At 35.1% G+C, this 144179-nt stretch overlaps 3 protein-coding genes across 4 annotated transcripts; all 3 read left to right on the forward strand.

Moving 5' to 3' along the window:
* The first annotated feature begins 16759 nt into the window (after nucleotides 1-16759).
* LOC134840196 (uncharacterized) lies at nucleotides 16760-34629 on the forward strand. Its single transcript, XM_063855913.1, has 5 exons — nucleotides 16760-16961; nucleotides 28650-28933; nucleotides 30953-31005; nucleotides 31232-31400; nucleotides 32848-34629. The coding sequence occupies exons 1-5, from the start codon at nucleotides 16879-16881 to the stop codon at nucleotides 33396-33398; spliced, it is 1140 nt and encodes a 379-aa protein (XP_063711983.1). The 5' UTR covers nucleotides 16760-16878; the 3' UTR covers nucleotides 33399-34629.
* Nucleotides 34630-46612: 11983 nt separating this feature from the next.
* LOC134840096 (protein furry-like) lies at nucleotides 46613-117355 on the forward strand. Its single transcript, XM_063855787.1, has 28 exons — nucleotides 46613-47073; nucleotides 47287-47647; nucleotides 49087-49294; nucleotides 49496-49732; nucleotides 49967-50196; nucleotides 50323-50491; nucleotides 50825-51738; nucleotides 53576-54350; nucleotides 54590-55293; nucleotides 56521-57022; nucleotides 57162-57828; nucleotides 59138-59942; nucleotides 64695-64900; nucleotides 68709-69511; nucleotides 75054-75957; nucleotides 80301-80398; nucleotides 81331-82749; nucleotides 82976-83179; nucleotides 87109-87395; nucleotides 93207-93389; nucleotides 95694-95886; nucleotides 96117-96287; nucleotides 98886-99008; nucleotides 109089-109346; nucleotides 112387-112616; nucleotides 113214-113347; nucleotides 116115-116354; nucleotides 117016-117355. The coding sequence occupies exons 1-28, from the start codon at nucleotides 46719-46721 to the stop codon at nucleotides 117156-117158; spliced, it is 11523 nt and encodes a 3840-aa protein (XP_063711857.1). The 5' UTR covers nucleotides 46613-46718; the 3' UTR covers nucleotides 117159-117355.
* Nucleotides 117356-120241: 2886 nt separating this feature from the next.
* LOC134840187 (uncharacterized) lies at nucleotides 120242-136773 on the forward strand. 2 transcript variants are annotated; one of them, XM_063855902.1, is made up of 8 exons: nucleotides 122656-122877; nucleotides 123038-123066; nucleotides 126803-126832; nucleotides 127189-127310; nucleotides 128183-128375; nucleotides 128862-128990; nucleotides 133891-134079; nucleotides 136551-136773. In XM_063855902.1, exons 1-8 carry the CDS (start codon nucleotides 122801-122803, stop codon nucleotides 136610-136612), a joined length of 831 nt encoding a protein of 276 aa, XP_063711972.1. In that variant the 5' UTR covers nucleotides 122656-122800; the 3' UTR covers nucleotides 136613-136773. The 2 variants fall into 2 exon arrangements, with proteins under 2 accessions (XP_063711973.1, XP_063711972.1); XM_063855903.1 differs by lacking the exons at nucleotides 122656-122877; nucleotides 123038-123066; nucleotides 126803-126832 and adding an exon at nucleotides 120242-120367.
* Nucleotides 136774-144179: the final 7406 nt, after the last annotated feature.

Here is a 144179-nt window from a genome sequence, read left to right on the forward strand (position 1 = left end):
ACCAATTCAGCCACAAAACCCAATGATTACACACTCATATCAACCAACACAAATGCAAAATGAAATACCACTTCCATATTATCTTCAACAACACGAAATAACAAAAAATCAACTTTCAAATTTTTCACAAATGCCAAATGCAGCAGAATCATTACAAATGACAATGAATCCATACCTTATGGGTGGATCATCAATAACATCAAACAAACCAATAATGGTATTCACAGGAACAGACCCTGAATATTCTGTAGAAGATTATTTAAATGCAGTAACAGCAAATTTAATTTTAAATATAGGACCTGAACCAATTAATACGCCACTACATCAAAACTGGATACATCGACGCACAGCGTTGATACAGACAACCTTAGACGGCGCAGCCCAAAAATGGTTTTCAATATTGCCTATAGAAATAAAATCAAATTGGAAGAGATTTACACAAGAATTTTCAAAAATGTTTGACTCCGAAAGAAACAAACAACAACAAAGAGTTTTATGTAATGAAATTCGCAGATTACCAAATGAAACCATCAAACAATTAGCAGTACGCATCGAAACACTAGTTCGAAAAGCATATTCATTAAATACACACGATTATAAAAACACAAAAATGACAGAAATCTTAATGATGACCTTAACACCTCAATTAAGAAAAATAGCAATAAAAAAGAGAGCATCACATCCCTCCTCAATTCGAGAGCCCGATTTAGATTTTCGAAAACTAGTAGACAAGCTAGAGCAAGCGGAAATCACAATGAAACTTGAAGAAACAGAAAATCAGAAATTACAATATGTTAACCAAATCGAAACAAATACCACAAGTATCAACAATATACAGGAATCAGATACAGACCTTGTTGAAAAAATCACTGAAATACTCAATATTTATGAAAAACATCCAAACTTTAAAGGCAAACCATCTTTCAAAAAATGGTGTAATTATTGCCGACGATACGGACATAGTATTTCTGAATGTAGACAAAAACAACAAGATAATCAAAACAAACCTCAAAAATATAAAGAACCAAATAAATCATTCTATCAGTACATGAAGAAAGATCAAAACCTACCGAACAAAAATGTATACAGCAACAACAGTTCAGGAAAACCACTTCCGAACAATACCAATTACACGAGAAATCAATCACCATATAACCCAAGTTATAGAGGAAGATCACCAGAACGAAGAAATACACAAAATTCGTCACAAAATCATTACATCAGATCAAATAGTCGAAATAACTATTCCAGATCAAATTCAAATACAACACAATTTGTTTCTAGATCTAATTCCCAATCAAGGAATAGATACTATCCAAACAATCAGTCATGAAACTCATCACATAATAGGAATAGAAACTATTCCAATAATCGAAATAGAAGTTATTCAAACAATCGGAATCAGAATTACCCGAACAATCGATCAAGGAATAACTCATATAACAGATCAAACTATCACAGACCAAACAATAATTATCAAAATAGATCACGAAACAATTCACAAAATCGACATTCAAGTTATAATAATCGTTATAGAAATTATTCCCAATCACCACACAGAAATAATAATCATTATAACAATTCCAACAATCGCCACAGAAGTAGTACACCTAAACATCAAAGACATATAAACCAAGTACAATCAAATCCAGAAACAACATCAGACCCCCCAGGTATTGATGACACAGTAAATAACGAACTACAACTAAACCAAATAAACTGTGGATCATCAGATTCAGAAAGTGAAACAGAAAACACTACCTCCATCAATATGATAACAGTCGAAAATGACTACGAACCTATTATATATGAACAACCTTTTTCATCACATATATATGAAAACCAATTAGAACTCCTTCACAATTATTATATTGAACCCATCCATTCCACACAAACAACACAAGAAACTAGCGAAATCAACACTACAAATAAATCCAATGAAAATGACAAAACAAAATGCTTGAATACAAATCACATCTATTAAAATATACAAAAAGAACAACCCAAAGAAAAAATTTGGACAATACCATTTCTTTTAGAAAGTCCAAGAAACAAAGAATTTCAACCACCAGATCTTGAAATTGATTTTCTAATTGATTCAGGAGCAGAATCAAACATAATAAACATTCCCACATGGAATGAGATAAAAACATTACACCCAAAATTAACACCTCTTGAAACCTCCAGTAAACTAGCAACAGCACAAGGATCAACATTGGTAAACTATGGAAAAATTCAATTATTTTTTCTCCCCACAAGAACAATGGAGCAGAATAAAATTTTAAATAAACCATTTAAGCAAATATTTCATATCACTGATATTAAACACAATATCATTGGAATACCATTTATCTCTAAATATATACCAACAATCAACATCTTAAATAGCAAAATACTAATCAAAGATAAATACACAAAAACAAAAGACACATCACTAACATTTTTTCAAAGATTAAATAAACAACCACCATTCTTTTCAAAATTTTATCCAATATATAACCAACAAAGAAAACACCTGAAACCACTATCAGGAAACATATATAATTTTTCAATAAAACAAGTTCACCAATATGATAAAAAACAAAATAAACAACAACTCTATATGTCAGACTTTGAATTCAAACCTATCCATAAGTTTTTCAAAATCACAATCTCATCCATAAAATATTTGAAAAACTCGAATTCAGATATTATTTCGCGTAAATAATATACTCCAATTATTAGATATTTGTCAATCCACAATTCTTAATGAAGAATTATCCATAAATAATATAATAAGTAATGAAAAAAGAAATACAGATTATTTCACAAAAACCCCATATTTCAAACCAAGATTCAACATAAATAACTATACAGAGAATCAACAGAAATTTTTAACAATGTTTAAATTCCAACATTCACAAATAACACAAGACGAATTTGATAAATTAGCCAAACAGCTAATAAAATATTCATCAGTCTATGCAACATCCAAATTTGATGTTGGCAAAATCAGCTCATCACTACATCTCCCATTAAAACCTGACGCAGTTTTCAAAAAACAAAGAGCAAGTAAAGTACCAATTCATCTACACGATAAAGTGAACAGATTACTCGAAATTTTAGAACAATACAAAATTATATCACCGGTAAACAAAGAAGAACAACCAAAAGGTAACACATTTATCAACCCTGTTATCATACTAGCAAAAGGAGAATCATTAAAAATAGTTCTAGACGCTAGATATCTTAATTCACTAATAGACGAATCAAAATGCAATTGGCCTATTGAACCAATACAAGTTATTTTAACAAAAATAAACGGAAAATACTTTAAAACCGCAGATATGAATAGTGCATATAATCAAATGCCACTAGATGAACAATCACGACGTTTAACACAATTTGTTATTGGAAATCAGCAATATGAATTCAACCGCCTATTCTATGGAATATCCATAGGACCAGCAGCATTTTCAGCTTTTATGAGCAAATTTTTAGACCACTAATACTCAAGAAAAACGCAATCACTTATTTAGACGATGTTTTTATGCAATCACAGACAAAAGAAGAAATGTTCAATGTTTTAGAACACTATCACAAAATACTTCAGAACGAAAATCTGAAGGCCGCCCCCGATAAATCACACTTCTTTTTAACACGAGTTAAATTCTTAGGACATAATATAGAAAGAAAAACAATCACTCCATTAAAATCACGCATTGATGCTATTCAGAAACTCCAACCACCAACAAACAAAAAGAAAATCCAAGAATTCCTTGGAATGTTAAACTTTTTAAGCAAATATGTCTATAAAATGCAATTATACCTAAGACCTTTCTATAATATACTTAGACAACAAAATAATTTTGAATGGAACACAGAACATCAAGCACGATTTGAAGAAATTAAAAAACTCTTAACTGAACAAATTTCGAATACAATTCCAGATCCAAATCAACCATTCTATGCAATGTGCGATGCTTCAAATTTTGGCATCGGCGCAGCATTATTACAATCACATAATGGTACAAACAAAATGAACCTTATATCAGCAAATTCTCGATTATTCACTCAAGCAGAGCTACGACTCTCAACTCTAATGAGAGAATGTACAGCCATAATATATACACTAACAGAATATGAATTTCTGATACTTGGATCAAAACATCCAACAGTTCTATTTACAGATCACAAACCAATCATTTTTCTCTTTACACAAAAATCCAATCCAAATCACCGAGTTTATAGATTTCAATTAATTCTAATGAAATTCCCAAACTTACATATAGTTTGGACAGCAGGAAAAAATCTTGCATTACCAGACACATTAAGTCGAAAGACACCACCTGAATTACTTACACGTAAAACTACAGTTGAAATACCCAAAAATATAAAATTCTACCTTGCAGAAAACGAAACATCACCCCGACTAGAATGCAAATATGCAGTAAAAACTGACGTTGAACAATCACAAATAAATAATTTACAACACTTCCCACTTTATTTAGATTGTCAAAATAACCACTACGAAGTTGATCTACTTGGAACATCAACTTTTAAACCAATTCCATATTCACAATGGATAAAAAATAACACCCAACAAAAAAGAGTAAAAACACACTCGCATAAAAAAGACCTTTTTCCATTAATTGAAAAAGAAAATCTAACTGATAAAATAAATTTATCAGGACCACAAACAAACGATTCAAAATACACAATAAATCAAGTTTTTGATCTCCATGACCCACTTGATACAATTCCTTTATCTCAATTAGAAATTAAAAACATTTTTCTCCCCCCAACAGATAAAATTACAATTAATACTTTGAAACAATATCAAAATCTTGACCCAGTAATTAGACAACTAAAATCATGGCACAAATATAAAACTAAACCCGTAAAAGCAGATACCACAATTTTAGGAAATAAAACACTCCTCCGATATTTTCGAAAATTTAATAATACAACAATTAATGAAAACACAGACCTTCTAGAATACCAATTAAATGAATCAACAGTTCCCTGTCTCCCTTTAAGTATGATTCTTATAGCTTTTAATATTTCACATACACAAAACATTAAAGGACACTCTGGATCAGAGAAAACATATTCAAATTTCATACAAAACTTTTATTTTCCAAATGCACCAATTTGGATAAAAGTACTATGCAATGATTGTATAGTATGTCAGCTAAATTAACCTTATCCAAATCAAAAACAAATAGCACAAAAACAAGATTTTAAAGGACAAAGTTTGTACTTTAACCACCGTATTTCATTTGATACAAAAGGACCAATTTCACCCTCATCCGAAGGAAACTCCTACATTATGGTAATTGTTGACGCATTTACACATTATGTAGCACTTAACCCAGCACCACATTGTAACGCTTATTATGCTTACACAACACTTTATGAACACTGGATAGCTAAATTCGGACTACCAGAAATTTTAGTTACAGACAACGGTACAGAATTCATAAATAATGAAATCATCACACTATGTCATTTATATAACATCAAACACAAACCACGTACATCTCACGCACCTTGGACAAACGGCTTAGTCGAAGGTATGAACCGTTCACTACAAGAATATCTTAGATGTATCATCACTGGAAATGATACAAGATATACCGAATGGTCAGCAGATGTAAAACTATTTCCCTTAGCATATAATTCACAAATCACGACAACTCTAGGAATGTCACCATATGAAATGGTTTTTAATCAAAAGCCACGCAAACCGATTATGTTTACAGCAAACTCTCATAAAAATGCACAAAGTTATTGTCAACCTCAATTTGTTATAACCTACCTTTACACACACACGATGAAGATCATTTTCATCACCCACAAATTCTTAAATTAGCCTCCGGTACACACACCGAATGGATTTTAAACAGAGATAAAAAACACAATGAAATTTACCAAAAAGTAACAAAAACGTTGTTACAAAGGCAAAACATTAATGAACAAATAAATTCCCGCTTTACACCAGCCTCAGATTTAAAAATTGGAACATTTGTTTTAATACCCAATTTTAACACTCAAAAAGGAATTTCTAAAAAATTACAACCCCTTCGTAAAGGACCATACCAAATAATTGCCAAACCCACTGACGTCACATATAAAATCACCGACTCAGACAAAAAAGAAATTGTTCAACATCGAAACAACCTATTACCTTATTACCCAAAAGAATACGCACTACGCGAACTAACTCAATTATATTCTTTCACAGGTTTAAAAGTTATTCAAAATAACCCACATACAGAAAATGAAACAAAAGACCAACATGACATTCATCCCGAAAACCAAAATGAAAAATCAACTACAACGAAAAGCAATACAAAAAAGCTAGATCAAAATACACTTCAAAAAGAAAGAAAAAATAGAAAAATGACAGAAACAATTATACCCCAAGAACAAATCGACAAATCAGAACATAGAGAGTCATCACGACTTAGAAATCAACCACGCAAAAACTATAAAACATTCATCCCACAATCTAAAATATTAAAGAAAGTTGAATTTCAAAAACAACTTTAATTTTACATTTAATAATCTTTGCACCTCTGAAATATTTTGAATTTTCATTTTTCAAAATAACATGCTGACAGACACGAAACGATTCTAGTTCAAAATTAGCCAATAGGATTCATCCAATCCGTCACCTTCTATAACTCTAACACAAACCAACTAGACGAAAAATATTAAACTCCAGGCATATCTATAACTATAACTTTGCGACCTCCAGGTCAAAAATAAGCAAACCATTCCAACTTGACAACTAAAATAAATATCACCATAATATCATAACCCTCCCTTATCTAATAAACCAAAGATCAACAATATTTCCCCAACTCAGACCTCAAATACCCCCCAAACAAATATGTTAAATTAGCCTAAAGTAAAAGAACGACCATTTTAATTAGCCTAAAGTATCAAAAACTCAAAAATACCCCAGATCACTTGACAAATAAAAATAAAGAAAAAGAAGACCTCCCGATCACCATAAAATTCGCCCCCAACAATTTTTCACAAAACTCAACCCACTTGTCAAAAAACCAATAAATAATTCGACCACACTTGAAAATTGCCTCAAACAACAAAAAATATTCGATCGAGAAGCCATTTCTTAAATGCTCTTCTCTCGACCAGTTACCATAATTCTAAACATTCTCGCAAACTTTTTCACAATATTTAAATTTTTCATCATATTTCTTTTTGATACCTTTGAATCTTTTATAATAACCCTAATCATTTTTTGCAATATTTTTTAAATTTTTTATTCCATATTTGAACAATACCTCCCGCTTTCAAAAGCTATTGACTATATCCACAGGTACGATTCACAAAACTTATCTAAATGATACGAACCATTTTTAGTAGAACAGATATTTTCTTACTATTTGTAATTTTTATAACATTTCTATCATCCCTCATCTTGACAATATGCAAATGTATAAAGAAAGCAATCATCACATTCGCCCTAGCAACAATCCTCCTAATTCTTTTTCTAGAAGAATACTAAAATAAACATAAATTTTCCCACTAAAGAGTAAATAAAAAACCATCAAAAATTGCTAACCAACAATCACACAGTCAGTCTTCACCGACATCATCCCAAGAAAACCCATCACCACCTTCAATTACCCAAAACCCCCAAACATCTACACGAATTTCCTTTCAAGATAACCCATATACTTTTGAAGAACGACACGCTCGCTTATCAGAACCACTAGAACCAGTTCAACGACAAGCACCCCTAAGTGAACCAACATATAACTTATACCCAACATTACCACAAGAATTAAGTAGAATAAGAAATCCTAGTCAAAACCAAAACACAGTCGAAATAAATAGACAAATTATACATCCTCGACGAAACAGAAATTTTCAAACTCCCCGAGTTCATTTTGATATACCCCAATCACCATCACAAAACACTCCAGAAAACCCCATCGGTATATTACCAGAAACCCCTACGCTTCTTTCACAACGTAGCACCTCAAGCCTACCATCAGATTACTTAGGTTCAACACCAACATCTGAACAAATACGTGAAAATCCCTTTAACCCTACAAACCAAACATCACGACTACCATATTGGACAACACATTCATTCACACAAGGTGAACCGAATTTAATAAATGATCCAATAGATATTTCTACGGATACAACAACATCCTCATCACTACCAGAAACATTATCATTACCATCAACACCATCAATCAGCCAGATTTCACCAACACCTTTTAACTTCAATTTCCCAATCATCAACAAATATTCCTTTAAGACTAGACTGGAATACATTCACAGCACCTCCACCATTATTTGGACAACACCCAGAAAGTAACCGACTCCACAACTGGGCACTAAATAGACTACAGTATAGACAAGACATCCACGAAGACATTCGTGCTCATAACATCCAAATACTCCAACAAAATAGTCTACAATTAAAATTTGAAATCACGGTTAAATTAAACAACATTACTCAACATCCCTATCTATTAAACCCACCAAATATAACAGCTCAATCCCTACCACCACCATTTATAACAACTGAAGTAATATACAAATACGACAGATATACCAAAAAGACAATTGGTTACATCACATTTTATAACCCATACTCAGGATTATCATACACATGTATATTCTAAAAATATTAATTTTTCTTCAACTCTTTTTTCTAGTAACCTCCAATCAAAACATAAACCCTTCCCCCCGCACAGGCCCCCAAGATTTATTAGTAAAACATTACGATTGTGAAGAAAACGAACAAAAAACACTACACAAATATGCAATAAATCAAGTATCACAATGCGAAACAGAACCACAAGCCATAGAAACAACAAATGTAATAGCGACACTCTATTCAAAAGCCCGAGCAACAACAGTTAAAGGATATAAATTTACAGCAACATTTTCTGAAAAGAAAGTACATTGTTCACAAGTCTCTAATGGAAATAAAAACCGACTTGACCACGAATCATTCTACCAGAGTAATATAGAACGACTTTTACATCTCAATCCCGAAGATTGTAAAAACGAGTTACTCAGACTAAATATCACAAAAAATAAAAACACAGATAGAAAGTTAGTATATTTCCAAGTTTTTTCAGATTCTGTACATCAAGCAGAACTTGAAAGATATCAAGGACATATAAAATTAGACGAAAAATATCAATACAACGGCGCACACGGAAGATTAACTTATGACATACACGATAAACACTGGATACCACATATTGGTATAAATAACCCATCAAACTGCAAAGCAGACACAAAAAATAAAGGATATCAAGAAATAATGTTTTTCGATTGGAAAATACAACTCGAAAAAATACAACTCACACGCGATTTATCAGACAACACAATGATCTATCAAGGAATTAGATTACCTTGTAAAAACGATCAAGGCTATTGTGACCCTACAACACGAACACAAGCAACAATTGTTTGGTTCCCCGAAGACACATGTACAACATTTCAAGTAGCATAAAATACACGCTCGTCCATTTCATATGAACAAGTAAACCCATCACGAAAACAAAGTTCTAATTTTAGGAACATACCCAATATAGAAAATAAATTGACACGTTTTCAAATATATCAAGAAACAGAACTTGCATGTAAATACAGAAACCCACTTCACAAAACACAATACTCTGAAATATTAGTTGAATACGAAAAAGGATTCGACATGACCACTGGAAAAATAAAAATCGACCCATATGCCACAGGTCATCCTCCAAACGAAGGAACATCATATATACCAGTTAATTTTCAAAAAAGTAAAGGTCAACCTGGTGGACATCTCAAACCCCATGCCACTAGAAGCACACGTTTACAAGAACTATCACTAATGAATACTACATATTTCGGTAATATCCACTATGATATTCACCTAGATATGAAATTAGACTGCACAATTAGCCGCATTTTTCAAGAAATGTCACTCTCCGAATTAGAAACACTTCACCAACTATGCAAATTAGAAAGAACACAAATCCTACAATCACTTGCACTAGCAGTATTAAAAATACCCTACGCAGAATATTTACTATCAGGAAAAAGATCAAATTTTTTAGACTACGAAGGAAACATTTTATGGTTTTATACCTTTACCAAAAAAGTATCACCACTATATGTTTTTGAAGATAAACGATGCTATAAAAGAATCCCTATCTTTTATAAGAATAAAGTACATTTCGTTGACACGCTTTCAAGACGAACCTATTTTTGGGATACCGCAGTCCCATGTGGATCAGAAAATAGCCACAATGTAGTTCAACTGAACCCTGATGAAGATAAATATTACCTTCTTACCCCATATCCCACATTAATGCAATCACTCAAAAAATTTTCACCTGAAAGCATTAGAGCTATTGTTCGAAACCTAAATATTGACTTACAATCAATTGGAATAAATTAAAAATCCGATATACAACATCACATTAGAACACAACAATTCCAAGAATTATTAACACAAATGGACACTATACAAAGACAATCAATTGACCAAAACTTACGCAAACTTGCCGAAACAGCAGGATTTGCAGATATTTATACACAAGATTATAGCGGATATTTTAAAGACATTAAAGACTATATATATATCTCAACGGTGAAAAATACCGACCACAAGATATCTCACCTATAAATTTTTTTAGCTTTGTTACACTCAAAAATGAAATTCTTGATTTTCTAGGATGGCCCTATTACATCTTAGAAAAATTAACTATTTTATACGCAATGTTTAACTTTATAGGATTTCTTTTCTCACTCTTAAAAGGAATCTATAATACATGCGCTATACACACACAAGTAAATAGACAAGCAAGTGTAGCACGCATCCTATTTGCAGGATTTTTCGGAATTTTTTCATCATCAATAAACAAAATTCTTTTAGACGCACAAATAAAAGAATACAACACAAAAATAGCAACAAGACAGAACACATATGACGAAGAACATAACAATTTAGAAATAACGCCTACAGCACCACAGTTACCACCCCTACCACATAACCATCCATTATCACTAGTCCCACGAAATTTTCGAAATTTAGCAATTACACATAATCCAAACTTCAGACCAACCATATCACAAAGTCCCATTCAACATATAATGACACACCATTCACTAGATGAAAATACATATGAACAAATTATAGAACAACCCCATACCACCGCTTTTCAGTCTCAAAATAATAATTTTTTTAGCCCACGATGAGCCGACAACATGGATCCCTACACCGCTCAAATTCCCACCCAACCAACCTCAACACTCCAATTACAATAATTCCACTTTTTGCTTTCCCGCCACCCCATTTCCCAACCAATAATATAACATCAGGCATGAATTCAGACACTAATTCACATATCTCAGTTTTATACTCCATCTCACAACTCAATAACCCAGATATTGAAACCCCTGATGAATTTGCCGACTCTGAACCATCCCCATCCAATATTTTTCAAACCAATCCCTCAGTTTTTTCGAAACCCCCTTTTCAACCAATCCCACCAAATAACCCACTCCCATCCATTTCTACACCCTCCTATGCTTCACAATTTACCCCAACCTACTCTTCACTTCATTCAGAGCGATCATCCAATTCTCCAGACACCCCCCAAATCTCCCAAGAACTAGATAATTTTATCACCTTACAACAACAACCCTTCCACCTTGACACCTCAACTATAAACCAGATTTCATCAACCATAGAATCATCAAACCCACCTACCCCTACACCCTCTTCAGCTTATACCGCATCATTAGCACCATCATCCACATCCACCGAATCATCAATTAGCACTAATAGAGCTTACCGCACTTTCAAAAGAAAATTCCCAAACCATCCATTTCCAACAAAACCAGGAACAGCCCGTGAATATATTAATCACCCAAATCACACTAACACGAGAGAGTTTTTAGCAATCACCTTACCTTCATTTCCACAGTATACTTTGAACACCCCTAACGACACTAACAACACACGCAGTTTTGTAGATGAACACGTTTTAATGCCTACACTTCAATGGACATCATATTATCATTTTACTAACCCCCTTTGCCTACCTTTATCTAACACTCACATCGATATAGAAAGAAATCAAAATATGCTATATCGACTCACTACACCACTAACACATAGACAATTTACTTATATAGGATATAAAAAGTCACTAAAAACATACACTGCACCCCGAGCTAACGAATATACGCTAGAATATTATGATCATAACATCATCCGAACTAACCAAGACCAATTTTTAGATGATGATCGCTTCGCTAACCCACAAATCACAGAAAAATTTTTCATCAAAACACCATATGTTTTTACACTCAATATATTTGATCGCAAATTTGACCACATCATTTCAGAAGCACTAACCGACACACAAGCTTACGAAAGTTTTAAAGAAAAATTTCCATTATTTTCACTAACCTTTCATTTCCTTGCACCACATGAACGAGATTTGCACTGCTCACACGACATTATGTTACGCACTAAACAAACCCACACATATACATATTACCGCTTCATACAAAATCACTTTGAGCTACACACTCCATCAAGACAACCACACCATCGTTTTCAATTTATTAACTCTAAATACACATCACCATTTTTTCTTAATTTCACATATTGCATCAAAGATACTAACCTTCACGGTATTCTTCGCAATTATGATCCCATAACCCAAATGTATATTTTTTGTCCCATCACAAAGACCTTCAACGCAGAAGAATCCAGACCCTTCCTTATCCCACATGAATTTGTTCAACCTATAGAAATCCCCATATTAGAATTCATCCACAACACTAAATATAACCACAAATTATATAATCTCATCCAAAAGACACCTTATGAGTTTGCAGTTGGCACTGAAGAACTAAAAACCATTAAAGCACTTCAATTGCTTTGGCCACTGCTTCAAACTAAAAACATCATTCGCATACTAGCAAAATTACTAACAAATTCCGACATAATCCACGACATCTTCCCCCACGGTTTTTTCCCCGACGACTAACAGGTAAGTATAATTTATATATATTCTTAACTAATAAATTTAAAATAAAACACTAACCATTCTTTATCCATGTCTTATTTAGATTTTTAGTCTTCATCTCACGATCATCTGCAAAATACACAAAAGAAAAATAAAAAATAGAAAACTTCTTCAAATTGTTCAAAACTCTATTAATATTTTGCACAAGCTAATTTAAATAAAATTCATACCAATGTAGTAAATTAATTTATAAATTGTTTCCCCACAAGCATTAAATCTAATAATGATTAAAATTTGTAACTTAATTTTTCCCAAAAACTAGCAGTAAAATTGAATTCTATGTAGTAAATTAATAAAACGAAAATGCAGTACTAACCTTTTGATATTTCATTCACTCGCACAAAAATTCTATCCAAACTCGCACAGCTCGCCCACGAAGAATTGTTCAAATAATGAATTTCAGTTTTAAGTTTTCACACTCAACAACTCTAACACACGATAACAAGTTTCAAACTTTCCTTTAACCCGGTTGGAAAGGAATTATATACTAAACAAAACTAACCAACGCAGCTTACTAAACACCACAACACATAGAATAACAGCATGACTAAGAAAAGGAAACCAACGGTACCCAAACCGGATTAACCCAGTTTAAAACTGGATAATTTATTCTTTTGAAGACTATTATAAAGTCTAAGAAAGAAATAATAAAACACAAAAAAGTCGAAAGACAAACCCATACCAAAAACAATTTGATTTTTGAAAAAAGGACACAACCAACAAAACATAAGAAAAACCACCACAAACCCGACATAAAACGTTATCACATAACAGGACCTCTCACAGAAACCGCACGAAATCATACTCCCACTCCTGGCCTAACCCACCAGAGAGGACGTCCTGAGCATGCTCTATAGCCGGCCTAACCCACCGCGCTACATCCACGCTTTGTGACCACACTTCTATTTTTAATAAGAGGTACTCAAGGGTGAGTAACTCTTCAAAACAACCAAACTAAAACAAAAAGCTTTTGTGAAATCAACTAACCAAAATCATAATTAAAAAACATTAAACTAATAAAAGTTTTATAAAATGTAAATTATATTATGCAATATATAGATCAGCATACAACACCAAGGACGAACATCCAAAGACAAAACGACCCCACTACACTCGAAAAAGAATGGCCAACCACAATCGATATGCCGCTCACAAACACAACTCAAAGGATTTAGAGTACGACTTGACTTCGCAGAAAAGGACTTCATTGAACTAGACCAATGACCACCTCGATGTTCAAGTATACGTACAGATCCGAGTAACCAGGCATCCCCTCCACGCACAATCTCCACGCCATTCCCAGACAAGATCAAACACAAAGAAGTTCTCATCAATGAAACAGAAAAACCTGACATAGCCAACCATTCTGAAATCAGATTTGAGTTTGTTGCGAAAACCCAGTCGTTGTCATGAGAAGACACAGCGATTGAACCTGGAACTTCTCTAACAAGAGAACCCAGAAGAAATATGATGTTCGCCAAATACCAACGTCCATCATCCATCCTTTGAATTGCAGAAAGACTATTCTAAAAAACTCTGTAAAACCCGGATGGGTGGAACCTGATCTAAACTACATTTTATGATTGGATAAATTAGATATTTTACCACTGTAAAGTATTTAATATTAACCAATCATGATCCATCTAACTAACAACCCACTTATTTGTAAGTGCTGAAATTACTAGTAATTTCAGCACCAGAGAGATTTGAATTTAACTTAGAAATTAGTTGCCTCTCCAAGAGAACTTCAGCAGCTGCAATAAACCAGTATACCCTAGATCTATTGAGCCTAGCAGAGACTAGTTAAACAACCTGAGACTAGATAGTATAAGAGTAAGATTAGGATCGGTATTAGACTAAGAAGTTGCACGAATCTATCCGGCCGAAAATAAGATAGCGTGACGAGCAGACGGTGTACCCTATCCGAAATTACTCAATGAGTTAACCACCTCGGTCCTAACTCAATAAATAGTTTTTCTGTAATGCATATGTCTCGGCCTTTGGTGCATTTACGAGACCAGCGTCTTTCTCTGTCTCTCTAATATCCGATAAACAGAAGTCGAAATAATTGTACTGACTTCACTCAGGTGGAATGTAACAAACAGCTCACTTCTATTGCAGCTGATCGGGTTATCAAACTTCAAATAGCCGATTATTTCAGTCCTTTTCTCTTTTGGATCAATGGGATTATAATTGATAGCATTAGGCGTTGAGTTTTTGGTATAATCGAGACTTTATTGTCTGAGAAATTGCACTACCAAATGTGAGAACATGATCCCCACTGCATAAAACTTTGGGCCCTACTATTTGTTGAAAAAAGTCATGGCGTCATAAATATTCCAAGTTTTTAAGCTTCGACCGTTCTTGGTAACTTTTTATTTAAGAACTACCCTGCCAAATCTGAGATTGATAGTTCTATCAATAAAAGAGGTGATAGAATTTTTCCTGCATAAATGACAACATCCTGTTTTGTATAAAAAGTAATGGCCTTCAAATGGCGTATTTTCGATATTTTATCAGTTTTTGTGAAACTTCTGTTTGCTCAGAAAACAACCTTCCAAATCTGCGATCAAGGGATCAACCGTATCAAAGAAAAACACGTAAGGATCTTTCCTGGTTACATTTTTTCTAAGCATTTTTCTCTAGATAAGCAAGCATGGCCTTGGGAAAAGTTCAAATTTTGAAATTTTTTCTTTTTTTTTCAGTTTTTGTCTCGCAGTGTACCCTTTCAAATCTCAGATAAAGATTTCAATCGAAAGACCAGGTTATTTTCCCTGTATCAACTGCTACTCCCTATTTTTGATAGAGAAATCACTAAAAACCAAGCGAAAGTTTCAGCTGGGCCTTTGTGTTCGACTATCTACAAGAGCACATGCCCCAGATGGGAGGATGTTAGCCTCTCACGTTCTTGGGCCGTAATTTAAATCAAGTTCATACAAACATTTTGCCTTTTCATTCCCTTTCCTTTTTCTTAGCCCTTTTAGAGTAGTTTTTGCCGTTTTCTAGCTTGTGTACCCAACGTGCAGCTTTGCTTTTCTCCTAAAAGTTTTTTACGGTATCTTGAAGTACAGCATCTACTTCATCCAGAAGTAAGGTAAATTACGCTCTCAATTAAGCGGAATGACGCAAAAAAAACACGCGAACGGTTTCTATTTTCGAAACTAGATTTAATTTTAAGATTTCCCAGCGGAATAAAAAGTTTACGCATTGATCCCGTTTTCTTAAATTGTTTTTTTTAGTTTTATCAAAAAGTTAAAAAGCTTCAACCTTACATATTTTTTTCTTCGAATATCGAAAGTTTTCCATTCGAAAAATTTCCATCTTTTTTTTCGGTTTCCTTGGTCTTTCACACTTTTTAACCCTCTGTTGGCTATATTCAAATTTAAGACATCGACGGAGGGGACCGAAACAAAATTTAGATATTGCGTAGATTTACATGGGTTTTGCTCTTTTCTTAGAGAAGCCATTTACTGATAGAAAAACATCATACTGACCGAAAAGTGTCTTGAACTTTATTTTTAAATCTCTAAAGTTCAGTAGTTTAATTTACTCAAAAGAAAATCGATCTTGATATCTTTTAACTTCTCAAATTTTAAAGCATCATATAGGGCTGGCAAATGTAACCGCTACTGTTATTCCACAGTTGAAATTTTGTATACAGATCACAGTCCATTGTACTTTTATGTTTTAGTTGGTTATGGTCATTCGACAAAAGATCAAGGTAACAAATGGTGTTCTCGAGGCGAATGATCAGAACTAGCTGTCTATCTCAATCTGGATAATTTGTTTTCTTCAACGTCTTGAAATGGAAGACCTGCGACCTTATGTTCATTATTATTTGTTGTCGACTGCACTGTACACTTTCCTTTATTACCTCGTTGCTGAAAGGTGAGTCACAGTTTTGAGTTCAATTCATGGGTGTTGTTTTTTTTACACATGCGAAGGATAGTGTGACCACGATGCAAATTTTTTACCCCAATCTAAGTCGCAAATAAAGGTGCCACTTTTGGTGACATTTTTGAATCAAGAGGTTGCATTGGCACAATAATATGTTTAAACATTTGATTTTTTTGAGTTAACATTTAGTTGTTTCTTTTTTATTTCATCAATTGAAGCGAAAAGAGCAATTTGTTTCATACAACAGTGCAATCATAAAAAATCAGAAATTTTCAGACTGTTTTTCCCGAAATTTTTGAAACGCAATTTTTTTTCTGCAAAATTTGGCTTGACACTTTCCAATTTATTGCATCACAAAGTTGTGTCCTTGTCTTTAGTTTATTACATTCCAAATTATTGTCTGCAAAATTTGTTTTTTCTTGTCCATTTCAAAGCTTCATAATCTTCGCAGCTTTCTAGCTTGGATTTGCGAATTGACTAATTTTTATTCCGATCAATCAAGAGACCGAAGGGAAAATGCCTTTTTCTATTAGTTTTACTCATTTTAAGTACTTTGGAGCCTCTCGATTGTGAAGTGCAGAATCTTTTTTAGTAGCTTTTTATTAGATCTTACGCTGATTGCAAGAAAACAATTGTTCAGCTGTTTTAACCGACTTCCAGTCTTGGGTTAATTTTGTGTATTTATTACTCTACCGAGCTTGAGAGCGTCAGTGTATTACTACGAACCTTCTTTTTCTAACCAAGTTCGCTAATGAAAGTGATCATTAAAAGTGTTCACTAATTTGATGGGACTTTTGCTATAATCACAATCTGTAGAATTAAAAAGTTCACTGTTTTGTGGCGAGTGTTTGTGGTTTATTAAGCGTCTGGGGCTGAGTGGTTAGAGCGTGAGACTCATAATCTTTTGATCGCTGATCGAATCCGAGACGTAGCCGAATCCGAGACTTGCTGTTATGTTACAACTTGATTGTTAATAATTTTTTGTCCGTGCGATTAGGTAAAGGTATCAAACCCAATTTTCAATATTTACTCAAGCAAAGTGTCTTATAATTTTACTGAAATGTCTGACTGTAAATATTTGATGGAGGAATACTGTCCAATATTTGAAGGACAAAGGTTTCGGATTCGAGTCTACTTTTCTGCTACAAAAATTATGGATTAGTGCAGATAGTTGTGTTCTAAGAAATTCAGCTGATGTTTTTCAAAGAAAATAATTATTTTTACACAGGCAAGCTAGTGAGCGTAGTGTCATATTAGGAAGCAAGTTTTTTTTTCGATTGCAACTCCCAAATTTAAGTGCTCATTTGGTGACACTTATGGTCTATTTTTAAGCATTGGTAATGTAATAGCATATGTAGCTGCTTTGTAGATGCAGTGTGGCCAGGGTATCATTGCTATCAGTGCCAAATCAGTGCGAAGCTTGATCTATCATTGCTAGCAAATTCTCATCATTGCCGAGAAATTTTTGCCGCTCTTGTTCCATAAATCCAAAAATTGGAGGCATGTTTACAGTGTTTTTTTTTCTGGTATTATTTCAGGTAATATTCTGGGAATATTTTCAAACATTGTTCTGCGAGACAAATTTTGAAACATTGAGCTCAGTTGATATTTCGAAAAGTTCATTGTTTTGAATTGTGGTAAAAGTTGTGTCAAAAAGAGAGAGAAAAGCTTTTTGAAAAATTTCAGTGCTAGGCTTTCAATTTTATCAGCACCAGTATCAATGGTGTCAGTGTCACCGTTTTTTGTACCGTTATCACCCTGTGGCGACTCGTGTTAACGTATTTTCTAGCGACTGTGGCGCAAATACTTCGACTTGCGATTACTTATCTCGAGGGAGGAGGTTCGATTCCAGCACATTGAAATAGTTTGATTTTTATTTGGTGCTTTTGCTGCATAGCGTTGGCAATTTCATAGCAACTCTAGCTGCCTTATTGGTTGCTAGTTCAGTAATTTTTTAAGCGAACGTGTAACTGATACGTGGTTGCGAGACTCCTAGTCTCCAGGTTGGAGGTTCGATACCGTAACGTACCAAAAGTATTATTTCTTAAGGCTTATTTTCACTTTTTGCCCAATTCATTTTTTTGCCTTTTTAGAGCTACTTTTTGTTCTCGCTTGTTTTCCGAAGTGCATATTCTGTGTTTATCTTTGAACCCTCTTGTTTCAATTGCGAGAGCTAGTGAATTGTAATCGGGAACTAAACTTTTTTCCCGTACACAACTGTTCTTACATTTTTTGCCGACATGCTTCAAGGCTGACTCTTTTTCTTGAAATATCAATTAAAACCATTTCAAATTTCTTGAAGGGTAGGAATTAATTTTTTCAAATGTAATTATTGAAAAAATATGGATTTTTTTGCTGATTTTTTGTTTTCCTCTTAATTTCTGTCGGTTGATTTCCCGTTGTTTTTTGATGCACTGCTGTTAAGCTTTTCAAGCCGTTCTTTTTCATGGCTACGGCTTTTTAATTTTTGATTCCATTTTTTTCAAGCCGTTCTTTTTCAAGCCGTTCTTTTCAGGCCGTTCTTTTTCATGGCTACGGCTTTTTAATTTTTGATTCCATTTTTTGAACCATTTTTTAAAATCTAAAATTGAAAGTCGCTCTAGTTGGTACATTTACCAACTCTGATTTTAAATGATTTTATAATTTTTTTGTTAAACTGGTTTGGCGTATGCTATATCGGTTTTTTCGACAAACGTTGCGCATTTTCAAGGGCGCGTTATCTTTAATGATTTATAGCTAGAAGTTTTTTTGTCTCAAGTTTCGTTTTCGGCCTAACAAGGGTCAACCCAGTTTGTTTCGCCCTAGTTGCCGCATGATCATTGTTTCTCAATGCTTGTTAGTGCTGTTTATACATCGTCCGAGACAAAGTTATGAAATTGTTGTAGATTTGAAAGTTATGAAATTGTTGTAATTTTTATTTGTTGCAGACTTCGAAAATTTTTTAGATTGAATTGTTTTAGGTTTGCACTTTCGTTATTGGCCTAACGAGGTTCGTAAAAACTGTATTTTGATATTTTAAATTTGTCTTTTCCTCTTACTTGGATAAAAGAAAAATGAAATGAATGGAGCTTCAAGTGCAAAGTTATCGGAAACAGTCGATTCTTCAGCAGATCGAGTTAGCTGTGTCAGAAAAAATTGTCTTCCGTGAAATGATTCTCTACCCTGCCTTGCATGTTAACTAAATTTTTATATGAACTATAAGTGTGTTTGAGAATTGATGCATTGTGCTGATTGTTGAAAACTGTTAAGATATTTACGCTTGCTATAAGCAAGCGCTATCAAATCGGAAGGTAGACTTCCGGGTAAATAACTAGTTTAACCAAATAAGTTAAAAAATTTGACATGCTCAATGCTCTTCACTTGACATGCTCTTCAACAGACCTGCACAATTTCATGAAAATTCAAATTTAACTATTTGGTGTGTACTAGTTACTACAGGGTACTAATTTTTACAAAATCAGTTTTTTTTTCGGCCCAACTGGTGTCTGCTCAAAGATTGTCGGCCTTGTTTCCGCTTCGTAAGTTTTTTTTTCAGTTGCTAATGTGACTTTCAAATGTATTGCTTGGCATGTTTGCCTAGAATTCCTGTTTGATGGAAACGCATTTTGAAAGTGTATGGGATTGGGTTTTTATTTTTTTTTGAGGCGTTTTGGGATTATTTTACCAATATTTTCCTTTTTTTTCGTTTTCTCAAAAACTAATCTATGAAATCTGAGATTTTGGTTTCATTGAATGGAACGCATGTATCTCCTCCATAAGTGGTTGCACCCAAGTTTTTTTACAAATGAAATTATGGCCCCCGGAATACTCATTTTTTTCGACCATTTCTTAAAATCTTTTCCAATTTTTCTCGAAAACTACCCAGGCAAGTCTGAAGACTTTGGTTTCAATGGATGGCGCAAAGTTTTTAATACAAAAATTAATGGCCCTCGGAAAAGTCAAATATTTGATTTTTCGTTCGTTTTTCCAATTTTTTTTTGACTTTTATCGAAAACTACTCTTCCAAATCTGAGTTCATTGGATCAATGGAGAGAACAGGTTATTTGAAACCTCCATGCACTAAGCGGCTCTAACTAATTTGCTGTCGTAAAACGTTATGGCCCTCGGAAAAGTCAAACTTTTGATTTTTTAACCGTTTTTTGAAACTTTTAGACTTTTCTCGAAAACTACCCTGTCAAACCTAGGTTTTTGGGTTTAATCGAAATCACATCGGATGAATCTCTTCAGCATATGTGGCTACGCTTAATTTGTTTGAAAGAAAAATCTATGATTCTTGGAAATGTCAATTTTTTGATTTGTTTACCGTTTTTGGGACTTTTCTCGATGACTATCCTGCCAAAGCTGATATCATAGGTTTTATCGATACTTGTAAAGTTTTCTACGCCCTGTTTTTTTAAGAAAATAATTATGGGCTTCAAACTCGTGAATGTTTTGAAAATTGGACCATTTTTGGAAGTCAATTGTTTTAATTTTGACAATTTTTTATTTTTCTTAAAAACTACCCTATCAAATTTGAGATGAAAATTTCATGAAAGAAGCGGTTGCGCGAATTTTTTTTTACTGAAGAGGCTCTTCCCTAAGTTTTTGTAAGAGAAAGGTTTTGTCTTTGGTAAACTTCCAAAACCTCAAAAATTTGCACTCTTCTCACTTATTTTAGTAAGAAACAACTAAGGATTTGGGCGAAGTCCAATTTTTGATATTACGTATTTCTTCCCGCATCAGTATCACAAGTTCAAAAGTTATCAAATGCCTACCTACAGATTTAGCTGAGCCCTAGGTGTCCTTCATCGAGACACGAAAATTTTGGTTCACCTATTTTTTTCAATATTTTTTTAATGACTGTGTTGTATCCCAAGTGTTGCGAAGTTCCACTTCTCCTATGTGTGAAAAGTTGTATATGATAAGTTATTGCGTAGTCGTTGTTTTTGAGCCTGAACATTGGAATAGATTTTTTATCGCAATTTTTGCTGAGCTGGGGTGCGCATCTGGTTTTTTTGTGTCCATCTTAATCGTCCAAAGATGGTTCTGTTACAAGTTCCTTCAAAGTTAAACAAATTTGCGGACCACTTCGTGGTAAGAAGGAACTATTTGTTAGTAATGGTTTTTCTCTCAATTTTGACTACTCCAAAGAAAGTTCATTGATGTTCAAGAGTTGCTTTATAGCAAAAGATTTTTGGTCCTGATTCGAACTAACAAAAATTTTTCTCTGTGTCGAGGAAAGTTGGTCTGAAATTTATCATTTTCAGATTAAATTGGAAGAATTTATTGGTGGTAGAATTGATTCCTGTACTTAACAAACTTAGAGGAATTTTAGGAAAAGTGAAAAGTTTTGTTTTTTCGAAAAAAAATTTTCTCTGAATTTCATTTTTTTTACATTAGCGCACTTTGGTGATCGTTACTGTAATAGTACATCTATTTTCTTTTCTTATCTAAGTCGCAAATAGTGATGCCATTTTACGGCTTTTCATAGAATGTGCTTTGACATTCGAAACGTAATAAATTAAAATAACTGATGCATTTTAATTCATCAAATTAACCGAAACAGCTATTCGTTTTCGACAAAACAAAATGAAAAATTGATTTCCAGAAATTTTCCAACTCAATATATCTGGCAATTTTTTGATATGCATAGTTAATGCTTAATGTGGCTTTATGCTTCCCAGTTTGCTGCATACAAACTCAGTGTGGGTGCCTTCAGTTTATATAATCCTTTTAATACTTGCAATAATTTGTATGTTTGTATTTGGTATGTAGCTGCATTGCATTGACATTTTCTGCTGCATTGCATTGACAATTTATTAGCATATGTAGCTGCTTTATTTGTGAGTAGTGTTTGACGATTGTTAAGCGCTCGTGGCCGAGAGGGGAGGGCGTAAGACTCCCAATCACGGTGTCGGAGGTTCGAAGCTAATAATTCGCAAAGTTTCACTAATTCGAGGGTCTTTCCTTTTCTTCATTTCATTTTATAAAGCTGCTTTTTGTCTCGTTCTCGCTTGTGTTTGCCAATAATCTCGCTAACCTTCTTTTCTAACCTAACTCGCAAATATTAGTGCGTTTTGAGGGCTTCTTTACAACTTTTTAATAGCATGTGCTTTGATATTCAAATAGTTATAAGTTAACACAATTGATGCATTTTAAATTCATCAAATGAAACGAAAAAAGTGATTTGTTTCAAACATAACAATAATGAAAACTCGGTTTAAATAAAAACTGAAATCTCGCAATTTTTGAAATGCATACTTTATACATGATGCGGCTTTGTCCTTTGCAATTTGTTACATGCAAAATTAGTGTGAATACATTCAGTTTGTTATATTTCTAATTATTACTTGCAAAATTGTATCTAATTGTATTTTGTGCCCTTTTTGTTGAATCGTATTGGCAATTTATTAGCTTATGTAGCTGCTTCATTCGGTGTTAGTGTTTGTCGGTGGTTGAGCGTGCGTGGCGGAGTGGTAAGTGCGAGAGACTCGAATTCTTTAGGTTGTGACAGCTCGAAGTCTAGACTTAGCCGAGTTTTAACTTATTCGAGGCTTATTTTTTTTTTCATATTTGACTGTATAAAGCTGTTTTTGTTGTGTTCTCGCGAATGTTTGCGAAGCGTAGATTTGTCTCTTGTGTTAACACTAGCGTCAGCTTAGTGGATTATTAAGAGCCTACTTTTCTAACCCAACTCGCAAATTTTGGTGCCTCTTTGGGGGCTTCTTTACAGCTTTTTGATAGTGTGTGCTTGGACATTCAAATAATTATAAGGTTACACAGTTAATGCAATTCAAATTCATCAAATGAACCGAAAAAAAAGCTGTTTGTTTCAAAGATCTTAATCACAAAAACTCGATTCCAGAAATTTTCTCACTCATTCTCTCAATTTTTTGAAATGAATAATTTATACATATTGTGGCTGAATGCTTTGCGATTTGTTACATGGAAAGTTAGTGTGGATGCCTTCAGTTTAATATAATTCAAACGTTACTTGCAAATTGTATCTAGTTGTGTATGTGCCCTTTTTGCTTAATCTCATTGGCAGTTTATTAGCATATGTAACTGCTTTATTTGTGACTAGTGTTTTTCATTGGTTAAGCGTGCTTGGCTGACTGGTTAGTGCGTGAGACTCCAAATCTCATGATTGCAGTAGGTCGCAGATCGAATTCTAGATTTAGCCGATTTTTTGCTAATTGGAGGCTGATTTCTGTTTTTTTTTGTTTTTTCACATTGCATTTCTAGAGCTGCCTTTTGTCAGGTTCTCGCTAGTTTGCGAAGCAAAGCTTCGCCTCTGTGTAAAAGTCGGAACTCTTTTTGCTCATTGCACAGCAACCGTTGTTCCTACTTTTCAGTAATTATATTTGTGGTTTTGTTCGGATGAAGAATCTCGCAATTTTTGAAATGCATACTTTATAAATGATGCGGCTTTGTCATTTGCAATTTGTTACATGCAAAATTAGTGTGAATACATTCAGTTTGTTATATTTCTAATTATTACTTGCAAAATTGTATCTAATTGTATTTTGTGCCCTTTTTGTCGAATCGTATTGGCAATTTATTAGCTTATAAATTAGACGAAGAATAAATTAGACGAAGAATTGATTGGTGATGGACCTAAAAGTTTCACCTCACGTAAAATTTTTTACCGCTCATCCGTGCGTTTTGAACCTAATTCAGTCATCCTTTACTTAACAAAATTGGAGGAAATTTTGGAAAGTTGAAAAGTTTTGATTTTTCGATTTTTCAAAATTTTTTTCTAAATTTGATATTTTTCACTAGCGCACTTGAGTGAGCGCTACTGTAATATTACGTATATTTTCTTATCGAAGTCGCAAATATTATTGCCACTTCTACGGCTTTTTGATAGCATGTGCTTTGGCATTCAAAATGTTATAAGCTAACACAGTTGATGCATTTTAATTCATCAAATTAACCGAAAAAATCTATTTGTTTCAATCAACATAACAAAATAAAAAAATAATTTCAGAAGTTTTCTAACTCAATATATTTCGCAGTTTTTTGAAATGCATAGCTTATGCATAATCTGGCTTCGTGCTTTCCAGTTGTTTTGCAGGCGGATGCCTTCAGTTTGTTATATTCCAAATTATTACTTACAAAATTGTGTATGTTTGTCTTTGGTGCCTTTTTTGCCGCATCGCATTGGCAATTTCTTAGCGTATGCAGCTGCTTTTTTCGTGACTAGTGTTTGCCGATTGTTACGCGCTCGTGGCCGAGAAGGCAGGGCGTGAGACTCACATTCACGGGGTCGCAGGTTCGAAGTCAGTATGCGCTAAAGTTTTACTAATTCGAGGATTTGTTATAAAGCTGCTTTTTTGTCGTGTTCTAGTTAATGTTTGCGAAGCGCAGATTCGTCTCTGTTTCTACACTAGCGTCAGCTTAGTGTATTTTCAAGAGCATTCTTTTTTCTAACAAAACTTGTAAATATTGGTGCCACTTTGGGGGCTTTTTTACAGCTTTTTGATAGCATGTGCTTCAACATTTAAATAATTATAAGATATTACTGTAATATTATGTATTTTAAATTCATCAGTTGAACCTAAAAAATGCAATTGTTTCAAAGAACATAATAATTAAAACTCGATTTTGGAAATTTAATATATCTTGCATTTTTTGTTGAAATGCATTTTTTCTACTTTGTATTTTTATGCTTTGCGATTTCTTACATGCAAAGTTAGTGTGAATACCTTCAGTTTGTTTTATTTTAATTTTTTTTACAAAATTGTATCTTATTATTTTTCGTGCCCTTTTTGCTGAATGGCCTTGGCAATTTATAAGCATATGTATACTCTTAATTTGTGTTTGTCGGTGGTTGAGCGTGCGTGGCTGAGTGGTTAGTGCGTGAATCTCTTGATTGCAATTGGTCACATCGAATTCTAGACCTAGCCGAATTTTTGCTATTGTGAGGCTGATTTCTGTTTTTTCTTAAAGCACTTTCTAGAGCTGCTTTTTGTCGTGTTCTCGCTATTGTTTGCGAAGCGAAGCTTCGCCTCTGTGTATTAATCGGAACTGTTTTTGTTCATTTCACAGCAACTGTTTTTCCTTGTTGGAAAAGCGAGCTTTGAATTGTTGGTTTTGGGTCGCCAAATTTTATGAGGATTATAAATTTTAGTTTATACTGCAAGTGCCTTCAAAGTTAAACAAATTTGGTTGTTCCGACCACTTCACGGGGTATGAAGGAACTATATGCTAGTTATGGTTTTCTCTCAATTGTGACTACGCCAAAGACAGTTTATAGATGTTCAACAGTGGCTTTATACCAAAATATTTCGTTTGTGATTGGAATTACAAAAATAATTTTTCTCAGTGGCGAGGAAATTTAGTTGCAATTTGATCATTTTCAGAATAAATTAGACGAAGAATTGATTGGTGATGGACCTAAAAGTTTCACCTCACTTAAAATTTTTTACCGCTCATCCGTGCGTTTTGAACCTAATTCAGTCATCCTTTACTTAACAAAATTGGAGGAAATTTTGGAAAGTTTTGATTTTTCGATTTTTTAAAATATTTTCTGAATTTGACATTTTTCACTAGTGCACTTGAGTGAGCGCTACTGTAATTTTACGTATATTTTCTTTTCTTATCGAAGTCGCAAATATTATAGCCACTTCTACGGCTTTTTGATAGCATGTGCTTTGACATTCGAAATGTTATAAGCTAACACAGGTGATGCATTTTAATTCGTCAAATTAACCGAAAAAACCTATTTGTTTCAATCAGCATAACAAAATAAAAAATTAATTTCAGAAATTTTCCGACTCAATGTATTTCGCAGTCTTTTGAAATGCATAGCTTATGCATAATCTTGCTTTGTGCTTTCCAGTTTTTTTTGCAGGCGGATGCCTTCAGTTTGTTATATTCTAAATTATTACTTACAAAATTGTGTGTTTGTCTTTGGTGCCTTTTTTGCTGCATCGCATTGGCAATTTCTTAGCGTATGTAGCTGCTTTTTTGATGACTAGTGTTTGCCGATTGTTACGCGCTCGTGGCCGAGAAGGCAGGGCGTGAGACTCCCATTCACGGGGTCGCAGGTTCGAAGTCAGTATGCGCTAAAGTTTTACTAATTCGAGGATTAGTTATAAAGCTGCTTTTTTGTCGTGTTCTAGTTAATGTTTGCGAAGCGCAGATTCGTCTCTGTTTCTACACTAGCGTCAGCTTAGTGTATTTTAAAGAGCCTTCTTTTTTTCTAACAAAACTTGTAAATATTTGTGCCACTTTGGGGACTTTTTTTTACAGCTTTTGATAGCATGTGCTTCAACAATTTAAATAGTTATACGTAATTACTGTAATATTATGTATTTTTAAATCATCAGTTGAACCGAAAAAATGCAATTGTTTCAAAGAACATCTAATTAAAACTCGATTTTGGAAATACAATATATCTCGCATTTTTTGTTGAAATGCATTTATTCTACTTTGTGTTTTTATGCTTTGCGATTTCTTACATGCAAAGTTAGTGTGGATGCCTTCAGTTTGTTATATTTTAGTTTTTTTGCAAAATTGTATCTTATGGTTTTTCGTGCCCTTTTTGCTGAATCGCCTTGGCAACTTATTAGCATATGTAGACTCTTTATTTGTATTTGTCGGTGGTTGAGAGTGCGTGGCTGAGTGGTTAATGCGTGAATCTTTTGATTGCAGTTGGTCACAGATCGAATTCTAGACCTAGCCGAATTTTTGCCATTGGGAGGCTGATTTCTGTTTTTTCTTATTGCACTTTCTAGAGCTGCTTTTTGTCGTGTTCTCGCTATTGTTTGCGAAGCCTCTGTGTATTAATCGGAACTGTTTTTCTTCATTGCACAGCAACTGTTTTTCCTTGTTAGAAAAGCGAGCTTTGAATTGTTGGTTTTGGGTCGCCAAATTTTTTGAGGATCATAAATTTTAGTTTATACTACAAGTACCTTCAAAGTTAAACAAATTTGGTTGTTCCGACCACTTCACGGGGTATGAAGGAACTATATGCTAGTATTGTTTTTCTCTCAATTGTGACTTTCCCAAAAAAGCTCATAGATACTCAGCAGTGGCTTCGTACCAAAATATTTTGTTTGTAATTGGAGTTACAAAAATAATTTTTCTCAGTTAGTTGGAATTTGATCATTTTCAGAATCAATTAGAAGAATTGATTAGTGGCGCGGACTTATAATTTGCATTTTGCACCATGCTTAAGCTTTTTTTTACTTTTCATGCGTGCATTTATAACCACATTCAGTCATTCTTACTTTAAAAATTTGAGAAAGTTTTGAACAAAAATGTGTAAAAGTTTTGATTTTTCCATTTTTCAACAAGTTTTCTGTGACTTTCATTTTGTAAATTGTTGTTATCGGTAAACTTCTTGCTAATTGCATAGCAACAGGTGTTCCTGGTTTTCAGTAAATTTTTCTAATATCGAAAGTTTTGTTTGATTGTGGTTTGTTCAGGTGACCTATATTCGGAGGTTTTTTCAGCTTAGTTTTTTTTATTGACAAACCTAACTTTTAAATTTTTTTGGTTTAATTGTGTAGACTTTTTTTAGAAATCCGAGGTTTGAAATGTTATTGTTGGCTCGCCAAATTGTTTAAGCATTATAATTTTTAATTTATACCATAAGTCATGCGAAGCTTTGCTTCGCCTGTGCCAAATTGTTATGACAAGATTACAAGATTTTGTATCTTTTGATATAAAGACAGAATAATTTTTGTTCAGATTGCTACCGAAGTTGATTCCGGCCTATAGCAAGCTGACAGTGGATCAAACTAAAGAATGGGTGTCGAACACCGCTTCAATAGTGACATCACTGATATGCGCAGTGGGAACAGTTATGGGTCTGGGTATGCAGCTGGAGGGGAATGTGAAGTTCACTATTCTACAGGTGCTAGTGACTGCCATGACTGGCTATTGGGTATCTGACACCATCTTCAGGATGAACAATCTGCACGTACTAAAGAACAGACGTTTTCAGTACTTCTTAGTGTTTCACCATTTATTGGGCAAGTATTCAATCATGTAATTACATTTGCGAAAGAAAGTGTCTTGTAGTCAACTAGAGTTTTCAAAAAACAATTTTTCTCACAAATCTTAATTGCTTTTCTTACTTGCTTTTTTGTTGAAGCTTAAGAACTTCCAGGTTCGCTCCCACATGGCGTAGAGGTAACGCTGTCGCCTTTACACCCTAGTGTCAGAGCTTCGAGTGTTATTATTACACTTGCGATAAGCAAGGGTCTTGCAACTGGCACTAGACTTTTTTCCGTTAACAAATTTGTTTCACACGATCACTTCTAGAGGGTTTTCACTTCTAGTTTTAAATATCATTTTTATTATCTGGTACTAATTTTATCAACCTTATTTGTGAAGCATGGATTTTATTTTGATTACTTTTTTAACTATATTTAAAAGTTATGTAATTTGTCATTTTACCACGTCTGATTTTGAATTTATATAAGTTTTTTTTTCGACTAAATGGTTTCGGCTGACGTTGCATCGTCTTACTCACCTTATATTTTGGTTGACGAATAATTTTTGATTTTTTTTTGGTTTTCTCACAAACTTATCTCCCAAATCTGAGATTTGGCGTTCAATGGATAGAGCGTTTTATGGCAAGCTCACCTGCATAGCGGCTACGTCCAATTTTTTTCTATAAAAAGTTATGGCCCGCGGGAAAATCAATAATTGGTTTTGTACCGATTTTTGAAACGATTTGTCATTTTTCAAAAACGAAACTCTCAAATCTTTAGGTTAAGTTTTCAGGTTCAATCGCGAAACCCGGTTTTGGTAATGGGCTTTTTTCCAGTTGCCAACCCCCTCGTGAAATTACAAAATAAAAAAGTTCAAAAATTGTTCACACGGCATTTTGCTCACTTGTTCAAGAACAAATTTGTAAATAAATTCTTTCCAAAATTGCTTTTATGTGTTGCTTTTAATTTTTCCAAATCGATTTGTTGAAATTTTTTTTGTTTTTGTCCTGTTTTTTGGCTTAATGGGTTTCCGCCCATTTTATATCGGTTTTGTGGCCTCATATTGCGGCACCTTGACACTTTTTCGTCTTGTAGGGTTTCTGGTCAGATTTTTTCGGCTTTGTTACTGCTTGATGAAATTTTTCCCGATTGCTGATTTTGACTTCCATTGTCCGGGTTTGTTTATTTTAGAAGATACATATTCCTGTTGCACTTGTAATTATATATTTAGTTGCATGTATAAATATAGAATTTCGATATTATTATTTTTTGGCTTCTGGTTTTGGCTTTTTTGTTGTCGATTAAGCTCTCGTATTAGTTTCCGAAATGTATATACTACCTTCCCTTCTGTATATATTAGGCTCTCGTGGATTCTTTATGAGCATGTATACATGATACTATATGTACATGTTTTTAATAATTTTATTTTGCCGAATTATTTCAGCTCATTGGCTGCCGGCTTTAATTCCGTCTGCTTATTCACTAAATATATAGTTTCCTACAATCTTCCGATACTAATTATGAAATCGATAAGAACTTGGCGTCAAAATTTTGAATGCTCAAGTTCAACATCATTGAGACCTCGTGAAAACATTTAAGTAAATTTAACCACACATAACTTTCGATTTTATTCTTTTTTTTTCCTAGGGTAATATCGTTCGAAGTCCTCTTTGATAGTTCTTGAGCGTCATGCTGTTTCAACTCTTTTTTTTTCATTGCAAGTGGTGCGTAGCTCAGCTTCGCCTCTATGTTTAAAATTCAACCTACGAAAACTGAAATTGTGGAATACCTAGTGTTTTAACATTTTTTTCGGCTTATATTTCTTCTGTTTGTGTATATATCGCAGGTGATGCGAAGTTCCGCTTCGACTCCGTGTAATAAATTAGTTTCAAATTATATTCAATCTAATTTACTTTGGAGAACTTCTGAAACTTTTAGCGAGCGGGTGGGACTTCAAGTGCAGGGATAATATATCATTCCCAAGGCTGGTTTTTGAAAACTGAAAATCTAATTAAATTGAAGAAAAAATTAGGTTGTGGACTTTTTCTGTTCCAGGAATCATTGCAATTCAGATAGCAGTGCTGCACCGCGAAATGATGGATGCGAAGGTGGGTGTTATTTCAGAATTTCTTTTGACCTATTTTATGTAATGCTAGCAGCTCTAGTGGAGATATCATATGCGATTTTTGAGTCATGAAATAAAATCGAAAGCAGAGTTCATGAAAACGTTTGGCATTCAATAGAGAGAGAGAGAGAGATTTTTCTTATACACCTTATCAAGGAGAACTAGCAATAGTGATCTGCCGTTTTTATGATATCTTTCTTTGTTTTTAGCTGGTCTTTATCCTGATGGAGGTGGGCAGTCTGTTCATCAATGTGCGCTTCTGTCTGCTGGACCTGAACTTCGACAGGAGCCACCCAGTGTACGAGAGGGTGTCCCACTGCATGATAGCCACCTTCTTCCTCACCAGACTCCTCCCCGTGCCATACATGTACCACGAAGGTAGGCCATACATACACTCTCAAGTTCAGACTGCAAGTCGACAATTCGTCGAAAGCGACAGCGGTCATAATAGTACCATTCGCGGATCTTTTTGGTTCGAAGAGGTCAATTTGCAATGAATTAGAAATCAAGGGTTTAGTCGTCGCTCGAATAACCGAACCTTGAGAAAAAGCAAAACTCTAATAATCTAACTCATTCGATAACTAAGAGTTGAAGAACGTAGTTCAGACTCTTATATAATTCGCGATGATGTTTTTTTCGTTTTCTTTTTCAGCAAAAGTCTTAAACTTTATTCAGGCTCAGATGCTCTTTTTCGTGGTTTGGTTTTTTAATTTTTACTTAAGTTCACTTCATTTCCTTTGTCTGAAGGAAGGCAAACTCTCCACTATCGAACCGCAAAAGGGTAAAACTCAAGAAAAAGGTGATCGACTTTTAGTTTCGAAAATGAACTTTAATTTTCAGATTTCCCTGCGAAATAAAAAACCTATTGATTCAGTTTTCTCACATTGGGCCAGTTTTATCGAAAAAGTGCCAATGAAAAATTGTTTTAAAAATTCAAAGAACTTAAAGGACATTGTTTTTTTTTGAAATTTGAATTATGAGTTTTTTTTTTTCAAAAAAGTGGGGTTTTTATGTTTAATTGCGTTCATTTCTTGATGTTTTCTTGATTTGACGGACACATTTAAAAGGGGCGCTCTTACTAGTCATGACCCACTATCAACGCTGTCAAAACCGTAATAACAAGATATCAGATACTGTTAAATGCATTAAATTACACATGGCGACTAAATAAGAAACAATTTGCGTTCTGTTAGCCCATAAATACAGTTAAACCTGACATATTTTTTGATATCAAACCTTGGTTCAATTTAACAGGCGGAGAAACTAAATAAAAGTTTTTCAAAGTTGATTTCATATGCTTAAGTGACTTCAAACAAAAATATGTCATAAAATGCAATTATTTTGTAAAAAAAAACTGGTAGTTTTGTAATTCGCGGCTAGAGCTGCAGTTATCATGTTCATGAAAATTGTAAACTTTAAGATTTTCATGAATAAAGTTCCTGAGAAGTTTGAATTGAGGTTTAGGGTTTTTTCATAAAGAAATTAATGCCTGACAAAAAGTTGATGTAGTTGATCCATATTTCCATAGACCTGCATTTCCCATTAATAATTGAGGACTTATGTTGTTTATGTAAGGATTGTCATCAATAAGTAATGATGTTCAAAAGTTGGAAAAGAAAATCTCTTATAAAAATGAAATTTCAGTTAAAAGTATTCTTTTTTTTGAATGTTTTCAGGAATCCTGTAATTAACAATTGAAAAATATAGGTAAATAATCCTTCATATATTCCTAAAAAAAGGTCGTTCGAAGTTGATTCAGTTAAATTAAGTTCAAGTTGGTTTTTTTTAATAGACTGTAATTTTTCAAGTAACATTTACATTACAGGGTATAAATGTGTATGGCTGGTAGAAACATGCAGTGCTGCATGCAGACCCTTCATCACGTTCAATTCTGTCCTATACACCATCTTCACTATTTTAAATTGCTACTGGTTCTACGTCATGGTCATAGGACTGGTCAAACACAATATGCTCAAAACAATCATCGGAAGTGAAACAACTGAAGCTGCACAGAAGTGCACACAGAAGAACGATGGTAGTATAGACGATCTTGTAACAGATAGTAGACAAACAGCCGACATTGCTAACAGCGTAAACAACCATACTAACAGATCCTCTGAAACAACACAACAGTGTATGGGTTTCAAGAACTTGGAGGATGGAATTCAATTTAGAGACAACTCAGATTCGATTTTTTCGGTAGAAAATCAGCCAATCACGGTGAAAAGGGTGGCAGCCAATCAGATTCGCGATCGAGTAGCGCTAGAAAGCAACGGAGTTGAAAATATTTCGGTTGACAAAAACGGCAACAGTTATTTGATAGAGGATCAACTGAAACACAGAAATCCTGGTAGGGCGTACGCATATTATGAATAAGTGAAGTTGCTCTGTCGCAATTTTCTTCCAAATGAGAAAAAATACCTGTGGTTTTTGGCGAAAAAGCAGGAGTTGAAATGAAAATGAACATTAATTGAATGATTTTGACCTCATTATGATTCTTTTTACAGTAGTTTGTACCGAGCTAATTAATGAAAAGTAATTTGACCTGGCGCTTTGAATTAACGTGCAATGCATGCTTGTTCTGTATGCCTAAAATTATATCATCTCTTGTGCAGTCAATTGTGTCCGAATTCTCTCGTCCTGTCTCGTCTCATAGCGAGTGTCGTTCTTGGAATTCTCCTGCCAAAATTTGTTTGCTGCGTTGCGTATTAGATGCGTACTCTTGTGCATTCTCTATATTTATAGCAATTCAGCATAATTTATAATGACTGATGTTTATCAGATTGGATCATTTAGCTATCAGGATGTTAATTTTCCACTTTATTTATTCTTAGTTAAGCGAGAAACAAGCTAATTGAGAAAGTGTCTCAGCATGAAAATGATAATCCACAGCGTAGATTTTGCAGGGTAGCAGTATTGTGAGCTAGTAATTTGAAATAATTCAGCCGTGGTGACATTGACAAGTTTCATTAGATAGGGTCTATATTTGGTTTTATTACTTGAACACCATTCATATTACTTTAGCTAGAAAACGTCCCGGGGCGGAATCCGGAGTCTGAGATTACTAGACAGCGATAAATTGTTTTTGAAGAAGGCTTTGCTCCGTACTTATTTAAAGGTTGAACATTTTTTTGAAATGAACTTATTTCTATGAACTTACCAAAACAAAAATTCACTGAGTATTCAGGAAGTTTTGTCAATGTCACGAAATGTTGCACCAAGTATCAAAATGTTCATCAATATATGCTGTCATTGTATCCTTAGTTGGTTTCATAGATTGAAACACATGAAGTTAAGCAGTTACTTGTTAAACTTCACCTCTGCAGATTTCGCTGATAACGTTGAGAGCACTAGTTCTAGTGGATTTTTTGGAATTGTATTGTAGATTTAGCATAGATTTATTAGAAAATAGCTGGACTGGCAACCATAATTGAATGGTTTTCTCACCAGATTTTATTGCTAAGACTTTTTTTTGCAAAAAGCGTTCTTATTTCGGATGCCCTTACCAATTGCAGATGATAATTACTTGATTTCATTTAGAAGTATTGCAAAAGTGATATTTAATTGAGTTTAAATGATATTTGATTAAATAAAGAAACTTTTTTCATTTTGTTGTTTTCAGTCCATCTAGCAAATGCTTGCGATAGAAAAAAAAGCACACGTAATGTTGGCTAGTGGGTGATGATGGTTTGATGCCTCGTAATACAAGACGACATCTCTCAAGACACCTAACTTTTTACGTTACTACAAGTATAAGTATTCAACTAGAACAGCAAAACTACCGACTTCATCTATATTTAAAGGGTTTTATTGGGGTAAAATGTAGCCTGTGAGAATAAAAACATGTAAATTTGCTTTGTCGTCTTAATTACCAGTCGTCTTTTTGCCTAGCACCTCGCAATGATAGATTGCTCTGCTGAATTGCATGTGCAGTTGCTTGCTTGCTCCTCTCTTTTTATATGCACTACTGCAGCTGCTCTCTTCTTTTTTCTGTTTCATCCGAACATCTTCGTCCTCCTTTCTCTGTTTCTCTCTTAGCATCCAAAATTGCCTTCTTCTCCATGTTCATGCAAACAATGAGTTTTATATCGTGCAATAATATCCAGATTAATTCAATTCATAAATTAAACTTCCTTTTTTAATCACTGACAACTGAATACAGATGACGGAAGAGAAGAGTTCCCAAATTAGCGATCATGATAGTAGTTTATGGCCATGTTTGTGTTATGGGCATTTACCAGAAGGCAGTTTTATGGGCTTGCTTGTAAATGTCTCAAACTCACAGTTACTACGCAACCATAGTGGATCTGGGTGATTTTTGAGCGTGTGCAGGCAGAATAAAAAAAATTTTATACGACCAAATTGGTTTTCGGAACTATTCCGAAGCAGATAAAAAATACCCTTTTTTACCGTTTTTCAACGATGTTACAGGTGCTGATATCCAGAGCATTTCAACACCTTTGAAAACTGCGAAAGATTTGACAGGGCAGAACACATTTGGACCCCATTTTTGTAATCTTTCTGTAGGAAAAACGGCAAATGAAAATAGAAAGAGGCCGTGTTATGTCAATGAACGTAGTAAAGACACTGATGAAAGGACGTGATGTAATCTTTTACGATTTAATTTTTGGTTTATTTATTACGCTTGCGATAAGCAAGCGTTATCAAACTAGAATGTAGACTTTTTTTCAGGTTAACAAAATCAGTTGAATCACTTCTTTTCTCTTATCTTCACTTCTCTTCTTACCTCCACTTAACATGTTCCAAGTTGCTTCCCCCTTGGCCTGGAGGTTAGCAGTTGCCTTTGTACCCTGAGGTGTGGGGTTCGAGTCGTGGCCGCATCTTGTTTTTTTCGGTATCAAGGAAATTGAAAAAAATTCTGAGAAAATGAATTGTTGGTTTTTCGTTTGTTCGCTTAGGTTTTGTCGGCTAAATTGCCACCACAACGGTTTTTGCTTTTGCTGTAGACAATGTTCTTTGTAGTTGCAAGTGTAAATGTACATTCTATTTTCTAATTTTTTTTTCAGTTTAGTTGGCGGCTCAAAGATGGTCGGCTTAGTTGCCACATCTGATTTTTTTTTTGCTGTAAGCAACTTTCATTGTAGTTGCAAGGGGAACTTGAAAAATTAAGAAAATTAAAAAAATAATTTTTGTTTAAGTGGTTTCAGCTCAAAGTTGTTGGCTTTCAGGTTAACAACTTGGCGCAACAAAATCGGAATATATACTTTTTTCCAGGTAAGCAACAAGTTGAACAAATTCACTAGAATCATTTGATTGCTAAATTCAGATTAATTCAAATTTCTGGGATTCATCGGCAGCCATGGCCTAGAGGTAATGAGAAAATTATCAAGTTTTTTGTAATTATGGTAATTTCAACATTTTTAAGTTTTTGTTCAGCATCAGTGTGAGCAAATTTTGCTGTGGTCACTTCTCGTCAAGTTTCCATCCAGTTTGAGAAATGTGTTAAACTTTTCAAAGTATTCTCGTATAGTGTGAATCAACCTTACTAAATTTTTTTGGGTTGCATGGATTTTTTCGGTTATTTTGTCTATTTGATGTTTTTTTTTTGCATAATTTAGTTGCATGACGAAATTATACCTAGCCAGTCAGGTCTACGTCCCACCCTCCCAACCTTGGCATGGTTTTTGCGTAATTTTATTCTTAATATGCGCACACTCTGGCACATTTGAATGGATGGCAGGGCAGCTGAAAACGCTTTCGCGTGACAAATGCGCCCTTGGGGCGCAATTATAATGCTCAGTCAAAACTGGACATGATGGCTTAAAAAAACAACAACGATTTTTTATTTCAATTTTTTGGATACTTTCGAGTCGGATGCTCCTATACTGGGCCCTAAGGGGCCCACAAAGCATCCTACAAGATTTGCAAAAAAAAGTTCTTAAAAAAATTCTTTTGACTTTCAGGTTTTTTTTAGTATTATTTTCAGCAAATTCATTATCTTTCACAACAAATCATGAAAATTTGCGGCAGCTTACAATGAATGTTAGTAGTTCAAGCTTTCCAACTGGCTATATATGACCTAAACTACTGCAGCTAATGTAAGACAGATCTGAATTAAAATTTCTTTTTTTTTCTACTACAAATTTCGGCTAAACGACCAAATAAGAAATTTATAAAAGCAAAAAAGAGAAGTTTTCAGCGTTTTGCCTCTTCGGTTGAGATATTTCCGAACGGAAAACTCGTTTTTTAAATCAGAATACAAAATTTTCAACTAACAAAATTTTTCATTTTTCGAACCTTAGATGACCGTCTTAAAAAGTGAAATTTTTAATTTTCGCAAAAGCAAAAAAAAATTTATGCCAAACGGTTTAAAGCATCATACCACATGTCTTAGGCACTATTAGAAAGTTCTTCTTGACAAACGCCGAAAAAGTTACTGATTTAGAGAAAATTGAAAAAATCACTTTTGGGGTCGTTGGGAAAAGGGCAAAAATGACCAAAACCCATCTCAAAAATAAAACCATCCAAAAGTGGCATAAACAAACTGCCATTTTTTCCGGGTTCTAGGGTCGCATGCAAAAAATTAGGGAAATCTAGCGGGTTGTTTTTCAGCGCCCGACTAAGTTTTTGAAAAAAGTAGGAACGTTAAACTGGCCAAATGTCAAATGTTCCGAGGGGGCCCCTACCCCCTCTCATTGGGTTTATTTAGCGTCGTGGGCACGCGACCACACTGGAGATTTTTTTGAAGTCTCTGGAAAGTATTTTCATTTATGAGTGCAAGTCTCTTATCTTATTTGGTCTAGGGCTAAAGCTCACGCCTTAGGTTCATAAAGTCTGATGTTAGGTTCACAGCCGGACCTTGTTTTTTTCTTAAAAGTCGAAAGCAAAAAAAATTGGGGTACAAATGTCGGACTATCGTTTTTCTGCTTGTCTGTCAGCTGAAATTACAAAGCATCGATTATTTTTTCTGTACAACATAACATCACTTTCCTTTTGATTCAAGCAGTTCCAACTTTAATTGAAAAACGTTCATCAATCTGTAGATGTGCCAGCTATGATTTTGTATCATTTATTATTGTCTTTCCTTTTTTGCTTGAATTGTTTTGGTTTTTGTTATATTAGCTTATTTATTTATTTTTGCGTTTTTTAAAAGCCCAAAATATATTTGCATGCTTTTTTGTTTCATGATTATGTGGTGTAAAAATATGAGTTTAGTTGAAAGTTTCTCTATGCAGCATTTTGTTTTCGGCTCAAGTGGCTTCCACCCAATTGTTAGCTTAGTTGCAGCTCGTAAATGGTTATGAATCTGTGACACTGTGCTTTAAGTTCGATTCTAACAAATTTGCTTGAAATTTTCGAAGCGGAATGACGCGAAAAACTTGACTGAAAGTTAGACATGAAAGTGGATTTTGATTTTAAGTTTTCACAGCGGAATAAAAAACGATTGATCCAGTTTTCTCTCATTGGGCTAGTTTTACGAACAAAGTCTTATTTTTAGAAGATTCTTGAAAGTTAAGACCTTCAATGTGATGTTTTGTTTTCGAGTTTCGGTTTCCTTCAGTTCGTTGGTGTTTGACTTATAATGGCTACGTTTTGGCTGACCCATAATTGTGTTTTTTGCTATTTTTAATAATCACATTCGTCAGCGTTAAAAAAGCATCAGAAATTTTGTCCTAGCATCATCAATGTACGAAGTGGAAAAAAAGTTTAGGTCATGTGGTTTTGTCAGACAAAATTGTCTTACTATATGATCACAATTAATTTTCCAAAATTCAATTCAAAAGCGTGAATGACTTTAATTCGAAAATCTATTTAAGCTTGCGATTAGCAAGTGCTATCAAATCCGAATAAAGACTTTGTTTCGGGTTTACAACTTGTTTAACAGAATAACTTGGTATCTTGGTTCATATTGAATTCAAATTTCCAAGCGTCTCGGGCACACTTAGTCTAGGCGTAACGATTACGCCTGGGACGGCGAAAGTCCTCGGTTTGAATCTTACAAGGACCTGATTTTTTTTTCAAATGGGAAATATTCCGTTTCAAAAAAAATTGTCGGCGTATTATTTGTCTGCTTATATTTTGTTGGCTTGTTGCCACATCGTAGAATTTTTTGTTGTATGCATTTTTCATTGACTTTTTACGTTTTCTTTTTCGAAATTTTTAGCCTTTAAAATTTTTAGCCTTGATTTGGGCTTATATTTTATCGGCTTACTAGCCCTATTTTGGGTCGTTCGAGGGAACCATATTTTGTATGCTTTTTCCTCCGGATACCACAAAACATTAAAAATCCCAAAATAGATTTTATCGTTTTTTCTTGACAAAATTATTAATGAATTTTCATTTAACACCGTCGAATCTGTTTCTGGACGTGTTTTCCGCAAATATAACATTCAGACAACATTTTGAAATTTTTTAGTTGTGTCTTCGAAATTTTTTTTGTTTGTTTTTGGGGTTAGTTGCTACCTTAAACGCAGTTTTCTCTAATTAGTTTTATTATTTAAAAAAGAGGCAAGCAGAAAAGAGCCTAGAGTTACAACAGAGCTAACATGGTTTTTTTCTTCGAAAGTTTAAAATATTCTGAAAATGTCGTAATTTTCCGTTTTTTTTGGTTCATTGACACGGTCACAACTTGCTGTTGGCTAGATTTCTCAATTTCAGTAAATAGGCATAGTGATAACCATTTAAACCAACAATTTAAAATACATTAAATTTTCATCTAAGTTTAAATGTAAGTGGGAATCGTTGCGTTTTTTTAGTTCTTTGGAAGGCAACCGAGTTCAAATTGAAGGCCACGTACGGTCTCCAATTACGAAAATGCAAACGGCAAGAAAAGTCGTGCTGATTTTCGGATTCACTGGTAGATTAATGTTTTAAGTCTCAGTTAAAAAAAGAGTTCTTTCATGATGAAGTTTTTTCAATTTGGGTTAGCTTCATCAAATAAGGCTTAATCATAAAATATACTCAAAAAATGTTTTTGATGAATGATAATAAGCAGCTGTACTTTTTCCACGGCCGTAGGTTCAGTGTTATATGCACTTTGTTTTTTTGAAGTAGTGCTGATTTTAATTATCCGGAGAAAATAGTCAATTTGAAAATTTTGAACGCGTTCTTTCCTGAAATTGGGATTAAACAAAAATGATGAAAACAAAACAGTATTAAAAAACTTAGTTTCTAAAGTTACGCAAAAACTATCTGGTTAATTGATAATCAAACTATTTCAACGTGAGCCTCTTGTATAGACTAACAATGTTAAAGAAGGCCATAATCTAGCAAACGTTTATAAATATATTTTTGTATGATATTCAAAAAAATCAGTTTTGCTATATAAAGTACCAATCGTTGGATTTATAAGCTTTTTTGAAAAGTTGAGTTTAATTTGATCACCAATTGATCTGTTGCTTTTAGCGTAGTTTTCGATTACCTAAAATTGTAAGCAAGTTTGGCTGTGTTCACTTTTCTGTGAATGTCCATCCTTTTTGAGACGAACACGTGTAACTTTCCTAATTTTGATGATTTCCAGATAGTTCTCAAAATCTTTGAAAAACAGAACCTACAATGGTAGGACCAACGAGCGTGATAGGAACAACGATGATATTATTTGATAAATTAGACGTTCATGTCAAGTATACTAATTTAAACAGCAGCAACGACAATACTTTTCAAGTAATACTAAGGTAAAACACGTCTTCAGTTCTTTATTTTTTAAAGGACAATGTAATATACAACTTTTACAGGGCAAATGTCTTACTATCGGATTCTGCACCTTTTCGTCTGAACAAATTGTTGAGCTCTCAATTTAAGACTTAGTTCCTTAAACAAAGACATTTCAATCTATTTCCATTATGTGGTTGAGGTAGTCCTTAACTCACAGGATTTGATTGAATAAATCATGAAGTTCCTAATAGGGTCCTGCAATTTGGTTATACTAATATCGGCATTGAAATTTATGCAGCTTTTACGGTTTCTTTAGCTAAGTAGCCCGAATCCCTATTATGTTTTAGGTCGTTGATTTTCATAACAGTTGCACTAAAATTTTTCCTAGTTTTTTAACCAAAGTTTTTTTGAACAAAATTCAGTTTTCGTTTGAGGCACGTTGTCTTCTGATTCTTTGCATTTCATTTTGTATCGTAAGTGGTGGGAAGCTCAGCTTCGCCTGTGTTAAGGACCAAAAATTAATTTGAAGTATTTGAAAGTTTTGGGCGAGATTTGAAATATTTTGAAAGTTTTTGATAAATTTAACATTTTTGATTTCAGAATGGCTTCTGAATTTCTTCAAGTTGGGTTGACTACTTTTCTCTAATTTGTGTAGGTGCATGTAAAATGGACGCACATGTTTTTCTGTCTTTAAAATTTAAAATGTTTTTCGGTTTTTTCAAAATTTTAAACTAATTTTAGCCAATTTTAAAACGTCAGTTGTAGTTAGACTGAATTTTTTTGCTATTAACCTAAATAGAATTGCGGTACGCAGCTTTTCTGTGCAAATTTTTTCATCGCAAGTAGTGCGAAGCTCTGCTTCGTCTCTGTGTTAAATTTCCAAAGACCTTTGACAGGTCAACGCTTTAATTCAGGCGCGAATCGAGGAATGTCTCGAAGGGGCGGATTTTCGAAAAAATTTTCTCGACTATTTTATTAGCACTCCCAAATCACTATAAAGAGCCTTTATTGACCAAATTTTCTGCGCCGCAGGCAAGTTTTTCAAAAAACAGGCCACAAAACGATCCCACCTCCAAATTAGTATAAATTGGCCCCGATGGCGCCTTTAGAATTTTTTTAGGTTAGTCATCCAAAACTGGATATCTCAAAATAGTACAAAGAGGGGAGTCTTTGGGTCGGCAGGGGGTCGAATCCCTGAGAAGGAGGAGGCGTCCGCAACCCCCGTCCCTAAATCCGCTACTGCTTTAATTCATTATCACTTGGCACTCTTCTTTCTGTGTTATGTTTCATGAGAATCTTGTATTGAAAAGTCATAGAATCGTTTTTGACTAGTTGAATCTTTGAAAACAACGCTCTTTTTTAAAGTCATTTTGTCTGGCATTAGAATGAAAGAACTGCGTGATTCATATACCTCAATCTCCAGCTCAATAACCGTTTTTTTTTTTCAAATTAGTCAGTTTTTGGTAATTTCGACATTCAATTTCTTACCAATGCTTGATATTCGCCGTTCAAAGGCTTGCGAAATGTTTACTTTGTGTCTGCGTGCATGTTAAAATCAGTTATTAAAAAAATTGTTTCAGTTTTTTCTTCGTTTTTTGTTTTCCACGCAAAGTCAGGTGCCCCAAATAATCATCGGACGGTGTCGAGTGATATATCTTATTGAAGTTCTTTCAGTCGTGATTCGAACGACATCAGAAAATTATCACTGTATCGAGAAAAACAGGTTTGAAGGTTTTGATTTTTATTCTAAATTCGAGCAAACAAAGCGAGCGAGCAGTCTTACAATAGCTCGTATGTTTAATTTAAGTCTATGAAAACTTAGGTTTACTCGAGTTAAGTGCGTTTCTCGAGTTTTTCAGCGCCATTTGGGAATCGAGCACTTGAAAAATTCAACAAATTTCAGTGAAATTCTTTGAAATATTTTTTTTCTAGCTGTTTTTCTACGAAAATAGCTTTCCAATTTGCCTATTTTACTGTGACTGTCGAGAATGCCTAAAATCTTAGTTTGTTCTATCACACCACGCAGAAACAAAACGACACAAATTTGAAAAACTTGCACAGTAACCGGCTATCCTTCAACTTTCAAATTGAAAAATTGCGAAAAAGTTAAAACGCGTATAGAAACTTATATTTCAATTTCTTGATCAGGAGGCAACCTTGATTGTAAATGATCCAATTGTTTCGCCTCATATAAATAATCACGTGTGACTACTGCTGATTTGCAAGGTCTTTTGAAAATCTCCAAGTTGATATCCCGCTTTTTTCGTTAAACCGACTCTATTACGTTTTTCATCTTCTAAGATCAATATTCGTTTTCCGCGCTGACTTGTATTGAATTGCAACATTTTTTGAATGAGAAGAAACAACTTTACAAATAAAATTCACGATTCATCAATTAGTGCAATCAAGGTTGTGGACTACATTTTTGATATTAAGAGAACAAAAATACTCGTATCTCTCCTCAATAATTTGTTAGATATTTAAATCCAGGCTTCAGCATTTTAAAATTTTATCAATTTGATGTTTTTGCACGCAGAACCAAATATGTTTTCAACATTTAAGCTGTATCGTATGTTGTTACGCTTAAAAAAGTTTTTGAGTTTGAATTCTTTGTTGATTTCAACAAGGTGAATTAGCAACCCAACAAGGGAACGGGATGCTGTCAGGTTTGCTGAAGGAGTTGCAAATTGGGTCTCTCAATATGAATATTTAAATCTTTCTAGCTTACAAGATACGACGATTTCAGTGTGTTTTTTCTAAAGTTATCTATAAATTTAGATCAAACAAGTTTACAAATTTTGACCTTCCGAACCTTTTAACATTGTGCTGTCAAGATACTCAAAGGGGTTTGTGACCGCTCAAATCCTTTTTAGTTTTCGAGACGTTTTTTCATGATTTTGAAAAATTATTCATAAATTTTTCAACTTACCAACTCTCTAAAGAGGCGCAAATTTTGCCGCCAAATGTGAATGCTCAAATCTTTTTAATTTCCTAATTTCCAAGATATGGATTTTTTTACGATTTTTTCAAAATGTTTCAAAATGTTTTTTTTTTCGGAATTGTCGACCCTTTGGTTGGGTGATGTCCGGTTATGACTAGCAGTTGCAGATATGGCCTTCATCCTAGTTTTTCTGCACAAACGTTTTTCATTTTCCGAAATTTACGTGTGTATTATATTAGAAATTTTTTTAAACAAAGACTGAAACTATAAAAAAAAATCTAAAATTTTAAGAGTTATTACGCAGGATTATACTATAGACGGTAGAAAATGATATATATAAAGTCTAATAAAATTGAAAAACTTGGTTACACAAGAATCTCCTTCATGAATTTAGTGTTTTTCCAAATATACATGATTTTTTTAAGCATGGAAAATGCAGTTGTATGCTTACGGCCAATTAAGGGTGTTATGTCTGTGTTAAAAACACAAAGATCGGAAAACCAATAGTTTTGAGGGTTTGATCAATTTGTTTTTAAAAAAACCTTAAAGTTTTGCGCAGAAATATAACAAGGATAGCTGATTGCTGTGCAATTAGCTCAGAATGTTCCGACCATATTTTCTTATTTTTTTCTGAAGTTTTTTTTTATTTTCTTCAAATTTGTGCGTGTTACAAAAAAAACTATTTGAATGCGCAGCAAGTTCTTAAATTAGGCTTAATTTACTTTTTTGTCATAAAAATGAATAATGAGCAAAAATTGTAAAAATAAAAAAAAGTTCTTGTTTCTGTTCCAAAAAATCATGTTTTCTCAGCCGAAAAGACCAATTTTTTACTCGCGCAAAATTAGACAAACTCAAAAACAGAGTATTTTTTTTGAAAGTGTTTTGCTGTTATTCGAATCACGACTGAAACGGCTCATTTTGATATGTCACTCGATTTTTTTCCTCTGATTATTTGTGGTAGGTGATGTTGCGTGGAAAACAAAAAAAAACTAAAACACACCGAATACAAATTTCCAACTCATTTTTATTTGTCGAAACAAACCTAGTTCTGCCTGTGTGGGAAACGAGGATCAACTGGTTAATTCGGCTCATAACGCTTGTGATTAACAAGTGTTCTAAAATCGGAGTATAGATTTTTTGGGTTAACAATTTCTTAAACAAAATCAGTGAATCATTTGCTCAGCGTACTTTTATAGTATAGCAGAGTTAAAGGTACCAATTTTGACTGTTTAGCGTGGTAAAACGTCCTTGCTTCAGACGACAGTTGCCATGAGTTCAATTGTAGCCAGGAGATGATTTTTAATAAGTGCTGTTTTTTCTGGAAGAAATTTAACTATCTGACTTTTTTTGTCGGCTGATTTCCAAATCATGCAAATGTTTTCTGGTTGAGGCAAGTTTTGCCAGAGATGAAAAGGCTTTTGCTTCGTTCCTAAATTTTGTTAATTTGCTACTTCTGATTTTGTATAATTTCTGTTTTTTTTTAAAGTTTTTGTTTTGCTCAAAAGGTATATTCGGCTGAAATGGTATCAGCAAATGTATTGGCTGAGTCATTTAATATTGCGTTGTTTCAAGGGCAAAATTAGGTTTTCATGCGTTTGTTCTTTTCATGAGGGGAAGTCCTCGAGTTTCACAGCTTTATAGCTCAAATCATCTTATGTTAGTTCTATTTTTGGCTGAACTAACGTCTACCCAAGTTAATCTCATAATTTTTCTTAAATTGAACATTATTTGAGACAAACTTATGAAGTTTTTGTAGCTATAGTTTTTAAATGTAGATGTTCCGACTCATTTTCTTTTTTTTGAATTGCATCGCAAGAGGTGCGAAGCTCTGCTTTGCCTCTGTATCACCGCTACGAAGTTTTGATCTCTTCGGAAGTTTCTAATCAATATAAGTGTTTTGCTATTTCAGTTTATACCTAAATGGCAATTAAAATTTTCAACGGTTTACGGAGTGTTGCGGGCTTATCTATAGCTCAAACAGGCCGTTCTCCATGCTTATGTGATCGTCAGATTAGGATGTTCAATACATCACGACATTATCTCAAAGAACACGACGATAGCGTAAAAGGAAAAGTGTTCAAGTTCAAAGCAATGACCTCTGCTATTAATCATGTTCCGAACGAAGATTTGAGTGGTAATTTTGGCGCTGACTATCTTAAATCTTCCCTGTATAAAAACACATATGGCGACAAATTTGTCTGGGAAGATTATAGAAGAAATTTCAAAGGTGCAATTCCGAAGTTGAAAACTAGGAAACAGTGTTTAGTGAAGAACTACATTAGGTCTGCAAATCCTTGTCCGGTTTGTAGAGATCCAGACTTGAAGATCGACTACAGGAATCCGGAGCTTCTGAAGCAGTTTATTCATCCGTACAAAAAAGAAGTCTTGCATACTTTCCATACTAAAGTATGTCAACAAGTGCAGACCAAGATAGTGACTGAAGTTGAGAAAGCAAAACTGAAGGGGACTCTGACTTTTGACCTGGAAGACGTATTGGTCGTTAATTCTTGACTGAATTGTTGAATTTATTTTCTTAGCTAGCTAGATTTTAATGAGAAGATTCAATAGATTTCGAGTTTGAGTTTTAAGAATGATAAAATTTAAGAAGGGTATGCGAGACTCCAATCGAATCACTATAAAATTGAAATCACTTTAAAGACCCTATTGTAGGAGAGCGTGGTAAATCGGCCTAAATTTTTGGATTGCTCTTTTCAGAAGGAGAGCGCGGAAAATTGGCTCAAATTATTGTTAAGCAAAACTAAAAAAAAACGAATGTAGGGCCATGGGAGTCATCAGCAGTTCTGCCCTCTTGGAGACAATGTGTTATCGGCTTTAAAATTCTGAAGTCTGAATGTGTTAAATAAAGAAGCTAGAGCTTCCAAGATTGAGATCGTTAAGATATTCTATTAAGTAACGCTAATTTGTGCTTCCCTCGTCAAAATAGAGCATGAAGTGTTAGTTACGCGTGCAATTTTTAAGTTTGTCCTAATTTAGTGACTGTGCTATATACGGTTTTCTGCTTCTTTGCAGGTTGATTTGATGGTAGAGATTTTTATTGGAGCAAAATGTAATGACATTATCAGGCCGGATGTGTGATCCACTTACCTGTCAGCTGTAATCTGATCTTACATCTCAAATACATGTACATGGAGCCCGAATTGGGAAAAGATGTGTCGTCTCTTGGAAAACGAGCCAATTCTGACTCAATTTCGCCAGCTAAAGACGAAACATGGACTGAATCTTCGGTTGTGAAATCGAAATCAAACCGCAATTCACTCATAGAAACCACATCGAATTTAAACACAATGAGCTCACCGAGTACATTCGCTGGGGATCCATTGAGTGGCAATAGTAAGAGGAATAGTGCCGTGTTCATTAGTACATGTGTGGATGCAAATCGAGTGTCGTCTATAAAAACTGACACCACTACCTCTGATTTGGTCACGAGGCCATCAATAGATTCAGTCGAAGATGACGAAGACAACCGATTTGAAGGTACTGGATTTCAGTTCGCATATCTAAAAAGACTTCTTGTGCCTGCTGATGTTAACTGAGAATTGCAAACTCGCCCAAAAACTAATATTGTAATCTCTTAATTTGGGCAGCAAACTTCTGATAAGTGAATTTTGATACCGAAGTTTCATAATAAGTTTTTTCTATGAGTGGGTTTTATATTTGATTTGACGTGAATACAGTTGATGGCTTTAGGTAGAGTAGGAAGTCACGGTACGAACTCCCTTAATAGACAAGATCTTTTTGGGTTCTCATCTCCAACGGGAAAGAAGTTTCAAATTGGCGAGGAGGAGGAACAACTATCTGAAGACGACGCCGCTTTCGAAGACCATCCGATCTCATCCGAAGACAATGACGTCATTTTGAACGACCACGATGAAGATGAAGAAGACGATCTAGAAACAGATGAAAACGGTATGCACCGAATGAAGTATCACATCACGTTGACTGAAACTGATTCAGTGTTTCCCCTTAATTTTGCGTCTAATTCGACGACCATGCAATCTAACAGTGTTGGAGGGAACTACAATTCGAATGACAACAGCTCACTGTCCAGGTTCGAGACATTTTTTTATCCATGAATTATTATCCACGGTTAAAGAAGAAGAAGAATTTATTTCTCCATATAAGTTGATAATACAAGCATCAATTTATTTAAATTATTGAATCAACAAAATGGAGGGGATAGACAAAAGGCGCAGTATGTGCCTACTTGACGTCTACCCGTTGAACAAATTAGGATTGTAACTAAGTAATAAAGATAAATTTATATTCGAATAAAAATAGGATTGTGGGGAAAAATTTATTTTCCCCTAAAATTAAGCCCTCATTAAGGAATAGTTATTACATCTAGTCCTGTCATTTCGGCCAATTCTCATTCCAGCTGACGAACTAAGAATATGAGAAATTATATGAAAAAAAAAATTCTACGTTTTTTTCATTTTTTAAAAAAATTTTCTAAAAAAATGCGATTTCTCGAAAACTACAAGGATTTGGAGGGTCATATTTTCAGCATAGAATCGCAACCCTAGAATGGTTGTTTGATAGCATTTAGCCAGCGGGTACCATTTTTTAAAAATAAAAAATTCAAAGAAATATGTTTTGCACCAACTCGTAATTGCCACAAATGAAATTATCTTTAAATTTATGGACGAAACTGTATTCTTCATTTTTTGACATCAATCCAATATTTTCAGGTAAGAGCCTATTTATACTCATAATATTCAATAACTTTGAACCCCTCTTAGTCAAAGAACATGATTTTACTATATTCTTACAGAATGGTGGAACAAATGTTTGACCTTCTGAAATTCGCTTATTATAGTCAAAATTTTTAAAAGTAAACAAAGAATTGAGAAAACAAATTGAATGTTTTTGATTTAGTGATCGTAAACAAAACTTCATCAAATCGTACACATATAGCTCATGAACTGTTAGTATTTTGTTATCAGAAAAGAATTTAGTTCACGGTTCCTTTTATTGATGAGCTAGGCTATTATGAATTGCTCGATTTAGTTGTATATTCTTTCTGATTTTTTTTTGAATCAGATATTTGCAAATATATCAAATTGTGATAGATTTTTTTTCCGGGTGCTTGTGGTCTGAACCCTTTGAAAGAAGATTTTTGGAAATATTTTAGACTGAACCTGTAGCGTATTTAGATGAAGCCATTGAGCACTCAAATGGACTATTTTACGAAATCCATTTTCTGCCGACTTTACTTTAAGCATGGTCGATATTTTGTCGAAATAAGTTCTTTTTTATTATAGTGTTTTGGGAGAGATCGGAAATTCAATTTGGCCGGCCTAAAAAAATTAAAAGATCATTTTTTGAAAATCGTTCATCTCCCCGAGTAAAGGCTGGATCCGACCCTAGATTTAAAACACCTGATTGCCTGAAATAACATATCCAGATAGTCAGCATATTTTAAGCCAGAGTCAGATTTTGCTGTAGGAGTTTTGGTATAACCGAATAGGACTATCTGCCTTGTTCTAGATCAGGCGCGAGTATTGCCTCCTCTCTGGCTTCGTTCTCTGGCAACATGGAAATGTCGGCGAGTTGTGCGACTGGAGACACAGTGTGTCTAGCCATGAGCAATGAAGTGGACTCTGAGCCTGCGCAGTATGTGCTGAAGATGATCCTGGCACAGTTTATGTCCACTACTAATCTGAAGATAGAGGAACTCCTCCTCAAAGACATTCAAGTGAGTGCTTAATACTCAGAATTCAAGGCTCTTATCAAGTGAGTGCTCAATAGGCTAATGGATAAACTTGAACCGTTTGCGGCAGTCAACGTGAGGTTAAGTGACACAAAAAGACTTTTTATAGGGGGTTTTATAGTGTCAATGAGCTCATCATGTTTGCTAAATTGAGTTTTTCTGGATTCCACCAACCCGTTGTTTTAGTACCACTCTTGCAAACCACTCCAGTTTGGCGAAGACCCGGTGTTCGACCAGCTATTGGAGTCATTATACGAAGTATCGGAACATTCGTTACCCTCCATTCTGCGAGGTTTGTTCCACTGGTACGACAGTCTCACTTCTAGTGTCTCTAGGAACCAGACTCTGGCTTGGCTGGCTAACTCAACCCACTTGAGTGCATCGTCTGCCTATAATCATCAGTTGATTTTGGACAAACGAGATGTAAGCAATACTTATTTTTAATGTTGCGAAAGATAAGTGATGCTCTTTGCAATTGCAATAAGAGAAAACTATCTTTAGTGATTAAACGAGGTTTTTGTAAGTTTTTTAACTGAGAAAACAAATGAGTGCTCATCGGTAGCGGTCATCAATTATAACCTAATTTCGATCATTGTCATGTTGTTCCAAAAAGATCGTAGGATTTTTATGGGAAGCCGTTACAATTGTTTGTTTAAGCTGTATTTGGACTTCGCCCTCGGAATGGGACTCCTACAGGCATGCAAACAGTTAGAGAAACACCCCGTAGAAGAGGAACTTCTGGTGAAGATAGAAAGCATACCATTTAAACACTACTTCAAATCATCCCAGAAGAGACGCAATGCGGCATCGAAACCAATTCTGTTCGCGCTAGTTAACTTGGTAGCAGATCTCTACGCGCAGCTGATTGGAGAGCTGCTTAAAACCAGGTGACTGTTCTGAAATTTGTTCTGGAATTTTTTCATTTCAAAATATTAATTTCAAGTGCATAATTAGAGGAAACTAATGAAGTTAGCAGAACTTGAACTTGTGCTGTTCAAAGCTGGGTTATTTAGATTTACTCCAATCACCAGCTGGTTCAAGTCAGAGTTCAGAGCCCTGAAGAGGACGGAGACGTCGGCTGAGAGAACTCAGTCTTTTGTCTACCTCATCATGGGGCTTCGCTTCTTCCGAGTGAAAATGTTTCCCATACAGGAGTTCGACATGTCTTTCCAGTTTCTCCACGTATGTTGGCTGACAATACGCTGGTTCATCAGCTGAAATTTAAGTTTCTTCAGCCCGCAATCTACCAAGTTTTCTAGTAAATAATCGGAAAGACATCTATATTGCGAGCAGGTTATCAAGAATTGTGGAGGAGTGATTTTTAAAATAAAGAAAAACTGTGCAAAATTATCTTGATGGGGTTTCTGGGTCCTATGACAGCATTGTTGTCACACTTTTTTTTTGAAAAACTGAACATGATAACATTTGAATACCTTTACCAAATAAAATTTCTGGACTATTGACCCACATTTGTGAAGTCAATTTTGCGCATATTTAAGTCTGTGTATTATACAGGAGCTGGCTCGATACTTCCAAGACCCAGTGCTAAGTAAAGAAAAAGAAATCAGACACGCTTTTGCCGGACTACTGGCTGAGATCCTGCTTCCAGTGGCAGCTGTTGTGAAGAATGAAGTAAACATTCCGGCTGTGAAAAACTTAGTGAAGAGCTACTTCGACAGCACTCGTGAAGCGTCGAGCAAAAAGAAACATGCAGTGGCGATGTTCCCTTTAGTCACGTGTCTTCTGGCCATAAGCCATACACAGTATTTCACACAGCAGTGGACTAGTTTTGTGAGCGAATGCATCGCTAGTTTGAGAAACAAAGACACGAAAATAAGCAGAGCGGCACTGGAGTCTTTATACCGTTTATTGTGGGTGTATATGGTGAGAATCAAAGAGGATAATGTTAATTCTGGTCAGAAACTTCAACCCATTATCAACGCACTCTTCCCAAAGAACTCGAGAAATTTGAACCCACGTGATATGCCTCTTATGATATACGTCAAGATTATACATTTCATAGCGCAAGAGAAATTAGACTTGGCGATGCGAGAAATCATTTTTGAGTTGCTGCAAATTCCCAAGTTACCCAAAATTGCCATCACCCCTGAACGAATGATTGTAGGAATCAGAGCGTTCCTGGTGATTGCGGACCAGTTGCAACAGCAACCGGTTGAAAAGTCGCCTCCCATGCCTACTAATAGTGGCAACCTTCCCTCTGGTAGCGCCCAGAAATTGAAGAGAACTTTTTTGAGTCACAATTTGACAGAGATAGCGGCCATGAATTATGGACTGGGCTCATACTATGGACCTGTATGCAAAGCTCTGGGTGTTATTTTGTATCACCTAGATCAGCAAATTGGAAAACCCATGCTAACGCATGTAATGAATTCTTCGCCGACTAAGGAGCACAGAGATATTTCATCTGCGTAAGCACTTTTTCCTTTCAACTACTTGTTTGTTTCTGACGCCAAAAAGTGACTTTTTATCAGCTTAGAGTGTACTGATAAAAACGGTTTAATTGAATTTTAAATCAGCTGTCTCGTTATCAAAAGAAGTTCGTCTGGTGAACTTATTCAAGTTGAAGGATTCATACTCTGTTCATTAGCAGCAAATGGGAACCGAGAAAGAAAAGTCTCGCACGGAGTAAAAAATGGCTTTTAAATTTCTAGATAATTTCTCTGTTTCAAGAAAAACCGGATTTAAATTTTTCGTTTCTAGTCTAACTTTGAGCGAGTAAACAAGCGAGCAGAGAGCGTGAAACATATAGTTAGCGATAGAAAGAAATATGAGCTTAAATTAGCAATTTTTGAAGTTTCATTTAGCTTTTTTTTTTTAAATCGAATTTTTGTCACTTGTTTTTTAACCATTTTGAGGTATTTCCGGTATATTATGACTAAGTCCCTTCTTTTTGTCGACTAGTTGGTAATCCTCTCGGAGGGGTCAAGTGAGGTATTAAATTTAGTACCTATTAGTCGTGATTCGGATGTCGAGAACAACTGTTCTGATTTTTTGCTATTGTTTTATTATTAGGGCTCGATTTATTATTAATAAACTCCTCAAAGACTCACAACAATGTTTCGACTCAAGTTAAAAAAAAAAGTAATAAATTCGCTGTAAAAGCTTATCTGTGGGTTTATAGGCTGCAGAACCGTTATTCGCTAAAACCCTGATATGGCTGTCGCTAAATTGCTAAATGAGATGTTTTATGTTTACGTTTTCACGACGTTGGAAGTTGGCCTGAGAACCGAGTATTGTTTTCTGTGCCGTTAAAAGCCAGTATGAAACAAGGATAATCGATTACTCTGCTAGGAGCTCAATGTTTCGACCAGTCTTAAAAAATACAAAAATGTTATCTCAAATTGGTGTCGTTTTTTTTCTTCATGTTGTGATAAAAAAATCTGAATGAAATAAAAGAACTTAGGCATATTTGAGAGTCATAGTGAAATAGTTCAATTGGAAAACAGTTTTTGAAGAATAATGACTAGAAAAACGAAAAAAAAATTCAAAGTTTGCGAAAATTTTTTGAATTTTCAAGTTTTCGATTCCCAAAATTGAGCTAAAACTTCCTTTACTTGAGTTAAACTAAATTTTCACGGCTTAAATAAGCTATTGCAATTGCTAACTGCCTTACTCGTTAGCTCGAAATTAGACCAAAAATCAAAAATTTCAAACCGGTTTTTCTCGACACTGAATACTTTTTTGAATTTTTTTTAATGTCGTTCGAATCTCGACTGAAAGGGCTTTAATATGACATATCACTCAACCCTGTCCGATGATTATTTTTAGTAGCAAATTTTGCATGGAAAACAAAAAGTTGAAAAAAACACACCCGAATACAAAGTTCTTCCCCATTTTCAATGGTCGGAACAATAAAAGCTGTTGTCGGAACAATAAACGAAATAGCCTCATAGTATTTTAGCGGCTTAAAGAAATCGCCGTCTTGTGGCCACTAGTTAACTAGTTTGCGATATGAGAACCCTTTGTCGGTTTAAACTTTTTAGTTGATGAAAACTTGGAGAAATATTGTTATCCTAGTTCATCAACCTCATTGCAAATATCTGTTGGCTATGTATTTCTGTATCGTCATTTTCTGGAACAAAATTAGTTAGTTTATTTCCTAGTTTATGAAAAATTTTGCTCGTTATGCTATCTGATCATTTTGTATTTCTGTATCGAAATTCAACAGTAGATATATTTAATGTAATGAGAGAAGTTACAATTTTGTTGGGATTTTGGGCCAATAAGAGAAGATTTTTGTTTCAGCCTTGCTGCAGCCGACAAGAAGCCAAAACTAGACCTTTTCCGAACATGCATTGCTGCAATACCACGACTCCTCCCTCTGTCACTAACCAATACTCTCGGAGGAGGGTCTCAGACAATACCAACCACAACAGGTTCCATCTCGTCCAGAAGAGAAGTGCTCGATTTGCTGTGTCGACTAGCAGATCACTCGGAAGATGAGTTGAGAAGTCTGGCTATATCTCACATGGGAAATGTTATCAAGGAGTTACGCGACTGGAGGCCAGATGTCATTTCAAGGCTGGTTCTTTTCATAGTCCGTGACATCCCCGACACGATGCCGGCAACGATTGAGTCCATGATTCGCATCTTGATTCAGCTGATCTCCAAGTGGAAAGAGTGTTTGCAATCGGAACAGTCGTTTGTTCCGGCAATGCCGACCTCAGCTGGAACTACTGTAACTAGTAAAACATCACCCCCGCCATTGATTACTCCCAACAACACAGCCTCCACTAACGAGGGAAGTTCGAAGTCCAAATCGAACAGTCTGAAACTGGAAGACATGGAAGCATGCGCCAGTTCAGTTAGGAAGATTGAAGGTCTAGCTCTTTGTATGTTATGTCATTTGAGGCCTAATACACGACGACTGGCAGTGATGCTGCTGAAGGAAGCCCATTCGTTGGCCTCAGATTTGAAATTAACGAATGGTTTGAATTTCGTGCCCTGTATTGTGAAAATGGATCAGGGTCTGCCGAAGATTCTAGAAGAAATGCTGCCGCATTTATCACCAAATGAAAGGGTAAGATATCTTTATCGCGTCGTTGAAGGAGAAAAAAACAGATCTAATTTATTTGTATGATATTTTTTGTCTTGATCTGTTAAATTTTTTGATCTTTTTTTTGCGCAGATGAACATTCATTTCAAATACGAGGTAAAATTCTTTACTTTCTCAAGTCCTATCGCTAGCTTCTCAATCTAAATAAACATCTTCATTATATCAATTGGAACGTGCCTAACGCAAGTTACGATTTTTTTTAGTTCTGGGCAGCCACGGCTGCTCAGCCAGACATGAACTGGATGTGTGAGAAGACGAGCTCAATGTGGTGTGTCAACGCTGGATATGAACTCCCATTTGAGTGTGTCTCAACGTCATCGACACTTTGTTCTTCTTCACTTCTGCCGACATCCGAAGACAATCTGAACCAGTCTGGAATCTGGCTCCTGAAGAGCACGGCAGTCGGAATCCGAAACTCATTTGACCCCTGGTTCTATTGTGTCATACACTTAATCGACAGTCCGCAGTACCTGAAGAGTCCAGGTTGTATTGAAGCTGTGAACCACGCTTGGAACTTCGTAAGCACCAGAGTTGGTTTGATGTTCACGTTTATTGAGCAATTGACTCCTCAAGAATTCAGCAAAGCGACGTTAACACGCACTCCGAAGCGTCCTAACCCGATCAATGATTACTATCTCTGCGTGTGGAGAAATTACATAACATTGGCATGCGGAGGTTGGACCTCAAATAGTCTACGAATTAACCAGCCGGAAGCCTCTCCTAACACGTCGCCTCCAACGGGAGATAATCATAATAGTAATGCAGTTCCATCAGTGAGAGTAGAGAAACGAGAGTCCATTGGTCAGATGTTGCGCAATGTGCTCATTCCGATTCTACGAGGAGAGCACATACATCTGAAGGAAGTGACGGTGCAAGCTATTGGCTTCACAAACTCGCAAGCACTCAAGTAAGTTCGCGCAACCATGGGTACCAGAAGTGCTTCCTGCTTTTTATGAGTCATGAATTTTTTGTTAGTTTTTTTTTCAGGAAAAAGCCTGAAAAATTGTTCGCGCTTAAATTTGATTATTCGCGGTTGACTTTTGATTTCTTCTTATGATAGCTTTTTTTCTTTTGCTAAATGGAAGACAACTCCACTATCGAACAGCAAATTGTTAAGATCGCGAAAAAGGTGATCGGCTTTTAGTTTGGAAGGAATTTAGTTTTCAGATTTCACCGGATAAAAATTTTACCTATTCATCCAGTTTCGTCAAATTGGGCCAATTTTATCAAAAAACTGTCAATCTTAAATTGATCTTGAAAATCAAAGAGCTTTAGGGCCATATATTTTTTACTTTGAAATTCGGAAGTTGAAGTTTTTTCCCATTTAAGTCAGTACTTTTTGTTTTCTTGCGTTCTTGACTGTTTTCCAACTGTCTGTAGGCTGTATTTTTATGCATTGATTATTTAGATCATCTCTGGCATACTTAGAATCATCATTTTTCTGGTAATGATCAACTCAGCTGAGAATTTAGAAAAGTACAAGACTTAATGTGTTTTTTTTGTCAACATTTAATCACTTTGAAGTTTTTTTGTGTTTTTTTCTCCGTAACTTGTAGAAACGACCTGTATGAATTATGGATTGATTTTGTTATGTTTCATTTACTAGTTTTTTTACACAAGCATAGCTTGAGTTATAGTATGAACTTTCTTTTTTTTTCCAACCTAAGTTGCAAATTTTGTTGCGATGCAATTGTTGCGACAAAATGTTCACTTTGAAAGTGTTCATTTTGATCCAGCTATCAATTACAGCCAATGCTAAGGATATTAAAACAGACTATTATATTACAAATTGCACTTTAAATTCAAGGTATCATGGATCTGTAGTGTAGAGGTAGGGAAGGAGACCAGCAAATAAATAAGAGGGTTCGAACCTGGGCAGGGTCGGATGTTTTTAATGAACTTTTACTTATACTTGTTAATTGCGTCCGCTCTATAGGCATGTTAGTTGGTAGATTTCATTATTTAAAAAACAAAATTGACTGCTAATGTGTCATAATTGGCTTGCGTCACTTAGAATTTATGTAGACTCGAAGTTTTATTCATTCAGTTTTTCCCAGTAGCGTTATCGTTCAGATTTTTGCTTGTGTATGTGAAGTGCAACTTCGCCTCTGTGTCAATGGTAATTTGGTTTCAGAGATAGCGTCGAAGATTTCTCCAACATAGTGAAAGAGGCAACTGACAGAAGACCAGACAAACGCCGCATCAAGAAGCGAGCAGAACTCCGATTGATGGTTGTGCGCATCTTCGCTAAAATATCTGAGCGAGGCGTAATATCTCAATGCCTGTTTGAACACACTGACCGGACCATCAGTCCTAAATCTAGTACAGGTAATCCGGTTGCTAATTTTTTCTACGATTTGATCGACTCATACCGACAGTGCCTGGACCATCCGAATTCGGAAATGGCCGATGGAGCTCTACGAGAAGCCAAAATAAAGTACTCGAAGTTGATACACTTCATGATCGAGACGGCGCCGGATGTGAGAACTTCGAGGACTTTCAGCTCTGAGATTCAGAGGGCTTTGTTTGATTCGACAAGTGCGTGGTGTGGTACTTTGGGAAAAATAGCAAATGGAAAATCCCCACCTTCTACTGAACAGACAGCTTATTCCGACGTGGAGCTTGCAGCTCTTCAGGTGCACCTTTTACCTTTTCGAAAATTTAGTTTGTTCAAATTATACATTTTTTTCATTTTGTCGGCTAATAGTGGCAGATTATAAATGTGAAAAGTTGTATTATTTCAAAGATAAAATTGGAAAAATGTTCCTTTTGCAGGCGATGTGCTCGGTGATTTCAAGTGAACCCGACGAACGAAACGCTTTTCTGTGTGAAGACAGTTACATCTACACCGGACTGCAATACATGCTGATGTCGAGGAACTCACTGGTCTACAATTTGGCATGTGGTGCAGTCGAGCGACTCTTTAAAAAGAATTCCCACAACCCTGTGCTGCTGAGGTGGTTGTTCCACCAGAGTTTTGAGCTCAAGTCTTTGGCGATCAGTCACGCTTGTTTCCGTACCCTTATTAATGTCTGTTCTGAAATGCCGCATTCTAAACTGCAGAGTCTTGACGTCAATGCAGCTTCATTCGTTCTGTTGGCGCTCTTTTTTGCAGATAGCAGTGATTTATGTATTCGAGAAAAAGCGCTGCAGTTACTGTACCTTCTAGGAAGTAAGGTTCTTGGTGTAATTGATGTTATCGCTGTTTCGGTCGACAATAGTGTTCGACCACCAGGAAGTAATGTTCACGTCCTGAATGTGGGTATCGAGGAAGAGGAACTAGATCGATTTCTCACGCCTGACGACAGAGTTGGAGCTGGGTTCGGAATAATGGATGAGTCATTCCTTGCTGCGACACCGGCTGCTTATTACAAAACACAGAAACATTTGTCCAAAGAACTGAGTCGTACGAGGCCCGAACTTACTCTTGGGATATTGTCCGGTTAGCATAGCTGAAAATTTGTTGAAAGAATAACTTTTTTTCTCCCCAAATAGGAATTGAGTTTTGGGTAATATTGTACACAAGTCAGATTTCATTCTCCTCGACACCCCGACCTCTAATAAAAAGTAAATGACACCAAAGATCCCCAGAAGTCAAATCGACCATGAATGCATCCCATCCCTGCCGAAATATCTTTTTTTTTGCTCAGAATCATAACTGTTGCGAAAACGTTCTGTGATATTCATTTAGCAACGACTACAGTGCTGATTTAAATTAACCGGACATAACAAAAAAAAATTGAAAACTTTAAACGTGTTTTTCTATAGGGTTAACATAAGACAAAAAAGAATGAAGACAAAATTTGCTTTTAGTTATAGCTGATTGAATAAAGTGCAATGTATTTTGCGAAATTCTGACCCAAAATTTTATCCTAGAAAGGGTCATTTTTGACTAATTAAGATTACGTCAAAACTACCGGTTCAACTAATATCAAAGGGATCCACGTTTATATTTCAACAAAATTTATGGAGGGATTAATTTCTTGAACTTGGTATAATTTAATAGATTTTTGTTTGATATTCAACAAATTTCCTTTTTACTCAATAGAATGTCAAATTTTGATTCAAAAACTATTTTTGAACGTTTTGCGCATCATTTTGGAGATAATAATTTGCTTCCCGATGTATATTTTTTGGGTTTCATCAAGAAGATCACTTTGATTTTTTGTAATCAACAGTTGACCCGGTAGTTTTGGCGTAATTTTTGATTAACTATAAAGAGCCTAAATGACCATTTTTATGGTAAAACTTTGACTCCGAATTTCGCAAAATAAATTGCATTTTTTTTAAATTCTGTTAAAATTCTAAGCAAATTTTGTCTTCTTCCTTTTTTGTCCAATAAAAACCCAATTTGAGATGAACGAATTAAAAATTTTTAATTTTTTTCGTTTTGTCCGGATAGTTTAAAGTCAAAATCTTGAACTTAATTTTGCTCAAATACTGAAGATTATAAAAACTTTTATTGGATTTTTTCTTGCCATACATATAGGTTCATGTGACGAATCGTTATGAAGCCCTTTCAGCCGTGATTCGAGCTGCAACTGAAAATTTCAAAGTGCCATGGTAATGCTGTTTGAGATGTTTGCTTTTAGTGTAAATTAGGGTACTGGGTGAAATTTTTGCCTTTTGTTGTGTCGTTCTTTGCGACGCTTTGCAATAGGCGAAAAACGCATAAATAATGAATTAATACATCGTTTCAGCCTAACAAATTGCAATCCCAACATCAACCGGCATTTGTTTCTTTGTTTTAGAACTATCCTGTCGATTTGAAATGACATCTGCTGCTGGACGGGAGACACTGTTAAAATGCGTTCTTCCCTGGATGGAAAACATCGAACTTGTCGAGCCCTCCTTCATACCAGCGGTTATTCCCCTAACACCCCTCGCTTCATCCAACAAACCCAAGTTACCCCAACCGCCTTTCACGAGCAGAAGCTACCAAAAGTCAAGTTCGTGTAAAGAGCCGGCCTTGCATTTCACACCTCTGAGTTGGGCAACGGGGTGGGGCTCAACGTCGGCGACGGATACTCTTCTGACAAATTTGTTCTACATCACTGTTAAATTTGGCTCGGAACATTCGGACTCGCTTAGAAAAATTTGGCAAAGTTTGTGCAATAGCTTCCACGAAAACTGCGCGATAATTCTGAGGTTATTGTTGCAAATGGTTGCAATTTCATCGCGTTGTTCTAGTCTGCTAGCTGCCGCAAAAATGGTAGTAGCGTTTATGGCTAAAGGCAGCAAAGATCACGTGATAGCTTTTCTGCTGTCAGAATTGTCATATATTGACGCGATTCCAAACTCGGTCAAGAAATCAACCTCTTGTCCTTTTTTCACAGTCGTCAGTGGATCAACAGGCAGTTCGAACTCGCACAGTAGAGCTAAATCGGACTCGACTGTAATGCAGATTCCGTCGACGCTAACAACAATAACGACAAGCACCCTTCCTGTATCGAGTAAGGTGTCCAGCATTGTGGACGCTCAAACGGCTCTGGTGCAGAAGACAAGCAGAGAGAAACATTCGACTCTTCCACCAGATTTCTACCAGCCGCCAACACTGTTAGTTGGGCTAAACAAGTGCTCAAACAGTTACATTATAGATCTATTTTTGGTTTCGGGTATGATGCGTACTTACGAGGCGCGGGTCTTGTTCTTGCTAATGGAATGCATTTTCTTTTGTTACTCTTTAGCCGTACCCCAAAAACGGCTCTAATGCACGGAACAATCTATACACTTTTTTAATTGGAGTTTCACTTGGCACATGTTTAAGAAGTACCTATGTTGAAATGTTTAAAAAATTCCAAATACTGCTATGTTCAATTTGTTGTATTGAATTCAACATGTTAAGTTCCCAGGGTCATATACGATTTTTACCATACATCTGTTGATGCATGAATGCTGTAACTGTACATTTTTTTTCCTTCTTTCGAAATGCTAACTTTTTAAAGCTTTCGCCTGTAATTATTTAAAAAAAAACGAAATTCTAAAACATAAGGTGGGGTTTTGTCTGGGTACACTCAGCGGTTGCAATTATGGCCTCCAAATATTACCGCTCAAATCATTTTCCGTGATATTTCGTTGTTTTTGATTTTTTGGGTATTGTTTTACTAAAACTTAGATATAAAAAAACTAAAAGGAACTTTAAATTCTCAGCCCCATGATGAGGTAATGTCGAAATACATCCAGGGCTTGTAAATCTGGCCTGCAAATGTTTCTGCTCAAATAGTTTTGATTTCCGCTCAAATAGTTTTCTGCTCAAATAATTTCTTCAATTTGTTTTTACCCTTGCGATAAGCGAGGGTATTACGATCGGGTACTAGACTGTTTTTCCCGTAACATTTTTGTCCACAGGACTCATTGGACTCCTGGTGTACCTTGCTTCATAGTGAATTGAAATTTTGTAGTGTCTCCTGCACACTTAGCCTGGTGGTAACGACTACGCCTGGCAAAGGTCCTGTGTTTGAATCTGACCAGGACCAGTTTTTTTTTCAAACGGTAAATATTCCTGTTTAAAAAAATCGGCCTATTATTTTGTCTGTGTATGTTTTGTCGATTTAGTTGCAACATCTAAGAAACGTTTATTTTAGTTGTAGACAATTCTCACTGCAGGTGCTTTTGGCATTTAAAAAATCCGGCCGAATCGAAATTTGCTTTTCACATTATTTGTAATTTTACCAGCTCTATTTGTTTTTAAAAAAGTGTGTCTTTTTTTCGGCTTAATTAAAATCGACTTAGTGAGCTCTTATTGCGTCGTTGCGACCGCAAAAAAAGTTCTCATGCGCGTGTGTGCTCTGAAGTGAAAAGGGACTTAACTTTTTTATACGTTTAGAAATTTTTGATTTTTTTCGGCATGAAGGGTTTCTGGTCATCTATTTTTGGCTTTGTTAACGCTTGCTAATTTTAGATTGAAGTCCAATCAATCGTCTGGAGTAGAGGTAAAACAACACTTTCAGATGACAATGGCTGGTTTGCAACACTATCGTCCGTCTGTTTATTTTTGGCGGCTCGGTTCCCATAGCTCGATGATTCAGCTTTATTCCAAGTTGCTGTAGACGACAAAGCCGGGGAGTTCGATTCCCGCTGAGACCTGTTTTTTTGCAAGTTTTTTTTGAAAATTTTGGCTAATTTAGATTGTCTGTCTGCTTAGTTCCGCATATCGTTGAAAATTTGCCTTCTATATCGTTCCCAAAGCTTTTTGTAGAGTTTTTTGTGAATTTTTTTTCCGGATATTTTGGGCTTTTTTGCAATTTTTATTGACAAAAACAATTTTTGAAGTTTTTTCATTTTTTAATCATACTCATTCATATTTGTATCGCAAGTGGTGCAAAGCTCAGCTTCGCCTCTCTGTGAAAATGTTCAGTTGAAAGAAAATACTGGAGTTTGAAATTCCCACTCCTCGGTGCGGTGCTGTCACGGTACACTATAAGGTTGCCAATGATACACTATAAGGTTTTTCATTTTCAAAAATTCCAGCTTTAAAAGCGCTTGTCCACATATGATTGCTCAAAATTTTTCAGCAGCCGAGATATGACGTGTTTTATTTTTGTTCCCAACGTTGTTTTTCCGAAGAAAATGATTTGAAAACAACCTACTAAACTTGAAACTCATAACAGGGAAAAATTGCGTTAATCAGGAAAAAAATGGTTAAAAGGAACAAATGAAAAAGTTTTTTTTTTGCTAACAGGCGACAATTCGTAACAGGCGACAATTCTTAACAGGGGACAATTAGTAACAGGCGACAAATCGTACCAGGCGACAAATCGTACCAGGCGACAATTCGTAACAGGCGACAACTCGTAACAGGCGACAATTCATAACAATTTCAGCGGCAAACACCAATTTATGCGCACTTTTCCTCTAGCTCCGCGCGTAATCGCAGCGGAGCGAAGCGGAGCAAACTTATTCTACTTCATAACAATTCATAACAATGATTTCAGCGGTAAACACCAATTTATGCGCACTATTCCTCTCGCTCCGGATGTAAGCGCAGCGGAGCGAAGCGGAGCAAACTTATTCTACTTATGAAATGTTTTTTTTTTGCTAACAGGCGACAATTCTTAACAGGCGACAATTCTTAACAGGGGACAATTCTTAACAGGGGACAATTCGTAACAGGCGACAATTCGTAACAGGCGACAACTCGTAACAGGCGACAATTCATAACAATGATTTCAGCGGCAAACACCAATTTATGCGCACTATTCTTCTCGCTCCGGATGTAAGCGCAGCGAAGCGGAGCAAACTTATTCTACTTCATAACAATTCATAACAATGATTTCAGCGGCAAACACCAATTTATGCGCACTATTCCTCTCGTTCCGGATGTAAGCGCAGCGGAGCGAAGCGGAGCAAACTTATTCTACTTCATAACAATTCATAACAATGATTTCAGCGGCAAATACCATTAACAGAAAAATACTTCACCTGTAATCATTTTTTCCAAGTTAAAAAATAAGTTTATTCGCTAGACGGGAAAAACTGCGTTAATCAGAAAAAAAATGGTTAAAAGGAACAAATGAAAATGTTTTTTTTTTTTGCTAACCAATGACAATTCGTAACAGGCGACAATTCTTAACAGGGGACAATTCGTAACAGGCGACAAATCATAACAGGCGACAACTCGTAACCGGCGACAATTCATAACAATGATTTCAGCGGCAAACACCAATTTATGCGCACTATTCCTCTCGCTCCGGATGTAAGCGCAGCGGAGCGAAGCGGAGCAAACTTATTCTACTTATGAAATGTTTTTTTTTGCTAACAGGCGACAATTCGTAACAGGCGACAATTCTTAACAGGGGACAATTCGCAACAGGCGACAAATCGTAACAGGCGACAATTCGTAACAGGCGACAACTCGTAACAGACGACAATTCATAACAATGATTTCAACGGCAAACACCATTTTATGCGCACTTTTCCTCTCGCTCCGGATGTAAGCGCAGCGGAGCAAACTTGTTCTACTTGCCAATGCCTTGTTACGAATTGTCGCTTGCTGCAAATTTTCGACCTACCGTTTTTTGCATATTTATTTTAATTCCAACAAAATGATTATCATTAACAGAAAAATTTTGTATCTCTTGTACAAAATTATTAAACTACGTGGTGATATTACAAAAACTTCCAATGAAACTAAGAAAAAATCTATGCTCGAACTCCCAGAAGTCAACTGAAAAAATATATTTTTTTCACTTGCAATCTTTTTTTGTAAGCTATGTTTTTTTTCTTCGAAATTGTTAATTTGGCAATGTCTTGGATTATTTTGAGCTCTGAAAAATTTACAGATTATGCTTGGCAAGTTATCTTGCTCTCATAATCGCATAACTGCTCTAACTTGATGCAAGTCAACAAGTTAAAAGTTAAGTTAATTCGCTAGACGGCTGTAACTTTGACACTTAGTCTTTTTATATTCGCTGCTGGGGGACGAAAAACAGACTGTTCAAAATTTATCGCTTCTCCCAATTTTATCTACTAAGATAGTTAAGACTGTCTACAGGGCAGCCAAAACATTCAGTGTTTTGAAAGATATACGAGCAACTTTGTATTATTTCAAAATTCTTTAGCTTTGTTTTTTTTTAACCGTTTTTGGAATGCTTGCAATCCGGTTGATTTTTTTAAGACAATTATCGACAGTTTAACTAGCCATACTGCGGATTCTGTAAAAATTTGAACAATTTTGATGCTTTGAGCTGAAAATTACAAAAATACTTCACCTGTTATCATTTTTGCCCGATAATTTTATTTTTAAAATTGTTATTTTGGCCAAGGTATGATAACTAACCCGCTCAATTTTTCGTTCTATTATAGCGTAAAAAGCAAATGAAATCAATACAACTTGAAATGATGCAAGCACCTTGGTTAATCTAAGCAAACATGCAAGCTTTTAAAAGCTTTTTGTCTCAGTGTTTGTTAGAAAAAATTGAAATTCTAAAAGCTTAGATGGTTTCAGGGTACACTCAGTTGTTGTAAATATGGCCCCTGGATATTACTGTTTGGTTTTCGAGAAATGAAGTTTTCTGTTTTTTTTTCCACAAAAAATGTGGATTGAAAAGGAAGCAAACACTAACAAAGTTGTTTTTACTCTTGCGATTGGCAAGGGTATTGCAATCATGTACTAGACTGTTTTCCTAAACAACTTTGTTCACGGGACTCATTGGATGAGTGGTGGTACCTTAGTACCTCCATAGGTGCGAGTCTTGTGCTAGTTTCAGCGATAACAGTCTGATTCCGAAAAATGCTAAATAACTAAGATGCTAAAATATTAGGTAATTTTTCAGGTGACTTAGACTGAGACTAGCGTTTGTGTTTCAGTGGTCCAGAGAAAGCGGTGAGTGTGCCAGCAGTTGCTCACATGACTGCCTCGTCTTCCCTGTCGAACGTAAACAAGAGCGGAGAAGACATGACTGCAGGCACTAGTGGGGAATCCCACAATGTCGAACTGAGTCCTTCTACTAGCAGTAACACTGGGCATCCGACTGGTAGTTCTCGAGTAGCGTCGGCAGATGATAGCCTACAAGGTGAGATCTAGTTTCCCAAACTGTAGCATTTTTGTTTTCCAAGTGCCAATAAACGAACTGAGGACGCTTATTTATGTCGTGTGGTTTTTGTTTTATTTTAATTTGTAATTTAGGGCGTGGTTGTTTTTTTTAGCGGTTTGACTTTAGATTTCTTTTAATTCTGCTCAAATTGTTTTGGTTTCCGAGATATGGCGTTTTTTATGATTTGTTTTCAACTTGTTTTTACCCTTGCGATAAGCAAGGGTATTGCAATGGCGTACTAGACTTCTTATTTTTCCCGTAAACAACTTTGTCCACAGGACTCATTAGACTCGTGGTGGTACCTTAGTTCATAATGAATTCAAACTTTGTAGTGTCTCTTGCACACTTATACTGATGGTAACAAATACCCCTAGGATGGCAAAGTTCTTGGGTTCGAATCTGACCAGGATGAGTTTCTTCAAACGGTAAATGTTCCGGTTCAAAAAAATTTCTGTCTATCATTTGTCTGCTTATGTTTTGCCGGCTTAGTTGCCTTATCTAACAATCGTTTATTTTAGTTGTAAACAGTTTTCACTGCTGTAGTTGTTCTCAGCATTTTAAAAATCCGGCCGAATCAAAATTTGCTTTTACCTTGGTTGTAATTTTACCAGCTCGATTTGTGAAAATTTCCCCTTTTTTTGGTCTTTTTTATCGGCTTTATAAGTTTCGGCTGAATTAATATTGACTTAGTGGCCTCTGATTGCGTCGTTACGTCCGAAAAAATTTTTTTGTGCTTATGTGTGTGTGTGTGTGCTCTGAGGCGAAAAGGGACTTAACTTTTTATAAGTTAAAAATTTTTTTGATTTTTTTTCGGCATGAAGGGTTTTTGCTAAAGTTTTTCGGCTTTGTTACCGCTTCAAACCTCTGACCGAGATCCGAAACAACTGCTTGAGATGGCAAAGATTTGTGGTTCGAATCCGGCCGGCCTTTTTTGCAAACTTAGTTTTGGTGCTTTTTCGGACTATCTTCCGTCGGTTTTTTTGTCGGATGTTTCCGTATCTCATTGCTTTAGCTTTGTTCCAAGTTGCTGTAATCCCAACGCTTGAAACGACAAAGGCCAGGATTTCGATTCCAGTTGAGACCTGTTTTTCTTGTAAATAGAAAATGTTGGCTAATTGAGATCATTGTCTGTCTGCTAAATTTTGTCTGATTTGTTCCGCAGAAAGGCGGACGTTTTGGACTTTTGTTGCAGTTTTTTTTTGACAAAAACGATTTTGTGAGTTTTTCCACTTGACTTTCATGTAGTCATTTATAGTTGTCTCGCAAGTGGTGCGAAGGTCAGCTTCGCGCCTCTGTGTACAAATTCAATTTATTTCACTTGAAAGAGTAAATTCCGTTCTCCAGTAACAAAATTTTAAAAGCTGCGTGAATGTTGTAGTTTAAAAAGTGGACGTATTGATCCAGTTTATTCAAATTGTGTTAATTTAAGCAACAAACCGTCAATCATAAAATTTTCTGGATTTTATTTTTCAAGCATTATCAAATCGGAATATAGACTTTTTTCGGGTTAATAACAAGTTCAACAAAATCAGTTGAATCACTTGCAGCTGACATACAGTTGAATCACAGCCGACATACAGTTGAATCATTTGCAGGTGAGTACTATTCACTACAGGGTAGTTTTAGAGGGACTTGAAACTTTTTGAAGTTTTTTTGCGAAATCAGTTTTTTTTCGGCTCAACTGGTGTCTGCTCAAAGATTGTTGGCCTTGTTTCCGCTTCGTAAATTTTGTTTTGTTGCTAATTTGAATAAAAAATTTTTTGCTTGGCTTGTTTGCCTTAAATTTCCTGTTTGATAAAAACAGATATTATGAAATTGTATGGGATCGGATTTTTTGTATTGTATTTTTTTGGACCGATTTGGCAACAATTTTTGCTTTTCTGAAAAACATTAGTTTCACCAAAATGCTCTATCGATTTTTAAAAAATTGTCAATCCGATTGATACAAAAGCCAATTGAAAAATATGGACAAAGGCCAATTGAAAAATATGGACAAAAGACCATACTTTTAGAAAAAGGAGTTATTTTCGGAAATGTCAACTTTCTGATTTGTTGACCGTTTTTTTTTTGGATTTTTCTCGATAACTATGCTGCCAAATCTGATACTATAGGTTTAATCGACACAAAAGGTTTTTGCAAGCTTACCTTTATAGTTTTCAGAGCCCCGTTTCTAAAAAAACTATGGCCTTCAAGAAGTGAAATTTTTGAAACTTCGACCGTTTTTTGGAAGTTTTTTGACACTACTCGATAATTACCGTGTTACTTCTCATATTAAGTGTTTATTCGAGAAACACGGTTTTGGGAATCTTCTCTACTTTACCGATCATTACCTGCTTTTAGGAGAAAAAAGTTACGGATTTCGGAAAGCCAAGTTTTTGAACTTTGACCGTTTTTTACAAACGTTTTGAGTTTTCTTAAAAACTACCCTATCAAATCTGAGATGAAAAATTCAATTAAAAGAAGCCTTTATGCGAATTTTTCCTGCAGTAGCGGCTACTCCTTATATTTTTGCTAGAGAAATATTATTTTTTATGGAAGTTCCAAAATCTCAAAATTTTTCACTCCTACTTGTTTTAGTAACGAAACAACTAAGGTTTTGGGCAAAGTATATTTTTTGAAATCACACATTTCGTCCTGCATCAAGATAACAAATTCAGAAATGTCAAACACTTACCTCCAGCTTTCGTCGGGCTCTAGGTGTCGGGCTCCGAGACATACGAAGTTTTTGGTTCACCTAATTTTTTCATTTTTTTCAACTTATTTTTTTTTCATGATTATATTGTATCATAAGTGGTACGAAGGTCTGCTTCGCCTTTGTGCATAACCTTTGTTTCACGCAAAATCCGACAGCATAAGTAAACGGTAATTGGGTTTGAGCTATAAAGGGTATTCGAATCCCTTTCAGCCGTGATTCCTTCGGTTTCTAAAATTTTCAGCGAAAAGCTATTAATTAAATTGTAAGAAACAGTTTCTTAGGCTGTAAAATCAGTTTTTGAAGCTTCAATCAGCTCTGTTCAAATTTTCAGCTCTTCCCAGGCACCAGATTTCCCCAGCCACCAATTTCCAAAATTTTCACAGGCACCAAGTTTTCCCAGGTACCAATTCAAAAAATTGGTGAACGTGTTTAGTTACAATAAATTTTAGTTAATAAGGAATTTTTGAAAAATTTAGTTAGTAGAGAACTTTTGCGATTTTGTTTTTTATCTTGCAAAATAACTGTATTCAGTGGAAGCCATTTCTAATGGTCTAAGCTGACTCCCCACAGGCACAAACAAGATTACTTAAAAGTCACACATAACTGATCGAAGCCGATATCCCCTCCTTCGCCCCTCAAAATTAGAATATATTGATGCCCCTAAAAACATTTTAGAGTAGCTCAGTCAAAAAACTGATGTTTTAAATCAGCACCAAAGATGGGACCCTTCGGGTGGTCAGGGGGTCAAATTTTGAGGGAAGAGAGGAAACTTAAATTCAGTCACATTTTTCTTTGCACTATTAGCACTCTTGCGATTGGAGAGCGTAACTTGCTTGCCTTTTTGCCAATGAGTTAGAAGTACCTCATTTGTATAATACCTCAAAATAAGTATTTATTGGCACTTTTAGAAAAATTTTAGGGTCGCTCAGCCAAAAATTGTCTGAAAGGTCGTAATTGCTTGGTTTCTCTAGGGGTCGAGTCCCTAAGAGAGGAATCGTCCGCCCATCCCCCTTCCCCAAATCCGCCCCTGGGCCAGAGTTGCATTACAGTATATGCAACAAAGCTTAGAGGTATAATAACACTATATTTTAGTGTCTGAGCGCAACCACTGGCTCCTCGCGTGGAAAGTGAGCTTCAACCGATGCAACGAACGACAGGCCAAATCCCTCCCGATGCCAGTGGATTTATTCGTCTGTCCTCTGGCAAAACTCATTCTGAACTCCTCGTCCGCACAAGTTCCATCCGGGCAAAACACAGTGGATGTCAATGCTAATAGCAACAGTAACTACGCCAGTGGAGTCTACGCACTTCAGAGGTGCTTCGCATCTTTGGTACTATGCAGCCATCTTTTGATAACAGATTTTGGGTGCGACTGGACACCTCATATAACCCAGTTTTTGCATCTTTCGATTCTGGGTTTGGACCATGGGCTGCCTGTAGTCGTGAGTCACTCCAGAAGAACTCTGATAAATTTGGTTCTGACTCAGCTGGAAACTGACGCAGATGCCGCTTCAAAGACGCTTCTGCTTAAGAGCACTGACTTGGTTGTGTCCACTTTGGCGCCTCCGCATTTGCATAGGTCGGAGTCTGAGCATCATGAGTACAGCTTCACCGAAATAACTGAAAACGATAATCCGCCTGCGCGATTAGCCGAATACCTTTTGCAGAACATAAGTCAGCCACTTTGGACGCTAGAAGACGTGTCGCCACGAAACCAGACTGTAACCAGTGCGAAGAAAGTGAGCGCCTTTGTGTCGCTTTTGATTCAGTTGTTTGAGAACCACTTCAACGGGGAGGTTCCGTTAGCTTATGACGTCAGGAATGAGTGGGCTGCTCTCAGCTTGAAAATGGCTTTGTCGTCATCGTCACGACATTACGCCAGCAGATCATTTCAGGTGGCTGTTACTTGCTCTTTTAGCTGTATTGGTTTTATTATCTTATTTTCTTGTATATTAAATGAATTACATCAATGTAGCATAAAGCCGAATGTTTAAGGGGTTACTGAGCGCAACGTTTTTTGACACTAGCGAGCTTGCGAGCGGTATTGTATTAGTGCGAAACTTCTTTTTTCTACCCTAACTTGCAAATGAAAATGTTCATTAAAATTATTCACTCATTTGGTGGCACTTTTGCTATAAGCACGATCTGTAGCATCGGAATATTTATATCATCTGATCTCCAGCATCTAATTTCATAGCAGCTAATCTCTAGATCACAGATCGAATTCAAGACGTAGCCGAATTTTTACTCATTCGAGGTTTATTTCTACTTCTTTTTTTTTTGCTCTTTATAGAGCTGCTTTTTATCGTGTTCTCGCTAATGTTTGTCGCTCGCTTCGCTTCTGTGTAAAAGACTTTGATCAGAACGTCTAAGAATAATTCAGAGCGACCATCCAATATTCTAAAGTCAGGAATATTCCAGAAATCTTTTTGAAAAAGTCCGAAATTCTTCAAAGAAAATGAACTCGAACTTCAAGGCTAGACAGTACCTGCCCACTTTTGTCAATTTTTTTGTGTTCACAGACTCATTGTAAGTGTGAAATAAATCAACTAAAAACACTAACCTCAATGCTTAGAAAATATGACTTTTTTGAAGCTATTCGCTCTACCAACTATTTACCCTTTCGACAAGCAAGGGTATTGCAACCGGGTACTAGACTTTTTCAGTACATAACTTTGGTCACAGAATGGTCAATTTAGGAATGGTAATTCTCAAAACATGCTGAAATAAAAGTACCTCTTTTAGGTTGTTAAATTAATAGCTGGAGTACGTTTGGGACAGTAATTAGTTTTTCAAATAAATATGTAGCAAAAATTTTTTTGGATTCGTGGTTTTCGACCCAGTTTCCATCGGTTCATTTTCCGTTTTTTGAAATATCATTTTTTTATATCTGGTAGTATTTTTATCAACCTATTTTGTAAAGCATGGATTTTATTATGAGTAATGAACATAGTTAAGACTTCTATAGAGGTCTTGCCGTTTTTTTGTTTTTTTTTCAGGAAAAAATCCGAAAATATTGATGCATTTAGCTAAATATGCACCTTCTGACTTCAATTGAATTTGATCTGCTGAAAGTGACGGAAATAGCACTCTCCCAATACGAACGTGCAAATGGCGCCAAAATTAGTGAACGATTTCTAGTTTTGAAAGTGCAATTTTATTTTTAAATTTCAAGCGGAATAGAAACTTCACCTGTTGATCCAGTTTTATCAAGTTGGGTTAATGTTATCAGAAAGGCGCCAGTATAAATCTTCCTAGAAATTCAAATAGCTAAAAGGGCATCTATTTTTTTCTTTGAAATTCGAAAGTTGAGATTTTTTCAAAAAGTCAGTTTTTTTAAGGTTTTTTTTGCGTTCATTACTTTTTTCAAATCTTCGATTGGCTATATTTTTGTTTATAATTTTTTGAACTATATTTGAAAGTTCTGTAATTTTTCATTTTACCACGTCTCATTTTGAATAACTTCGTTTTAAAGTTTTTTGTCGAATAAATGGTTTCGGCTGATGTTGCGTGACTTATTTTAGTAGAGAAGCAACTAAGTTTTCGCACAAAGTTCAATTTTTGAAGGTACCCATTTCATCCAGCAGAAGTAAAACAATTTCTAAAATATCAAACAGCTACCTCCAAGTTTTATTGGGCCCCTAGTTTTCTTTTTTGAGCATACGAACGTTTTGGTTTCTTACGGTTTTTTTTAACATAGTTTCTTTCGATTTACTATGTTTTTATGTTTGTGTTAAATCGCTCAGCTTCGCCTCTGAGTTTACTTTTTCATCGCTTCGATAGCTTGCTGAGAAAAACTTGAACTGTTTGCGAACCGATTCGAACTATGATATAGCTTACCATACTTCATATTTTCTTAGCTTGAATTTTGTGCCTAGATAAACCTTAAATTTTCACAAACCGATTCGGTCTATGAAATGATTTGAAGTATTTACACTTGCGAAGCAAAGAGTTTTGGTACGAACTTTCTTTTTTTCCAAGCTAAGTCGCAAATATTGGTGCCACTTTTGGGGCATTTTTCAGCTTCTTGATAGCATGCGCTTTGACATTCGAATAGCAATAAGTTAACACAGTTGATGCATTTTAAATTCATCAAATGAATCACAAAAAAGGTATTTGTTTCAAACAAGATAACAATCATAAAAAAAATATTTTAGATATTTTTTCACTCAATATATCTTGCAGTTTTTTGAAATGCATATTTTGTTGAATGTAGCTTGATGCTTTCCAGAAGGGGAGCAGGGCAGAAGGGAGAGTTCGAAGGGACAGTTGGGTGTATCCTATTCATATAAGTAATTAACTACGTGCTGTATCCTGATCTTATTCGGGCGAGGGTGCGCCTAGTCGAGCGTGGGAGAACTTCTTGGGGTCTGAAGGAGAGAACTTAGGGCGGGGGCTTTGTCTATGGCTTTCTGCACTCGTTTTGTGTTTATTTTCTTAACAAGGGTTTTGATATTGCTGTTTATGAACGCTTTAAGGTGGTTAAAGTCAGTAAAATAGTCACCTTCGTTTGCTCCCAGTAAATTTCGTTCAAGTTCTTTAAAAGAGTTTAAGGTGTTCACGCGTTGCTGGCGGGGTGTATTTGCATTCTACGCATAGATGTACCACTCTCATCATGAGACCACGCTAGAGAGGCGTAGTCCAGAGTTGGTCTGATTAAACTTTTGTAGGTAATATTTAAAGTCTCTTTCGACTGACCTCAGTTTGAATCAAACGGCGCCTTCAGGACCGACATCCTGCGTATGGCTTCGCTTGCTGTGCGTTTGCAATGTTCGGCAAAACTTAGTGAAGGGTCAGAAAGTCAAGATTTTTGGGGTGCTTTATGCCCGGCAGTTTTGTTTCCCACATAGAACCTTTGTTTTGCAACCTTTGTTTTGTTTTGCAACCTGAGGGTCAGAGTTAAACTCTTTATCATGCGACGTAAAATACTTACAGAGCCCTTTGTAGGGGAAATTTCGACTGTTCTGCTTTCAAAAAAAACTCGTGCAATATGTTAAGATAATTACTCAAAATATCAGACATGTTTTATGTCGCATGATTGGACGAAGGTTTGAAAATATCGGCATACGAGTGAAGTTTGAATTCTGGCGGGGAGTTAGGTGCACCGTGCACGTAAAAATTACAAAGAGTGGGCGAGAGAACAGAACCTTGAAGACGCCTGTACCTACGACCCTTGATGAAAACAAGGCACCCCTAAATTGCGTTTTGGCTTGCCTGCCACTCAGATAGTTTGCAAGCGATTTAGTTAAACTATCTGGAACAGTGGTGCCATGAAGAAGTTCCAGTAATATTAGCTAGCATGGTTCTTTTAGGTAGTCGTTTCTGATTAAAACCATTGCTAATTAAAAAATTTAGGAGCAGATAGTGTCGTGGAGTAGATTGAACGAAAGCCGTGCTGATGGTTACCTATGGGGAGATTCTTTGTTAGAGTACGTTGGATTAAAAATTCAAAACTTTCACCGCTGGGATGAAAATTGAGACTGAGCGGTAAGAGTCTGATAATTTAACGTCTTTGATTGGTTTTTGGTAGGGGAACTACTTTTGAGTTCTTTTAAATTTGAGGTATACTGTTATACGACATGGACAACTTAAAAAGTATGAGTTAAAATTGATTGCAATTGGTCCAGATGTTTCAGGTGTACCGTGCAAAGCCCGTCTGGACCCAACGCTTTTGACGGCTTAGCTGCTTTGATTGCCTCTTCTTTTTCACTTGGGAGAAAAATTAGTGGATCGCTAAGCGTTTGTTTTGCAATATTGCACCAGGCTTCAGAATTGTGTTTTTAAAAAATTTTTCCGCGACGTAACGCCATTCGTAAAAACAGTTTTAGAAAATTTCTTCTCAATTTCTTCAGTGAACTCGTACCAGTTTGCTTTGTTGAAGTTTATGAAAGTCTTTTTTTGCCGTGAAAGGTATGTCCTCTGTTAGAGGGAGACTTATCAAAATAGATAGATGGTCTGACCCTAAAGTTAAAAGTGGTTTCCAACTTATAGAGTAAGAGGGACGATGATTCTAAGGATAGGTCTGGGGACGTAGCGCTTGAGCTGCCGAACGGTAAACGAGTTTGAGTGTGGTCATTTAAAGGTGTGAAGTCAGAGTCAGTAATTTCTGTACCTAAAGAGGCGCCTCTGTTACCCTCCGCTATGTTTGAGTATCAGTGAGGGGAGTAGGCATTTGCATCTCCCATGACGATTGCCTTGTCTTCTACGAGCAGCTGCGTAATTGAAGCCTTATAACCTTTTGGACAGCTACTGCGCGGGGGAATGTAAAAATTTGTGATGCGAAAGCTTTGATTGCTGGCCATTATTTTAAAACACTGCGCCTCTAAAGTCCTGTCTTCCATTGTTTCAAGTCTTCGTAGATAAGTGAGTTGTGTATGGCAGTAAGTATTCCACCTCCATCTCGAGGGCGGTCCTTTTTGATAATAGTATAATTTGGGTCTAGCGAGAGAGTGCGGTTTTTTTTAATCAGTTTTGTCTCTTGAAAAACATCGATAAGATTTTGAAATTCACATAGTTATGCAGCAATTTCGGATGCGTTCCCTGATACTCCGTTACAGTTCAGTTGGAGAAAAGTTAGGCTTTTTATAGATTGTGATTGGTTACTGGGAGGGTTTGGTAAGGGCGGGGGAAAGTAATTGTAACTTCCCGTGAACCAACTCGGTCTGAAGTAACTTAAATTATTACAGAGCCTCATAGCTTGAAAAGTTTGCATAATAATGAGAATTTCTTGCCGACGAAATGTCTTCTGAAGAAGTTTTTAAAGTTTTTTAATATCCGATTCGCATCATGAATTAACTTGAAATTTTTCAAATGCTTGTAGCTGGAATAGCCTGACTAGAAAAACTTGTGAAGAACGAAGTGATTTTGACTATACAGATTGTGATGATTTTTTTTTCGACTTAACTTTGTTCAGGCTCAAATTTGGTTTCTCGTGGTTTGACTATTGATTTCTTTTCATGTGCACTTCATTTACTTGTTTGAAAGGAGGGCAAAGTCCACTATTCAACAGCAAAAGTGTAAAGGTCACAAAACGTGATTGGCTGATACTTTCGAAAATGATTTTGATGACTTCAATCTTCTGAATCCCCAGCGGAATAATTAAAATACATATTGATCCAGTTTTCACTAAATGGGATATTTTTAGGAGAAAGGCCTAATCATAACTAATTCTTGAAATTCAAAGAGCTCATATTCTTTGTATAATTTTTTCTTTTGCGTTGTTCCAATCACATATTGGCTATATAGGTCGTGATAATAGAAAAATTTTAAAACTTTGTTCATGCAATTAGATTTTTTCGTGGTTTGAATTTTGTTTTTAAATTTTTACCTTTCCTGTTGGCTATGTTGTTAAATTTTACCCTTCCGTCTTCCACGTATCTTCATTGCCAGCCAACAATTGTAGATAATCGTTTTTTTTTAACCTAAGTTTATGTTTAGGTCTACCGTGGACTTGAAATTGCTCCTTTATCCAGTGATGTATCGGAAATTCTCATGCGGCTAAATGACACTGTCGGCGAAGTGGGCGAGGAAACTCAAGGATACGTAGTCGAGATCATGCAGACACTGGTCAAAATATCTTCTCTGATTGTGGATCAACCTGAGTTCATTCCTCAGCGACCATTGTCTCTTTTTACTAGCACTGGTCAAGCTAAACATTCTAACCGAAATACAAGCTTAAGCGCCCGAGCAGCTAAATCGACCGTTGGATCCGCACTGAACTACCGCAAAAATCCAGCTCAAACGCATGCCGCTGTCCTAACGAGTAGAAAACCTACCGAGCTGGACGTGTTCTACCGTCGAACATGTTCATACAACGGACCGGCAGCTGAAGCGTTGAGAAGCAATGCGTTCGACCTTACAAGAACAGCCGAGAGACGGCCAGAAGTTCCGCTCAACTTTAGCTCGACGCTCGATAGTCATCAGAGATTGGAAATGAAAAGGCGAGACCTGAAAGCGAGAAGTCAATGCCTTCCCCGAGACTTTGGCGACACTTTGTTGTCACGCAGAGGTGGGCACGGAATATTTGACGATAAGCTGTCAATCTTATGTCAAGTTTTTTGGGCTGTGATATCGATGCTGGAGTCTGATTTCGAGTATGAGTATGTACTTGCTCTGAAATTATTGGAACAGTTGCTTGGAGGTCTGAAGCTGGACAGCGGAAGACACCAGAATGCGTTGTGCCGTGTATTCCACCAGATGAAGTGGTCGATGTTTTCGGGTCTGCAGCCTCTGGTTTTGAAGGGACTGACGCTCGCTACTGCACTGCCCTTGACAAACAAGATCCTAATCAAGTTCACACCGTGTCTGCAAAAAGTATCGTTTTTGGATTCAAATCAAAGAGGTATGTCATTTAAGTGAGTTTTACAGAACGAAATTTCTTTGTTTCGGTCGTGTTTTTTTGGGGGGTGGGGGTCTTCTTCGTTTCATAAGCTGGACTTATCATATCGGAACAGACTTATTTTCCTATACAAACAACTTGTCTAACAGAGTCATTGAATTGTTTCATTTTCCTTAGTCAAATTTCACCAAACTTTCGGCAAACTTGGCTTTGCGGTAACGTCTAGGCTGGCGAAGTCAAGGATTTTTAGTAAGAAATCTGCAATGGTGTGATTAGTTTTCCGATTTAATACTGCCGCTTGCATGTCTGAAAAGATGGAAATCTTAGTTGCCATAATGCGGAAATATCTTCTGATTTGTGTAATTTTTGCTATAATTAAGAATCAGTTTTGATTTATTCCTGTAAATTCCGAAATAGGAACCTTTATTTTGTATAATTTACTTTAAACGTCATGAACGTGGTGAATATTTTTATATAGGTCGTGGTGATATTGTTTTCAGGAGAATGTCATAAAATTTAATCACGCTCTTTTATTTTTCGCAGAAGTTAGTTCTGTTCCTTTGTTAAATGAAAGGAAAATTCCGCTATCGAACAGCAAAAGTGCTAAGATCACAAGAAACTGAATCGACTTCTAGTTTTGAAAGTGGTTTTCAATTTGAAGGTTTCCCAGTGGAATGAAAAATTTAGCTTGTGATCTAGTTTTCTCAATTTGGGTTTGTTTGTCAAAAAAGTGTCAATCATAAATTGTTCTTTAAATTCAAAGAGCCTTAAGGCCACAAATTATAATTCTTTGAAATTCTGTTTTTTTTGCGTTCATTACTCTTTTCCAAATGTTTTTGGCTATATTCTTTTTTCTGTGTCCTTTAAAAAAAAATTTCGACCTAAGTAGTTTCGATTTTTTCAATATCGGCTTTGTGATCTAATATTTCATTATTTAAAGAATAAGACTTAAAACTTTTGTAATTACCGAGAGGAAGAGTTTCAAAAATTTATAGCTCAAAATTATTTACGACTGTAATTTCGTTTTCTGTTCAACAAGCGTCTGCTCAAATATTGTCTACTCATTTGCTGATCTTTCAATTTTTTTTGATTGCTTTTAATCGCTTGCGATTACGTTTCTCGGTATGTTTTCCTTAATTAAAAATCATTCGATACGAACGTTCGAAGATGTAATTTTTTTTGGCTTTTTCCCCAATTTTGTAAATTTTAATTTGGTTGCATTTTTGTGAAGCGATTATGCTACAGATGAGAGAACCTCAGATTCGTCAGCTTCAGGATGGTGGTTCGAGTCTGGCACAGCAAAACTATTTTTAGGATTATTATTATTTTTTCTTTCCTATTTTTACTTTTTGGAGCTATTTCAGGACATTTTCTCGCTTGTGTTTGAAAAATGCAACTTCGCTTCTGTGCTCAAATTGGAGAATCTTCGTCAAAAAAGTCTAAATTTTTAAACACTTATAGAATCAAAGAGTTTTAAGGTGTTATATTTTTTCTAAGCAACTCGTATCTGGAAAGTTTCTCCTAAGTTAACCAGTCTTTTTTTTGGCGTATTTGAGTTTAATGACCTTTTGCGGTTGCCTATTGGCTATAAAAGGTAATTGTTGTGCTGCATAAAGGTATCAATTTTGGTGGTTTATGATTAAGTAGCAGGAATAAGAGCTGACTCAAATTTTCTCGAGTAAGTTATATGTGTTCGTTTCTTAGCATCCTTAAAGACTTCTTTTTGTGAGCATTCCTAAAGATTTTTTATTGAAAGCCGCATCTTAACCTTTCGATTTTTTAAATTAGTTCAGTGCATACTTTTTATTAAGAGTCATGAACGTATTGAATACTCTTATATAGGTCTTGCTGCTTTTTTGTTTTTTTTTTTCGGGAAAAAGTGTTATAAGTTGTTCAAGCCCAACTTTGATTTTTCGGGGTTTGTCTGTTGATTTATTTTTAAGTTCAATTCTTTTGTTTTGTTAAAAGGAAGGCAAACTTCACTATCGAACAGTAAAAGTAGAGAGGTCACGAAAAACTTGATGGACTTAGTGGAATTTAGTAATCAGATTTCCAAGCGAATTAAAAGTTTTGCCGACTGATCCAGTGTTCTCAAATTGTGTTTACTGACAAAAAAATATTCGACCATTAATTGGTCATGAAGATCATAGAGCTTTAAGGCCATAAGTCTTTTTCTGGAAAGTTTCGAAGTGTGAAGTTTTTTTTCGCAAAACAGGTCAGTGCTTTTGTCTATTTCCTTTTTTAGTCTTTAGTGTAAGAAGATACTTTTTAGTCTTTGGTGTAAGAAGTTGAATTCAAAAGCACTCAAAATAACTCATTTTTGGAACAGTACTGTCTTTTAAAAGTAGTTTCCGAATTTCATTTTACTCGAACTAAAGGGTTTTGGTCGATTTGTCTTTTTAAAACTTCAATGCCTTTCTGAGTCCATCTTGAACTGTCATGGAATGTGATACGATATCAACACAGTTGATTAGTTCATTCAGGTTTCAAGGGCTAGGACCATAAGTTCATGAGAATACCCTGCAGAAAATTTCTTTTTCTCCGTCTTTTGTCTCCTATGAAAACTTCGCTTGGGTCCATGACTCGCTAATCAGCTATCAACAAGCTGTAAGAAAAGTGGTGATATTTGGAAATTTCTCACGCAAGAATTCCGAATGGTTGAACGCAATACACAGTTAAATTGGTTATCAATAAGTAGTTCAAAAAATATTTAATTAAAAAGACAAAATCACAGAAACACCATGTAATAGAAAAATGAAAAACTCAAAATTCAATAATTTTTTCACCATTTCTTGTGTGACGTAAATGTATCTGTATGCAAGAATTTATTGACATCCGATTAAAAGAAATCCGATTCAGCCGATTAAAAGAAGTAGTGTAACTAACGATTGCACACACTCGGGAGGGTCTAGCAATTGTATAGATTCAGTGATTTGCAGTTCAAAGTTAAACCAATGTTTTAACCATTAGCCAATGAAAATTTTAAAAACCAAATCGGTTTAACCAATTTTGCTTTTAAACAGTGATAAAACAAACAAGACTGCTCGTATCAGGGCGAAGCCTTGAATGTTCCGATAGCTTTTCAAGCTCTATGGAGCGGTAATAACATGAAAAAAATTAAATGTAATAAAATAAAGCGATTTTGAGATTTTTTGATTTTGAGATTTTTTGTGAAAATGATGCAAGTTTTGAAAGTATTCGGCACGCAAATTTAGTCAGACATTATCAATTAAGTTGCCCAAATTGCTAATGATTGATTGATGGGGCATGCGTGAGTAAAGGTTTGGAGTGGCGTGGAAAAAATGATTCCTTGGCCTTGCTTAGATTCTAAATACACTCCTGAAAAGATAATATATGAGCCAATATTATTGGTTAAATCAGTATAACAAACCAATTTGTTATACCAATTGGTTAAACCAATTGTTAAAAAAATGGTTACGTTGGACATCACTGTAGATTACACAATCAACAAGATCAGTCAGATTTGGTATGTGCGAAAGTAAAATGCATATGGTCGCCGTGACAGAGTGGTATTGCGGACTGTTTAGTTAATGTTAACCTCTGAAGCAGCAGATAGTTGATTTGATTCCCGCTGTTGTAAGGTTTTTCTTGTTTTATTGAATTCCCGGGTTGACAAAAAATGCTTATCATACAATTTTCTTATATGAAAAAAATGCTTATCATACTCTTTCATACAATTTCATAGAGCAAAAGTAAGTGTATGAAAATAGCAAAATACGCTTTTTTCCATACAATGAAATTTTATAACAAGCATTTTTTCCATTTTCTGGAATGAAATTATGAGCTTTTTCATCAGTATTTTTATCCCCAAAATTGTATGAAAATAGCATGATAAGCATTTTTTCCATTCTGAAATTTGTGGTAAGCATTTTTTATTGAAAATTTTTAATCATTTTTTTAATGACCAGAAAACTTCAAAAGAGAGGTAAATAGACCAAAAATGTTTATCAAAAATTTATAAAAACACTTTTTAAATTTTGTATGAAAAGCATTTTTCTTCTATGGACGTCAACCCGGGATATTGTAAGAACAATTTGCAATCGAACTGGGAGAGGCTTTTTGCATTGACTCCTTTTTGTTAAAGAGGGTCTCAATTATGAGCAGTTATAGCCAGTTGCTGTACAGAATCAGGACAAGGTTTTGACCGCCATAGTTACAGTAAAGAAGTTTAAGGAAAATTGAGGAAAAGAATTCAAAGTTTTTTTCCGTGCATTCTCTCAAACTCAGTATTTGGAGCGTTCGTTGACTGAAGCCCTACATAACTGAAATGTTATATTTTGGAAGTGTGAACAAGTGAAATAGTTGCTTACAATAATCTGTTTTAGGCCTCGTGGTGAATATCCTGTCTTTGCTGCCGATGTTGTTTGAGTCCTACGATGAGCCATCAGAAATGCATCTGGAGTGCGCAGACTCAATCGCCTCGGTAAGATTCATCAAGTGACAATTCTAGGTTTAAAATGAAACGTAGGTTTAAAATGAAACGCAGGTGTAAAATGAAGTGACGGATCAATCTCGACTATCTCTTCAAAGCATCACTGTACGCGTGGACGTTTTTCTTGATTAAAATTTTTATTTCACGCAGCTTTTTCAGACCATTTTTTGATTTTGTGGCTATTTCTGAAGTGTAAAACAGATTGCATTAGTTTTTTTTACGTGCGAGAACAAGTGAATTGTAATCGGGAGCCAGACTTTTTACCCGTTAACAACTTTTCTTACAAATTCTGCTGCTCAGTTTCTTTCTCACTTTTTCCGCTTTTGCTCAGTCATGCTCAATTTCTTGAACGTTCAAATAAAACTACCTGTTTGTTCGTTTGAAGTAGAAAGTAATTTTCAAATTTTTGTCGACTGGTTTTCCGTTTTTACCAAACACAATTCATATTAATTCGTACGCTTTTCAAGCAGTTTCTATCCAAAGCTAAGGTTAATTTTGTTTTTGATTCAAACTGTTTTTACTATAATTGAAAGTTGTTATGTAGTTAGTAAATTTACCTACTTAGATTTTCAATAGATTTATTTGTTGTTTTTTGTCGGTTTAACGGGTTCGGTTCCTGTTTTATTGTCTTAGTCAACATAAGTTGCGTAGTTTCACGGGCGGTTTTTTAAAAATGCTTTAGCCTGTTTCAGGAATGAGTCGTAAAATTTTTGACTTTTTTAGCTTGCCTTATTTGCCGCTCAGTCATTGATTCCCTAAGGCTGTTTATGAGCCTCATATGAGATATAGTTTTTCCAAGTACTTTTTGTCAGCTTAATTTTTCAAAAAAAGACTTCTTTTTTTCTATTTAATATCATGTAATGAAATGTTGTAATGAAAATGTAGAGTTTTCGAATGTTTTGCTCATGGATTCCAAATTTTAGGAGTGTAATAAAATGTCAGACAACGTCAACGCCACGGCTCCAAGTCGACCCACAACTTCGACATCAGTGTTGTCTGTCTCTGCATCTACTTCTCACATAGACGAAGATACAATTTCAGTCACAAGTGCAGCCACTGGAACAGTCAACGCTATAGCCGCCGCCTGGAACAATTTGGCGACTGTTATGCGAATGTACAGTCGCCAGACCGATGTTAAAGACAGTGTCTCATGGCTTGGAGCTGTGTGTCAGTATCTAGGCGAGGCTGTATACCATAGACTAGTTTCACTAATCAGCTATCTGAGCGAATTGCTGGAACGTGGTCCAACGTCATACCAGAATTGTCTGCTCCATATGATTTGCAGTTTCATCCAGATCATCGACTTGCAGAAGTTGCCGAAAGAGAGATTCAACACGACGACAGTGCATACTTTGCTGCACAGGTTTATGCTGCAAAATAATCCGGAGTGGAAAAGTGCGCTTACAGCTCTGAAGTTAATTGTAACCCGAAGCTCAACACTTTGCTCGCCGAGTTCTAGTCAGAGGCGTGTAGAGCAGATTACATCTGCAATCGAAGAGGCGGTCATTTATCGCCGACAGATTCCGGGACGTACTCTGTCTTTTTCATATAACTTCCCCGTTCCTCCTATAGGAGGCTGTGCTAGTGTTGCACAAACATTGGCGTCACTAACGAAAAGTGTTCCAGTGACTTCCACGGCTAATTCGAACAAAAGTGCAGATTCCGAATCCGCGTCGCAGCTTGCGACGCCTTCGAGGAGGAAGTCAAGTTCGGATGCGATAAATAACTCGTTCAGTGTTGACGCTGATGGAAATCCGAAACCAAATTTAAGGTCCATGACGTCTGTTCAACTGTGCCAGGAAGCTGCTAGTAATGGCAATAAACTACATGCTGACTTGAGCAACACGGCTGCTGTTCAAAGTACAGTAGTAAGCAGGAGTCCGTCTGTTGTTCTTGGTCGTCAAGTATCGGTTGGAAATGCATCGATTAATGAATCTCAGAACTCTAATTGGAGACGACCATTTAACTCGCAGAAACGTGTACGCGATAAACTGGCAGGCGTCATTCGTTCATTCGGTCGAACGCCCGCGACGTTGGCAAGGACGCCCTCAGTTGTGTTTAGTTCAACAACTGATGTAGATTTCCAGACAGTTGTTTCGGCTAACTCGAACATTGGAGCCGGAAGCGCAGCGTACGAGAATCAGATTCAGTCACATCCGCCGAGTTCAATGGGAATGGGTAATGGCGAAAGTACTCCAGCTGCAGGAACCACAGGACATGGTTCAATAGATGACATGCATAATATTACAGGCATGGATCTGGGCACGCCTTCTGGACGAGATGGAGATACGGTATCGTTGGATGTGTTCGCTGATTTTGACTTTCTGGATAACTCCGAATTCGTAAGTCTTTTTATTCGTATTTTTCCCCAAGCATCTCTTGAAAGCAAAACGCACGATGAGCTTTCATTTTTGTGAAAATTAATGGAATCATGCTCGGCTGATGTAAATTTCATGTTTTTGTTTTCTGTTTTAACCAGCTGAAAATATACGAACAAACATCAAAAAAGTTCACAAACATCGGAAATCAATATTATCATAGCCGATATATATGTGCTGTTATTTTCAGGAGGACGACATCCCATTTCCTTTTGGACTGCGTCCGTCAGAGTCTTCGATGCCACCGTACATGGACGCTCAGACCCCCAAATGCAGTTCACAATCAGTCGGCAAACAGCTATTCGCAGAGAGTGGAAATAATGCAAGTGACATGGAAGAGATCGACCAGACTCTGACTTCGACAAATCACCCGAAGACAGGTGGACGCGTTCAGGTGGGTCAAACTTGCAGCTTGTCTCAGTTGACCTAGAGTTCACTTCTATTATAGTGGTGTTACTTAGTGGTGTTACACCCAGACAAGTGTTGTAACGATAATCGGTATTCGCTTTGACTATCATCCGCATGTCGAAAAGCTGTATTTACTTATTGCGAGCTTCAGCTTTTTTGAAGTTAATAATTTAATGCGTAATTTGGCTTGATGCTTTCCATTTTTTCATTTTTATTACATGCAAAGTTAGCAAGGATGCCTTCAGTTTGGAGTGCGGTCTGTATTTAGTCAACCGCGTATCAGACTCGTCGGTAAGCCGACAATTACTGTATTAGCCAATCAGATTGGAGATGGGAGAGCAAATTTTCGAAGTAAATAATTATTAATTTCTTCTTTGTCTCGATTCTGGTAGGCTAATACAGTATTTGTCTGCTTACTGACGAGTCTGAATACGAGAATGTCTAAATACTGCTAGGTAACACTTCAGTTTAAATTCCAAATTAATACATGCAAAGTGTCTGTCTATTATGTATGCAAAGTAAAGTCTATTTGTATTCGGTGCCACTTTTGTTGCATCACCTTGGCAATTTGTAAGCGTATGTAGCTGCTTTATTTGTGGCTAGCGTTAGTAAATTGGCAAGGGCCAGTGGATCAGATGCGAGGACAGAGGACTCTTAATCTCTTGGCAGTAAGATTGAATCCGCCGCTGCAGAAGTTGATTTTCGTGGCTTATTTTTACCTTTTCTTTTCACTTTATAGAGCTCATTTCTTGTCGTTTTCTTGCTATTTATTGCGAAGCTCAGCTTCGCCTCTATGTAAATATATGTCCAGGTCCATTTCGAGATCCAGCAACATGAACTGCCGTTTCACGAGACATATGTTTAAGAAGGGGGCTATTCGCATGGGCGAAGGACCAAAACAAAAACAGTCGAAAGTCAATTGTTAAAATGAACCAATTTCCGTTCAATTAAAAGGAATTAAATGAAGCAATATTTGCTTTTTTTATAACAATGCACTTGAGAAATATTACCGTTGTTCCAGTTCGCCGGCGGTCAGTGACAATTTGAAAGTTTTTTTTAAACATTTTTCTGCCGTTTTATGTTCGGCCAATAATAATATCAAGTCCTTGGAAATGTTTACTTTCTTTTGAGATTTTCATGCTTTCTTTCCAAATGTTTGAATACTGAAATCTGATTGGCTGATTTTTATTTTTGCCTATTCGGTCCTTTGTCTATCAGGGATTCCACCTTAGAGAAGTACCTAAGTTGACACGCTAAAAGACCAAAATATTCTTCAAAGTTTTTGCTAAAGACAACAATTTTAAAGATAATTTGCACGTCTGCTATGCTAACGTCTGTTTAATCACGATAAATACTTCTGCTTAATCATAGTGCAAGCTATTGGTGTCAAATTACCAAGATCTTTGACAGTTGTCAGCATGCATCTCATCCCTTTTGTTGACTTTGTTGATTTTACAACTTTTTAAAAAAAGTCACCGAATAGTGAAAATTTCTCAATTGGCCATGTAATCCAAAAGAAAGTGAAACTGCTTTTTGTCTTTTTAAAAGTAAAAAAGTCTTGATGATTTTTTTTTCAGGAAATTGTTTGAGCTTCAATTTAATTTTTCGTGGTTTGACTCTGAACTTCTATTAAGTTCAATTCTTTTCCTTTTTTAAAATGAGTCAATTCATTTATCAAGCAGCGAAAGTGAAAAAGTCTTGAAAAATGTGAATGACTTCTAGTTTTGAAAATAGGCTTCAATGTTTCGAATTAAAAAGTACATATTGATCCAGTTTGCTTTAAATGGGATAATTTTTCAGATAAGAATCGATCATAAACAGTTTGAAAGAGATTCGAAATGAACGTGATATTTTTTTCTGAAATCGGCAGCTGGAAAAAGTTCGGAATTTTTGAATCATAATTTTTGGCTGTGTTAATTTTTTTCACCGTAAAAAGGAATTTTGGAATTGGCATTGTTCACGCCTTGAATAAAATTGAATAACTAAGTTGAGAAATTTCTAATTTTTTCACCAGAGTTTTTGTTGTTCGATTAAATTTTGATCTTAAATGAATCTAAAAAACGAAACTATTATGTAAAACTAAAATAGGAAATGATAGTTTTTCAGATTTTTTTTTCACGAAAAGTCTTAAAATTCTGTTCAAGTCTGTTCGTGTACAAATTCGGTTTTTGGTTTTAGGCTGCTGAACTTTTGACTTCGATTTATGTTCAGTTTATTTATTTTGGTAAAAATGAAGCAAACTTCTCATTTGCACAGCAAGAAGGTGAAGGTCACGAAAAAAGTGAAACCTTTCTTTTTGTTTGAATGGGTTTCAATTTTCTGAATAAAAATTTTTTACTGATCCAGGTATCTCGAAATGGGATGAGTTTAAATATAAAGTGCCAATCGTAAAAAAATTCTTGAAAGTCAAAGAGTTCTATTGTCATATCTTTTTACAAATTTAGATTTAAAAATCTTCGCAAGTTTTGAAACCAATAATTCTCTGGTGGGATGTTGTCAGGGTTCTCCCAAGGGTTGTAAAATTGGCCTCCAAATACGACTGCTCGAATAGTCTCAGCTTCCGAGATCTGACTGCTCGAATCATTTCAGCTTTAAAAAACTTTCAAAAAATTCCACACAAGTTTTGAATTAGCAAGGCGCTGTCAGGGTATTTTTAATGGTTGCAAATCTGACCTTGACCTCCAAATGTGTCTGCTCAAATCTTCTTTGCTTCCGAGATAAGGCTTTTGTTTTGATTTGAAAAATTTACAAAAAATTAAATTGAAAAACTTCAAGTTAGCGAGCCTATGGCGAGGTGCTGCCAGGTTCTTAACAGAGGTTGCGAAATTGGCCTTCAAATAGGAATAAACAAATCCATTTAATTAACGAGATTTGTCATTTTAATAAATTTCATAAATTTTCAAAAAACTAGATTTCAAAACCTCATAAAATTTTAAATTAGCAATCCTATGGTGGGGCGCTGTCAGATTCTTGTACGGGTTGTAAAAATGTCCTCGGAATATGAATAACCAAAGACCCTAAGCTTACGAGATGTGATAATTTTTGTGATTCTTTCATTAAACTTAGACTTCAAAAACTAATCAAAAGTTGATACAAAAATTGTAGATGGCAAATTATTAATAAATCTTCACATTCCCAAACCCTATTGTGGGTTGCTGTCAGGTTTCTATCAGATGTTGCAAACGTTCAAATATGGCTGCTCAAAACCGTTCATCTTTTGACGGTTTAAAATATTTGTCAAGAATTGAACTTTTCACAAAACGGGTTCAAAAAACTGCATTAAGTTTGAAATTTCCAATCTGATAAGGAAGTGCTCTCAGGGTCTATCTTTAGAAGGCAACGCAAATTGTTTAATGAAATTTTGCACATCGATTCGCCATATAGAATAATGTTAAATTTTTAAATCATAGCTTGAATGGCTCGAATTCAAAAGTAAAATAGTTCCAATGGCTTGCTGAGAAATGCGCGACTTTTTCGATTCAATTCACGGTGTGAAATAGCTTTAAAATTAAATGTTTCATCGCTTCATTAGCTTGCTTAGAAAAATTTATCGAACCGGTTTAGGTACAAGTTTCATATTTGGGTCCCTTAGTTTTAGATGGATCACTGAGTTTTTTAGGTCTTAAAAACTTCGAAAACTTGGTTCGTATTCTTTTACTTTTTTTGAAATTTTCGAGACCCATCTTTCGTACTTGCTTTTTCCTAGGACCCAAATATCATACTTGTACCCTGGTTGAAGCTAAAAATCGTTTGAAATATTGCAAAGGTTTATTGCTTTCTGCGAGCCGATTGATAAATAAAGACGTGTTTGCTAGTAGGGTTTATCAGGTACTCAAAACTCGATCGAAATGTCAACTAAAAAAACTCATAAATTCATGTAACGGTTATTAAGAAAATAATTAGTTTTTCCTTCAGCTCATCAGCCCACACGATGGAGTAAACATAGACGAGTCAAGCGAAGAGGAAGAAGAGGACGAGGAGGAGTCGGACGAGGACGAAGTGGTCCACGACGACGACCTCGACTCCAGTGGCGAGGGAGATGACAACAGTGGGGACAATGATGAGGGGGAGGGGGGACACAGCAGAGAGAATGTGGTTGAGTCGTCTAATGAGGCTATAGATTCTACTGATCAGAATAGACTGCTGCCCTATTCTTCTTCATCCTACTCAGCCGCTGGGCGTATTCATAGCTCACCCACAAGGTTAAAAATCGAACTTTTTTTACGTGTTCAATGCAAAGTTGTCACTACTCTGTTTTGAATTTGCCTCTTTTGTTCTCGGTTTTTGTTCATCGCCATCAAGTTTTGCTTTATTTCTTAATAAATCCTTTATCCACCGATTTTAACACCAGCGAGCTTATTGTAAAATCAGTCCATTTTTTCCGTCGCCCGTCGTACAAGTTTTGTGCGGAGCTTATGCGTTAGTTTTTCAAGCGAACGCTTCTTACACTTGTGATAGCACTTTATTTGAATCGGGAACTTGACTTTTTCCCCTTAAATCACCGTTCACTGGAGTCATTTCCTGGTCAGCAAGAAATTGAGGCCCTGTTAGCAAAAAATTCACTGCAACTTACATTTTTTGTGCTTCTTAGTATCTTAAATATCTATCCTGTTTACGCTTGCGAGCGTAGTGTATTACTACGAACTTTTTTTCGAAATTTGCTTTTGATGTTGGTTGTGATTTCATCAACTCAATTTGTTAAAATTTCATTTTTTGTTTTGTATTTCCTTTTTCCCGACTCAATTGAGTTCGGCATGAGTTAAATCAGCTTAGTGGCCTCATATTGCGTCGTTTGATGAGCGAAAAAGTTTGTGTGTGTTTTGAGGGCGTTTTGACTTAGAAATTATCAATTAATTTTATGTTACGGCGTTTTCGGCTTTGTTCCTGCCTGGTAAATTTTTTTCAGATGCTTGTTTCATATTGTATTGCCCTTATACGTTTTTGTTTTCGTTGCGAGAGCAAGTGACTTGTAATTGGGAAATACACTTTTTCACTAAACAACTTTTCTTACAAATTTCTGCTGACATACTTCGTTCATTTGAGGTAGTAATGATATTGATTGTTTTTTTTTCAGATTTGTGGTTCTTGTCCTAATTTCTGTCGGCTGTTTTCCGTTTTTTTTTCAAATGAAAATTACACTAGGGATCAGCGTGTTTTTTTAGTTCGAACCCTCTTTTTTCTCTAACCTAACTCGTAAATAAAAAAAGTTTTCACTTCTTTGGTGGCTTAATCACGATCTGTAGCAATGGAAATTTCATAGCATCTGCTCTCTGCTTTAGTTATGGCTAGTTTTTGTGATTTATTAAGCGTTAGTTGCTGAATGGTTAGTGCGCGAGGCTCATTAGCTCCAGATCGCAGATCTAGTCCGATATGTAGCTGAGTTTTTACTTGTTCGAGGCTGATATCTACGTTTTTATTGCACTTTTTAGAGCTGCTTTTTGTCGTGTTCTTGCTAGTGTTTGCGAAGCGGAGCTTTGCTTCTGTGTTATATTATCTGGCACGCTTTTCAAACAGTTTTTCCATAAAACTTGGTATTGTGAAAACGCATGGGATTTGTTTTTCGTTTTCTCAAAATTATTAGTGTTTCTTACGTTTGCGATTAGCAAGCGTTATCAAATCGGAATGGAATGTATACTCTTTTTCGGGTTTACTAACTGCTTATGATGCTGCTATTCAGCTGACATGCTCAATTTCATGGAAATTCAAATTTAACCACTGGGTGTGTAATAACGCATTTCGTCCCGCGTCGGTATAACAAATTCCAAAAATGTCAATTACATCCCTTCAGCTTTAGCTGGGCTCTAGGTGTTCTTCACCGAGACGAAAATTGTGGTTCACTTAGTTTTTTCAACATTTTTCAATTTTTTTGACTTGCGTTTTTTATGATTGCACTGTATCGCAAGTGATGCGAAGCCCCGCTTCGCCTCTGTTTCAAAAACTACCGTACAGACTTCCGAAAAGTGGTTCCAATAAGAAACCCGCTTACTCCCGCATAATTTTCTAGTCTTTTTCTACCTTACCCCACGTTCTACAGCCCTCGAATTATTGTGTGGCAGGAATTTTGGTTCAATCAAAAGCACAACAATATGATGATCCCCTGCACAAGCGGTTACGCCCTAAGTTTTTGCTCTTAAGAGTTATTACACTCATGAACGTCAGTTTTGGTTTTGCTGACCGTTTTTTGAAGCTCCTTTGTAGAACTGGAATGTGAGAAGCTTTCCTGCATAAGTGGATACCACCCTAATTTTTCTCAGAAAAAAACTTTTGGTAGAGTCCAACTCTGGAGGTGTTTGCGAGACGCAATTTCGCCGCTATAATGCGCAGCATATCTTACTACGCGGTTTATTCAAGTTAATTTTATTGCTTCTCGATATTGAACAAAATATATGCGGGAAAATGTTAACGAAACAAAAAACGCCATGGCGAGAAAAGTGACTCTTTGGCGGGGTTAAAAAATTTGAGTTTTGTAGTATCAGAAGTGATTGCTATTTTTGGAGGCTGATATTCTCTCAAGGCTAATTTTTGTTCTTAAGTGTTAATAAATGTAGTGGGTGGTGATTACACTTAAATAGGTCGTTGAGATTTTTTTTTTGGAAAAAGTCATACAATTCGCTTATGCTCGAATGTGATTTTAGCGGTTTGGTTTTTGATACTTTCATTTCATCTCCTTTGCTTAAAGAAAGACAAATTTCACTTTCGAAGAACAAATTGTAAAGCTGGCCGAAAATGTGGTCGATTTCTAGTTTCGAAAGTGGATTTTATATTTTACTTTTATCGCTGGAGACATATACTTACCTGTTTATTCAGTTTGCTGAAAAATGGTTCTTTTTTTATCAAAAAGCATAAATTGTTTTTTAAATATAAAGAGTTTAAGCTCATTTTATATCCTTTTATTTTAGAGAGAATTAAAAAAAAAGTCAGTGTTTTTTCTTTTTCTTTGCTTCCTTTGATGCTTTTCCAACATTGATTGCTTTTTGGGCTGGTTCGGGAAGTTCCGCTATGTGTAAGATGTGCTTTGTTATAATTTCTTTTGTTTAAAGTATTTTTTAACTAGCGATTCTTTTTATCTTCTCTAACTCTTTTTAGAGCATGCTCTTAAGTTTTTGCTTTCTTTCTAACTAGAGTGGAATGTGCCGTTTGTGCTATGACTTTTCCATGATTCAATGAACCCATTGAATTTTCCTTTAGATTGATCAGATGGGTTTAAAAAAACTTGTTACAATAAGTTCGCTTTGAATTTAATTTTTTCGTTTTAATTTTTTTAAGTTGCTATTGAACTAAGTGACTTCTAACTATTTTAGTCTCGTTGTTTTTTCCGGTGAAAATCTGAAAGATTGCTCTCGCTCAATTTTTATATTCGCCTTTGGACTTTCGAACACTTTGCCTATTACACTGCTCCACTTTAACCTACTTCCCGTCTTAACTTATTCCAGTGTAGCCTACGTTGGTCATAAAGAAAACGCACCCTCTGTATTTGAGGAGTTCTGTAGAACGACTCCGAATGATTACCAAAGAACATTTATCTTAGACCATGAAGTATCTGCCGCATGTGAATAAAATTTCGAAGCCATGTAAGATACCTCGTTAGAAATAATAACGTTATCAAAGCATCAAGGAGTAAAAATAAATCTGACTAATTTGCAAATGCAACGCGTTACATCTGTTTTTTTTGAATGAGCAAAAGTCATGTCACGTGAAGTCGATATACTTAGTGAATAATGCAAGTGTTTTAAAATCAAAACTTTCAAAGATCAACTGACCGAGAAATCAAATTTTAAATAAATGTCAAAGATTACTAAAGGTTTGACTAGTTGTTATCAAATTGTGGGGTTATACCCCCCAGTTTCAGGCCAAGGCGTTAGGGTCTGTGTGAGGGAAAGAGACAAAATAATTTTATATTGGCTTCTATAACCGCTCAAGATCTCAGACCTTTTGGACGCCGGTAACCTGAAAAAGTGCTTTTTTTGGAATATCAATTGAAATGTAGACAATTCCTCAAATTTTCTAAAGGTGATATTTAAGAGTGGCTCAACTGAGCTAGAGAACATCAAAAATTTGTCGAATATTTGAACAATGTTTGTTTCTCGTTCATGCAATTATCGGTTTTTCTTACGACTGGGGTTGCTGTTTCTCTGGCGGCTTTGAAAATATAGAACGTTTAGTTGGCTGCATCGAGTTTGACTTGGTCCAGAAACGTTAAATTGGACAACGTTAAATTGGACAGTGACACCAAGATGCTATCATTATACAGCGTTTTTTGCACTTATTAGGTCAGCTAAGGATTCTTTGGAGTGGTTCCACTACGGTAATGGATCTCGTTGTTGCGTCTTATTGCCCTTCCATTGGTATAGCTTTTTTCGGAAATATGAGGCAACCTCATCCAGCTGGTCTTTATTGGTCTCATCTAGCCCAAAGCAATCTGCTACACGATGACTTGGTCAAACGCAATTGGTACGTAAACCTTGGCAATCACGTTAACTGGTAAAAATTGATTGCAAGAATGAGTCGTAATCAGGTCTCCGGGGTAAAGAAAAGAGAGCTGAGCGTTTTGCTTGAGCTGTAACAAATCATTGAAAAGTTTCTTCTAGGTATGCTTGCGTTTATTGGGAGGCAAAGCATAAATGCACATGGGATAAAATCCTGCCAATGGAGTATTTACTGTATATTATTGAAAAAATTGCAGTTTTAAGTGTTTTTTTCTCCATTTTTGCCTCTTTCTTCTTGGTATATTAGTGGCGATCAATTACAAGAGTGTGGCGTTTGTGTTGAGATAATCGCTAAGAATTTTTTCTAATCATTTGTTCCTATTTTGAATGAAAATAGACAGAATGAAACAGTTTGTCTTCATTTGATTTGTAAAATTGCGGATTAAACCTACTTAATTGCGTTAACGTACAATCAAACTGCATAGCGCAAAATTGAGTCATCACCACAATTAGCTTGAATTTGTGACTCAATTGAATCCTAAATACTGGCCTTAGATAAATTATTACCCTCAGGTTAAAATTTTAAAATTCGGTTTACATTTAAAAGAATAAAAGTAATTGAGGCATAACTGGGCTTAAGATGAGTTAGTGAAATGTCACTATGGAAATTCCATAGCTTGTGGGGAGATAGTTTTTAAAAACACTCTTTAAAGCGAACTTCATCTTTTTGAGCGAACCTTACTCTATAGATGTGTGTTAATGCAGTCGGAACATATAGGACTGTGCCCCGATACGTGCACTCCTTTTGTGATTCATGTAAAATTGGTTATCCCTGCAGCATCGAAATCTTAAATGACGTCATTTTTGTTGTTTGAATAAGAGTCGATGAACTTAATATGGTCGCGAGGGTTTTCTTTTTTTGTTGTTTTTTTTTTCCTGGAAGTCTTAAAAATTTTGAGGCTCAACTTTACCTCCTCGCGGTTCGGTTTTGATTTATTTTTAAGCTCGGTCCTTTTCCTGTGTTAAAAGGAAGGCAAATTCCACTGCCCAACAGCGAAAGTGTGAAGGTCACGAAAAACGTGATCGACTTCTAAAATCGATTGTGGAATTTAATTTTTAAGAGTATTGAACGTAGTGAAGACTCTTAAATAGGTCTTGCTGATTTTTTTTCCAGGAAGAAGTCTTAAAATTTGTCCACGCTCATTTTTGATTTTCCGCGGTTTGACTTGTGATTTTTTTCGAGTTCAGTGCATTTTTATTGTTGAAAGGAAGGCAAACTCCACTATCGAACAGCCAAATTGTAAAGGTCACAAAAAACGTGATCGACTTCTAATTTTGAAAATGGAACTTAATTATCAGATTTCCCAGCGAAATAAAAGTTTTACCTATTGATCCAGTTTTCTCAAATTGGTTAAATTTATCAAAAGTTTTCGATCATAATTTGTTCTCGAAATTAAGAGTTTTGAGGCATTTCATTTTTTCTTGAAAATTCCGATGTGAGGTTTTTTCAAAAACTAGGTCAGTATTTTTTTCTGTTTACTTGCGTTGTTTGACTCTGTTTCAAGTGTCTGTTGACTATGTTTTCAGGGAGATGGAGCTGGGAGGGAGTCTGCAGCCTACAGCCTTTCTCATTCTATCGCCTCAAATGGACATGATAGACATCAGACTGTTCACACTCAACCTGCATGACTTCCACTTCTACTGGATCGAGGCTGTCAATGATTTCTTATCGCCACCGCTGCAACTGCATAACTTGAACACAACGGCAAGGTGAGTGAGTTGTTATAAAAACAAAGCTAACATCAATTCCACTGTTTCTGTTCAGTCGCTAGTCTGCGATGTATTTCGTTTGTTACGCTTGCGATTAGCAAGTGTTATCAAATCGGAATATAGACTTTTTGCGGGTTAACAACTTGTTTACAAATTTAAGCTGTCGTGTTTAATTCTTGAAAGTTTAAATTAAACTACCGGTCTACTGCTGCTTCTGACTGTACTTCTAGGAAGTCATATGACTACTCTTAATATTGATGCTAAAATCATTTTTCTTGGCTTCTCCGGCAAACCTGGCCTAGAGGTAACGAGTACGCCTGGGAAGGCGAAGCTTTTGAGTTCGACTCCAGGCAGGTTTTAAGACAAAATATACCGCTTCAAAGAAATTTTCGGACTTAGTTTCTCTCTCTGTTTTGCCGGCTTAGTTGTTGGATCAGGGAATTTTCTTGTTTTACAAAATAGTTGAATCATATGATAGTTTGGCTTAAATCAAATTAAAATTGAACTTTGAGAAAAACCACGACTGAGATTGTAAAGGTCCTATGTTCGAATCTGGCCAGAACCTGTTTTTTTTATTCTAAAGGGAAATTTTCCGCTTCAAACATGGTTGGCATGTTGTGTGTCTGCTAGTGTTTGGTCGGCTTTGTTGATTTGGTTAGGATTTTTTCTGCGCTATTTGTTATTTTTATTATTATTGAAAAAGTAATGATTTGTTACTGTAATTTGTACTTCATACGTTTGTAATTTCTTTTTTTTTGCTTAAAAGCTTTGCTTGGACTCAGATAGTTTCGGCTAGGGTTAAAAAAAATTAATGTTCATGCTTTTGTGTGTTTTCGGAGGGATAGGGGCGTAAATTTTATCAGAATTAAAAAAAAAAATTAATTGAAAAGAAATTAGCTCAAGTTTTGCCTGAATGCTTTTTGAACACCAGTTATTGTGTTTGTGGACGTGTTTTTTGTCAAATTGAATGTCATTCCAGATAAAATTTTGAAATTTTTGTTTTTTTTTCGAAATGTTAATATTTTTTTTTCGACTTAGTGGCTTTTGTTTTATTTTCTGCCCGCTATTCATTTTCTGTCTGCTAGCTTACAATGCTAATTTTGTGGTATCGCAAGTGCTCCGCTTTGCCTTGTCTAAATTTCTGATTGAGTTTTTTCAAAGTTGGATGCTCTGTATTTTTCTTCAGCGAGATTCCCTGATGTGTTAAAATTCAAGGGTGATTTCTGGGGTCAAGAGGAGGGTTGGTTTTAACCCCTCCCCAAACCTCAGGCATGCGGTTTTCTGACCGCCCAACGATTCCACCCTTTTGTACTGTTTTACGACATAAGGTTTTGATCGGACAATCTTAAAATTACGCAGGTTTAATGTACGCTCGTGAATTGCTCGTGAACAAGGTGAATTTTTCGTTTCTTTTCATATAAATTATTTATTTTAATCCCCCTGATTTTTTTTGGTAATTCGACTTTTAATTTCATAATTAGTTCGCTTATTCGTTTGCCGAATGGAAGAAAACTCTTGTTCTCCAATAACATATGTGCAAATGACACGAAAAGTGGTGAATGGCTTTTAGTTTTAAATTTGGATTCTCATTAAAAGTAATGAACGTAATGAGTACACTTATATAGGTCTTGTTGATTTATTTTTTTTTCAGGAAAACGTCTTAAATTTTGTTCGCGCTCAATTTTGATTTTTCGCGGTTTGACTTGTGATTTCTTTTTAATTTCAGTGCATTTTCTATTGTTAAAAGAAAGGCAAACTCCACTATCGAGCAGCAAAATTGTGAAGGTCACGAAAAACGTGATCGACTTCTAATTTCGAAAATGGAAATTAATTATCAGATTTTCCAGCGAATTTTTTTTAAATCTATTTAGCCAGTTATCTCAAATTGAGTTAAATTTAACTTATCCAGTTATCTCAAATTGGGTTAAATTTAGCTTAAAGGTGTCCATCATAAACTGTTCAACAAATTCAACGAGCTTCAAGGCCATCTTTTTTTTTCTTCGAAATTCAAAAGTCGAAGATTTTTGAAAAAAGTTTTTTTTTCAGATTCACTTCGCTCATTACTCTTCCAACTGTCAGTTGGCTGTTTTTTTTCCCAGCGGATAAAAGTACCAAGAGCTTTAAAGTGATAGATTTCTTTTTCGTTGAAACTGGGAAGTTGAAATTTTGTTTAAGAGTCTATGTTTTTTTTTGGGTCTGCGTGTGTTTATTAACATATTTTCAATTATTGGCTATTATTTGGTGTTTTTGCATGCATTTTTCTCACATTGACTATGATTTTTGAAGTACCGCTGGTGGGTTTAGGAATGACAACAACGCCACGCATTATTCTGGTGTAACCTCTGGCGCAGACCCGGAAGACGAGGAGAGCGATGTGCTGAATAGTCTGGTATCATCCCCCAGTGCGAATGCGAACAGAGGGTGTCTTCTCGAGAATAGTAACCTCATTGTGCACACCATGCCCTCGCTGTACCTGTTCCTGCTTAGGTTTATACAGGTTAGCTCAATCTTCACTTTCATCAAGACAAGATATTTTATGAAGCTCTGCGTTTGAGCACAAAATAACAAATACGGTCCGCTTAATTACAATCTTAACGCATGTTGAAATTTAGTAGATTACCTTAACTACAGTGTTCCGATTGTATTTTATTGATTTCAAAAACTCGAAAAGTTCTTGAGCAAGCTAGTTATTTTGTTAATTTCGTGCTAGTTTTTCGCCTTTTTCAGGACTATTCTCAACGAGGCCTGACAATCCTCTCAAACTGCACTGAGTGCGCGATCTCTACTATCCCTGAACTAACAGGTCTTTTCTCTACCTTGAAGTCCTGTTTTGAGACTCTCATTTCTGCCCAGAAGTTCCTTCCCGTAGTGATGGTTAGCTCGTCCTGGAAGCAGCAGGTCTGTAATATATATATATATATATTTAAAATCATTGCGATACAGCTTCTCGTTTTGATAGTGGAATTGAATTACCGAATGTTCTAGCAAAATAAAAATTTTACCTATTGATCCAGTTTTCTCAAATTTTGTTAATTATATCAAAAAAGTCTCAATCATAATTTTTTCCAAAATTTCAAAGAGCTTTAGGGGCACAAATTCGAAAGTTGTGATTTTTTTCAAAAAAGTAAACCCGTATTTTTTTCTGATTTTTGCGTTCATTTTTTTCCAACTGTCTGTTGGCTATGTTTCCTAACATATCGAATGCGATTTGTCAAATTTCTCATGGTGCAGGTCATTGAGATATATTTTTTTTTGGATTTTTTTTAGTCAAAGAAACGCAGTGAAGACTCTTAAATAGGTCGTGAGAAATTTTTCTTCTGTTTTTTGAGGAAAAGTCTTAAATTTTTTCACGCCTGTTTTTGATTTTTTGCAGTTTGACTTGATTCTTTTTCCAGATCAATTCATTTCTATTTTTAAAAATAGTCAAACTCGACTATCCAACAGCGAAATTGTAAATGTCACGAAAAAAACTTTTTCGTCATGAGGCGACATAAAATATATTCCTAATAATATTTACAAAATGCTTTCGATCCAATTTAACTTTAGACATCCTTGTTGTTGTTGTCAAGCCCGAGAGGGCGCTTACGGCATGCTGAACCCGAGTTTCAAATTTTCTGCAGCTTCGGTCTTCCGAAGCCACATCTCTATGGGAGTCAGGGTAGTGGTGTTCTTAGAACAGTTGAAAACGTGTAAAGTTGTGTTTGGAAATACAATAGGCGCAGTTAAGAGGGACGTTTGGGTCTATTCTAAACAGGTCTATTCTAAAAGGAGTTCCAAAAAGAGGCCGTAACCTGTGACCTTAATTGGGAAAGGGTTCTTCTGTTGGCGCGAAGTGAGGCTTCTTCAGAAGAGGATACAACGGAGCGTGAGCAGCCGAGTGCGTTAGGCACACGTTTCTCAACACGAGGGTCAGGCGGTCGAATCCCACTTTGGTCACGGTTGGAGGGGTCCCAGTGTCATCCGCCTCCTCAAGGTGGGACCGGCTGCGGCGAAATGGATGACATCTCTCTCCCTTGGTTGGTCCTGCACTGAGCAGGACAGCGGGCTAATAAAAAAACGGGGCGTTCGAGAGTAATTACTTTTAGGAGATGTGTATTTGAAATCTCCTGCTCGTCACTTTTAGGGTGCTCTTGTTTTTACAATCGGTTTGTAGTGTTGAAAGGCGAAAGAACTTAGCGCGTGAATCTTAATTTTTAGCAACTCGACTTAATAAAATTGAGACCTGGTGGTAGGATTCTGACAATTTAGGGTCTCCTAGGTTTCGCGAGGAGTACTCCTTTGATTTCTTCTATAATGGAGAGATAATGTGTAGAAACAGAGCGATTAAAAATTGAATTTAAAAAGCTGCCAGTTAAAACGTCAATATAACTAAGATCAACCGTGCAGAGACGGTCTGCTCCAAAGGATTTGGCTGTGTCAGGAGTTTCCCACTTTGCGTTGTATAAAGCTTAAAGAGTCAGCTAAGCTGAGTTTGAGAGCTTTTCTCAGCGTTATCTTTGAGCTTTGCTGTTTTGTATTGTGTTCTTGGTGTTTTGTACCTCAAAAGTTTTTGCAACGTCTTTCGACTTGAAAATCTTTGTCAATAAAACTGATAGGATGGGTTCCTACCCCAAATTTAAAGCCCTTGAGAGATCGAACCACTATCCAGAATTTACTAGACGACCTCTGGTTAATGAAAGTTCTCGTCCTTCTTCTTAATTTTAGAGGTTTTGGACATGTTTCCTTTGTGAATCGGATGGATATAAAATTCTGATACTGTCTCTTTGTTGAGCTAGTTTCTTTGTTTCGTCATTTAGGGCAGGGATCAAGAAATGACGACGGCCTGCAGGAATTTGGTGACGGGCTGCAAAGAGAACCGTATCGCAAAAAAATGCGCTCTGCGGCATGAACATAATGTTGCATAGGTTTCTTTGCGATTTCAGTTTTCACATTTTTTCAGTCCGCTTTTTTAAATTTATGAGTTTTACGAGGCGTAAAGGATATTCTTGGTAATGGCAAGGATATCCTCGGTAATGGTTTGATTTATCAAAATTGGTAGGTGGCCTGAGCCCATTTTAAAAGTTGTTTGGCAAGCAAGAATAAGTAAAATGGAGGAAGATTGGAGTGATACGTCAAGTGATGACAGTTAGGTGATACTTTGATGGCGAGGTGATACTTTGATGGTGATCATTTAGTGGGATAAAGGAGGATTGAATAATTTCGGCACCTAGATTAGTCACACTTCGGTCCTCTGGTATGTTAAAAACGCTTGAAATGGGCACGAATAATTGTGATAAGATGATAGTGAGGAAGGTTAAGCTGGCGTGCTCAAAAATTCATTGCAAACCTTAAATCAATATTGTGCTTGCAATTTTTTATTGCAACTATAAAAACCACCAATTATAAAAGCTTCGCAAACAACCGATTTTGATTGTGGGCAATTTATAAAAAGGACATAGTGTTTGAACACATATGAGTAGGTTGAGAGTAAGTAAGTGTAGATTTGATGATGTTTAGGTGAGTGGTGCTCTGAGTGAAAGGCAGAAGAGAGCCCTGGAGAAGAATCTGCGACAGTTTGTGCTGGAGAGCTCGGAGGCAGTGTCCACTCTAACCACTGCAATCGACACCACCTCACACACTGTTAGACACGCTACACTGTACTTTAAAATGATTGGCCAAGCAATATCAAGATTAAGGCTGATCATCCTAATTTATGCATTATGTTGCTTCGCCAGTTTAAAAGTATACATCTCGTCAATTCGTAGTTTGACTACAAAAAAATCTAAATCACATCATTTATTTTTTATTATATAAAGATCAAGGTTTTGATCATTCTAATTTATTCTGATTATATTATAGCCAAAAATGATAGTTTTTTTTGGTAATAGAAGCAACGTATTGACAATCATTTGAATGAATTGACGAGATACTTGCCTACATTAGCGGATGGGGGGGGGGGGGTTTGGCCTGTTTTTCAAACAGTTGCCTGTGGCTCAGAAAGTTTGGTCAAAAGGGTCTTTAAAGTGGTTTGAGAGAGCTCGAAAAATCAATTTGAATGACCGAGAAAAAAAACGAAATTTTTCTAAATGACCTTTCACTTATTATCTGTTTACTATTGGAAAATGACTTGTTAGGCTTGCTTGATTAATCCACGAAAAAAAAAACATCAAAACTTTCAAGCTAGGTCAACCTATTGCCAATAATTGCTGTTCGACCATTTAGTTCAGACTTTTTTTTATAGTTTTTTTTTAATTATAGATTGGCATGATTTACCCACGGGGTAAAAATACCACCAACTTCAAGCTTTCCAATCCATTGCCAGGAACTGCTGCTCGACCTCTTAGTTAAGACTTTTTATTAATTTTGTCTTAGATTTCATGCTAATTTTCTAACTAATTTTTGGGACCGGTAAGCGTTGCGTCCTACTTAAGAAACAAAGTCAGATCATCGTGTGCATCGAATTATCATGCTCTCGATGGAAAGGCGGATACCATTACTTTTTCACTCAGACAATATTTATTACTTCTATTTCGATAAGTAGATGACGAGGGTCGATTAGGATGAGCAGCGACTGATTTTGATGATATAATTTTTTCGGGCTATGTGACTCTGCGCTAATGCGTATTGTGGTAATTGCGGATAATGTCATGACGCAGGATTAACTTGAAGTAAGAATTCATATCACTTGAGGAAGTATAAGTATGAAATTCAAGCAGTAGCAAATTCGACACCTTGTCATCTGAAGGTCCCTTCTACTACTTTTCAAAACTCATTTGTGGCTGAATAACCCTAAAAGTTTTTGCAATCAAAGTCTTCAAATTCTGAAATAGGTCATTCTATCTCAAAAATTAACCCGCACTGCAAAAAATGGTTCTTCACGTGTTAGTTTATTTTCATTAAAGTTGAAGTTTCAGAGCTGCGTTTTTCCGCTTGATGCTACAAATGGTTCCTTAACGCACATTTAATTCCCTGTTTAGCTCGTATTTCTTGCTCTTGATTTCACAGTAATTATTATTTTTTGAGTTTTGAAGTTTGTGTTCTGAATCAGTTTAACCTCTGATGTCTGTTTTTCCAATCCGCTGCGAACCTTGTGAAGGAAGCCCCAATGATTTTTTTCCGGCTGCATGGTGTTTACCTCACTCTTCATGTTTTTTAAATCTATTTTTTAAATGCTCGTTGTTAGTTTGTTTTGATTTTGAAGCTGTTTTTTTTCTGTTTCACTCAAGTTTTAACTTTTTTCCATATTAAGAGGCAATTTTCCTGACGGATCGTTTCAGGAATAATTTCGGTTTGGTTAAGAGTAATGAACGTAGTGAGTACTCTTATATAGGTCTTGCTGATTTTTTTTTGTTTTTTTTTTCAGGAAAAAGTCTTTAAAATTTGTTCACGCTCAAGTTTGATATTTCGCGGTTTGACTTTTGATTTCTTTTACGGTTAGTGCATTTCTATTGTTAAAACGAAGGCAAACTCCTCTATCGAACAACAGCATTCTAAAGGTCGCGAAAAACATGATCGACCTCGAATTTTGACAATGGAAATTAATTATCAGATTTCCCAGCGAGATGAAAGTTTTACCTTTTGAACCAGTTTTCTCAAATTGGGTTAACTTTAGCGAAAAAGTGTCCATACTAAATTGTTTTTTCTACAAATTCAAAGAGCTTTAAGGCCATCTGTTTTTTTTCTGCGAAATTCAAAAGTCGAAGATTTTTGGAAAAAAACAAGTAGGTTTTTTTTTCAGTTACCTTGCGTGCATTATTCTTTTCCAACTATTAGTTGGCTATGTTTGTTTTTGCTAAACTCTTTTGATTTAGTTGCCACACTTCTTCAATATTTTGTTGGTTTTGATAGCTATACCCAATATTTTAAACTAACAACTTTCCCAACCAACTGCGATAAAAGTTTTGAAAGTTTTTCTCTTTTCTGCAAAGTTTAGTTTCTCTTTCAAATAGTTTCTGATTCGCAAGTAATTTGAATCTCAGCTTCGCTTGCCTTTTGAAGATTCTTGAACTTCAAAGTGATTTGAGGTAATGTTTTTTTTGAGGTAACTCGAAACGTTAACAAGGATAGCCGGTTGCGGTACAAATAGCAGTTTTTTCAAATGAGATTTAGTTTTTTTTTGAACTTGCGTAGTTTTTGTTCTTGGTGCGATAAGAGGATTAGAACAAAAGTATTTAAAAAAATAAAATGGGAAAAGAATTTGAGAAATAGTTCGAAAATGTTCTCAATTTTCTTGCAGATTTTGTTTTTTGACTTTAAAACTTTTTTTCCCAAATGGGCGCTATAAAATTTTTTAAATTGATTAGAAATAAGTTTTATCGGCCCAATTTCTTTTACCGACTGACGTTATAAGCTTTTTAAATTTGCTTTATTCGTCCGAAATTAGACGAAATATCAATAATTTTAACCGTTTTTTTTTCGCCATTGAAGTTTTTGGAATTTTCTTTCTTTTTGTTCGAATCACGATCAAAATAGTTTTCAGATGACATATCACTCGAACCATTCCCATGATTATTCGTAGTTGCTGATTTTGCTTTGAAAAAAAGAAGAAAAAACTGAAAGTCACCCAATGACATGATTCCTCCCCATCTTCAATGGTCGGACGAAACAAAAATGACAAAACTAAATAATATTTCAGTTCTTTAACATTTATTTTTTTTCTGGCCATGTCAACTGTTTGTTGGCTACCTTTTTTGTTGTCCTGACCATTGAAAGTGGGATGAACTTTGTATTGGGGTGTGTTTTAAATTTTATCACCCAAAATTTTCCTAGTGTCGGAAAAAAAACGGTTAGAAGTTTTTGATTTTTAGTCTCATTTCGAGCAAATAGGAAAGTGAGCGATCAAGCTTATCATAGGCTTTTAACAGAAGGAAAAAGCATGAAATTTCAAGCTCTAAAAATTTAGTTTTTCCCAGTAAAGTTAGTTTTCGAAGTTTTTTCACCGCTAATTTGGGTATCAAAAATTCAAAAAAAGTCTGTGAAAAAGTATCTAAAAAATTGGTTTATGTATTTGTTTTTTTTTTGCTTTTTCGTCAAACGCTGTCAGCCGTTTTGCAGTACTAAGAGTGCTGAATATGGCGAGGATATAGGTTTTTGATCAGCTTCTTTAAGTTACACCAACGCAAAAAAACGACATCAATTTGAAAAAAGTAGTATTTTTTTTCAAACAGAATGGTTGGAACATTCTCTGGTTCTTGCGCAGCAACCGGTTATCCTTTTTTTTGCAATTAACAGTAAATAAATCCGACGTCTCATTTTTTCATATGGGCTTGACAGAGGGTGGATAGAAATATCAAATGCTCATGCATAAAAACTGGTTTCCACCGTTGAAGAAATTTTTTAGTTTTTTTTATTCTTTGTATTGTTCACTGAGTTTTCATCGGTTTATGAAGTGTCAATCAATGTAGTGAAGGCACTCATATAGGTCGTGTTTTTTCTTAACAAAGAATAAGTCATCACCTTTGTTCGGGCTCAATTGGTTTTTCGTCGTTTGATATTTGATTTTTTTTCAGGTTCAATTCACGAAAAATTAGGCCCATTACACCCTCGAGTAGCAAAATGGCGCATAAAACGTGTGAATGACTTCAAAAATAGAATTAAATTTTTAGAATTCCTAGAGGGATAAAACAAATTATCTTATGATTGTTTTCGCAAACTTGAACAAATACGGCGTTGATTGAACAAATACGGCAAACTTGAACAAATACGCAAACTTGATTGTTTTCGCAACTTGAACTGCTTGAGTGCGTTGACAATTTTCCAACTGTCTGTTGTTTTTGTATTTATTCTTATTGCGACTACTTCACAGATGCACAAATCAAAAATCATACGGCGTTTTTCAATGATTTTGGTTGCCTCAAAGAAATAAGTTGCCAGTGCGGATGTTTTTCAGTGCTGATGATGGCTGTATAGCCGAAAGTACTCCGAAATAAACAAGTTTTATTGTCTTGTTTTTCACATTGATGAGAAAGAAAGTAGAAATTAGTTGCTTCGAAGTGTTTGATTTAAAAGTTTGGTATCATTTTACAGCCCTTTCAGTCGTAATTCTAATTCCAAAAAAAATCATCTCTATTTTGAGAAAAACTGTCCGATTTTTTTTAAATTTTTCAGACTAAACGTCACAGAATTTAAAATGGCACGATGAGAGACTCGACTCCCAATTTATTTCTACAGCGACTTCCACATTTTTTTTTTGCTAATTTTACCCGCTTATCATTTTTACAAACTGTTTAGCGCCAATGAGTGTAGTGAAGACTTGTAAATCGTAAATCGTGATGAGCAGAAGAAAGTCTTAAAACTTTATCACGCTCAAATTTTAATTTAAGTGGTTGGACCTTGAATTTCTTGCTAGGTTTAATTCAAGTTTATTTGCTAAAGAGGATGAAAATTACGTTCTCTAATAAAAATGCAGGAAGAGCGCGAGTAAAATGTGAAGGACTTTATAAGGGTCAAAAAAAGATTTTATTTCTTAGGTGATATAAAAATTATAACCAAAGTTTTACTCATTCAGTTTTTCCCAGTAGCGTTACCGGTCAAATTTTTGCTTGTGTATGCGAGGTGCAACTTCGCCTCTTTGTAAAATGTTTTCTTTTCAAGTATATTTTTTAATCATTGTGCTCGGAACATTCTGTACCACTGGCACAGAAAACGGCTATCAATTTGTCTTAGCGCAATTTGGCTTTAAGTTCAAGAAGTTCCGTGTTGAAGGTTGCAAGATTTTTGTTTCATTTTTTTAAAGAATCAATGAGTATAGTGCAGACCTTTTTTAAACGTCATCATGATATATTTTTTTCTTTTTGAAGAAGTCTTCAAGCTCCAATTTAAGTGTTTGGTGTTCGATTTTTGATTGCTTTTTAAGTTCAGTTCATCATTTTTACAAACTGTTTAGCGCCAATGAGTGTAGTGAAGACTTGTAAATTGTAAATCGTGATGATCAGAAGAAAGTCTTAAAACTTGATCACGCTCAAATTTTAATTTAAGTGGTTGGACCTTGAATTTCTTGCTTAGGTTTAATTCAAGTTTATTTGCTAAAGAGGATGAAAATTACGTTCTCTAATTAAAATGCAGGAAGAGCGCGAATAAAATGTGAAGGACTTTCTAAGGGTCAAAAAAGGGTTTTGTTTTTTAGGTGATATAAGAATTATAACCAAAGTTTTACTCATTCAGTTTTTCCCAGTAGCGTTACCGGTCAATTTTTGCTTGTGTATGCGAGGTGCAACTTCGCCTCTTTGTAAAATGTTTTCTTTTCAAGTATCTTTTTTTAATCATTGTGCTCGGAACATTCTGTACCACTGGCACAGAAAACGGCTATCAATTTTTCTTAGCGCAATTTGGCTTTGAGTTCAAGAAGTTCCGTGTTGAAGGTTGCAAGATTTTTGCTTCATGTTTTTTAAGAATCAATGAGTATAGTGCAGACCTTTTTTAAACGTCATCATGATATATTTTTTTCTTTTGGAAGAAGTCTTCAAGCTCCAATTTAAGTGTTTGGTGTTCGATTTTTGATTGCTTTTTAAGTTCAGTTCATCATTTTTACAAACTGTTTAGCGCCAATGAGTGTAGTGAAGACTTGTAAATTGTAAATCGTGATGATCAGAAGAAAGTCTTAAAACTTGATCACGCTCAAATTTTAATTTAAGTGGTTGGACCTTGAATTTCTTGCTTAGGTTTAATTCAAGTTTATTTGCTAAAGAGGATGAAAATTACGTTCTCTAATAAAAATGCAGGAAGAGCGCGAATAAAATGTGAAGGACTTTCTAAGGGTCAAAAAAGGGTTTTATTTTTTAGGTGATATAAGAATTATAACCAAAGTTTTACTCATTCAGTTTTTCCCAGTAGCGTTACCGGTCAATTTTTGCTTGTGTATGCGAGGTGCAACTTCGCCTCTTTGTAAAATGTTTTCTTTTCAAGTATCTTTTTTTAATCATTGTGCTCGGAACATTCTGTACCACTGGCACAGAAAACGGCTATCAATTTTTCTTAGCGCAATTTGGCTTTGAGTTCAAGAAGTTCCGTGTTGAAGGTTGCAAGATTTTTGTTTCATGTTTTTTAAGAATCAATGAGTATAGTGCAGACCTTTTTTAAACGTCATCATGATATATTTTTTTCTTTTGGAAGAAGTCTTCAAGCTCCAATTTAAGTGTTTGGTGTTCGATTTTTGATTGCTTTTTAAGTTCAGTTCAATTCTTTTGGTGAAAGCAAGGCAAACTCCATTCTTTTGGTGAAAGGAAGGTTAAAACTTTTACCCATTGATCCAGTTGTCGCAAGTTGGGTTATTTTATGAAAAAAGTATCAACATAAGAGCTTAAGGCCATGTATTTTCTTCTTTAAAGTTCGTTTTTTTTAAATTAAGTAAGTTTTTTTTTCAAAATTAAGTGTCATTTTGTTTTCGGTTTCCTCAAGTGTCATTTTGTATTTACACTTGCGAAGCTAAGTGTATAAGAACGAACTTTGTTTTTTTTTCAATCTAAGTCGCAAGTAAAAGACCTACTTTTGGTGGAACTTTTGAATCGGTAGGCTGCGGTAGCAGTATAATATCATATTTGCTGCGACATTTGATCAGTAAAAAGTTAACACAGCTGATGCATTTTCAGTTCATCAAATGAACCGAAAAAAGTTAATTGTTTCAAACAACAGTACAAAGATAAAAGGCTCGATTTGAGAAATTTTCAAACTCAATGCATCTTCCATTTTTTTGCAATGCATAATTTATACATAATTTGGCTTTATGCTTTCCAATTTATTACATGCAAAAATGTGTCTTTTTGTATTTGGTGCTACGTTTGCTGCATCGAATTGGCAATTTCTTAGCATATATAGCTGCATTATTGGTGGCTAGTTTTTGGGGATTTTAGGCATCCGTGGCTGAGTGGTTAGTGAGTGAGACTCAAATTTGGTAGGTCGCAGATTCGAATCCAACACGTTGCCGAGTTTTTGCTAATTCGAGGCCTATTTCTACTTTTTCTTATTTCACTAGATAGAACTGCTTTTTGGTCGTGTTCTCACAAGTGTTTGCGAAGCACAGCTTCGCCTCTGTGTGAATTTTTGCAACCATTGTTTGGCCTTTGTTGAGAGTCAATGAACGTAGTCAATTTCTTTCATAGGCCGCGATGATTTTTTTCAGGAAAAGTCCTAAAATTTCTTCAGGCTCAAATTTACTTTTTTGCGTTTTGGTTTTTGATTTAATTTGAAGTTCGGGTTTCCCAGCGAAAGAAAAGTTTTACTTATTGGCTCAGTTTTCTGAAATTGGGTTAATTTTATCAAAAAAGTGTCAATCATAAATTGCTCTAGAAATTCAAAGAGATTTAAGGGTATCTACTTTTTTTCTGAATTTTGAAAGTCTATGTTTATTAAATTCGTTTTAACTTGAGTTTTTCAGATGAAGTGGATGTTTCAACCGGGCATTTGTCGTTCATAAAGTCGTGTAGATTGTTAAGCTTGATAACAACTGTCGGTTTTTGATGTGTTTCCTCAAACAGTGTCTGCAATACTTGTTAAGCTTGCGAAAAGCAAGGGTATTGCAATCGGGTACTTGATTTTTTGCCCGTAAATTTTTTGTTCACAGAATAGTCAATTTTATAGGTATAGTAAATTTCAAAACATGCTCATTTTCTGAAAATTCAGATAAAACAACATAATCTAGGTAGCAATTAGATGGAGTATGTTTCGGGCATTTATTATTTTTTAAAATAAATAACTTGAATAAATGTTGATTTTTTTTTCGGATTTCTGGTTTTCGGGTTAGTTTACGTCGGTTCATTTTTTGCTTAAGTGGCAGTTACGTTATTCAGTTTGAATTTTTATCGTCCTTATTTGTAAAGCATGGATTTTATTTTGGTTCTAAATATATTTTTCTATAATTGAAAGTTCTGTAATTTGTCATTTTATCATGTCTGATTTTAAAAGTTTTTGTTTTTTTTAAGATTTTTTTCGAACAAATACTTTCGGCTGAAGTTGTATTGGCTTGGTTAACTTTTATTGATAGTTTCGATGGCCACAACAATTTCTGTTTCACAAAATCAGTGATTATGAAAATGTGTGCGATCGGGGAAGTTTGACCCATATCTTTGGGTTTTTTTCTCAAAATCTACTCTCCCAAATCTAAGATTTGAGTTGATTGAAAAGAATGTGTTGAGGAAGCTTCCCTGCAGAAGTAGCTACTTTCAATTGTTATATATAGAAAGTTCTTGGCCTCGGAATAGTCAAATATTTGGATTTTTGACTGTGTTTTGATTCGTTTTGATTTTTCTTGAAAACTACCTGCCCAAATCTGAGTTTTTCAGTTCAATAGAAACAACAGGCTGTGTTAATCTTTTTTTCCGCATAAGTGGTTACAGCCAGAAATTTTTCAACAAAAGGGATGATTCTCGGAAAAGTCAAATTTTTGCTTTAATGATCGTTGTTTGGAAACTTTAAATTTTCTCGTAAACTACCCTGCAGTTTCCTAAGTTAAGTGTTCGATCGTGATGGCTGGTTTTGGGAATTTTCTCTGGTCAAGCGGCCTCGACTTTCGACTTTTAAGATAATTTGGCTTTATGCTTTCCAATTTATTACATGCAAAAATGTGTCTTTTTGTATTTGGTGCTACGTTTGCTGCATCGAATTGGCAATTTCTTAGCATATATAGCTGCATTATTGGTGGCTAGTTTTTGGGGATTTTAGGCATCCGTCGCTGAGTGGTTAGTGAGTGAGACTCAAATTTGGTAGGTCGCAGATTCGAATCCAACACGTTGCCGAGTTTTTGCTAATTCGAGGCCTATTTCTACTTTTTCTTATTTCACTAGATAGAACTGCTTTTTGGTCGTGTTCTCACAAGTGTTTGCGAAGCACAGCTTCGCCTCTGTGTGAATTTTTGCAACCATTGTTTGGCCTTTGTTGAGAGTCTTAAAATGCTCTAATAATTACGATGTGCATTCATAAATATTAATGCATTTATGAATGTACTTAGGTATATATACACTTTGAGTTCAGTTGAAGTTCATCTGCTGAAAGTTACTTTAGTTAGCGCTCTCCAAATACGAAGGTGGAAATGGCGCAAAAAACGTGGACAATTTCGAGTTTCAGAAGTGGAATTTAATTTTGAGATTTCCAGTGGAATCAAAACTTTACCTATTGATCCAGTTTTCTCAAGTTGGTTTAAACTTATCAAAAAAAGCGCCAATCATAAAATGTTGAAGAAACTCACAGAGCTTAAAGGGGCATTTATTTTTTTCTTCGAAATTCGAGAGATTTTTTCAACAAAGTCAGTGTTTTTGTTCTGTTTACTTGAATTTATTACTCTTTTCCCACTGTCAGTCGCCTATGTTCAACTTTTCACATTTTTTTAACTTATGTTTTATATTTGTGTTGTATCGCAAGTGGTGCGAAGCTCTGCTTTGCCTTTGTGTTAAATTTCTCAAATCGTTATTGATTGCTTCAATCTCTCAGCAGATTGAGTATAGGCGGTGGGTTGGGGGCAGATTGGTCAAATTTTTTTTGAATTCTTGAAAAAAGTTTTTTACCAATTTGGTTTCCTTCCACTAAATAATTCGCTGCAGAATTTTTTGTCGTTTGCCTCTGAATCAACCAGGGCGGATGGATAAACAAGTTAAGACGTTCGTAGTGTGTTTTTTCTTGTGAAAAGATCATGTTTGATACTCGAATTCAAGTGCCTGTTAATATTTTTTTAAGCTATTTTTATAAGTTTGTGAAGGGTTTCTCGCCTCCTTGGTATAATTGAATTTTTAGAGCTTTGGCCAACTGCGTGAGCTGCAGTCTAGTATTGAGCATGTGAACAGAAGCGGCACTAGTGAAAGAGAGGAAGGAGGGGCCATTGCTGCAAGGGAGGGGGAGGAAGTGCAGCGACGGAGGCTGTGTGTCGAGTTAGCAGAGGGTCTAGTGAGGAGCCACATGCAGATTAGCTTGTTGTTCAACCAGATTGACAAACTTTACAACACTGTGCTGGAGGCCAACGCACAAGCGCCTGCAATGTCAAACACCAACAAGGTCAGTTAGTTGCACGCGTGCTACTTAGGTCGCATTGAAGATGGATGACAGATTTCAACCTTAATTGCTTATTTTATGTAAAAAGTTCTCATCACATACAAATCATGAACTTAAAAGATCTTTAACGTGATACATTTTGAATATTTTGACGTCCGACCAATATGTTTTTTTCCGAACAATTTCTGGTACCTAAAGTTTTCCGTTCAAGTGTAGTATATTAAAGGTCTTTCGGTCAAAATTCGGATTTTAAAAAAAAATACAAATTTGGCTCTGTCGAGAAAAATACGTGTTCAGACTATTTGACACACAATCTATAAATGGCACGATGAGAGTCATTTATAATTGAATTTTGAATTTGAATCTCTAGAGATTTACTCATTAGTTTAGCTATTACATCGTCTCATTGAAGAGGAAATTTAGTTTAAAAATGATTTTGTTTCTCTGCTTCAGTGATTGTGGTCATAAGATTTTTTTCTACAAGCCTCGCACCGGCTGTCCTTGTTTATGGGTGTGTACTTACATAGAAATATGAACTGTTTTGCTTTTTAGGAGTGTAATTTTGTACTTGTGATTAGCAAGTAATAGCAAATCAGTCAATAGACAGACATTCCTGTAAACAACAACAAACGCGCAAATGAAAATATCACTTTACTGCGTACGCAATATACAATTGAATTTGTGCGTACACTTCATAAGTTTAAGTCATGGTAGTCAAATAGCACAAAATCAACTGTTTTTAGTTCCCTAAACAGTCTATGCTTTGAAAATTACTTTTAGTTCTGTGCATAAACTAAAATTTCTGAAAACTTATCCGAGTCATTTCATTACACTAGCAAGCGTTAGTGTATTAATGCGAACCTTCTTTTTTCTTTACCTAACTCGCAAATGAAAGTCTTCATTAAAAAGTTTCACTCATTTGGTGGTACTTTTGTTATAAGCATGATTTGTAGCATTGGAAATTTCATAGCATCTGATCTCTAGCATTCAATCTAATTTTTTTTTTACTAATTCGAGGTTTTATTTTAATTCTTCTTATTGCGTTTTATAGAGCTGTTTTTCGTCGTGTTCTCGCAAGTGTTTGCGAAGCACAGCTTCGTCTCTGTGCCAATATTATCATGCTCTGTTTTTGGCTCGTGTATAAGTTTGTCCTAAAGTGTATCGATTATTAAGCGTTATCAAACTGGAATATAGACTTTTTTCGCATCAGCTTATAAAGACAAAGGTCAGTGGTTCGAATCCAGTCAGGACCAGTTTTTTTTTGAAAGTGGATTTCTGTTTGTCTGCTTTTTTGTCGACTTGGTTGCCGCAGCACCAACTTCGCCTAAAATTTGGGCATTTTTACTCTAATTCAAAAACAGTTCAGTGTATTCCGGTTTTTGGGCAATAAATTGAGTTCCAAGTAGTTTTACCTATTTTTCGCTATTTTGAATTGTTTTTTATGCTGTTCATTTTAAGTTTTTGGAAGGTTTTTCTTCATAAATTCAAGGAGTGTTCTGTGGATCTGGTGCTGTAGTAACGCCCATGGTTGAGAAGACAAATCCCTGAAGTTCAATTCCAATCGGGACCTGTTTTTTTGTGGAAACCAAAAATTTTCGAATTTTTACACTATTGTGGCTGCTAATTTATGTCCAGCAGAAAGGTTCGATTTTTTAGCATTTTTAAATTTATTTTCAGTTTTGTCTTTTCATTTGCTTGTAATCATAGTCCTTTATTTTCCATTGTATGCAACAAGTTTTCAATTTGCTTAAACTTTTTTTTGTTTTCAAGAGTTGTTCAGACTCTAAAATAGGTCGCGATGATTTTTTCGGGAAAAGGCTTTAAATTTGTTCAGGCTCAAATTTGTTTTTTTGCGGTTTCACTTCTGATTTTTTTTTCAAGCAGTGCATTTCAACTATCGAACAGCGATTGTGTAAATTTCACCAAAAACGTCATCGACATTTATACTTTCGAAAATGGAATTCAATTATCGATTTTCTAGTGAATAAAAAAAGTTAACCTCTTGATCCTGTTTTCTCACGTTGGGTTAGTTTTATCAATCATAAATTGTTCTAGAAGTTCAAAGAGCTCTGAGGCCTTCATTTTTTGTCGCAAAATCGAAATCAGAGATTTTTCAAAAATTTGCTCCATTTTTTTTCTATTCACTTGCTTTCATTGACTCTTTTCCAACTGTCTGTTGGCTATGTTTTTTTCTTGGCCAGTTGTAGCAAAAAGTTAATCAATGGTGAAAGAGAGTCATTTTTTGATTAGCTTATGTTGCTGCAATAAAGTTCTGATTAAAATTAGATTTTATGTATTGAGTTTTTGTATTTTGGTTTGCTCTCATGCCCAATCCCCTTATTAGTGATAATTGGTTCTACCACGATTTGGGTGCGAATTTCACTCCGGGGTTGTTTTTTTTCACACAAAGTCAATCACGACTAAAATATGTATCATCATAATGAAGACCTTTCTGTAGTGATTTGATCTATTCAATTTTTGTTCTAATTGAAAACTGGTGGTTTATATATATTTTTGGACTTTTTATGTATACTCTTAAATATATTTTTATATAGAATTTTTCTACGAATTTAGAGTGAAGACTGTACATTGACGATGAACTGTTTTTATTTTTATTTTAAAGAGCCTATCAATTGTTTGTATGTTGTTCAATCTGTTTTTAACCTTCCGGAATCTAATGTTGACAACTCGCCGGGCCGCAAAAATGCCAAATGAAATATGTTTAGATGAAATCCACAATTAAAGCAATACTTTATGTGGAGTCTATAAACGTAGTTGAAACTCGAAAATTGAAAAAATTCAATCGTTTTTTCACTGTCTTTGCGTTTATTGACACTTTTCGAACCGGTTATGTTACTTGATCTTATAATTTCGACTTTCATTTAAATTGAAATGGCTAGAGCAGATCTTTGTCGAAGTCAAAATTGTCCGAGAAATACTGAATGTAGTTGGGGAAACTGAACATGAGTTATTCACAGTTCATTGCCCTTTTTTGTTTGAACTTTATACTCAGTCTGATGATGACTGCTGTTTCTATGATCAGACAGTAGACGTGTCTCGCAGTCTGAGGATGTTTGCTGAGTTCTCGAGGACGAGCAATGATACGACAAGTTTGTCCAATACTTCCCCCTCGCATGCAAGAACAGCTACCGTTAGCAGTATTCAGAGCAGCCAAGGAGATAATTGCATGGAAATACTAAACAAATTGTTGGGAGGAGATTCGCCCACCACTCAAGACTTCGTTTTTGCTGGCAACATTGTACGATGTTTCAGGTTAGTGCCCTTCGTTTTTTGTCAGCTGTTTAAGTATATGATGGCGCCTGCTATGTCGATATAAACATAATTTGAAGAGGGGGAGCTCGCAGAGGCAGAAGTACTTTTTTTTATCAAACCGTAAAGTGTGGTCTAACCTTAACTTTTTTTTGGCATGATTATGAGCAGCTGTTCTTGAGTTTATTAACGCGTTTTCAGCGCTCTCTTCGATTTTTGTACAGATACCAGCTAAATAGGATGGAACTTCTATATAAGAGCTTTTAAAGAGTTTCGGGATAATTTTTCTCCGCATGGAAAGCATCAAAAGTTGCTTGTGAATTGCTTTATCTTAATATTTTAGTATTTAATAGACGCGAAGCAGTTGCACTTCATATCTTATAAAATAATTGATCTTTTAGACCAGCATCATCTCTGGAATTTTAAAACTAATTGCATTGCACTTTCATTAAAATACAAAGCGGTGTTAAAGGTTTAATGATATCGGATAAAATAACAAAGCGAAGTAAAAAGGGCTAATGATATCTGGAGAAAAGAGAGAAGACGCTGATTGAAAGGTGCTGCCTATACATGTCATGACTTTGACTTGACTAAATTTAGATCCTCTTCTGTTGGAAATATGGGTGTCGATTTCACTGAAGTGACAGAAAATGACCAATGGGTCGAAGTGGCAGCTGACAGACTGATATTGATGGCCATGATATGGAATTTTCGAGTCAATAAGAAGACCCAAGGTAAAGTATTCTACTGGAAAAATTTAAGTCAGAAATGGTTACTGATTTTTTTTCACACTTTGAAATCAGTAACGAGTTTGCTCTAAAATGTTGTCTTGATGAATGATGATATTTTCATACCAAGTAAAGTTGATAATTGAAATCTGTACGAATTTTCAGCTTGCTTAGCCTTCAAATGAAAATTTTTTTCCTAAAAATGTTAACCATTAAAGTTTCTGCATAATGAAAGAGATTCAAGGAATGTGTTCTATGAAACTCCAAATAAAAAAATAGTCTCCTTGAGTTGATTAACGTTTTTTCCGAAATACTTGCTGACTAAGTTTATCGGCGGAAAAATTTTTCTGTTAATTAAAAGATCGCAACACCGGTGTCGCAATGTAGTTAATTAGTCGACAAAGATGTCGAGGCGAAAATCGTTATCTTAAATCATGAACCGCAACTGAATTAAATATTAAATCTTGAACTGCAAATATATCAAATAGAGTGAATGAACAGCCGTGTTATCTAGTTCTGTCAAATTCTTAATTTTCCCGACTTTCAATCGAAAAAGTCAGGTATAGATCAGCGAGGTATATAAACTATGAGAAATGAAAGGAAAACAAATGAGACTTCTGATGGCATAACCAATCCTCACTTGGTTCAAGAATACCTTACCTAAAAAATGAAGCCAACAAACAGTTGGAAATGAAACACTAAACTTTAGGAAACTGAAGAAATGGTTGTTTTTTTTTCCGGTACCTTAAACACTTTCGGGAGTTTCAAAGAAAAATAAGAATATCATCTTAAAAATGGTCTGAATAAAATAAACCACCCCGAGTAGTTATATGCTTGGTTGGTGTGTTTATTCAGACCATTTTTACAAAACAAAGCTTGTGTTATAGTATGAACTGTTTTTTTTTCCAACCGAAGTCGCAAATATTGTTGCGGCGCTAATGTTGCGACAAAATGTGTTCATTTTGAAAATGTTCATTTTGATCAATAACCAACTATTAAGTACAGCCAATGCTAAGAGTATTAAAACAAATAGCACTTTAGCTTCAAAGTATCATGGATCTGTAGCGTAGAGGTAGGGAAGGAGACCCACAACAATAAAAGAGGGTTCGAACCTGGGCAGGGTCGGATGTTTTTAATAAACTTTTTCTTATACTGATTAAAATGCGTCCGCTCTATAAATTGAGGCATGTTAGTTGATTAATTTCTTTTTTCCCCAATTGACTGGTGCTGCTAATGCGCCATAATTGGAGTGCGTCACTTAAGAATTTTTCTAGACTCAAAGTTTTATTCATTCAGTGTTTCCCAGTAGCGTTATCGGTCATATTTTTGCTTGTGCATGCGAAGTGCAACTTCGCTTCTGTGTTAAAGTGATATTTTCATTTTTCTTTGAAACTCCCGAAAGTGTTTAAGGTGAAACTCGTTTGGTGGCTAGATATAGAAAACTTTCAAGGGCTCGTAGTACAAATAGCAAAGATTTTTAAAAAAAATCATAGCTTTTTCATTTTTTATTTCACTTTTTAAAGCTGTTTTTGTCGTTTTATCGCTAATGTTTGCTTCATGCTCTGTTTTTGATAAAATGATTGAAGAGAAAATTCTTACCAAAGTTAGTGGCACCTCTGGATATCATTTAATTAATCATTACACAAGCGAATTTTATTAAGCGTAAGTGTTACAGTACGACTTTTGTTTTATTCTAACCTAAGTCGCAAATTTTGATGCTTATTTTGGTGGCATCTTTCCTGATTTTTGATAGCATCTGCTTAGACATCCGAATAGTAATAAGTTAACACAGGTGATGCATTTTTAATTCATCAAAAGAACCGAAAAAAGCTATTTGTTTCGAACATCGTAACAATATTTAAAAAAAATTCGATTTAGTGTGGATGCCTACAGTTTGTTATATTCCAAACTTTTACTGGCAAAATTGTGTCTATTTGTATTTGGTGCCACTTTTGCTGCATAACATTGGCAATTTGTTAGCATATGTAGCTGCTTTATTTGAGACCAGTTTTGTTCTGATTGTTGAGCGTTCATGGCCAAGAGATCAGGACAGGGCGTTAGACTCCAATTGTCGGTTCGAAGCCAATACGTTTCAAATTTCTACTGATTCGAGGCTTATTTCTATTTTTTGTTTGCTTCGCTTTATAGAGCTGCTTTTTTGTCGTGTTCTTGCTAGTGTTTGCGAAGCGCAGCTTCGCCTATGTGTTACGCTTGTGAGAACAAGTGGTTTGTATTATAAACTCAAATTTGTCGGTAAAAAAGGTAATTCCGACGCCCTAATTTTAAATTATCTTAGGTATATATCAAATTAATTGAAGCACGCATAGAATTATTTCTCAGGCGAACCACGATAAAAAAATACTTGAACACCAAAACACAGCACAACTTACCCTCACTTTTATATTAATTAGTTCTGAATCTTATTGCATTTTAAAACAATTAGCTGCAAGTGATATTCTTCTTTTTCATTTAATGAGGGCAAAATTGAATTTCATTTTTTCTGAACAAATTTTCTTAATCAAAACTAAGAGTGACACAGCGAAAGCAAATTAGTTTATATAGAAGTTTCAACCATGTGAATTGTACGTTTTTTGTGACCTTTCATTGATGTCATGTTGAGAAATCATTAAACCCTGTCGATATTTGATTTGAAACCGGACGAATGCTACGTTAAGTATTAAGTGCAAGATGTAGAATAATTTCATCTCCTTCAAATTTGTTTTGTTTTCAGCGAAGTTGTTTTCTCTAGTATTATCAAGCTACTTTTTTTCAGGCCAGCCAGATGCTTCGTCTTTTGCGTGTGTGATGCTGGACGACGAGACTAAATGGCTGGACCAGATAGATTCGATTGGGGCGAACAGTGCCAGACTGAGGACCCAGCTTGCGTCTCTGAGTCATAAACTGATCGCAGATATCTCCACAGAGGTCGCTCAACAAGAACACTCCAAGACAAACTCTCTCTTGTCTAATACAGCTACGGCTGCTGCTGAACAACAACAACCTTCGACAACAGGTGAATTTTTTGCGACACCAAACGATTTCGGGCCCGCAAACTTTTTTCGTGTGGTTAGGATTGTGTACCCGATCGCTCGAGATCGAAATAGCCTATATATTTTTAATGTCATATTATTGTAGTCTGTAAATGATGATGATAATTGGGTTAAATTTATCAAAAAAAAATTCAATAATAAATTGTTCTAGAATTTCAAGAAGATTCTTTGGTTCTTTGGATTTTAGATTTTTTTAAAAACAAGTTAGTTTTTTTTCTATTTACTTGCGTGCCTTGACTCTTTTCCAACTATGTTCCGGCTATGTTCGTTTTCTCACATTGAGTTTTTAAATCAAGAAAGTGTTTTTAATCGGAATTTTTTTTTGATATTCAAAGACTTTTGGGGCCATATATGCTTTGAAATTTCAAAGTATGAAATGTTTCGAAAAAAATGTTTATCATTTTTTTGGTGTCCTTGCGCTCACTGACACTTTTCAAACTCTCAGTTGGCTATGTTTCCGGTTAAAGATTAGGGAATGCCTGTGACTGTGAGTAGCAGATATGTATGTTTCATGGCGTTGTAGTTTGGACTGAAAGTCGAAAACAAAATTCGAAAAACAATGATCGGTATGTTTGTTACTCGTGTTCCGAAACATTTTCTATAAAAAGGTTCTTTTGTTAATAGGTGCTCAGCAGATGTTTTCCAATGCAGGAAATTTAAATGTAACCCAAATCAGTTCGAATCCAAGAATACAATCGCGACAAAGTGAAAGTCGTGAAAGCGCCCAGATGACAACTTCGCATGCAACAGTGGTATCGTATTTGTAGCACGCAAAAAACTGATTTGACAGACTTTGATTTAGCATAATTTTAACTTTGGTATTGATTGATTTTTTTTTAAATAACACCCAAATGAACTATTTAATAATTCTGATTATAGACCTTAGTTTAGCTGCAGCTATAGTCTCATTTAGTTGATTTCACCAAGCTAATGTAAAGATTAGTAATTGATGTATTTTGTTCAATCTTTTTCGAAAAACGTTTCGCGATGTTTTAATCGGAGGCCACAATTTGCTGATTAAACTGTTGGATTATATTTTAATAGTATCAATTTTTATCGTTTATAGGATTTCATGACATTCTACCCTATTCCAATCTACCCTGTGCTAATCTACCCTTTACTATTCTATCCTACATACCAATCTACCCTATACCAATCTACCCTATACCATTCTACACTATAACTAAAGCAATTGAAACCTACCCCATCCTCTTGAAGAATCCGAAACAGCATATTTCCGAACAAATCAAAGAACCATTAATTGTGATCAAATAATAATTGACGCAGGTGAACAAAATACCAAAGCAACGTAAAATTTGCTCGTTCAAAATGGAAATGATTTCAAAGCATGAACGAACACAAATTTTAATCCAATTTTTTAGAAATGCGTTGCGGCTATTTAAACAAACAAAAGTCATATCACATCAAGTCGACATAGCTTAGCGGATAATGCATGTGTTTTAAAATCAAAAGATCAAATCACCAAGAAGTCAAATTTTTGTTTCCATTCTTTGTTTCCTGTTTTTTGGTAAACTCGTGGCCACCGATTACATGCGTTCTCTGATTCTGTTGGGATAGACCCAAGAAATTTGACTCATTTTGGTAAATGTTATTCAAAAGAAAATTGAAATAGTGACGTAGTTTTGGTTTCATTTTTGTACGTGATATTGAAAATTGGTGATTAAAATTGTTAATTGAGACAAATTGCAGATTTTGAGGCTTCAATTGCGATTTGGACTTTAGAACAATTTCCTTAACTGAAAGACTTAAATTGAGTCCAAAAATTTGGATTTAAATGAATTAACACGTGCTGTTATCTTTCCAATTCTAATTAGGACTTTGAAACATTACATTAATTATGCTCCAAATCGACACAGGCTAAACTGGCATATAGGGCAGATTAGTATAGGATAGATTGGCATAGGGTAGAATGGTATAGGGTAGTTTGGAATAGGGTAGATTTTCCTGCCACCGTTTTTAGGACGCTTAGTATTAGTTAGATGAACGCAGCTGCAGTTGAAGAAAAAACAATGGTAAATCATCAAATTTCCCAATAATCCTGTTAAGTCTGATCAATATGACTTTTTTAATTTTAAGCGCTACATTAGTGATAGTTCAACGGAGCAATTTTGCAACGTTGACACATCAAATAAAATCTTTACCTATTGATCCAGTTTTTTGAGGTTGAGTTAATTATTTTTAACAATTTGTCAATCATAAATTGTTCTTGAAACTCAGAGCTTTAATGCCACATATTTTATACTTATAAATTTGAATGTTGAAATTTCAAAAAACCTAATTCAGCTTTTTTTTGTCTATTGGCTAGGTCAATTTTTCTGTCTGTTCCGCCAACTCATAAATAAATTTAGCTTTTATAAACCCATCGAGCGTGGGCAAAAAAAAGTCAGTGACTTGTAAATATGAACTAGATGCTTAGCATTAGACTCGTACATCTTTATTGACTACTTAAATGTATTTCACTTTCAATCAGGCGACATAAAATCAACCTTACTGAAACTGTCTCCATTACTGAAATTGAAATAATGGTTGCACTTTAAATCAGTAGCACTTTTCCTGAAATGCGGAATCGTTTTCGAAACTGAAAATCAAGTTTTGATTGAGGAGTGTTTTTCCAGCTTGACAGTGAAGGTTAAATGACAAAAACTTCATAGTGTGTGGAAGCTACATATTTTTGTTACCACGGTGGAGGGGGAGGGGGGGGGGGGGGGGGAGGTGGCGAAATGGGGAAGCGATGTTTTGGCTGCACGAACTTTTTTTCGTAACTTTTAAATTAGAGTTACTCCTGCAATTTGTAATCTTACTAACCTTGACTTGCTATATTTTACTTTTCTTTTTTGCTGAAAAATGTATACGACAAAAATGATTTCGGCTTAAATATTTTAATAGATTAATGCGCTAGTTTTGGTTCTTTTTAAAAGGCAGCATCATCTGAAGAAATAAACTTCATCGGTGCAAATTGTTAGACAATTTCAAAAATGATTGCGTTTAGTAACAAACTATTTTGACTCAAAAAATTTTTTTTTTTGCCCTGCTTTCAAAGAAATTTTGGCTGAATTGAGATCTGTTTTTTATTTTTTTAGAATTTCGATTCACGTCTAAGATTTAAAGATTAAATTCAAGTTGCTGTTAATTTTTCTAGACTTTTTGAGTAAATGACGCAAATAAAATGACTTAAATAACACTTGAGACTGAAAAATCAATAAAATTTTTCAAAATTGTTTTTATATCTCTTCTTTGAAAAAGTTTGCATTTTTTTTGGTCAAATTTAACGGTAGTAACGAATTCGGGGCTTAGATTTGATACCATCTGTCTTAATCAAAACTTCGGAACAATAAACTGTTTAGTTTCTTTCATAGATGAAAGTAAAGTTAAGAAGAGTTGGACCGCTGCTGCCGCTGTTAGGTAGAATGGACACATGTTCGGGGATCGCTTAAAGAAAAAAACGATTATCGTTGAAAACTGCTAGTTTTTATTAAATAATTTTTTATTTAATAATAATTCTGACACTAAATTTTTATAAATTACAAAATTGAGCATGGAAAACAACTTACGGAATATAAATAAAATTGAACTATTGAACTATTTTAATCACATGCCATTTTTCAAGATGATGCTTTCAAAGACATATTGCTTCGAAATTGTATAATCAAGTAGTAAACTTGAAACCTACAAAAATAGAACACATTTTGTTTTTGCTTGCTGCAGACAAGAAAACAATTGTCGGTTGTTTGTACAATTTTCATTTTTTCTCTCCTCAAGCTTTAAACTTCTTTATAAAAACGTGTTTGATGTCAAAATAATTGCTCAAATTATTTTGCGAAAGCAAGTGCATTGTTATCGTGTAATAGTATTTTTCCCGTAAACAACTTCTCTTAACCGTTATTTCTGCTTCAATTCAGCTAACCTGCTCAATTTCTTGAAAGTTCAACTAAAACTGCTTCTTACTTCATTTGAGGTAATAACTAAATATATATAACTAAATGTATTTAATGAAAAAGATTTTTTTTGGATTTGTGGTTTCCATATTAACTTTTCTCGGCTGATTTTACGTTTTCTAAATGAAATTTGTATAATCTGGTATGCTTTTCAGGAGTTTTTTTCCAAAGGTTCACTTAGATTATTTTTTGATTCGAACAATTCTTATTTGATATAAACAGCTGCTAAAACTTTCATTTTTCTTGAAAATTGTAGTTTTTCTCAAAAAAAAACTGCCTGAGACCGCCCCTTCCCCTGTCTGCCTGCATAGTCCCCACAGCCTTCGAAAAATTGTTCTCGAAAATTATCAACCCACATCTTAGACGTTTGGTTCTTCAATGGAAACATTAATTGTGAGAAGCTCCCTCCTATTCTCTTTAAGCGGCTACGCGCCTTTTTTTTTAAATTTGGAATTCAGAAAAATAAATTTTAAATTTTTTGGCCAATTTTTGAATCTACGGTTAAATACTATAAATACAAGTTTTTGACGACAAATGTTGTCGAATACGCTTAATTTTCTATGACCTTCGAACATGAGTGAGTTCTAGGCTTTGGTTCTACCCATCACACAACAACCAAACTCAACACATTGTGGTAACTAGGAACATGATTTTTCTTATTGTGCTTGGAACTTCCTGTGCAAGTTTTAAAAGTTATGCTACCGTTCCTTAAAAAGTTGTATACAATTGGATATTAACTGAATCTAGTGAGTTTTTCTAGCAATTTTTCTGATAAATATTTCTAGTTAAAATTATATAGTAACATCTAATGCTTTATCATTGCGTCGGAAAACCAATAAACCAAATTCACAATTGTCTGTCGAATTGCTTTTTCACCAAAAGTCAAGATTTTTCTCTCACAAAAATAAGTAGAGAGTAGCCAATAAGCTGGGTTTTTTGAATAGCGTAAAAGTTCAATAGCACCAAAAATTTTGAAAAATGCTTAATAAAATTTTTGATAATTCACTATTGTTCCAAAGTAGTTGTTTGCATAAAAGTTTTTAATTAGGGACCGGGTTCTTACCCTTCGAGTCGTTTAGCATTTGAGCATGGCTTAGCTGCAATGTAACTGCTGAAGTGCAATAGGCCCGCGTAGCAAAAAAAACGATGAAGCAACAAATCTGCTCAAAGTGTTAAAATTTGAGTCTTTTAGGAAACTAATGAGAACAAATAGCTTCAATTTGGCACGATTATGAGTGCAGATAAATTGCCACGCAAAAATAATTCGCGTACTGAAACCAACTATCCAGTATTATTCTAGCCAGCAAAATCGCACTTTAGTCTAGTGCAAGCATACTCGCTTGGCAATCCCAAGATTTACGGGTCGATGCCCATATGCAGTCACTTTTTCCAAAACCGGTCTCAATAAAAACAAGACAGCTCGTATCAGGGCAACGCCCTCAATGTTCCAACTGTCCATAAACTGATCTCAAATAGTTTTTGGTTAATGAAATATTGACAAACTATGAGTTTTGAGCTAAATATTACGAATCAAGTATGGAAATACTAAAAGCAATTAGCCTACCTCAATTGAACTTGAAACGATTTTGTGGTGCGGGCTAATTTGCCACTCGTAAATAATGCGCGTTAAACTTTCGGAATCAAAGTATCATAGCGCTCTTAGTCGAATTAGTCTATTTGTGAGCGTTTCACATCAATCTTTGGACGAGGAAAGTCTAGTGGTGAGCGAGCCCCCTCTGAGACGACGATGATTCATGGATTGATCCCCCAAGGGAAATGTTTTTGGGAATTCGTCTGAAAAAAATCACCCCGATCATATATATTCCTCAGTTTCTTTGAAAATCGGATCAAAAACCACCTCGGGCATATATGTTCCTCACTTTTTCAAAAGTCGCAACAATAAACTTTTCGTTTTGTTTTTCCATTCATTCGACTAGTGATTGTTTGAACCGAACACTGATCATCTCGTAAACGGTGACCTGTAATGGCTTGAAATGAACACTGACCGCCACCTAGCGAGTTGGCGTAACTAACAATTTTAAGTTAATTTTCGGTTTATTGCTCAATCGATTTATTGCTCTAGCACTCTTCTCTCTATGCCAATGCCATGTTGAAAAAAAGTTGACAAACCGTATTTGAAATCAAAGACCGCACTAAAAATAAACTAAATAGGATAATCCGTTTGCGTATGCTATTCGACTAACAGGCAAATCACTACGCCCCCGTTTCAAATATAGTTTAGTTTTCAACTCCTCGCAGAGATTTACAATACAGTGGTTGTGTTCAAACTACTTACATTCAATCCGATGTTTTTCAAGTGGTATCTTGACTTTCAACACTACTTAAAGCTTGACAACGTTGTAAAACAAAGTGTTGGTTCCAATTGCATCTAGAGATCTGCTTTTTTTCATTTTCCTTTATCCTAGTTTCAGCCTCGAACGGTTTGGAAGCTAATGAATATGAAGAGTTTTGGTACTATGAAGTTTCTATCAATAGCAGTTCTGCTGCTTTTGTGTATCAAGGAAACAATGTAAGTACAGCCGATAAAATTTTTCAAGCTTTTACTATTAAAGCTGATTTTCCTTCACCCTTTCAACAAGTTTCCTGAAATATAAATTCAAAAACGCATCATTTTGAGATCTGAAACTGACAAATTTTATTGTTATCATAATTTGGTTTTGTTTTATTAGGGCGGAGGGACATCTTCCTTGTACTGAAGGTAAATAGATTTTGAATAAATAGATTAAATATGTTTGAACTATTCATTAGCAAAATTAACATACGATTCAACCGAAAGACGCAGTATTCGAGAAGAATGTTAGACAAGAGAGTTCGTTTAAACGCCGTTTGTAAGTCGCGCTCTCCTGAAAAAAGTAGCACAAAGCTATATTGTGATTAAGTGTGATCTATGATTGAGTAAGAAAGCAAATTAAATCAGCACTATAATTCTGAAAAACACTTAAATCAGCACTTAAAAAAACTTAAATCAGCACTATACATGGCAAAAAAGAACGTGGTATTATGATATGTGACATGAAGTTGAAAAAACTTTTCCGATTATTCGTATAATTAAGGAAAACTGCTATAGAAAGGGAAACCCTGCCTTGTTCCAACTGTCCTGAATGATATCTCAAGTAGTTTTTGGCCAAAAACTGATGAAAACTAAAACACAACAAAAATGAGGAAACACTCAGCAACAAATTTCACCACTCAAAATGTCAAGATCAGTCTGGTATAATTCCCAACTAGTAAAGCGGCAATTCGACCTGCTGAATCGCCTCATTTCAATTGGGATTGACTTCTTATTCGCATTATTTTTGCCGCTTACGCTACGGTTTAAAAAAAGTAGTAATTTGTGCGCATTATTTATCCCATATTGTTTGTATGGGTAATTCTCAAAAACGTATAACCCTGCACAAAAAAGCAGGTAAAACATATACTGAAATTTAGATCTAAGTATTAGACTGTACACTATATCTTCATATCCGTCAAAAATTGAGAAGTCAAAACTTGTCTGGAGAAAATTAAAACTGAGCCGAGCACAAATGTTCCGTAGTTTCGCTTTTGAAAATCAGAACAAAAAATTGAAATATTTTAAATCAGAATATCAGCCGAAATTTTAAAGCGAAAATTTTGTCTGTAGATATAGTGAAAGTTCAAAGGTGCATTTTTGTCTGCTTAAACAAGGCAATAATTGTGGGAAGCCATACCCAAATAATTGCCTGGTTAGAATTGTTGCTGTGTTTGTACACTTCGAACATTTAATTACAGATTAACAAGACTGCATGTAGTAAAGCGACACCACGAAGTATGTCCGCACTGACAAAAATGGTTTCGGATCGATCGACTTAACTTGATTTTAAATCGATTTTAAATCAATCCTAATTGATTAACAATGTACATTTACGAATTTAAAAAGATTTCAAATCGACTTAAATCGATGTTTCTTGAAAATTTTGGATAGGTTTAAGTGTCTTTAAACTCTATTTAAATCGATTTGGATGGATTTTCCGACTAACTAAAATTCGTCCAAATCTCAATTAAATCCATCCGGATCTCAATTAAATCTATTTCAAATCGATTCAAAAAGTTTTGATCGACTTCTTAAAAGTTTTGGATCGATTTGAGTGTCTAAAAATCAATTTAAATCGATTTTGGATGGATTTTCATTTTCGGACTCACTGAAATCAATTTTTTTTTTGCAAACATGGTGAAAATATTTGAGCTTGAAAATATGCATTGAAATCATTAAAAAAATCATCTTTGCAAACAGATTATGGCAAAACCCTATATAACAAATCAAGAAAATGGTCAAAACAATTCAATCCTAATTCGTTTTTGTTAGTGCGGGTATGTGATGGTGAAGTTCAAGAAATTTTGTGGTCTGTTCGTAGAATTAAACAAGACTGCTTTTTGATGGCAAAACGTTTAATGTACAAACTGTTCTGGATGGTATCGGAAGTAATTTTTGGCCAGTCGAAAAGGAAATTCAGATCAAAACAAAAATAAGAAAAATTTTTCAAATCTACCATCTAGTAACGGGGTAATATTATGCTTTTCATCTAGGGACGAGGTAAAATTACGCTCCTAGTAACGGCGCAATGAGAAATTTCAACTCGGCTCATTTCATTCGGAATTGATAACTGATTCCGAATATTTGATTCAACTTTCGAAGAAAACGGAATATTTGGGCTAGGTGTGATTTTTTTAAATCGCAGTCACTTTTAGGCGATCAAAATAAAAATTTTGAAGGTAGCAGCATTAAATAATTTGCCCCATTGAAGATATCAAATCACTGAAATTAAATTTAAAAAAATGTTTTACCTCCGATCATTTTTTGCAAAGCTTTGAGAGTTTGAAAAATGCCAATTTGGCCATGCTCTGGACAAGTTTATGCGCATTTCGAAGATTTTATCCATGATCGTGGAAGCGTAATGCGTACCATTTATTCGTGGTGAATTAACCCGCTCAAAAAAATTGTCCCAAATTGAATTGAGGCCAGCTAATTGGTCGTAATAATTTTGTGCGACTCAATTTTCTGACTTGATCTTTGATATTGTCCAAAATTTAAATTTTTTCAATGCTTTCTTTTCCCAAAAATCTTTTCGATGTGTGTTAAAAGGCAGTCAGAACATTCAGAGCTTTGCCTTGAAATAAGAGCAGTTTTGTTGCGGCTTGCATTATGTTTAAACTAAAACTGGTAGTTTGTGCTCATTAATTATCACAAATTGGAAAGACTACCATTTTCAAACGCCTTAACTTTGCAAAAACAAACAAAAATAGGTGAAACAGTTACTGAATTTTAGCTCAAGATTTCATATTGTTCCAGAATATACACAAAACTTTCTTATCCGTCGAAAATTGCTAGTTAATAAGACAAAAATTTGCCTGGAGACAGAAGCGGATCTAGGAGGGCGGGGGGGGGGGGGGGGTTAGCGGATGTTTCTTAGGGATTCGACCTCCTCACAAACCAAAGGTTCCCCTTTTGGTTGGTGTTATTTTATATCATCCATTTTCGGCCGACCAACCTTAAAATTTTTCTAAAAGTGTTTTTGGCTCCAATATTTACTAATTTTGAAGGAGAGAGCGCGCCGAGAAAAACGCCATTTTTCGGTCAAAAATTTTAGTTACTGTTTTGGCTAAAAAGTGTCCAAAAATTGTTTACATCCAAGCAACACTATAAAAGTTAAGCTATGTTTGACCTGGATAAAAAACGTGGCTCGCAATTTGATGAAATAACCGAAAAAAAAACAACAAATAATTTAGAATGCCTTTTAAATTCATCCCCCTCAACCTATGCAAATTACAAAGAGATTCACGGAAACAATCAAAAGCGAGTTTACTAGCCAAATACTGTTATTTTACAAAATGCGGTTCTCTTATCTCTAAGTGTCCAAATTTCAAGTATGTTGGTTTGTTTAAAAGTAGTAATACTTTGTATTAGAAGAAATTTTTTTTTTGAAACGCCCTGTAAATCCATGGCAACGCGGACCTAATTAAAGCATTTTGAACAATTCGTCAATACTTTCAACACAAAACGTACCTTTGATTCAGCTGCTTTACTGCGCATCGTGTTTTATCTAGAGAACTTGAAAATAGATACTTAAGTTGTACGCATCTGGAGTTTTTCGCAGATTGCTTGAGTGAGACATCACGCGACAGGTCTTACAAACCTCTGATGTTTCGCGATCTGGTGCTAATGGACTGATTAGAACAATGATAAATAAACTTTATGAACAACCAGATTGGGAAACACTTATATTTTTAAAAACTTCATAAAATCTTGAAAATGATTCTAACTTAGGAGCGGTTCAGAAAAATTCTCGGATGTGGAGGGTGTCAGGACCCAGTTTCCTATGAAACCTTATAAAATATATTATTATTTTGCATGAAGATTGTAATTGTAGGATTAATTCCAAAAGATTGATTTAAATCTATTCAAGCATATGTTACAGAATGCCTGGACGGATTTGAGAAAGTTGCAGGTGAGAACAATAACAAGTTTAAAAATTTTAGGACCAAGCCTGAAAAAACATGTTGGTTGGAAAGAAGGCGTATCATTTCACAGCTTTTTCCTGTGAAAAGTCAGCATATAATTTAGATTTCACACTTCACTTGATATTTCATAATGGGAAGTCGGCTTCCTCTTTCTTTTCCTAATCACATCACTCAACATTTTAACTTTATTCAGCAAAGCAGTGGTTGCTAAGGATGCGTATGAAACCTTTGTATATATCTTTGGATTTGGTTTATTGCTCTAATGCCAGCTGTCATTAAAATGAAACAATGTGAACAAGCAATTTGTGAAGTAAAAAGAGACATGGTGAATGAACTTTGCTAGGTCTGCCCCATTGCTACAAAATGCTGATTGAGCTGGGTCCAGTGAGTCAAGACAAGGCAGTGACTGCATGTGGGTACGAGGGAGGCTCTACTGTTGTCACTTTTGACAACAAGGGCGACGATGTAAGTTAACGAGCACCAAAGCGGCATCCGGGAAGATCTAAAGGAATCTTTGAAAAAAATCCTTGGTCGATCGGAACTTTTCCCCAGTTCAATCAAGCTAGAATTCCGAGCTCAACTGAAATACTAGAAAGATCCTTTCACATTTTTTGTTGTTCCGCAATTACTTTTGAAAAAAACGGGCCATTAAAAATTTTTAGGGATTTTTTGCGACTTTTTCTGTAGCGCGCTTCCACCTCTCAAGTTAAAATGGCACCAAAAGCTGGTCGAACTAAAATTGATGCAGTAAATTGATGGCGACGGGGGAAATTTTGGGTAGTCGAATCCCTTTTTGGTAGTTCTCCCCTCATCTTCCCTTAATCCGCCATTGCAAACAAGACTGGTTCAAATCGACCATTCATCTACTATTGTTGCTAAAAAATAGATAGATGTTTGCCAGGATATTTTTTCCTATCGTGATCAAGAGAGTCTTAGGAAAATAGACTTTGTTCTTAAGTCTGTGGCGTAGGCAGGACTGATTATTGGCCTAAGAGAGGAGGGCTGACTTTGTACAAATATAACCAAACTAGGAGATGAATTTGGGGAACCAAACTTAGGTGACCACAACTTAATTGCCCAAAGTCTCTGTATTTGTTCTAATGATGATAAAATTAAGATTTTGACGGTGAAACTTTGGATGAATTTTGATCTGTCGCTTAAAAATGTAGTGAAACTGGCTTTACCCTTATTATTCATGCTTTTTCTGTCTAATTATCATTTTGGGCTTCGCATATGAAATATTCACTTTCAAAATGGTGGAATTGTTTTTTCATAACTTTTTCAGAGACATTTTCATGTTATTTTTAATCAAAATTTGAGAGCTCTTTTTGTGATAGCAAGTGTTGCGAAACTATTTCTGGGACAAATATCAGGAGAGGATGCTCCTCAACCCTGCCTACCTGCAGCAGAGTGGCTTCTGGACTGGCTACGTGCGCTTCTTCGGCGATGTATCCAACCCCTACATCAATTTGTACACAGGCAGCCCCATGAACACGAGCTTTTTCGCCCCTAGACAACCAGATGACCGAAGTGAGTGCAAAAAAACACAGGGTTCAGTTTTCTGTTTCATAATTTATTTGTTGTTCCCGCCACTCGAAGAGTGGAAAGGAGCTTTGGACTTGGATGCTTATTTTCTAGCCCTTTTAGTCGTTATTTGGTTACTAATAAAAATTGCAAAAAATTTCTCTCAGTCTAGAGAAAAACTGGTATTAATCGAAACTTTCTGGGCCGAGAAATGGCTCATCGTGTCTCAACAAAGAGCTTTACCCACGGTAGATCTCGAAGAAACGCAGCTGTGAATCTGAACTTTTCAAAGTTGTATCTCAAAACAGTTGTAACACCATATTTTTCTTTTCGTTTCAAATATAACATGCTGCTGTAACATTGTATCCAGTTCACTCTTTAGGGGGGGGGGGATTGCACACTCAAATCCCCCTCGAGCAAACAAGCTCTCGGATGAAAAGCATTTACACTCAGCAGTGCCTCTCGATCGTTCACATTTATTCTTGTATTTAGTTCTGGGAGCGAAAGGAGGAGAGGCTTGTGTGTGCAGGAAAGAGTTCAGCATGGAGGAGCTGAGCTGGGACAGAGGCAAGGGTCTGGACGACTACACTTGCTCCTTCCCCAACTGGGTCATCTGCAGGCGTCAGTCACTTTTACTGTTCCATTATGAAGTCAGACCTTTCTATTCATAAAATAGCAAACACATAAAACCACAGTTGTCTTATGTTTTCTTATGGCACCGTGTAAATATTATCCACCCTACAACTAAATTATTCATCAATGAGGCATACATTTTGCTCCTTGGTTTCGATTGCAAAGCTTGAAGGCGTTGCATGTGTTTACTCCTAAGATCAAATAACTGCCGAGTCAGAGAAACTTTCGCTGGCGGTGTCTCACTTTTCTTGTTGCAAAATGGCTTCAGAGATGTCCTTCTTTTTTGAGCGCAATTTTTAGGCGAAAAAATGTACAATATATTTTTAATGTGTTGGTGATATACTGGTCAGAATTATAAAATTATATAGTCCATCTTGAAACGAATTCTGAGCTTGTTTATTTCTTGATTGATCGAGCAACTTTTTTAGATGTTGTTATTTGGTTTCGTCGATAAGCCCAACTCTTCAATCCATTCATTACGCTTGGCAACAACAATTTTCGTAATGTTTTGTTTCTTTTTTATACATCTTTGCCAGATTGTGATACGTTGAAATTTCTTCACTTTCATAGATTGGTAGTTTTGGTCATAAGTCAAGAAATCTACAAGTCTTAGATAATTTTCTTTAATTCTTAATTCTATCTCAAAAATGTTTAGTTCTTAATGTCGTCCTGTGTTCGTTTTTCGCTGTTCGTGGATGTCTCAACCAGGAATCGTAATTTTCGGCTCAGCCGAAATGCCAAAAAGTGCCAAAAGTATACCTGTTCGCGCCGAAAAAAGAAGATTATCACAAATGGGAAATAAAACCGCAAAGGGGGGATCTTTTCAGTTTCAAGTGAAAATTGCAATGATTTATCTAAATAAACTAGCTGGAGTGTTTGCTTTGAAATCTAGGCTAGTCTTATGTTGTTTTGCAGGCCAAGTTTTGTTTCTTACTTGATCACATTTTGAACCGTCCCCCATTTTAGAGGAGATTGTTTGCCAAACCGATGTTGGAAAACACAATGCTGGTTTAATCTCGAAAAAACTGATGATTGTCGAAAAACACTTTTTTGTTGCCAAAAACGCAGTTTTTCCGCCGGAATCGGCGGCGATAATATGCTGAAATATGCTAAAAATTACAATTCCTGGTCTCAATTGATTCCCTAATCAAACAAATCAAGTTTATGCAAAGCCCTGAATGCTCCGAAGGCCGACCTTTAGCGGGTCTCCAATAGTTTCTGATAAAAAAATTTTAATTACGAGGCAAAACTGTAGATTTTGTGTATTGTAAGCGGATACCGCACCAAAAACGCTACCTTGCTTCTTCTTTTGTTATTTCATTCTCTTTGATCGTCCCGACAAAATTTTGACATGTTTAAAGACCTGTCTCTGGATAAAATACAAATTCTGTACTGTCATTATTTCACTAGTGTACAAAATTAAGCGCAAATTCAGGATTTTACATTCTAAAATGCCTGTTTCCAAAATCCATTTTGGACACTATTTCATTCGAAATTCAGTAAACTTTTACAGTGACGAAAAGCAAATAATCAAAGCTACCATCTATAAAACTATCAAAGTTTGGTATCAAAGACTTACCAATGTAATCCGGGCCTGAAAATGCCAGTTTTCCTCATTTGCACTAAACTTTTTAATTGGCGTGAAAAAGTATGAAGCGTCCAAAATTAGTACAGTTTTCAAGCTAAATGTTTTCATTTTCTAGCTGTGAATGTTTCACGTCGTACGATGAACAATTTTTTTATTCCGCTTATTTGAGAAAGAACTCACTACGATGCAAAAATAAGTGCAGACAAGGAAAACTGGAATTTTCAGGCCCGGATTCCGTAGGTAAGTCTTTGAAACCAAATTTTGATATTTACATAGATGTTAGCTCTGATCATTTGCTCTTAGGCTAAGTAAAAATTGTACTGAATTTCGAAAAGATTGTTGTCCAAAATGGGTACTGAAAACAGGCATTTTAGAGAGTGAAATCCTGAATTTGCGCTTACTTTTGTCTTCTAGTTTAAGTATCGAGCAATCAATTTTTAGTTGCTTTAGAAAAAAATACGACCAATCAATTGAATTTCATCGTCGAATGACTGAATGGTGAAGAGTTACTCTCAAAGCTTAAAATGAAATTAATCAACAGAACAAATGTCATGTTACAGCGCCAATGATGTTGCCAGAAAATAAGTCAGACAAAATCCAGAGAAAAAATAGTATCTAAGAGCCGAATGTGCTCACTTTGTGTATTGACTTTTAAAGTCGAGCACAAAATCAGTGCTAAATTAAAACACTAGTTCAGACATGGATTTGGACTGAGCAAGAATTCGAAACATACCTCGATTACGATTGAAACCTCAAGAAACAATCAATCACAATCAGAAGAAACTTTGAGCGCGGCCGAAAAGTATCTGCAGCATAACCAAATTGTATCGTTAATTTTTGAAGCAAATGAAAAAAATAAAATTTATAAGATAGAAAAGGACAATTCAAATTATAGACTATATCTAAACAGTAGCTGCAGCATGACCAAAACATATCACTAATTTTTGCAGCAATGAAAAACATGAATTTTATAGGATGGAAAAGGACAATCAAAAAAGAAGATTATATCTAGAAAGTATTTGAAATCGGAATGACAGTAATTGTTTCATTCTGATTTAAAAAACACCAATGAACTTAAGCAAACAGTACAACTGATTTTCTTTATTTATTGGATGGATAATTAATATTGTTTGAACGTTGAATAAAGTTGAGCAGAATTCGGCACAGATTTGGGCAGAGCAAGTTCAAGCACAATTTTGTTGCTCTAGAAATTCAAAACATATTTCAAGTTGGCCGATGTGACCGCGTGATATAAACGTATAAGCAATAGTTGTTTACACTTGCTAAGCAAAGTGTATTATTATGAACTTTTTATTTTTTCAACCTTAGTTACTAACAAAAGTACTACTTTTGGTGGAAGTTTTGAATCGGTAGGCTGCGATAGCAGTCTAATATCATATGTGCTTTGAAATTTGATTAGTAAAACGCTAATACTGTGGATGCGTTTTTATTTCATCAAATCCACCAAAAAAAATTATTTGTTTCAAACAGCAGTGCCATGATAAAAATCTCAATTTCAGAAACTTTCCGATTTCAGAAAATTGTGTCAGAAAGCTGCGTTATTGGTTGCAAATGTTTGGGCATTTTAGGCATCCGAGGTAGGTAGACCCAAATTTGGTAGGTAGCAAATTCGGAACCGAAACTTAGCCGAGTTTTTGCTAATTCGAGCTTTAGTCTACTTTTTTTTAGAGCTGCTTTTTGGTCAGGCTCTCCCAAATTGTTGAGAAGCACAGCTTCACCTCTGAGATAATTTTTGCAGCTATCGCTTAGCTCTTGTTAAGAGTCAGTGAACGTATTTCAATTTCTTTCATAGGTCGTGATGATTTTTTTCAGGAAAAGTCCTAAAATTTGTTCAGGCTCAAATTTACTTTTTGCTGTTTGGTTTTTGATTTAATTTTCAGTTCATTTCATTTCCTATGTTAAATGGAAGGTTACACGCAGCTTCGCATCTGTGTTAAATATTGGATATATACAATGGGTTGAACGTCAGTACAAAGTAGAGGAAAATCAAGCACCAACTTGGTAGAGCTCTAAAAAGCACGACTTTTTGCTCTAGAAAGTCAACAAAACTGTAATAGGCCGAGGTGAATCTGGTATGTTATACAAAATGAATGACCATAGTTCTTCTTATTTTCTTATAATTAAATACAATTAAATTTTAAAACAAAATGAGCAAAGGCAAGTACAAACTTTGGCACAGCAAAATCGAGAACTGTTTTTTGTTCCAGAAAATCAAACAAAAATCTGAAATTGGCCGAGGCGACCCTGGGATTTTACTTTAAAAAATCTAAACTAAAATTTTTTTCATGGAATTTAATATCAATTGAATGACAAAACAAAAACAAGCTAAGTCAAACACAAATTTGAGTAGAGGTCGGTCAAATGCAATTTTTTGCTCTAGAAACTCAACTCAAAATTTACCTGAAATTGGCCAAGGTGACTCCAAGATTTTACCCAAAAGTATAAATTTAAGTTTCGGATAATTACTATAAATTGAACGTCGAAACAATGTCGAGCGAAATCGAGCTTAATTTTGGGTACAGCAAGGTCAAGCACACGGTTTTGCTCCAGAAATTCAAAACTAACCTGAAATTAGCCGAGGTGACCCCGAGATGTTACCCAAAAGTATAACTTTTTGAGTTTCGTGTGGTTTCGTAAATTTTAGATAATTATAAATTAAACATCGAAACAATGTCGAGCAAAGTCAAGCAGTCCAAGAGTGGGCAGAACAAGGTCAAGCAGAATTGTTTTTGCTCGAGAAATTCCAAACATACCTGAAATTAGCCGATGTGACCCCGTGAGAATACCCAAAAAGTATAAACTACAGTTTGTTTTAATTTTTCGTATAAGAAATATCAATTGACAGTTGCTTCAAAAGCGAGCATAGTCAAGCACAATTTTTTTGCTCTAGAAATTAAAAACATAGCTGAAATTGACAGAGGTGACCAAAGCATAAAACGGTTTTGACACACAAACGAAGCGATATTAATGCAAAAAATGCACATTAATGCATTTGTTCAAACTGTTCGTTCTGCGTGGTTTTTTTTTGCAAAGCTACGAAGACGGAAATTTTTCATTAACCTTCAATTGTACTGTACTCCCCTTGTGTTCACCTTTCATCAGCCAGGAAAATATTGTTCCATGTCGGTCTTAAAAAGCAAATGTGCTATCCGATGGTGGGCTTGGGCTGGCTCGAAGGGTCAGGGACGGCGTAGTGAGTATACATTTAGTTGACTTAACTATATATACTCACCATCATAAGTATTTTATCGATCAAAATATAGTCGTAATTTTGTGTAGACCGCAATGTCTATGCGCTGAACCTGGAAGCGTGGAACTCTGCGCTGATGTATGGCGTGCAGTTGCCTGAAGACGGAACCTGCAGGCTGGACTGGAAAAACCAAAACTATTATCAGCTGACCGCGATGAAGGAAAAACGACTGAGGAAGGGCTATCCAGGAGCTCAGGAGCTCGTCGACCATTACGAGGGCAAGTCATTTTAACATAACTGAGGTCTTTGCGGTCTTTTAACCCTACCCTCCACCCAATGATAAAAACTGTAAAATTGTAAACGAATTTTATTGATACTCAGAAAGGCAAGGCTTAAATCGCGAGCTTTTATATCAAGCTAGGAAAATGCAAAAATGCGAATCAAATGACAAAACAAAACGCGGTCGATATTCTTTTTATGAAAGTTCAGTGCAGAAAATGGCGGGAAAAAAGAGACAGTTTGAGGCTAAATTAGGCAAATATGCTTTGTTTAAGTATACTACAGTGGTGAGTATTGTGCGAGCTTCCCTTTTATGCGATTTGTCCTTTTATGCGAGTTTTCTTTTGTTCCGAGTTATTTTTTGTTGCGAGCTGTTGCATTTCGTCGAATCGAGATGAGAAAGCAAACTTACCTTGACAATATTTTATTTTCGTAAGTTTGCTTTCTAATCTGGATTCTGATTGTTTAATATAGTTTTTGACTACTTACTGACGAGTATGAATTCGCGATTGTCTCTTTACAAACCGCACCCCATGCGCAGAGTTTTTCAAACTTAGCTAAACGTTATTTGACCGGAAGCTTTCAACAGTGCCGGAATACATCGGTGCCCAAACTGAAAATGTGTTAAACACTGCCGAGAATTGAGGACGTTTGAAAACTTTGAGTTCTGTTTGCAAATGTGAGGCAATTTGCTCGAATACTTTTGTTTTGGAGTGGAACCGAGAAGAAATTTTGAAATTTTGATAATTATTTGTTCCGCAAATTTTATGACGCCGCTTGAATAACTATTATTTGATTAACAAGCGGCATCAATTAAAATCGCCTTTTTTGACTTTTCAACTTCCGTCAATTTGAATTAATTTAATTGTCAGTTATTTGGGAGTAAAAACGGTACTCAAAATAGTTTTGGCACTGTTAAACAACATTTTCTCTTTCGGCACTGTTGTAGTTTGGCAGTGTTGTACTGTCCCATTTGATCAGAACGTACTAGAAGAGTTAAATATATTTTAAGCAGTACAGCCAAGTTTTGCTGTAGAAATAATGCTGTAGAAATAAAACAAAAAGTATATCAAATAAACTTTTTGTTTTATTTTTCAATTTTTTAAAATTGGTACCTTTGAGGCTTTATGTTTTTTTTTCAAAGCGCCTCAGATCGGAAACCACTTGGAAACTTGAAAAAGATAATTTATAGTCAAGTGTATAATAATATCATACATTTTGTACTATTATCATCATATAATTGATTATGTTCACTTAAAGACTTATTAAAATTTTGAAGTTTTTAAAAGTTTAAAAATTATTTTTATTCAATTATAGTTGGTATAATTGATTATGACAAAATTCTTAACTGATTTTCAAACTTTTCAGAAAAAACTATAATGCATTTTCAAGTGTAAAAAAAAACAAAATAATTGCCATTGTATCGGTACATATAATTTTTGGACCAATTTAACACTCTCCCTCCTGAAGCAATTTAGGGGGAGGATGTTAACTTGGTTCAAAGCAGGACTTTCCATCAACCATGATCGAGCTTTTTACACGCAACGCTGGGCCACCATTATTCAAATTTAAATATTAAAGGAGCAACATCTTCACTTGGTCCAGTTGGGGTGAAGGATTTAAATTTGGTCGGATTTTTTTTGTGACTGAAGATGCGACCTAAGAAAATACGGGGGCGACCCAAATTTAGCAATTGATTCGACTTAAAAATAGCTTGACGCAAGGTTGACAATTGATGCAAATTAAAGAAAGACCTTCGCGACGTAAAATTGGCAAATCTGTCTGGCGCGACTTTGTTTTGTCAATTTGGAGCCAACGCGACCGAAACTTGGCAATTCAAGACCGACGCTACTGAAAAAATCACGGCGCGAACAGCGCGACATAAAAAATGTTAAAACCTCAAAATCCGCGGCGCAATTCTCAAAGTCTAAAGAGTATGCCCGCCACTTGCACGAGTTAAAAAACTTTTTCTTAAGTCGATGACCTCGATCAGAGTTTAACCTGAATTATTTATTTGAGTTTTCATGCAAAATTATAATCAAAGCAAAATGATGATCTAAAATAAAAGTTAGTTTTGGTTTGGTAACATTTTTGCAAAATATGGGAATTTAATTTATTTAATCGAGGTATTTTTCAGAAAATTTCAAATGATTATAAATGATTATTATTTGTTATAATTTCATTTTAAACGTTTTAATTTGAACATCGATCGAAATTGGAAACTTACATTTAATTATAATTTTGATAAAACTACAGTTCTAACTGTTGTAAAACTGATTACTTTCTCCTTTTACTGAGTGCGGGTGGCTTCTAAATTGATGACTTTCATAGAATAACTTTTATCATCATTATAACTTCTCGCTCAAGTGTTGCCTATAGGTTTCAATTCATTTTCGCCTGAAAATTTTTAGCAAACAGATAGAGCCCGACCTGCGATTGGATAAAACTTTGTGGTTTCCGTGTGTTTTAGAGATTCTCCGCACTGACGCCATAAAATCACCGAATTGCACCAAGCAGAATCTTGAACGTTAAAAATAGCAACACCAGGTGTAATAACTGACAGCCTCAAAAACCACTGACTCAACATTGACTTCAACTAAATATCTACCAAGCTGATTTTTAAATTATTCGGCCAAAATATCAGAAAAAAAAAGTTCTTCTCGATTTGGGATAATTTTACAAAAAAAAGCATGTCCGACAAAGTTTTTTTTAAAATTATTAGATTTTCACTATGAAATTTCTTCCGTTTTTAGCTCAATTTGCTGAAAATTATGCAAAATTGCTGTAATTTCGTGAAAACTTACTATGCGATAAGTCGCCTATTTAGCAAATTTATGGAAAATAAAAAAAAAAAAAAATAAAAAAACAATTTTTATGCCAAAATTTGAAAAGGAATTTTACTAGATAAAATGTCTGTTTTGTAGTTCGTAGCCAACAAAAAAATAAACCTCACCGGAACAATTTTTTTGTTGTAGATGCTTGTTATTTCTCAAAAATAAATGATTGACAGCTGGTTTCATTTGAAAACGTAATTGTTTTGCGTAAGTTTTGTTAAAATGGAAGAAATCAAAAACTGGGAAACTGTGGAAATTTAAGCTCGTTTTTCTTAAATTGGGTTAACATTAGACAAAAAAAAGAAAACAAAAGTTTCTCAGAGTTTTACCAAAATTAATATAGTGCAATTTTCCTCCAAAACTCTCAACCAAAATTTTACCCCAAACATGGGTCATTTTATCTTTTTCTAATTAATCAAGAGTTACGCACGAACTACCAAGTTAATTAATGAGAAAATTCTTTATCAAAAGATCAATTTTGATTGATAGCTAAAAAACGTTCAAGTCAAGTTTCAAACTTTTTACGCAAATTTTTGGAATTTTACCCTTTTAGAACTTTGCTGGGCTCTGTAAGGGGCTTTTTTGATTGAAGTTACTCATCAATTAGTCTAGTAATTTCAGCATAATTCTCGATTAATTACGATAAGCCAAAATGACCCGTTTTTGGGTTAAAATTTGGTTGAGAATTTCGGGGAAAATTGTATTATACTAATTCTGGTGAAAATCTAAGCAACTTCTGCTTTCTTTACTTTTTGTCTAATTTCAACCAATAAAGAAAAACGCGTTTGAAATTTCAAAATTTGTTCGTTTAGTCCGGATAATTTTTATCAGCATTGTACCAAAAAACTTTGATTCTAGCGCTGTTTTACTGAAATTAATCAAAAATCGAGAAAATTTACTGTTTCATCAATTATATGCGGATATTTTAAATCATTTACTGAAATAACTGTCAAGTAATCTCTTCATTAATCATGGATGCTCGGGTTAAATCAAATGATTGAATTGTCGTTGTTTTTAAAAACTTCAATGCAAGGACTGCTTCAGCCCGCTTCCCCCTAAAGCGGCCTCAGCATTGGTTTCTTCTCATGAGCATCAGTTATAGACTACATAAGTCCACCAATGAGTCCTCAATTCTAGCTCTAAATGTTTAAAGTGCGGATTAACTTGCTGCGGGTGGATGATATACCCGTAGGGAATGAGAAACTATCACAGATAAAAACTGAATCCCAACAAGGCTGCGATCATTTAGGGCAAAAACCTGAGCGCTGTGATTGTCCCTTAGCTGGCCTTGAATGGCTGTTTTTTTTTTGAACTAATATCCTTGAAAACTTGAACTTATTTGGGTTTTCCACTCACACTAACAAATATTATACAGCTAATTATAAAAATTATGAACTGAGTTGTAACAAATTAGGTTGCCTCAAATAAGTTTCGAATAAATTAGACTGCGAATAAATCGCGCTACTTTCTCGACATCATTGAAAAGTTCTTAACAGCACACATAAGTTAGTTCAAGAAGTTATCTGAATTGGCAATTTACAAGCCCCCAGAAATGAACAAAAAATCTTCGTGAAATGTCTTTTCGAATTTTCTTAAAGCAGTCAATTTATTCATTGGTGTGGATAACTTTTATGTTATAAAACTCTGATTTCGATCGACGAAACTGATCTGAATAAAAAACAAACCAACCATAATTACACTGTTACTTTCCTTGGTAGTGTAATCAAACAACGCTTTGTTATTGAGAAGGAAAGGAGACACTCCTTTTAAACATTCGTTAACTTCAATGCTAGCATATCGCCCCATATTTTATAGAATAATTGATTATCATAAAGGTCGGTCTAAAAGAAAAATCCCGCATCCAAGTTTAGGCGTAAGTAATAGATTTTTTCACAATAACAAGTAGTATAGTAAAAGTGGCTGGGAAAATGACCACTTTTAACCCCCCCCCCCTTTTTCGGTGTGCAGTTGTACTGACCACTTGTAACCCCCAAAGAGGTTAAAGCTCCTACTTTTTCGGGAACACATGTTCTAAGGGGGTTAAAATTGGTCATTTTTCGGGCACTCTATGGAAAAGGGAATGGAAATAAGTTTTGGTTGGTGCATGTTTTCCCTTCTAAAATTTGGGGGTATTGGCTTGTTTACATGTAAAATGACGTTAGATACCTATTATATGCAACAATTGAACCTAATGCAACCAAACTATGTGGTATATACGAAAGCACAAAATTTTGGCAGCATAGCTTAAATGTTGGCGGCGGTGAACGATTTTCTTCCAAAACGCATGTTTTATTGCTGAAATGCGAAGAAAGAAAAACTCGTCAAGTGTGGCGGCCGCCAACCCTTTTTAGGCAAAAACTATTAATCAATTTGGACGAAATTAGATTGAAAAATTTTTTTACGCCAAACGAAGGTAAAAAACACGGAAAAATTATGAAACACTGAAAACTCTAAAATAATGACGTTTGCTTGAAAGATTCGACATTTCCAATTTCCGTGTCCACATGACTAAAATTCGCGCATAACACTATTTATAATGAAAGAAGGAAAAAATTTTTCAAGTCCTCTAGAAAACGTTCAGTATGTCTTATTAACTTTGTGCAATCAGAGTTTTTGCAAATGTTCATTAAAACGAACCTAAAAACAGGGGAAAAACTGTTGCTTATGTGTGAACATAAACGACAAAACAGAGTGACTAACGAACAAAGCAGTTGAAAACTTATTTGCGACCTTGAGGGAAATCAGAAAATCAATTTGAAGCAAACTCAATCGGGAAAGCTGGAACACAACCAAAGACAAGTTATGGATGTAAGCTCAAAACATGACATGAATTCGGGATTACACTTTGATCGTCCAAATTTTTTGCTTTTTCCATTAAAAAATATACAATTAAATAACTGTTTACTTTGATACTACAATATTGTCAGTTTTTCTAAAAATCTTGTAGTTTGTCGTATTGGTTTTATCTAGAGCTTTCTATTCAAATGTTTGGAGCGCTATCAGTTTTTATCATATATTAACCCTTTGTTCAACAAATTAAATTTTGAGTTTCTTAATCTAAATATGATCTTTTGTCTGTTTCCCTGATCACGCCATTGCCTTTCTATATACAGTGCCTTTTTGAACCAAATATATGACTACTCACCTACAAGAAGATGTGTAATTAAGAGTTCGACCGTTCTTTCAATATATGTCTGAGGTGAGCCAAGCTTTCGTATTCACGCTCTTGTCACCAGCAGGATCAAAACAGTTAGCATCATGATATGTCCTCTCGTTTTTGTATCGTTATTCCTCTTCTCTATTATCAAGTCTTGTTTTTGAAAGTTTCTTCGTTGTTTAAAATTGGAAAATAAAAAATCAAACCCTCTCATCAACAATCTGCCTGAACTTTTGGATTCTCACAACAATTCGGCTACAGCAGTTTCTGAAATGATGTAAGTGCCATTTTTTAGTTTCATTTCATTTCGATAAACGTCCATTACGTTGTGTTATCTTAAGCTGGAACGACTAGCAAAGACATATTTAAGTTATGAAAAAAAAGTTTGTTATGTTTTCTTCTACGAATTAAGTTTGGAAATTTACTTTGAGTAATTAAAGTTTTGAGCCTCAATGTAGAGCTACAGCAGTTTCTGAAATGATGTAAGTGCCATTTTTTGGTTTCAATTCATTTCGATAAACGTCCATTACGTTGTGTTATCTTAAGCTGGAACGACTAGCAAAGACATATTTAAGTTACGAAAATAAGGTTTGTTATGTTTTCTTCTACGAATTAAGTTTGGAAATTTACTTTGAGTAATTAAAGTTTTGAGCCTCAATGTAGACAGACTTGATATTAATTTCAAAGACAACACTCGTAAGCATTTTGAGCCATTAGCATAAAAAACTTTATGAACTAACTAAATTTTGACTTTAGAAAAAAGTGTCTACTGACTGTTTATCTAATTACACAATTACTTCACTTCTCACGATTTAGAAATTAAATTTAATAAGATGATTTTGCAAGTAAAAACCATTTTAATATTTTCTATTTTTAGAGGTTATCGTCTTCAAGTTTACCAGCAGCATGTCATTTTCTACCAATCTTCTACTGATCACGTTCATCTGCACGATCAAGGATTCTCCTCAATAAACCATTTTTTTCTGATAACTTGATTATCGTAACCATTATCTATATGAGCAACAGTTCATAAACCTTTTTGAACTTCATGCTGCTGCCACTTGGTCTTTTTGCTTGCTGCTTCAAGTGACAAATTTTTGTGAACTCTTGAAAACTGATCTTTTTTGTTACAATCAAATATTTCGGGAAAATGTTTCAAAATATTTTTAAGGTTGTTTTGCAAATCAAGAAATTGAAAAAGACTATCATTATAGTATATGTTGATTATTCTCGAAAATTCTAAAAACATAAAAAGAAAGATGATTTGGGTTGAGTTATATAAAAATTTTTAATCAAAATACAATAAGCGATTACACATACACACAAACATACATACAAGCACAAAACTTATAAAGTCACATACTTGTATACACATAAAAACACAAATACATCTGCATAATTTGCAAACTTACTTGGCTTGCATGTATAATTACAAAGAATAGTCATACATACTTTCCTACATAAATACATACATACATACACATATAAATACTTGAATAAGGACATTCATACAATCTTACATATAAAAACACATACATACACATATATACTTACATACATACATACATACATACATATTTACATAAAAACAAAGATACATACACACATACATACATGCATGAATACATACATACATAAGAAAAGACCTACATACAAACCTACACACAAAAATAAAAACATACATTTTTACATTCGAATATAAAGTCTCACTTATGGACATTATTACAAACATACATTCAAAAATACATACAAACAAGCCTACTTAAAGACATACGTTTATACATACAAACATTCAAACGTACACATTTAAAACTTTAATTGAACACATTCACACAAACAAAAATACAAAACTTTTCGAATAAACACATACTTAAATACATACACGTTTACAAAAATCCAAACATACATACATGCATGCATACATACATACATAAAAAAAACCTACATACAAACCTACACAGATACATAAAAACATACATTTTTACATTCGAATATAAAGTCTCACTTATAGACATTATTACAAACATACATTCAAAAATACATACAAACAAGCCTACTTAAAGACATACGTTTATACATACAAACATTCAAACGTACACATTTAAAACCTTAATTGAACACATTCACACAAACAAAAATACAAAAAGTTTTTGAATAAACACTTACTTGAATACATACTCACATACAAAAATACAAACATGCATACATACATACATACATACCTACATATATACATACATACATATATAAACACATCGATACATAAATAGATACCAACATATATACAAAAATTCATACACCCATACAATTATACATACACTCATACATAAGTAGAAGGCAAAGAAACTACCATACATACATAAGTATGTGTATACGTGAAAACAAAATAATAAATATTACGTGGTTGCTTGCATACTTTTAAAGCTACAATCAATTATTCAAAATTTTTTTACTGACACACATGCAAAGAATTTACTTAATGTTTTTAATGACCTATAATATGAAACCAAATGTAAACACACACAAACCAACATACATTCGAGTCACACTTTCTTTCAAGACGAACATATACACAATTTCTGACAAAAAGAATCACGCATTACAGACTGGCATTCATACGTATATACATGGTATCATATATACATGCCTTTCTTTAATAAGAATATGCAGAAGAACTTGCCCACAAACAAACATGGGTCGTACTTTTACAAGCACGCAACTAGAGATTTGCAAAGAAAGGCTAACTGTCATTTTTCAGCCAAGTCATCTACATAATTCAGCAATATATATTTTTTTAAATATTGAGAACTGGTGATAAACCAATTTTGAAATATGTCTGATGATCTCCCGAATTAATTGTTCAACAATATCAAACCCAGGCTTGAACACTGACTAGTGAGTCGTGAGAAGCATTTTTAGTGGTCGGAAGAATGAACACAGGCTTACTGAATTGCATAGGGTGGTAAAATTTCGAAACAAAAAGTTGAAAGTTTTTGTTGGACGGTCCGAATAGAGTCGTATAACATATCAAAAACACTGCTGTCAACTAATTATTAAGTTTTGTACAGAAACTTTAAGACAGTGAAAATTTTGGTTCGAAACTAAATTTTTAGCCCTTGTTTTAAGATTTGTAATCTTTTTTTTTTAAATAGTTTTTTGATTCATTTGCTGGTTCTGTAGTCTTATATATAAAACTTTAGTTGACTATTAGGCTGCAGTTTAACCGTAGACTAAAGTACCTTGACTAGAATTGTACATTATGTTGCTTTCTCACTAATCCATGAAAAGCTTCAAAGTTTTTGTTAATCAAAAAAATTAATTAGATTTCAAAAAACGATGTAACAGAGGCTCAACGGTTTTTTTTTCAGATTTTTGCCCCGTATTTATGCAATTTCGATGAATCATTTTTTCAGATGAATCTAAATAAAACACTTAATTTTTTTCAAGATTGAAGAGCAAAAAATTTTTGTTCTTTTTTTGTTTTATTTAAATGAGACTACATAACAAACAGCTAAACATTAAGTTTTGAATTTAACTCAACTGTCAGACCAAAGCATCTCAAAGCAGGCTGAAAACTTTTCATATTGACTCCACGTATAACAGAGATTGATGCATTCCGATCAGTTTTTTTGGGAGCAACTGTTGTTTCCATTCGGCTAAAATCGGTTCTCTGCTGACTGCACCAAGGGTGCAATGTTAGACTGGTATCTGCAACGAGAGTATAAAGGTGAATTGTTGGCTCCATTCCTAGGCCGACTCGGGCCTCTCGACTTCCTGGGGAGATCCAAGTAGAAACACACTCATGAGGAGAAGAGTAAATCTAGATCTTTGATTAGCATAACTTTGCTTGTTTGCGCCGAATCGATGAAATAACCTCCGATGATCAAAAATTTATCTTTTGCGATGGGCTTTTGTACCAAATTTTTAAAAGAGTTAGGCAATTAATTGGAAAATGTGTGATTTAGAGCGATCTAATTATCATTACTTGATTTCAATTGTTGTCCAATAAAGAAAGGAAATCTCCGTGACCAGCCTTGTGAAAAATAGTACGTTTATAATCAGTCAAAAATTTTACATACATTTTTGAACTTTTTGCGGTAACGGAGAG

This window comes from Symsagittifera roscoffensis, chromosome 2, assembly GCF_963678635.1.
Source record: "Symsagittifera roscoffensis chromosome 2, txSymRosc1.1, whole genome shotgun sequence".
NCBI lineage: Eukaryota > Metazoa > Xenacoelomorpha > Acoela > Convolutidae > Symsagittifera > Symsagittifera roscoffensis.

Excerpts from the sequence above, each read along its gene's own strand:
- LOC134840196 (XM_063855913.1), top strand. The coding sequence starts at position 16,879 with ATGGAAGACCTGCGACCTTATGTTCATTATTATTTGTTGTCGACTGCA. Across the intron at positions 28,934-30,952 it reads AGTGTTTCACCATTTATTGG|GAATCATTGCAATTCAGATA; the intron begins GCAAGTATTCAA and ends TTTCTGTTCCAG. Across the intron at positions 31,401-32,847 it reads GCCATACATGTACCACGAAG|GGTATAAATGTGTATGGCTG; the intron begins GTAGGCCATACA and ends TTTACATTACAG.
- LOC134840096 (XM_063855787.1), top strand. The coding sequence starts at position 46,719 with ATGTACATGGAGCCCGAATTGGGAAAAGATGTGTCGTCTCTTGGAAAA. Across the intron at positions 50,197-50,322 it reads GGAGAGCTGCTTAAAACCAG|ATTTACTCCAATCACCAGCT; the intron begins GTGACTGTTCTG and ends TGGGTTATTTAG. Across the intron at positions 80,399-81,330 it reads GCGCAGACTCAATCGCCTCG|GAGTGTAATAAAATGTCAGA; the intron begins GTAAGATTCATC and ends TCCAAATTTTAG.
- LOC134840187 (XM_063855902.1), top strand. The coding sequence starts at position 122,801 with ATGAATATGAAGAGTTTTGGTACTATGAAGTTTCTATCAATAGCAGTT. Across the intron at positions 122,878-123,037 it reads TTGTGTATCAAGGAAACAAT|GGCGGAGGGACATCTTCCTT; the intron begins GTAAGTACAGCC and ends TTGTTTTATTAG. Across the intron at positions 123,067-126,802 it reads ACATCTTCCTTGTACTGAAG|AATGCCTGGACGGATTTGAG; the intron begins GTAAATAGATTT and ends CATATGTTACAG.